We start from the raw sequence: 144179 nt of genomic DNA, 5'->3' as shown, positions 1-144179 counted from the left end.
GTATATGTTGTAACTCCCATCACTCATGCTCATATCAAAATAATGAAAAGGCAAGGATTCCAAGGAGGCATTCAGTGGACAGTTTCTCAAGGTTTTGCAGGATGGCCCAGTAACTGAGCAATCAAAATATAGTGACCAGAATGTAGAGAGGTAAAAGTCTTCTGGGTATTTGGAAGGGTTAACTGTCTGAAGAAAGTTTTTGAAACCAGAGATCTCACCATGGTGGTGTGAAAAAATGAGAGTCCCATGGAATGAGTGGAACAGGATATGATGCTCATCGCTGGCAAAATCCCATTGTGAGGTGGTGACCCAGACTTTCCATGTCATTACACGTTCCCATGTTGGAAAGCTGACACCTATGAGTGAATCAGTGTCACAGAAAAGAATCACCACATTTGCTGATGATTTTAGGATCTGGATATGATACAGCCTCTGGAATGAATTATGTGACTCCTCAGTGACTGGGATGAATTCCACAAAGTCTACACAGATGCCATTCTTCTGCATCTCGACTTTCAAATCAGACATAAACTGAATACCTTTTGGGAGGTCTGAGATGGCCAAACCCACCCAGGTCCAGCTGAAATGAAGCATCAAGGAGACCATGCCACGGGCCAGAGAAGTGTCTTTGGGGGCCATCTGATAGACAGAAGGAAACTGAGCACTGTCACTCAGAAGAGGTTCAAAAGATCCAAGAGTCAGCTAAGGGAAAAGGCAAGAAATCTGTGTAAGGTTATTGCTATAGTGAATAATCTTATTTCTGAAGAAATTAAACAAATGATGGATGGATCAGAAGATTTTAGAATATTTCATTTTTCTCATCTCCCACTGTATATAAACTTCCTAGTTCATGAGTCATTAGACTCACACGTTCAGGAAACCATTTCTCATTATCACTCACCCACATCACTTTAGAACAAATGTGGCTACTTCACCAAATCTCTGCACACCTTCTCCTTAGAATATGCACTGTGTGAAATATATAAGGTCTCTGTCACTTAAACTTTTGGGTCTAAGTAAGGTGCCTAAGGTGATGTGCTTTTTCCCTCTCCCTTACACACTCACCTGTGGAATTTTGTAGAGTTCCAGGAGTGTCCCCATTTGGGCAGCAATGCTTGTTCCTGATATTACGGCTACAGACTTGCTCTGTTTCCTACACGTGTAATTGGGAACATACTTTTCCATTCCCGCAAGCCAGATGAAGGGATTCTCCATCACCATCATGTCACTGTGCATGACATTATAGAGATCAAATCCCAATGTCATGTTGGGTAAAAGATGGGTGTTCTTGTTGATCTCCTCAATAGCAAAAACCAAGGCCAGAACATATTGGTAGTTTTTGGATTGAAACCTGCATGAAAGGCACAAGGATCTTTAAGGGAAAAGCCTCCAATCCAGATTATCATCAATTCTACTGTAATTACTCTGACAGATGGATTGGTCATGGTCAAAAATTCAAGTGTTCTAATCTTTATATGTGCATTTGCTTAGGACAGAGTGTCAAGAGCATCATATTTGCAGGACAGTTGTCCTCACCAGAACCAAAGCTGCTAGTATCTTTATCCGGGTCACCCAGCCTAAAAGATTCTATAAAATAAGATCTGCTTTTACACCATAATGTCACATCACAAATACTTCTTGAAATAAGAGTCATGTGATCACAAGGCTGCAGGATGCAATGGGAAAAGAGAATAACTCAGCTGAAGGCTATGTGATCAGAAATTTGGATGACATCAAAGCATGGAGAATGGTAGATGGAATCTTGGAGTTTATCGAGAAAAATCTCTTCCCCATCAAATGTACCGATCAAGGACCATCCCAAGCCAGAAAAATGAAATCAGATTCAGAGCTTGAAAGAAGGGAAACAGTGAAAAGGGAGGAGCACTTTGGAGAAGCTGGAAACACTCCCTGGGTGGACTGGAGTCGCTTTATATATATATGTATTATATATAAATATATATAAATAAATAAATATATTTATTTATATAAAATATATTTTATTTATATAAAATATATTTATTTATATAAAATAAATATAAATAAATAATTATATATATTTATATATCAATATATATTATTGATATATAAATATTATTTATATATGAATATAAATGTTTTATATATGTATATTATGTATATATATATAAAACATTTATATTTAGCTCTAAAAATGTATCTTAAAGAGGGGTGGAAGCAGAATAATCCCCCTTCTGAAATGTATTTTTCCCAGAAAAGGAAAGAATCAGGGACACATCATGAGGGTTGTAGATTAAAAACATTAAATTTCTTATGTTCATCATTAAAATATAATTATTATATTTGTGCAAAGGTGTTGAGCCAAGATTGCTTTTAACTAGTGAAAACTTACTCTCTTGAATATCTTTTCTTCTTTACAATGTAGAAGACATGAAGTGTTCTCATGGCCCCAAATCTAGTACATAGTAGAAAAGATTGTGTGCACATGTGGAAGAGCTCATGTAACTCAGTTCATTCATTACAGTGCATGGGTTCCGTAAGAATCTAATACTGAGGCACAACAGGCACCTGAGTAGGTGAACATGGACAGGGAAGCACAGGAAGATCCCAACCTGACTCTCCTCCTTCCTACGATTAGAAAACCTTTCCCTGAACCATGCATGAACACAAGAAAGAAAATGTCACCTCATGCTCCAAATTAATTATCAGCACTTTTTAGGAGAGACAGAGAATGCAAAGAGTAGGAAACCACATATGTCTATTGGGTCTGCAGACCCAATAACAAGTAGCTATTATGTAAATCAAGGGAAAATGATTATGGCAAAGGGAACTTACCGGATGAATGTGAGATCGCTTTGGAAAATATTCATGATTCTGTTAACGAGGTGTATGTAAATGGGGAAAAAGGAAGCAATCTCAATGTCTCCATCCTTGTAAAAACTCCGTTCAATCTTGGAATAGCACTTGGGACCATCCTGACAAATCACAAGGAGATATAGCTGCAGAAAAAGCAACAGAAAAATCCAAGGAAACATTTTCAGAGTCTGGGAAAAACCCTAGGACACAACCACAGTGGAACGTGCAGGGTTATGCAGGTGCATACATATAGCGTGTGTGTGTGTGTGTGTGTGTGTGTGTGTGTGATTCCTTGAATCAAGCCACTTTAATACTGCTCCATCTGACTTTTTCCACCAGCTGTCCATTTGTCTATGGGGGAATCGTAAACCCTTTCTGCCCTCAGGCTTTGCAGCTCAGGTCTTCTGCCAGGTGCAAAATACAGGAAAGAAAACATGTTTGTGATTCATCCTCTTCACCCCAGGTGCCAGGATTTCCTCCAAGTTCATGGATAAAAAGACTCAAGGGAGAAACTCCTCTCAGTTACATTTGGTCAATGGGCTTTGTCAATAAACCTCACCATGAACTTTTGGCAATTATGTACCTGGATTACATCAGATGGCATGAAGGGCAGCATCAGGCAAGGTTCTCATAAAGGTTTCAGACCAGAAAACTCCTGTGTCACACACTTTAAAGATAAAGAGCCACAGGGCAGCCTCCCACACTGCATTTTTGGGCAGGCACATATGGTCTTGATGCCACATACACCCCAAACAAATCATGTGTAGAGAGATACCCACTAGGACATGTGGTTTTCAATCACTGTGGAACCAGTAATCACCCTGAATTCAGAAGTTCCTATTCTGTATGTCAAATCACCACATCTTCAGGTGTAAAACAAGAAACCCTTCCACTACTGTTAACCACGGTCATCTCATGTGGATCTGTTTTTGCACCTTCAACCTTGGTTGATGCTCTCATGAGAACTAGTAACTATTTGAGTACTCTTTGCTTTTTACCATAAGACAGACAACAGCAGCCAGAAGTCACCTCTTTATTCCCACCACCACAAACACCAAGGGCAGGGTGATGGCTGTAGACAACTGTACTGCTTGAATGCAAGTGACTTTCAGAACTATTATGATGGACAGGGCAGCTACATACCTTTAATCTTTTGCAAAACCCACATACTACACAACACGAGAGTGAACACAATGGATAGTATGTCCTGTAGGTAATAGTGATGATCAACACTGACTAATCATTTGTGCTTGCATATCAGTGTGATGTATTGCTAATGAAGTAAATCTAATAAGGATGGGACAAGAGGGCAATAAGAGAACTCTAGTATTCCACTCAGAAGTTTTCTAAACTCATACTGCTATAAATGAGATGCCTAGTATTTTAAGCAAAACACATTTTCCATTGGGTACTCACTGCTCTGATGCTACTAGTGAGGTTTTTAATTGAGATGAAGTATAGCCACAACACACACAGAATTCACTGACTTACATAAAAATGAAAGTTCATTGTCTTGATGAGTTTGATTTATTACCAGTACAATGATGAAACTTGTAGTCTGTTCAGTTAACAAGAAAAGTAAATCTAAATCAGAGAGCAAATATCTCCTGTTCTCTCTAATGTGTAGAAACTAAAAGTAGAGTCAATCTGAATGCAAATGATTCACTAAAAAAGATTAGGAATGGAAAGGATGCACTCCATGCAATGAGAAGTCTTCAAAAATTCATGGAAAATGTATGTTATGAAACAATTGTGCATTTTTTTTAACTTTTATTTAATGAATACAAATTTCCAAAGTATAGCTTATGGATTACAATGGCTCCCCCCCATAACTTCCCTCCCACCCACAACCCTCCCCTTTGCCTCTCCCTCCCCCCTTCCATTCACATCAAGATTCATTTTCAATTCTCTTTATATACAGAAGATCAGTTTAGCATATATGAAGTAAAGATTTCAACAGTTTGCACCCATATAGAAACACAAGGTGAAAAATACTGTTTGAGTACTAGTTACAGCATTAAATCACAATGTACAGCACATTAAGGACAGAGATCCTACATGAGGAGTAAGTGCACAGTGACTCCTGTTGTTGACTTAACAAATTGACACTCTTGTTTATGGCATCAGTAATCACCCTAGGCTCTTGTCATGAGTCGGCAAGGCTATGGAAGCCTTTTGAGTTCACTGACTCTTATCTTATTTAGACAAGGTTGTAGTCAAAGTAGAAGTTCTCTCGTCCCTTCAGAGAAAGGTACCTCCTTCATTGATGACCCGTTCTGTTCACTGTGATCTCACTCATGGAGATCTTTCATTTAGGTCCCTATTTTTTTTTGCCAGAGTGTTTTGGCTTTCCAAGCCTATAATACTCTCATGGGCTTTTCATCCAGATCTGTGTGCCTTAAGGGCTGATTCTGAGGCCAGACTGCTGTTAGGACATCTGCCATTCTATGGGTCTGCTGTGTATCTCACTTCCCATGTTGGATCATTCTTTCCTTTTTTATTCGATCAGCTAGTATTTGCAGACACCAGTGTTCTTTGTGTGCTCCCTTTGGCTCTTAGTCCTATCATTCTGATCAATTGTGAACAGAAATTGATCAGAGGGACTAGTGATATGTCATTGGTACATGCCACCTTGATGGGATTGAATTGGAATCCCCTGGTATGTTTCTAACTCTACCGTTTCAGGTAAGTCAGCTTGAGCATGTCCCGAATTGCACATCTCTTCCCTCTCTTATTCCCACTCATATTTAACAGCGATCACTTTTCAGTTAAGTTTAAACACTTAAGAATAACTGTGTATTGATTACATTATTCAACAAAAAGTATTAAGTAGAACAAACAAAAAATACTAAGAGGGATAACGTATTAATTTGTTCATCAACAGTCAGGGCAAGGGCTGATCAAGCCATCATTTTTCATTGTGTTCATTTCACTTTAACAGGTTTCCTTTTTGGTGCTCAGTTAGTTGTCTTGGATCAGGGAGAACCTATGGTATTTGTCCCTTTGGGACTTGCTTATTTCACTCAGCATAATGCTTTCCAGATTCCTAACAGGGATCACTTTTCACTTAAAATTTAAACACCTAAGAATAATTGTGTGTTAATTACAGAGTTCAACCAATAGTACTAGAACAAAAAAAAATACTAAAATGGATAAAGCATTACATTCTTCCTCCCATAACCACCCACCCTCCCACAAACCATCCCATCTCTTACTCCCTCTCTCATCCTATTCATCATTAAGATTCATTTGTAATTATGTTTCTATACAGAAGATCAACTCTATACTAAGTAAAATTTCAACAGTTTGCACCCACACAGACACACAAACTATAAAGTAATGTGTTTTTTTTTTGTAAAGTAAATTTTGAAGATTCGTTTTAGCGATAATTCTCAAAGTATAACACATTAAAGACAGAGGTCCTACAAGGGGTGCAAGTTCACAGTGACTCCTGTTGTGGATTTAGCAATTGACACACTTATTTATGACATCAGTAATCATCTGAGGCTCTTGTCATGAGCTTCCATGGCTATGGAAGCCTCTTGAGTTCACAAACTCTCACCTAACCTATTTAGACAAGGTCATAATCGAAGTGGAAGTTCTCTCCTCCCTTCATAAAAAGGTACTTCCTTCTTTGTTGGCTGCTTCTTTCAATGGATCTCACTCACAGAGATCCTTCATTTAGGCCTTTTTTTACCACAGTATCTTGGATTTCCATGCCTCTGTTGCAATCATGGAATTTTCAGCCAAATCCAAATGCCTTAAGGGCTGATTCTGAGGCCAAAGTACTGTTAAGGGCATATGAGTCTGCTGTGTATCCTGTTCCCATGTTGGGATCGTTCTCTCCTTTTTAATTCTATCAGTTATTATTACCAGACACTGGACTTGTTTATGTGATTCCTTTGACACTTAATCCTACCTTTATGATCAGTTATGAACTTCAACTGATCAATTTACCTAGTAAGATGGCATTGGTATCTGCCAACTTAATGGATTTGGAGCCCCATGGCACCTTTTTAGATTTACCATTAGGGGTAAATCCAAGGGTGCATATGGCAATATGTACATCTCCTATCTCTCTTACTCCACCCCTATTTTTAACAGGGATATCACTACAGTTGGATTTATACCCCTAAGAAAATTTCTGTGTTAATTAAAGAGTTCAAAGAATGCATTGAATAGAAAAAAAAATACTAAGAGGAATAAAATAGTAAGCTGTTCCTTGAAAGTCAGAACAAGTGTAGATCAAGTCATTGCTTATCATAGTGTCAGTTTCACTTCTACAGGTTTCCATTTAGGTGATCAGTTAGTTGTCACAGATCAGGGAGAGCATATGATATTTGTCCCTTTGGGACTGGTTTATTTTACTCAGCATGATTTTTCCAGATTCCTCTGTTTTGTTGCAAATGACTGCATTTCATTTTTTTTACTATTGTGTACAATTCTATAGAATACATATCCATAGTTTCTTTATCCAGTCTTCCATCGATTGGCATTTAGGCCCATTCCATGTCTTAGCTATTGTGAATTGAGCTGCAATAAACATTGAGGTCCAGATAGCTCTTTTATTTGCCAATTTAATTTCACTTGTGTTAATGTTGAGGAGTGTGATGGCTGGGTCATGTGGTATGGCTATATTCTGGTTTCTGAGAAGACTCCAAACTGTCTTCTATAGTGACTCTACCAATTTGAATTCACAGCAAGAGTGGATTAGTGTGCCTTTTCCCACAAATCCTCACCAGCATCTGTTGTTAGTTGATTTCTGTATGTAAGCCATTCTAACAGGGTGAGGTAAATCCTCATTGTGGTTTGGATTTGCATTTCCGTGATGGCTAATGATCTTGAACATTTTTCATGCTGGCCGTGAGTTCTTCATAAATTGCTTTGATTGTGTTGAGGAATGTTCCTTCTATACACAATTTGTTTAGAATTTTCATCATAAAAGAGTGTTGTATTTTATCAAATGCTTTCCCTGCATCTATTGGGATAATAATATGGTTTTCCTCTGCAGTTTGTTAATGTGGATATCACATTGATTGATTTTTGAACATTGAACCATCCCTGCATACCAAGAATAAATCCCACTGGGTATGGGTGGATAATCTTTCTGATATGTTGTTGAATTCTACTGGCCAGAGTTTAATGAGGATTTTTGTATCTATGCTCTTGAGGGAAATTGGTTTGTAATTCTCTTTCTCTGTTGAATCTTTTTCAGGTTTAGAAAATAATGTGTACTGGCTTCAAAGACAGAATATGGGAGGATTCCCTCTCTTGATTGTTTTAAATAGCTTGAAAAGAATTGTAGATAGTTCTTCTTTAAATGTCTGGTAGAATTCAATAGTGATTCCATCCGGTCCTGGGCTGTTCTTTGTTGGGAGGGCTTTTATTACTGATTCAATTTCTGTGTTGGTTATGGGTCTGTTTAGGTTTCCTATGTCTTCATAGTTCAATTTAGGTAGGGTGTATGTGTCGAGGAATCTATCCATTTCTGTTAGATTTCCCAGTCTGTTGGCATACAACTCTTTGTAGTAATTTCTGATGACTTTTCTTTCTATTTCTGAGGTTTCTGTGTTAAACTCTTTTTCTTCTCTAATTTTATTGGTTTGGGTCTTCTCTCACCTTTTCATGGTTAGTTGGGCCAAGGGTGTGTCAATTTTGATTATTTTTTCAAAAAAAGCTTTTAATTTTTCTGATCTTTTGTTTATTATTTGGATTCAATTTTGTTGATTTCTTCTCTAATTTTAATTATTTCTCTTCTCCTACTAGTTTTGTGTTTGCATTGCTGTGTTTTATACAAGATCCTAGAGATGCATTGATAGCTCATTTATTTGGTGCCTTTCCAATTTCTTAATGTAGGCACCTATTGCTATAAGCATTCCTCTTAACACTGCTTTTTCTGTATCCCATAAGTTTTGATATGTTGTGTTGTTTATTTGCTTCCAGAAAGTTTTCAATTTCTCTTTTGATTTTTTCTATGAGTCTGTTCATTTGGAGCATGTTGTTCAGTCTCCATGTGTTTGCATATGTGCTAGGGATTCCTGAGTTGCTAATTTCCAGCTTAATTCCATTGTAATCTGACAAGATGCATTGTAAGATTTTGATTCTTTTGAATTTGCTGAGACTTGCTTAATGGCCTAGCATATGGTCATTCTTGGAGAAAGTTCCATGCACTGCTGAGAAGAATGTGTATTCTGCAACCGAAAGATGAAAAGTTCCATAGGTATTCATTAGATCCATTTGTCTGTAGTGTCAATTAAATCTGCTGTTTCCTTGTTGATTTTCTGTCTGGTTGATCTGTCCATTGCTGAAAGTGGATTATTCGAGTCCCCCAATACTACTGTATTGTAGTCTAAATCTCCCTTTAAATCACTTAACATATCTTTTAAATAGTCCAGTGCCCTGTAATTATGTGCATAAATGTTTATAATGGTTACCTCTTCCTGTTGAATTGATCCCTTACTCATTATATAGTGCCCCTCTTTCTCTCTTTTAACACTTTTCATGTTAAAGTCTATTTTGTCTGATATTAAGATGGCTACACCAGCTCTTTTTTGGTTTCTGTTGGCATGGAATAACTTTTTCTAACCTTTCACTTTGAGTCTGCATCCTCCTTTGTTGGAAAGATGTCTTTCTGGTAAGTAGCAAATAGATGTGTTTTGTTTTTTAATTCATTCAGACAGTCTCTGGCATTTAACTGGAGAGTTGAGGCCATTTGTATACAATGTAACTATTCGTAAGTAATGACTTTGCCCTGTCCTTTTTCCAAAGAGATTTATAATATATAATTTGAACTTCCCATGATTATTTACTGAGAGATTTTCTTCCTTGACCTTCTTTTGTATTGAGGACTGTGTTTCGGTGTGTTACATATCTGTAAGCATCTTTTGCAGAGCTGGAAGCCTGGTGACAAATTCTTTCAATTTCTGTTTGCAATGGAAGGTCTTTAGTTCACCTTAATTTACAAATGAGAGCTTTTCAGGTTATAATATTCTGGGATGACAGTTTTCTCTTTAGTACTTGGCCTATATCTTGGCATTATCTCCTAGCCTGTAGGGTTTCTGATGAGAAGTCTGCTGTGAGTGTAATTGGAGATCCTCTGAAAGTAATCTGGTGTTTCTCCCCTGCACATTTTAGAATCTTTTCTTTATGTTTCACTGTGGTGAGTTTGATTATAATGTATTGTGGCGAGGATCTTTTCTGGTCATGTCTACTGGGAGTTCTGTATGCTTCCTATACTTGGACGTTTCTTTCTTTCTCCAAACCCGGGAAGTTTTCTGCTAGTATCTCACTAAAAAGGCCTTCTAATACTTTCTCTCTCACCATGCCCTCATGAACTCCTAAAACCTGAATGTTGAGTTTCATAATAAATACTGTCGATTCCCAACATTTTTTATATTTCTAATTTCCTCTTCTTGTCATTGGTTTGACTGTATACTTTCTTGTGCTCTGTCTTCTAAGACCAATATTCTCTCTTCTGCCTCACTGATTCTGTTTTTAATGCCCTCAATGGCATTTTTTCCTCGTTCTCTTGAATTCTTCATTTCATTTTGATTTCTCTTCAGTATCTCAATTTCATGTTCTACTAAATTCCTCATTTCATTTTGATTCCTCCTTAGGATTTCATTTTCATGAGATAGATTTTCTTTCATTTCCTGCGTGGATTTCAGCAGTTTGTGTATTTGCTTTTGATTCCTTCTATGTAATCTTATCATCAGTATTTTAAGTTCCATTGCTTGCATTTCTTCTACCTAATCTTGTATTGAAGTGTCATTTTATTTTGGGAGTGTCATATTTTCATCCTTCTTCTTATTTCCTGGATTGTTGCATTTGTTGTTTTGCATTTTATGAAATAGTGGTTGGTTTCTTCTTTTTTGTCCACTGTGTCAGCTTTTATCATTGAGCTATGACTCTGTAGATAAGTGGACTGTTTTCAGTGAATCTCTAGAGGCTTGTGGTGGGTGTGGCCAGAGAGCTCTGTTTAGTTCTCCAGGATCAAGAGTGTGCATAAAGTGAAAAACCCACTTTGGGTGCGGTCAATCTCCTCTCATTTTAATCAGAAGGAAAGTAATACCACTCAGCTGAGCTATTCTCCTCGATGGAGACCAATGCAAGAGCACGAGCCCCAGTGGGTATAATATTTATCTACTCTGTCCCAAGGACCACACAAAGGATCTGTGCAGTCCTCAGTGTATTTCCCCAGAAATGTCTCTCACAGAGTTACGAGGACCACCCATGCTCGTGGCATCTCCCACTGAGACTGCTTAAAGTCTCAGCCACACATTGAGTTCTCCCACACAACCTTTTTTTTTCACAGTCCCAGTACAGAAGCCTCACACAATCACAAGTTCTTATTCGCCTGTTATTTCTCCCAACCAGAATCAGGAGTCTCCACTCAGCTGATTGCTTGGTGCAGACACGAGCAAGTGCAGCTGTTACTTATGTCCAAAATGGCAACTGCTCTATTGGCTTGTATGTCTTTGTAGGGTGATCAGTGAGAGCGAAACTTGTCTGCACCATCCTCTTTTTTCTCTCTTTTCTAGTTAGGCTGGTGAAATTTCACCCATGGGGCTTCAAGCCTCATTACCTCTAGGTTCTTCCTGCCACTTTTTCACCAGTGTCTTGGGCTACTGTGGTCTCATCTCACCTCACTTTCCAGCACACATGTGTAGCTCTCAGCTATTGGAGTCCCAAGCTGTGGGCATTCACATCCTCCCCATGGGTCCACTGTCTCTCTCTAATTTTGGAAGAGATTCCTCTGCCTTTTTTTCTCAACTCTTCCCTGAGAATACACTATCTCCACTTTTTTACAACTATTTTATCCTGAGATGGATCAGTAAGCTCCCTCACTATTCCACCATCTTGTAACTCCATCTTCTACATTCTTAATGCTGAACATTATGGTTTTTATAGCCCAGGCCACTGCAGTCTGATCTCCTCTCCTTACCCAAGATGTTATTTTCCGTGGTTCTTTGCCCCTAAAGTTCAATTTAGACAGAAATGTATGATCAGATTCTATACTTTTTTACAATTAGAATGTATATTTTCCTTAAATAAGTTTGAAGTGCTACATTTGAAGCATTCATTACAAGCTATAAAATCCATAACTTTCAGCAGAGAGCTGGAACACAAGAAAAGTGCCAGAACTGGAAACAGTGCCAATATGAGATGCCAGCACTGCAGGGAGTGGATGTACCTACAATGACAATTTGCCAGCACCAGTTTGAGAGCATTATAGATCACAACTCTTATAAAACATGTCCAGGAAAGTCCTTTTCTCCTTTACCATTTTCTTCTCTCTATGTAAAATAGAGAAAATATCACTACTCCTATCTCTGAGTGCTTCCTCTTTATATTCTACCTTTGGACAAAGAAAATTTTCATTTTACATCTTTTTGTACACTTGAGAAGGTCACCCAGATGAATGTGGGTTTTCTGTCTCCCCTTCTTACCAATCTGTGGGAATTTGTAGAGTTCCAGGAGTGGCCCAATCTGAGTATAAATTCTTGTCCTGGAGAGTACTGCTACAGTAGAGGTCTCACTCTTCTTTAGCTGCAATGTGGGAAGTCTTTGTCCAGCCCTGAAGCCAGATGAGGAGACTCTCCCTTGTCCTTAGGTCACTGTGCATGACACAATACAGATCAAATCCCAGAGTCATGTTGGGCAAAAGAGAGGGGTTCCAGCTTCTGTCCTCATTGGTAAATACCAGAGCCAGAACATACTGGTGGTTCTAGGATGCAAACCAACATGGAGGACACAGAGATGCTTAGGGAAAAGATTCCAACCATGATTATTACCAACTACAATCCTATCACTGCTATAGAATGAATGTGTTGTGCAAATATACAGAGGCTGAAATACTGCTCTGTTGTGTGATCATAGCTGATGAGGTCTTTGGGAGGTAATTACAATTTTTTATGACTTACCTACCCACTTTCTTGGATATTTCCAATATGAGAATGTGGAGAGAGATTGTACATCTCTACCTGGTGAGGACAGTGTGAAGAGGAAAAAAAAATGCCTTTCGTTGAGGCAGGAAATGTGTCTTTAACAATCACCAATCTCATGTATCTTGACCCTTGTCTTCCCTCTGTAATTCTAAAAATAAATTTCTGTAGTTAAGTCACAACGTCATGGTATGTTGTTATACGGAAAATCTAGGTGACCAACACAACAATCAAGTTTGGATGAACATTAGTTGATTTCATTTGTGTCAACAGCTGGCTCTCCCATCTCCTTGGATTTGTAGCAAATGCCAGAACAGGCTCTGGAATGTTCTGTCTACATGCCATACACCATGACGAGGATAAACTAATTTTCAAAGGAAAGGATAATGAATTAAATGCAAATCACTCTTGGTGAATTCCTGCACATGTTCCATTCATGGGCCAAAATGGTTATTTAAGTTAGCACATCATTATATGATTCCCTGAACAGTGTCAACATGAACACAACTTTGCACAAGGTCATAGGATTGAAGAATAACTCATCTGAAGGCTATGTGGTCAGCAGAGGCAGGATATCTAAGTTTGGAGAATAGTGGAGCACAAGGCTTGGCATTTATAATGGTTAATCTTTGCCTTATAAAACCTAGGCATCAGCTCCCATTCCAAATCAGGAAACAAACTCAAATTCAAAGCCTGAAAGAAGGAGGATCATAAAAATACAGAACTTTAGAAGATGTCAGAATCACTGTGTGGGTTCAAGTACTGTAGATCAAAATGCACTGCACCTAGTGAATTTGAAGGCCTGCCATCTATTTTATATGGGAATCTGAAAAGTATTTTCATATAAAAATTACTATTGGTAGCAGTTCTAACTCCAAAAAGGTCTTATTCTCTGAAGCATTTTCCAGACTTGCCTGCAGATAGAATTGCATGCAAAAAACAAACAAACAAACAAAAAACAACACACTTCTACAGGCAATGGCACAAAACTTCCTCAAGGAGAGTACACAGGTGCCCCTTGTATTTCAAATGCCCTGTGTATTCAGTTGTGATGAACTGTCTACTTCATGTTGAAGACTTGTTCGTGCTCACTGTGTTCCTGACAGGAGAGCCATCTTTGAATTGTTGGGCACAGAATTTTATATGTTTCCAACAAACGAAATTGTAAACTTGGCTTTTGAGTTTTCTTTTTATTATCTATATTGCTTTCTCTCTGAGTTAAGTTGAAAATTCTCCTTCTACGTGAAAATATATTTCCTTTTACATATTGTTCTTTTTCTCTTCCTTGTCATTCTTGCAGTTTTCCTCTAATTCCTCTGTCCTCTTCATCTCCTCCTCCTACTTTCTTCTACTCACAATTCCCCAGGAGAAACCCAGGGGAACCCCCTACTCACACATCTCCACTCCTCCCCAGGTCTCACAACTTGGGATAGAGTCTGGGAGGGCCCACTGAGCTGCAGAGCAGTGAGGAGCTTACAGGGGCCAGTGGCAGGAACACACTTTGCTCCTCTGCAGCTCGGTCCTTGGGGACCACATACATAAAGCCCCACATCCTCAGATTTTGCACCAAAGAAGCAAGGCAAGGTGGGGCATCTTCGCATTCCCCATGCCTCATGACCCATATTCCTGTACAGGACATGGTTCCTACCTCTGTCCTCACAGAATGTACCATTTAGTTAATACAGAAACATATGATCTAGTTATAAATGATAGAAATTATAATCAGAAATATCATTGGCACATTAACTCAGGACTTAGTTTTTGCATGCAAAGAATATGGAATTTCAGTTCCAGTGATCTTGCCTTTGTAATGAATGAATAATGAGAAGAGAATCCATATGGTGCTACATGCCTTATACCTTGGAACTGCAGAGCAAGGAAGAAGGATTGGGTTGAGTTTTCACAGAGTTCCTCCATGTAGTCTATTTTTGCTAGAAAGTCTTGACTTTCCATGCCTGCAATGAGGACTTGTTTTAATGGTGCTATTCACTCTGTACTTTCATGGTGTATTCAACCACCCAAGGGTTGCAGTTTTTGTTTTAATGAGTATTTATTTATTTATTTACAATTTACATGAAAGTCAGCTTCAGAAAGAGGAGGAGAAGCAGGAAGGAGGAAGAGGGAGAGAAAGGAGGACAGGAGGACAGGGAAAAGGGGACAGGGAAAAATGGAGAGAGGAAAAAGAGAAAGGGAGAGATCTTTCGACCCAGTGATTCACAGGCCAAATGATGCTAATAGCTGGAACTGGGCCATTTTGAAGCCTGTAACTAGGAGCTTCTTCTGGGTCTTCTACATGGTGTGGGCTCAGAAACCTGTGCCATCTTCTGCTGCTTTCCCAAGCATCATCAGAGAGCTGCATTGGAAGTGAAGCAGCTGGGACTGGAACTGCTACCCAACTGGGATGCTGGCATCCCAGCCAGAGGCTTAACCTACTATGTTACAGCACTGGCCCCCAGTTTCCACTCTAAGTATCATGGACTGGGAGGTTTACTTTGTGAATTTTGAATGCACAGGAAGCACCCAGTGATCTCACTAAAGCACATCGCTCTAAGGTAGAATCTGGATCATGTCATTCTAGGGGTAAGCACTGCTGGACAGACCACCATTAGAAGGCAAATGGTCAAGTTCTAGAAAAACACAGAAGAGCTGTCTACTTGATACCAAGTGGAGTAGTTGCCACCCTTGAGAAGGCTTCCATCAAGGAACACACTAGGATGCTGCCTGTAATCCAAGTCAGTATGTAGAACACCTTGTACCCTACTGACATCTTTCCACTTTTCTGGCTTTTTATCATGAACATGAAATTTTCTCTCCAGCTCTTTCTGCATCCTCTTTTTTTCTATACATTGCTCCATCATTGTCCAATGTCTGAACATGCAGATGTCTTCCAACATGTATTTTATTTTGGGATATTTCATACGTTGGAGACATTACATGTACCATTTTTCACAGCTTATTTCCCAGAATTGGTAAGCAAAAATAACTGTTTTGTGTGTTTAATTTTGTATTCCAGCACTACTTAACTTAGTTACTGAATCCCTGATTTCATTACACCATCCCAGTAGCAGTTGTAAATGATGCCACTTGTATATCTTACTTTTTAGTAAGTTGTATGTCATTTTTTGACAATATGCATGGAGCCAAGCCTCGGATAATTATCTGCAGAAGTTGCATTTTTTCTTCAACTTTGTGTCCAATCTTCAGCCATAACTTCTATGTTATTGAATTCTGCAAATACTCTTTAAGATTGAAAACTGATTCTTCTTTTTGTCATGTTTGAGTTGTTTTGTTCTTTTTAACAATTCTTAGATCATTTAGATTACATCAAGTGTTTTTCTTCCATTATTCTAACTATTATTACATTTTTTCAGGGACTATAAACTGAATTAGAGTGTATACATCACTTTGGGATTATGTAACCTATTTTAAAATACTGTTGGATTTACATTGTTTTAGATTTCAAATGTGAGAATTTATTTCAACAATAGTCTTACAATTTCATTTTGCTGAATTGTCTGGCAATATTTGATCAATCAATTTAAGATGTTCCTGTAGAAGAAACAGAATTTTTCCATTTTTCCTGTTCTCTACAGGAGTTGAGAAAAGAGTTCCTTTCCTACGGGAAAGTTTGGTTAAAGTCATCTTAAAATTGTGGAACACATATAAGTATTGGGAATTATTTTAATAACTGTGAGGATATTTGGATTTTTCAAATATTTCTCAATGTATTGGACAAGATTTCTATCAGGAAATTTCTGAATTCCTTCTGTATTCTTCAATGTATCACCATTAAATGATTAATATGTTCTAATATTACTATTTTTAATATCTACAGAGACCTCTTCAGCTCTCTTTGTGTATACGCGTGCACACACACCCACATACACCCAGACACATACTGTATGTGACTTTCTTATCCCAGGAATTCTACAAGCCAAGATTGGCCTTGAGTTGTCCAAAGGCTGCCTACATCTCCTCCTTTTTTATTTTATTGAGAATGGCCTCTGTCTTAGGTTGCCCTCAGTCATCTCTGTTCTTACTCATCATTGGTAACTCTGGCAGCTTGGCGTAGATCCCTGTCTTAGGTTGGTACAGGATTCTGAATGTCTTACCCATCTCTGAGGACCGTTCCAGCTAGGCATTAGGTGAGAGTCATGGATGGATACGATATTTGGCCAAATATCAAATATTTTTATTACAAAGGAGGTTTAGTGTGAAGTTTAAATGATGAATCTCAGCCCATATAGACTGTAGTGAAGTTAACGTAAGTTGTAAAACACACCAAAAACTTCCCATACAAAGTAGGAAAAGCAGTAGTAGTCCAGCCAACATTAATAACCAATGGATCCACTGAAACCCTCCAAATTATAGGGGTTTGGTAATGAACATATGTCGTATTTCACTCTTAAGCTTATCGATAACAGACTCTATATAAGGCACATTGTTAGTTATGTTAAAACAACATCCCCAAGGCACATATTCACAATTTATATGATCTTTCAACAGCAAGTAATTGATAGCTGCATGGTTTAAAAGTACTCCTGAGTGAACTTGATCCAATTCTTTGGCTATATTGGACAATGCAGTAGCAGTAAGATTGTTTGTTTTGGTCACCAAAAATGCAAGCCTTCATAGTCCATGATTATTTCCATAAACCAATCCAGGAACTCCTGCTACTGATATAGCCATGGTAAAGGCAGTGTCTTCTCTGATTAAGATGACATTGTCATCGCAGTTCTCAGATAACGAACATAGTAGTACTGCTTCTTCCTAGCAGAAGCCCAAAGAATCCCTTGGGCAACAGCTCACAGATCCCCATGGGGAGGGCCTGAGCTCCCATTTTGGGCATTAGGACTGTGTAGGTGGACGTACTGAGGTCCAGTCCTACGCTCCCCCTAGTTGCTCGCTGCAAGGTACCAACTGATTTAAGGTGTTTTGTTGAGGAACAAATGTCATGGCCCCAAAGATTTGTCAGTTCTGTCGGGCCAGGCCTGGGGCTGGCTCCACTTCCAGTTTCCCAAACTCTGTTCTTTTAATGAATTACCTTCTTTATCAGTTTTGGAGTGACATTCATTGGCCCAATGCCTTCCCCTTTTGCACTGGGGGCAAATCCCAGGAAGATCCCTATTTTGATTTTTCACTTTCAGACAATTTTTTCACACATGTCCCTGCTGCCCACATTCATATCACACTTGTTATTGGGCATAGCCCTCCTTGCTGATTCTTGTAATGGCACATTGATGATCTTAACAGGTGGCCTGAGTTGGTATGTGCAAATAGTGTATCATTGATATTTTGAGATACTTTGATTTATTAGTAATTGTGCTGGCCTGCTGCACCAGTCTGATAGAACCCGAAGGAAGGAGTGGTAATGAAAAGAGGGACAAGGGTGCAGAGAATGGAGCCAAGACAACAAGGCTGATCAAGGCTCATTTATTCCAGTGTCTCAGCATGGAGAGGGAGAAAGGATTAGAAGGCCTTTTTAGTGAGATATTAGCAGAAAATTTCCAAGGTTTGGAGAAGGACAGACACATCCTAGTACAGGAAGCTCATAGAACCCCTAATAAACATGACCAAAAGTGATCCTCAATATGACACGTTGTAATTAAACTCACCACAGTGAAACATAAAGAAAAGATCCTAAAATGAGCAAGAGAGAAACGTCAGATTACTCTCAGAGGATCTCCAATCAGACTCACAGCAGACTTCTCATCAGAAACCCTACAAGCTAGGAGGGAATGGCGAGATATAGCCCAGGTACTAAGAGAGAAAAACTGTCAACCCAGAATATTATATCCTGCTAAGCTCTCATTTGTGAATGAAGGTGAAATAAAGACCTTTCACAACAAACAGAAATTGAAAGAATTTGTCACCACTTGTCCAGCCATGCAAAAGATACTTAAAGATGTGTTACACACAGAAACACAGAAACACAGTCATCAATATGAAAGAAGATAAATGAAGGAAATTTCACACCAAAAGATCACAGGAAGTTCAAAACATATATCAGAAAATATCTTTGGCAAATGGCAGGACAAAGCTACTACTTATCAATAGTCACATTTAACTTTAATGGCCTGAACTGTCCAGTTAAAAGACACAGATTGGCTGATAGGGTTAAGGAACAAAACCCGTCTATTTTCTGATTACAAGAAACACATCTTTCCAACAAAGATCCATACAGACTGAAAGTGAAAGGCTGGAAAAAGATGTACCATGCCAACAGAAATGAAAAAAGAGTGGGCATAGCCATCTTAATATCGGACAACATAAACTTTACCACAAAAACTGTTAGGAGAGACAAAGGGCGGTACTATATAATGATTAAGGGATCAATTCAACAGGAAGATATAACAATTATCAATGTATATGCACCTAACTACAGGGCACCGGTTTATCTAAAAGATTTGTTAAGGGACTTAAAGGAGACTTGGACCCCAACACAATAGTACTGGGGGACTTCAATACCACACTCTCAGATATAGACAGATCAGCTGGACAGAAGATCAACAAGGAAACAGTAGATTTAAATGACACTATAGCCCAAATGGATCTAACAGATATCTACAGAACTTTTCATCCTACACGGAAAGCATTTACATTCTTCTCAGCAGTACATGGAACCTTCTCTAGCATTGACCACATACAAGGCCATAAAGCAAGTCTCAGCAAATTCAAAAGAATTAGAATCATACCATGCAGCTTCTCAGACCATAAAGGAATGAACTTGGAAATTAGCAACTCAGGAATCCCTAGAGCGTATGCAAACACATGGAGATTGAACAACATGCTCCTGAATGAACAATGGGTCATAAAAGACATTAAAAGAGAAATCAAAACTGTTCTGGAAGTAAATGAGGATAACAGCACAACATACCAAAACTTATGGGACGCAGCAAAAGCAGTGTTAAGAGGAAATTTTATATCAATAGGTACCTACATCAAGAAATTGGAAAGGCACTAAATAGAGGAGATTTCAATTCACCTCAAGGATCTAGAAAACCTACAGCAAACCAGACCCAAATCTAGTAGGAGAAGAGAAATAATTAAAATCAAAGAAATCAACAGGATTGAATCCAAAAAATCAATACAAAAGATAAGCAAAACTAGGAGCTGGTTTTTTGAAAAAATAAACAAAATTGACACCCCACTGGCCCAACTAACTGAAAAAAGAAAAGACCCAAATCAATGAAATCAGAGATGAAAAAGGAAACATAACAACAGACACCACAGAAATAAAAAGAATCATCAGAAATTACTACAAGGACTTGTATGGCAGCAAACAGGGAAACCTATCAGAAATGGATAGATTCCTGACACATACAACCTACTTAAATTGAACCTGGAACACATAGAAAATCGAAACAGACCCATAACTGAGACAGAAATTGAAACAGTAATAAGGGCCCTCACAACCAAGAAAAGCCCAGGACAAGATGGATTCACTGTTGAATTCTACCAGACATTTAAAGAAGAACTAACTCCAATTCTTCTCAAACTATTCAGAACAATCGAAAAAGAGGGAATCCTCCCAAATTCTTTCTATGAAGCCAGCATCACCTTAATTCCTAAGCCAGAGAAAGATGCAGCATTGAAAGAGAATTACAGACCAATAACCCTGATGAACACAGATGCAAAAATCGTCAATAAAATTCTCGCCAATAGAATGCAACAACACATCAGAAAGATCATCCACCTACCAAGTAGGGTTTATCCCTGGTATGCAAGAATGGTTCAACATTCACAAATCAATCAATGTGATACAACACATTAACAGACTGCAGAAGAAAAACCATATGATTATCTCAACAGACACCAATAAAGCATTTGATAAAATACAACACCCGTTCATGATGAAAACTCTAAGCAAACTCGATATGGAAGGAACATTCCTCAATATAATCAAAGCAATCTATGAAAAACCCACAGCCAACATCCTATTGAATGGGGAAAAGTAGGAAGCATTTCCACTGAGATCTGGCACCAGACAGCGATGCCCACTCTCACCACTGCTATTCAATAAAGTTCTGGAAGTTCTAGCCAGAGCTATTAGGCAAGAAAAAGAAATTAAAGGGATACAAATTGGGAAGGAAGAACTCAAACTATCCCTCTTTGCAGATGATATGATTCTTTATTTAGGGGACCCAAAGAACTATACTAAGAGACTATTGGAACTCATAGAACAGTTTGGCAAAATAGCAGGATATAAAATCAATGCACAAAAAGCAACAGCCTTTGTATACACAAGCAATGCCATGGCTGAGAAGGAACAGCTAAGATCAATCCCATTCACAATACCTACAAAACCAATCAAATACCTTGGAATAAACTTAACCAAGGATGTAAAAGATCTCTACAATGAAAATTACAAAACCTTAAAGAAAGAAATAGAAGAGGATACCAAGAAATGGAAAAATCTTCCATGCTCATGGATTGGAAGAATCAATATCATCAAAATGTCCATTCTCCCAAAAGCAATTTACAGATTCAATGCAATACCAATCAAGATACCAAAGACTTTCTTCACAGATCTGGAACAAATGATGCTGAAATTCATATGGAGACACAGGAGACCTCGGATAGCTAAAGCAATCTTGTACAACAAAAACAAAGCCGGAGGCATCACAATACCAGATTTCAGGACATACTACAGGGCAGTTATTATCAAAACAGCATGGTACTGGTACAGAAACAGATGGATAGACCAATGGAACAGAATAGAAACACAAGAAATCAATCCAAACATCTACAGTCAACTTATATTTGATGAACGATCCAAAACCAATCCCTGGAGTAAGGAGAGTCTATTCAATAAATGGTGCTGGGAAAATTGGATTTCCACATGAAAAATCATGGAGCAAGACCCTACCTTTCACCTAACACAAAAATTCACTCAACATGGATTAAAGACTTAAATCTATGACATGACACCATCAAATTACTAGAGAGTATTGGAAAAACCCTGCAAGATATAGGTACCGGCAATAACTACTTGGAAAACACCTCAGAAGCACAGGCAGTCAAAGCCAAAATTAACTATTGGGATTGCATCAAATTGAGAAGTTTCTGTACTGCAAAAGAAACAGTCAGGAAAGTGAAGAGACAACCAACAGAATGGGAAAAATATTTGCAAACTATGCAACTGATAAAGGGTTGATAACCAGAATCTACAAAGAAATCAAGAAACTCCACAACATCAAAACAAACAACCCACTTAAGAGATGGGCCAAGGACCTCAACAGACATTTTTCAAAAGAGGAAATCCAAATGGTCAACAGTCACATGAAAAAATGTTCAAGATCACTAGCAATTAGGGAAATGCAAATCAAAACCACAATGAGGTTTCAGCTCACCCTGGTTAGAATGACTCACATTCAGAAATCTACCAACAATGGATGCTGCAGAGCATGTGGGGAAAAAGGGACACTAACCCACTGTTGGTGGGAATGCAAACTGGTTAAGCCACTATGGAAGTCAGTTTGGAGAGTCCTCAGAAACCTGAATATAACCCTGCCATTCAACCCAGCCATCACACTCCTTGGAATTTATCCAAAGTAAATTAAATTGGCAAACAAACAAGCTGTCTGCATCTTAATGTTTATTGCAGTTCAATTCACAATAGCTAAGACCTGGAACCAACAGAAATACCCATCAACAGTAGACTGGATAAAGAAATTATGTGGCATGTATTCTATAGAATACTATACAAAAAAAAAAAGAATACTATACAGCAGTCAAAAACAATGAAATCCGTTCATTTGCAAAAAGATGGAGCAATTTGGAAAACATCATGCTGAGTGAATTAAGCCAGTCCCAAAGGGACAAATATCATATGTTCTCCCTGATCGGTGACAACTAACTGAGCACCAAATGGAAACTTGTTGAAGTGAAATTGGCAGTATGAAAAACAGTGACCTGATCAGCTCTTGTCCTGACTGTTGATGTACAATCTAATATTTTATTTACTTTGTATTTTTTTTTGTTCTAGTACTATTGGTTGAATTCTGTAATTAACACACGATTATTCTTAGGTGTTTAAATTTTAACTGAAAAGTGATCCCTGTTAGGAATCTGGAAAGCATTATGCTGAGTAAAATAAGCCAGTCCCAAAGGGACAAATACCATATGTTCTCCCTGATTGGTGACAACTAACTGAGCACCAAAAAGCAAACCTGTTAAAGTGAAATGAACACTATGAGAAACGGTGACTTGATCAGCCCTTGCCGTAACTGTTGATGAACAACTTAATACGTTATCCCTCTTAGTATTTTTTTTTTGTTTATTTGTTCTACTTAATACTTTTGGTTGAATACTGCAATCAATACACAATTCTTCTTAAGTGCTGAAACTTAACTGAAAAGTGATCCCTGTTAAATATAAGAGTGGGAGTAAGAGGAAAGAGATGTGCAATTTCGGACATGCTCAAGCTGACTTACCTCAAACGGTAGAGTTAGAAACATACCAGGGGATTCCAATTCAATCCCATCAAGGTGGCATGTACCAATGCCATCTCACTAATCCTGGTGAACAATTTCTGTTCACAATTTAGCATAATGAACGGACTAAGAGTCAAAGGGATCACATAAACAAGAATAGTGTCTGCAAATACTAGCTAATAGAATAAAAAAGGGAGAGAACGATCCAACAATGGGAAGCGAGATACACAGCAGACCCATAGAATGACAGATGTCCTAAACAGCACTCTGGCCTCAGAATCAGCCCTTAAGGCATGCGGATCTGGCTGAAAAGCCCATGAGAGTATTACAGGCATGGAAAGCCAAAATACTCTGGCAATAAAAAAAATCTACATGAAAGATCTCCGCAAGTGAGATCCCAGTGAAAAGAACAGGTCATCAAAGAAGGAGGTACCTTTCTCTGAAGGGAGGAGAGAACTTCCACTTTGACTACAACCTTGTCTAAATAGGATCAGAGTTGGTGAACTCAAAAGTTTCCATAGTCTTGGCGACTCATGACAAAAGCCTAGGGTGATTACTGATGCCATAAACAAGAGTGTTAATTTGTTAAGTCAAAAACAGGAGTCACTGTGCACTTACTCCTCATGTAGGATCTCTGTAGATTGTGATTTAATGCTATAACTAGTACTCAAACAGTATTTTTCACTTTGTGTTTCTATGTGGGTGCAAACAGTTGAAATCGTTACTTAATAGATGCTAAACTGATTTTCTGAATATAAAAAGAATTGAAAATGAATCTTGATATGAATGGAAGGTGGAGGGAGAGGGAAAGGGGAGGGTTGTGGGTGGGAGGGAAGTTATGGGGGGGAAGGCATTGTAATCCAAAAGCTGTGCTTTGGAAATTTATATTCATTAAATAAAAGTTAAAAAAAAATATTAGAGTGGGAATACCAGAGGGAATAGATGGAAAATTTGGGACATGCTGAAGCTGACTTGCCCCAAATAGTAGAGTTAAAAACATACCACGCGATACCAATTCAATCCTATCAAGGTGGTAAGTACCAATGCCATCTCACTAGTCCAAGTGATCATTTTCTGTTCACAATTGATCACACTGATAGGTTTAAGAGTCAAAAGGAGCACAAAAACAAGACTAGTGTCTGCAAATACTAACTGATAGAATAAAAAAGGGAGAAAATGATCCAACATGGGAAGCGAGTTACACAGCAGACTCACAGAATGGCAGATGTCCTAAACAGCACTCTGGCCTCAGAATCAGCCCTGAAGGCATTCAGATCTGGCTGAAAAGCCCATGAGAGTATTTCAGGCATGGCAAGCTAAGACACTCTGGGAAAAAAAAATGACCTAAATGAAAATCTCTGTGACTGTGATCCCAGTGGAAAGAACAGGTCATCAAACAAGGAGGGATCTTTCTCTGAAGGGAGGAGAGAACTTCCACTCTGACTATGACCTTGTCTAAATATGATCAGAATTGGTGAACTCAAAAGGCTTCCATAGCCTTGGCGACTCATGACAAAAGCCTAGGGTGATTACTGATGCCATAAACACGAGTGTCAATTTGTTAAGTCAACAACAGGAGTCACTGTGCACTTACTCCTCATGTAGGATCTCTGTGCTTAATGTGCTGTATATTGTGATTTAATGCTATAACTTGTACTGAAACATTATTTTTCACTTTGTGTTTCTATGTGGGTGCAAACTGTTGAAATCATTACTTAATATATACTAAACTGATCTTCTGTATATAAAGAGAATTGAAAATGAATCTTGATGTGAATGGAAGGGGAGAGGGAGTGGGAAAGGGGAGGGTTGCAGGTTTGAGGGAAGTTATGGGGGGAAAGCCATTGAAATCCATAAGCTGTACTTTGGAAATTTATATGCATTAAATAAAGTTAAAAAAGAAGACTTGAACCAGAGGCATGCAGCTAAGCTGTACCATATTCCTGACCCATAACACCCCACAGATAATCATTAACTTTATTTTAAAATGAAAAAAGCCTTAAAAATAAAATAAAAATAAAAAATAATGGAAACTGGAGGTGGGCTGTGGTGTAGTATATTAAGCTTCCACAAGAAGTGCTGGCATCCTATATGTCAATGGCTTTAATCCTGGCTGCTCCACATATGATCATGTTCCCTGTAAAAGCAATAGGAACAAAACAGCAACAAAGTAAACATCCAGTTAAGAAATGGGAAATGGGGCCGGCGCCGTGGCTCAATAGGCTAATCCTCCACCTTGCGGCGCCGGCACACCGAGTTCTAGTCCCGGTTGGGGCGCCGGATTCTGTCCCGGTTGCCCCTCTTCCAGGCCAGCTCTCTGCTATGGCCAGGGAGTGCAGTGGAGGATGGCACAGGTGCTTGGGCCCTGCACCCCATGGGAGACCAGGAAAAGCACCTGGATCCTGGCTCCTGCCATCGGATCAGCACGGTGCGCCGGCTGCAGCGGCGGCCATTGGAGGGTGAACCAACAGCAAAGGAAGACCTTTCTCCCTCTGTCTCTCTCTCTCACTGTCCACTCTGCCTGTCAAAAATTAAAAAAAAAAAAGAAATGGGAAATGACTTCAACATGCATTTTTCAAAAAGAAGAAACTGAAATGGCCAAAAGCACTTGAAAAAATGCTCAGGACAACTAGCCATCAGGGAAATGAAATCAAAACCACAATCAGGTTTCACCTCACACATCAGAATGGCTTTCATACAAAAATCAACAACCAACCTGTGCTGGAGAGGATTTGTATGAAAAGGCACCCTAATCCACAGGTGGTGGGAATGTCAACTGATACATTCATTGTGGAAGACAGTATGGAAATCTCTGAGAGCTGAAAAGAGATCTGCCATATGACCCAGCCAACTGACTCCTAGGAATTAACCCAAACAAAATGAAATCAGCATGAAAAGGGTCATCTGTACCCCCATGTTCATTGCACCTCAATTCAATATAGCTAAGTATGGAATAAACCCAGATATCCATCAACTGATGAGGGGATAAAGAAAACATGGTATATATATTTGAAGAATATTAATTAGCAGTAAAAAAAGAAATCGTGTCTTTTGTAACAATGAATTATTACAAGGAATTATCATTTTGTCATAAAAATGTAAATACCTGCAATAATGTGGAAGCCCCTTAAGAACACCATGCAAAATGAAAGGTCACCTAAATCCACTGAGTACAATACTTCATTTATATGAAACACTCAGGACCATTAAATCCACAGAAATAGAAACAGATTGGTGGTTGTGTTTCCAGCAAGACAAGAAACTGAGAGAGAATATAATGTATAAGGAACCTGATTTATAGTGATGAAAATATTTTAAAATCTGACAGAGATAATAGTTGCACAATAGAGTGAAAGGTCTAAATGTCATTAGATCACTTTAAAATTGCTATTTCTTTTGAATTACTTTCAGGTTGAGATGTAAAATCCCTTTGTTTTGTCTGGAATTGGCAAAAGTAAATCTAAAGCCAATCGATAATAAACAGAAATGAGCAGATGGAAAAGAAGTCTGCATAATCACTTCTATGTATAATGAACACTTGTCATGTGATTATCACATCAATTCAAATCTATATGAAATGGTATAAAACTAAGGAGTTTCAGGACAATGCATTATACACATGAAAATGATTTAACATGTCTAATATTTGCACTGAAATATTCCAACTATATTATAAAGCTGACATTAATATTAAATGAATAATGAATGAGTAAATACAGTAATGAATGAATAAAAACAGCAAACAGGGGCACAGCAGGTTAGCGCCCTGGCCTGAAGCTCCGCCATTCCATATGGGGTCTAGTTCAAGACCCGGTGCTCTATTTCTCATCCAGCTTTCTGCTACAGCCTGGCAAAGCAGCAGAAAATGGACCAAGTCTCTGGGACCCTGCACCAGGAACCCCTGGCTCCTGGCTTCAGATCAGTGAAGCTCTGTCGAATGTGGCCAATAGGGAAGTGAATGAACAGATGGAAGACCTCTCTCCCTCTGCCTCTCCTCCCTCTGTGTAAACTCTTTCAAATAAATGAATAAATCTTAGAAAACAGCAAATGTGTAATTCATTTTATTAAAATATGAATATTACAATGTCCACCAGGTGACAATGAAAACACAGAAATGAAAAGTTTCATGGAGAGACTTTATCTGAGATCAGTTTGTGTTTGTGAAAATGAAACCCAGGCTAAGAAATTTATACACAGTATTATTTTTGAAGAGAGGAGGATTGGGGCCAGTGTGCGGGTGTAGTGGATATAACCACCACTTGTAACTATGATATCCCATGTGCGTGCCAGTTCATATCCTGGCTACTTCACTTGGAATCCAGCTCCCTCTTAGTGATCCAAAAGAAGCTGTAGAAGGGGGCCTAAAAGGGGAGAGGGAGTGGGAAAGGGGAGGGTTGTGGGTGGGAGGACGGTATGGGGGGGAAGCCATTGTAATCCATAAGTCGTACTTTGGAAATTTATATGCATTAAATAAAAGAAAAAAAAAAAGAAGGGGGCCTAAGATGCTGACACTCAAATGGACAACTGAATTGATGTCCTTGCTTTGACATGAACCAGCACTGGGCCACAGCAGATAACCAAGAAAAGGAGAGAGAAGACCCAAATCAACAAAATTAAAAGTGAAAAAGTAAATGTAACAACAGACACAAGAAAAATAAAAAGAATCCTCAGAAGTTACTACGAAGAGCTGTATGCCAACAAACTGGGAAAGCTAGAAGAAATGAATAGGTTCCTGGACACATACAACTTACCTAAACTGAGCTTTTAAGACAGAAAACCTAAAAAGACCCATAACTGAGATGGAAATTGAGTCAGTAATAAAGACCCTCCCAACAAAGTAAAGCCCAGGAGCAGATGAATTCACTGCACAATTCTACCAAATATTGAAAGAAGAACTAACGCCAATTCTTCTCAAGCTATTTAAAACAATTGAAAGGCATGGAATCCTCCCAAATTCCTTTTATGAAGCCAGCAGCACCTTAATCCCTGTAGCTGGAAAAGATAAAATAGAGAAAGAAAATTATGGACCAATTTCCCTGATAAACACCGATGCAAAATCCCTCAACAAAATCCTGGCCAGTCGATTTCAACATCAATCAGGAAGATCATTCACCCAGACCAAGTGAGATTTATCCTCGGTATGCAAGGATGGTTCAACATTCACAAATCAATCTATATGATACATCACATTAACAAATCAAATTACAAAAACCATATGATTATCTCAATAGATGTAGAGAAACATTTGATAAAACACAACACTCTTTCATGATGAAAACTCTAAGTAAATTTAGTCTAGAAGGATCATTCCTCAACATAATTAAGGCAATTTATGAAAAACCCACGGCCAGCATCCTATTGAATGGGGAAAAACTGGAAGCATTCCATTGAGATATGGAACCAGAAAAGGATGCCCGCTGTCTCCATTGCTATTCAATATAGTACTAGAAGTTTAGCCAGAGCCATCAGGCAAGAAAAAGAAATGACAGGGATTCAGATTGGTCCTTATTTGCAGATGACATGATTATATATATAGGGGAACTGAAAGATTCCACAAGGAGACTACTGGAACTCACAAAAGAGTTTGGTAAAATATCAGGATATAAAATCAATACACAAAAAAATACAGTCCTTGTATACACAGACAATTCCATGGCTGAGAAAGCACCTAACTACAGGGCACCGGTTTATCTAAAAGATTTGTTAACGGACTTAAAGGGAGACTTAGACCCCAATACAATAGTACTGGGGGACTTCAATACTCCACTCTCAGATATAGACAGATAATCCGGACAGAAGATCAACAAGGATACAGTAGATTTAAACAACACTATAGCCCAAATGGATCTCACAGATATATACAGAACTCTCAATCCTACAGCTAAAGATTTTACATTCTTCTCAGCAGTACATGGAACCTTCTCTAGCATTGACCACATACTAGGCCATAAAGCAAGTCTCAGCAAATTCAAAAGAATTAGAATCATACCATGCAGCTTCTCAGACCATAAAGGAATGAAGTTAGAAATTAGCAACTCAGGAATCCCTAGAGCGTACGCAAACACATGGAGATTGAACAACATGCTCCTGAATGAAAAATGGGTCATAGAAGACATTAAAAGAGAAATCAAAAATGTTCTGGAAGTAAATGAGGATAACAGCACAACATACCAAAACTTATGGGACGCAGCAAAAGCAGTGTTAAGAGGAAATTTTATATCAATAGGTACCTACATCAAGAAATTGGAAAGGCACTAAATAGAGGAGATTTCAATTCACCTCAAGGATCTAGAAAACCTACAGCAAACCAGACCCAAATCTAGTAGGAGAAGAGAAATAATTAAAATCAAAGAAATCAACAGGATTGAATCCAAAAAATCAATACAAAAGATAAGCAAAACTAGGAGCTGGTTTTTTGAAAAAATAAACAAAATTGACACCCCACTGGCCCAACTAACTAAAGAAAGAAAAGACCCAAATCAATGAAATCAGAGATGAAAAAGGAAACGTAACAACAGACACCTCAGAAATAAAAAGAATCATCAGAAATTACTACAAGGACTTGTATGGCAGCAAACAGGGAAATCTATCAGAAATGGATAGATTCCTGGACACATGCAACCTACCTAAATTGAAACAGGAAGACATAGAAAATCGAAACAGACCCATAACTGAGACAGAAATTGAAACAGTAATAAAGGTCCTCCCAACAAAGAAAAGCCCAGGACAAGATGGATTCACTGCTGAATTCTACCAGACATTGAAAGAAGAATTGACTCCAAAACTTCTCAAACTATTCAGAACAATTGAAAAAGAGGGAATCCTCCCAAATTCTTTCTATGAAGCCAGCATCACCTTAATTCCTAAGCCAGAAAAAGATGCAGCAGAGAAAGAGAATTACAGACCAATATCCCTGATGAACATAGATGCAAAAATCTTCAATAAAATTCTCGCCAATAGAATGCAACAACACATCAGAAAAATCATCCACCCAGACCAAGTGGGATTTATCCCTGGTATGCAGGGATGGTTTAATGTGCACAAAACAAACAATGTGATACACCACATTAACAGACTGCAGAAGAAAAACCATATGATTATCTCAATAGATGCCGAGAAAGCATTTGATAAAATACAACACCGTTTCATGATGAAAACTCTAAGCAAACTCGATATGGAAGGAACATTCCTCAATATAATCAAAGCAATTTATGAAAAAACCACAGCCAACATCATATTGAATGGGGAAAAGTAGGAAGCATTTCCACTGAGATCTGGCACCAGACAGGGATGCCCACTCTCACCACTGCTATTCACTATAGTTCTGGAAGTTCTAGCCAGAGCTATTAGGCAAGAAAAAGAAATTAAAGGGATACAAATTGAGAAGGAAGAAGTCAAACTATCCCTCTTTGCAGATGATATGATTCTTTATTTAGGGGATCCAAAGAACTCTACTAGGAGACTATTGGAACTCATAGAACAGTTTGGCAAAGTAGCAGGGTATAAAATCAATGCACAAGAATCAAAAGCCTTTGTATACACAGGCAATGCCATGGCTGAGGAAGAACTTCTAAGATCAATCCCATTCACAATAGCTACAAAAACAAATACCTTGGAATAAACATAACCAAGGATGTTCAAGATCTCTATGATGAGAATTACAAAACCTTAAAGAAAGAAATGGAAGAGGATACCAAAAAATGGAAAAATCTTCCATGCTCATGGATTGGAAGAATCAATATCATCAAAATGTCCATTCTCCCAAAAGCAATTTATAGATTCAATGCAATACCAATCAAGATACCGAAGACCTTCTTCTCAGATCTAGAAAAAATGGTGCAGAAATTTATATGGAGACACAGGAGACCTCGGATAGCTAAAGCAATCTTGTACAACAATAACAAAGCTGGATGCATCACAATACCAGATTTCAGGACATACTACAGGGCAGTTGTAATCAAAACAGCATGGTACTGGTACAGAAACAGATGGATAGACCAATGGAACAGAATTGAAAAACCAGAAATCAATTCAAACATCTACAGCCAACTCATATTTGATCAAGGATCCAAAACCAATCCCTGGAGTAAGGAGAGTCTATTCAATAAATGGTGCTGGGAAAATTGGATTTCCACATGCAGAATCATGAAGCAAGACCTCTACCTTTCACCTTACACAAAAATTCACTCAACATGGATTAAAGACTTAAATCTATGACATGACACCATCAAATTACTAGAGAGTATTGGAAAAACCCTGCAAGATATAGGTACCGGCAATAACTACTTGGAAAACACCCCAGAAGCACAGGCAGTCAAAGCCAAAATTAACTATTGGGATTGCATCAAATTGAGAAGTTTCTGTACTGCAAAAGAAACAGTCAGGAAAGTGAAGAGACAACCGACAGAATGGGAAAAATATTTGCAAACTATGCAACTGATAAAGGGTTGATAACCAGAATCTACAAAGAAATCAAGAAACTCCACAACATCAAAACAAACAACCCACTTAAGAGATGGGCCAAGGACCTCAATAGACATTTTACAAAAGAGGAAATCCAAATGGCCAACAGACACATGAAAAAATGTTCAAGATCACTAGCAATCAGGGAAATGCAAATCAAAACCACAATGAGGTTTCACCTCACCCCAGTTAGAATGACTCACATTCAGAAATCTACCAACAATAGATGCTGGAGAGCATGTGGGGAAAAAGGGACACTAACCCACTGTTGGTGGGAATGCAAACTGGTTAAGCCACTATGGAAGTCAGTTTGGAGAGTCCTCAGAAACCTGAATATAACCCTGCCATTCAACCCAGCCATCACACTCCTTGGAATTTACCCAAAGGAAATGAAATTGGCAAACAAAAACATTGTCTGCACCTTAATGTTTATTGCAGCTAAATTCACAATAGCTAAGACCTGGAACCAACACAAATGCCCATGAACAGTAGACTGGATAAAGAAATTATGTGGCATGTATTCTATAGAATATTATACAGCAGTCAAAAACAATGAAATCCGTTCATTTGCAAAAAGATGGAGCAATTTGGAAAACAACATGCTGAGTGAATTAAGCCAGTCCCAAAGGGACAAATATCATATGTTCTACCTGATCAATGACAACTATCTGAGCACCAAAGGGGAAACTTTTTGAAATGAAATGGACACTATGAGAAACAGTGACTTGATCAGCTCTTGTCCTGACGGTTGATGTACAATGTAATACTTTATCCATTTAAATATTTTTTTGTTCTAGTACCATTGGTTGAACTCTGTAATTAACACACAATTATTCTTAGGTGTTTAAAATTTAACTGAAAAGTGATCCCTGTTAGGAATTTGGAAAACATTATGTTGAGTGAAATAAGCCAATCCCAAAGGGACAAATACCACTTATTCTCCTTGATAGGTGACAACTAACTGAGTACCAAAAAGGAAACCTGTTAAAGTGAAATGAACACTATGAGAAACGGTGACTTGATCAGCCCTCACCATGACTGTTGATGAGCACTTGATATGTTATCCCTCTTAGTATTTTTTTTGTTTGTTCTACTTAATACTTTTGGTTGAATACTGTAATCAATACACAATTCTTCTTAAGTGCTGAAACTTAATTGAAAAGTGATCACTGTTAAATATAAGAGTGGGAATACAAGAGGGAAGAGATGTGCAATTCGGGACATGCTCAAGCTGACTTACCTCAAACGGTAGAGTTAGAAACATACCAGGGGATTCCAATTCAATCCCATCAAGGTGGCATGTACCAATGCCATCTCACTAGTCCCAGTGATCAATTTCCATTCACAATTGATCAGAATGATAGGACTAAGAACCAAAGGGATCACATAAACAAGAATAGTGTCTGCAAATACTAGCTGATAGAATCAAAAAGGGAGAGAATGATCCAACATGGGAAGTGAGATACACAGCAGACCCATAGAATGGCAGATGTCCTAAACAGCACTCTGGCCTCAGACTCAGCCCTTAAGGCATGCAGATCCGGCTGAAAAGCCCATGAGAGTATTTCAGGCATGGAAAGCCAAGACACTCTGGCAAAAAAAAAAAAAAAAAAAAAAAAAAAAAAAAAAAAAAAAAAACCTAAATGAAAGATCTCCGCGAGTGAGATTCCAGTGGTAAGAACGGGTCATCAAAGAAGGAGGCACCTTTCTCTGAAGGGAGGAAAGAACTTCCACTTTGACCATGGCCTTGTCTAAAAATTATCACAGTCAGTGAACTCAAGGGGCTTCCATAGCCTTGGCAGCTCATGACAAGAGCCTAGGGTGATTACTGATGCCATAAACAAGAGTGTTAATTTGTTAAGTCAACAACAGGAGTCACTGTGCACTTACTCCTCATGTAGGATCTTTGTCCTTAGTGTGCTGTACATTGAGATTTAATGCTATAACTAGTACTCAAACAGTATTTTTCACTTTATGTTTCTTTGTGGGAGCAAACTGTTGAAATCTTTACTTAATGTATGCTAAACTGATCTTTTGTATATAAAGAGAATTGAAAATGAATCTTGATGTGAATGGAAGGGGAGAGGGAGTAGGAAAGGGGAGGTTTGCAGGTGGGAGGGACGTTATGGGGGGGAAGCCATTGTAATCCGTATTCTGTACTTTGGAAATTTATATTCATTAAATAAAAATTTAAATAAAAAGAATTTCTAAGATCAATCCCATTCACAATAGCTACAAAAAAGTAAGTACATTGGAAAAAATTTAACCAAGGAGAAAAAAGATCTCTATGATGAGAATTACAAAACTCTAAAAAGATAAATAAAAGATGACATTTAAAAGTGGAAAAAATTTCCATGTTCACAGATCGGAATAATCATCATCATCAAAATGTCCATTCTTCTGAAAATAATTACAGATTCAATGCAATACCATTCAAAATACTGAATACATTCTTCTCAGATGTAGAAAAGATGATGCTGAAATTCATTTGGAAACCTAAGAGGTCTAGGATATGTAAAAAATCTTATACAACAAAAATACAGCCAGAGGCATCACAATACCAGATTTAAAGACATACTACAAAGTAGTTATTATCAAAACAGCATGGTATTGGTACAAAAACAGATGCATACACCAATGGAACAGAATAGAAATGCAGAAATCAATCCAACAATCTATAACAGCCAACTTATATTCATTCAAGTAGCTAAAACCACTCCCTAGAGCAAGGACAGGGATTTCCACATGCAGAAATATGAAGCAAGGCCCCTTACTTACACCTAACACAAAAATCCATTCAAAATGGATTAAAGACCTAAATCTATGACCCAATACCATCAAAGTACTAGAGAGCATTGGGGAAACCCTGCAAGACATCAGCCTAGGCACAGTGTTCCTTGAAAAGACCCCAGAGGCACAGGCAATAAAAACCAAGATTAATAAGTGGGATTACATCAAATTGCAAAGCTTCTGTATGGCAAACAAACAGGAAAGTAAAGAAGCAACAAGTAGAATGGGAGAAATTATTTGCAAACCACACAACTGATAAAGGATTAATAACCAGAATATATGAAGTGACCAAAAAATCAACAATAGCCAAGCAAACAACCCAGTCAAGAAGTGGGCAAAGGATGTAGACATTTCTCAAAAAACGAAATCCAAGTGGCCTACAGACACATGAAAAAATGCTCAGGATCACTAGCCATCAGGGACATGCAAATGAAAACCACAATGAGGTTTCACCCCACTCCAGTTAGAATGGCTCTCATACTGAAATCAACAAACAACAAATGCCAGTGAGGATGTGGGGAATAAGGTACCCTAATTCACTGCTGCTGGGAATGCAAACTGGTAAAACCACCATGGAAAATAGTTTTGAGATACCTCAGAAATCTGAATATAGCCCTACCCTAGGATCCATCCATCCCGCTCCTTGGAATGTACCCAAAGGAAATGAAATCAGCAAATAAAAGAGACATCTGCACCTGTATATTTATTGTAGCTCAATTCACAATAGTCAAGATATGGAATCAACCTAAATGCACATTAACCAAAGACTAGATAAACTATGGAGCCAGTGCCACAGCTCACTAGGCTAATCCTCCGCCTGCAGTGCCAACACCCTGGGTTCTAGTCCCAATTGGGGCACTGGATTCTGTCCTGGTTGCTCCTCTTCCAGTCCAGTTCTCTGCTGTGGCCCAGGAGTACAGTGGAGGATGGCCTAAGTGCTTGGGCCCTGCAACCACATGGGAGACCAGGAGAAGTACCTGGCTCCTAGCTTCAGAACAGCATGGAGCATCAGCCACACTGCTCCAGCTGCATCGGCCATTGCTGGGGTGAACCAATGGAAAAGGAAGACCTTTCTCTCCGTCTCCCTCACTGTCCATTCTGCCTGTCAAAAAAAGAAAGAAAGTAACTATGGGATATGTACTATATGGAAAACTATTGGCAGTTTAAAAGAATGGAATTTGGTCATTTACAACAAATGGATGAATCTGGAAAATATCATACTTAGTGAAAGAAGCCAGTCCCAAAGGGACAAATGTCATATCTTCTCCCTGATCTGTGACAACTAACAGAGCACCTAAAAGGAAACCTGTAGAAGCGAAATAAACACTATGAGAAGCAATTACTTGAACTGCCCTTGGCCTTGGTTTGAATGTCAAGGAGCACTTTATTATTTCACTTTATCTAGTTCTTCATTCTTTTTTTCTTCTCTACTTAATACCATTAGCTAAACTCCTTACTTAAGCTAGAATTAATCATACATGTATTATCAATTGAAAATAGATTCCAGTTCAAAATAAGAATGGGAATGGAAGAGTGAGGAGCTGTACAGATCAGCACACATTCACACAGACCTACCACTACTGGTGAAGCTAAAAATGTTCCATGGACTCCAAATCCCATTTAGCTGGGTGGCACTATTCCCATCTTATGTGTAAAAGTGATCATATTAAGAATCAACTTGATCATGTACATAGGAACATCAGACAAAGGGATCACATAAATAAGAACAAGTGCCTGATAATAACAATAGACAGAATTACAAAGAAGGGAAAGTTCTAACATGGGAAGCAGTCCACACAGCAGACACATAGAATGACAAACACCCTAAACAGCACTCTGACCTCAGAATCAGCCCCTGAGGCCTACTGAAAACATGATGAGAGAATTTCAGGCATGGAAAGCCAAGACATAGTGGCAAAAATGGTTCTGCATGAAGGATCTCTGTGAGTGAGACCCCAGTGGAAAGAAAAAGCCATCAAAGAAGGATGTACTTTATGCTGAAGGGAGCATAGAACTTCCACTTCATATATGCCCCTGAATAAAAAACTGACAGAGTTTGTGAATTCAAAAGGCTTCCATAACCTTGGCAGCTCATGTCAAGAGCCTCAGGTGATCTCTGACATCATAGCTAAGAGGTCAGTTGTTAAATCAACAATAGAAGTCACTGTGCACTTGCTCCCCATGCTGGACCTCTGTCCTTAATGTGTTGTACTACAAGAATTAAAGGGAAAACTTGTCTTCAAACTGTGCTTCATGTCGTGTGTGTCTGGGTGCAAAGAGTGGAAATCTCTCTTAGTAAAGAGTAGGTCTTCCATATATATGAAGTTAGTTGAAAATGAATCTTAATAGAAAATGAATGGGAGAGGGACCAGGAGTACGGGTGGGAGGGTGGGAAAGGGGACAAGAAACAGTATAAACCTAAAAGCTGTACATATGAAAATTTGTAGTCATTAAATAAAAACCTTGAAAAATAAAATAAAAATAAAAAATAAAAAGTAATGGAAACTGGAGGTGGGCTGTGGTGTAGTATATTAAGCTTCTACAAGCAGTGCTGGCATCCCATATGTCAATGGCTTGAGTCCTGGCTGCCCCACATCTGATCCAGTTTCCGGTAAAAGAAATAGGAACAAAAGAGCAAAAAACTAAACATCCAGTTAAGAAATGGAAAACAACTTCAACACTCATTTTTCAAAAAGAAGAAACTGAAATGGCCAAAAGCACTTGAAAAAAATGTTCAGGACCACTAGCCATCAGGGAAATGAAATCAAAACCACAATCAGGTTTCACCTCACACATCAGAATGGCTTTCATACAGAAATCAACAACCAACCTATGCTGGAGATTTGTGTGAAAAGGTACCCTAATCCACAGGTGGTGGGAATGTCAACTGATACATTCATTGTGGAAGACAGTATGGAAATCTCTGAGAGCTGAAAAGAGATCTGCCATATGACCCAGCCAACTGACTCCTAGGAATTAACCCAAACAAAATGAAATCAGCATGAAAAGGGTCATCTGTACCCCCATGTTCATTGCACCTCAATTCAATATAGCTAAGTATGGAATAAACCCAGATATCCATCAACTGATGAGGGGATAAAGAAACCATGGTATACATACTCTAAGAATATTAATTGGTAGTAAAAACAGAAATCGTGTCTTTTGTAACAATGAACTACTACAAGGAATTATCATTTTGTCATAAAAAAGTAAATACCTGCAATAATGTGGAGGCCCCTTAAGAACACCATGCAAAATGAAAGGTTACCTAAATCCACAGAGTCCAATACTTCATTTATATGAAACACTCAGGACCATTAAATCCACAGAAACAGGAATAGATTGCTAGCTGTGTAACGGGCAAGACACGGAACTGAGAGTGACAATTAATGGATAAGGAACCTGATTTGTAGCGATGAAAATATTTTAAAATATGACAGAGATAATAGTTGCACAGTAGAGTGAAAGGTCTAAATGTCATTAGATCACTTTAAAATTGTTATTTCTTTTGAATTACTTTCAGATCGAGATGTAAAATCACTTTCTTTTGTCTGGTATTGGCAAAAGTAAATCTAAAGCCAAATCAATAATAAACAGAAAAGAGCAGATGGAAAAGAAGTCTGCATAATCACTTCTATGTATAATGAAAACTTGGTGTATGATTATCACATCATTTCAAATCCATATGAAATGGTATAAAATTAAGGAGTTTCAGGACAATGCATTATACACATGAAAATGATTTAACATGTCTAATATTTGCACTGAAATATTCCAACTCTATTATAAAGCTCACATTAATAGTAAATGAATAATGAATGAATAAATACAGTAGTGAATAAATAAAAACAGCAAACAGGGGCAGACGCTGTGGCACAGCAGGTTAGCGTCCTTGCCTGAAGCTCCCCCATTTCATATGGGGTCCAGGTCAGAACCCGGTGCTCCATTTCTCATCCAGCTCTCTGCTACAGCCTGGCAAAGCAGCAGAAAATGGCCCAAGTCTCTAGGACCCTGCACCAGGAACCCCTGGCTCCTTTCTTCAGATCAGTGCAGCTCTATCCAACGTGGCTAATAGGAAGTGAACTGAACAGATGGAAGACCTCTCTCCCTCTGCCTCTCCTCTATCTGTGTAAACTCTTTCAAATAGATGAATAAATCTTAGAAAACAGCAAACATGTAACTCATTTTATTAAAATATGAATATTACAATGTCCACCAGGTGACAATGAAAACACAGAAATGAAAAGCAATGAAAAGTTTCAAGGAGAGCCTTTATCTGAGATCAGTTTGTTTTTGTGAACATGAAACCCAGGCTAAGAAATTTATACACAATATTATTTTTGAAGAGAGGAGGATTGGGACAAGTGTGAGTGTGTAGTGGATATAACCACCACTTGTAACTATGACATCCCATGTGGGTGCCAGTTCATATCCTGGCTGTTCCACTTGGAATCCTACTCCCTGTTAATGATTCAAAAAAAGCAGTAGAAGATGGCCTAAGATGCTGACACTCAAATGAACAACTGAAATGATCTTGCTTTGTCATGAACCAGCACTGGGCCACAGCAGATATCCTCAGAGTCTATCACCAGATGGAAGGTTTCTCTGATTATCCCTTCCTTTTCTGTGAATTGGTGCTTCAGAAGAAAAACATTTTAAGAGAAAATAAACAGTTCATAAGAAGGTTACATTCTGCAAGTTATTTTATAACATCACAATGCAAAATCGGTTTTATAAATCTTAATCTCTAACAACTGAAAACTGTGAGAGCCTTAAGAGCTACACTTCAGAACATCTGTTTCCTTGGAAATTATTCTATCCCTGAATCCTTTGAAAGCATTCTTCTCAGGTCTCAAGAGAATAATGTAGCACTTGGGGACAAAGATGCAGCCCAGGAGCCCTGCACCAGAGGCCAAGATGGAGAAGACCTCCACAGCCACCATGACCTTCCCCTTGGTGCTGTGGTAGACAGGCAGGAAGGTCACCCAGACACTGCAAAACACCAGCATGCTGAACGTCAGGAACTTGGCTTCATTGAAGGTGTCAGGCAGATTCCTGGCTAGGAAAGCCACAGTGAAGCTTGCCAAGGCCAAGGAACCCAGGTAGCCGAGGACACAGTAGAAGGCAGTGACGGAGCCCTTGTTGCACACCAGGATGATGTGGCCATGCTCAGAGTGTGCATCTGTGTCAATAAAGGGAGGAGAAGTCCCAAGCCAGATGCCGCAGAGAGCCAGTTGGATCAGGCAGCAGATGGGAATAATGGAGTTAGGTAACCCTGATATCAGCCACTGTCTCATCCTTCTCCCTGGGGCAGTGACCTTGAAGGCCAGAAGCACAGTGATAGTTTTGGCCAGGACTGTGGAAACAGCCATGGTGAACACCACTCCAAACGTGGTCTGCTGGAGGACACAGGTGGTTGTGTTGGGATGACCAATGAACAGTAAGGAGCAAAGGAAGCAGAAGATGAGGGCGATGAGCAGGATGTAGCTGAGACCACGATTGTTGGCCTTGACTATGGGAGTGTCTCGGTGCTTCACAAAGACCCCAAGAACAACAGCGGTGAGGACAGAAAAGCACAGAGCTGTGCAGACCAGGGTCATCCCCAGGGGCTCTTCAAAAGACAGAAAGGTCAGTTTTTTGTAGAAGCACTGGTCTCGCTCTGTGTTGGCATACTGAAGAGCTGGACACTTCACACACTGGTCCATATCTGGTGAGAAATGTAATTAACATCATCTCAAGTTCAGTTATTCCTGATTCACAAGTATCTTCTAGAATACCCAATGTGGCTAGTTTAGGCAAATGGTCCTTATTTGATGTGAAAGACAGCATATAAAATGACATATAAAATTATTGGTGATTATTTATGTCCATCTTCCTCATGTTAGCCAGTTAATACTTCATCTTCCTAAGTACCTTACATAATGATGCGTACATGCTCTTTTTCTCCTAACAAAGCCCTAAGGGCTACTCTCTGAACCTATTCATGGTGCTTTAAAAGCATACCTTAGCCTGTGTTATTTTAACACCACAAATTCCTTCTTCATTGTTTCTTTGGATTGGGAACTGATGTTCAAGATGCCAGGGGGTTCCATGTGTGGTGAGGGCTACTCTGCCTTTATACAGGGCATATTCTGCTGCATGCTCACTTGGAACAAGAGCAAACAGCAGCCTTTGATTTTTAAGTTTTTATTTAATGATTGCATTTTTCATACATTCACCTTTAGGAATATAGGGGTTCTTTTCCCTATACCCAGCCTCCCACTCCCACTCCCATCACATTTCCTTCTCCCTCTTCCTATACCATCTCCTTCTTCATTATGGTTCATTTTTAGTTTGATTTTAAATACAGAGGACCAACTCCATGATAAGCATAGATTTCAACAGTTGGTATCCACACACACAGACCACATATAGAGCACTGTTTAGGAACAAAATTTGCAGTCGATTCTCATAGTACAACTCATTAGGGACAGAGGTCCTACATGGGACTAAGTACACACTGACCTCTGTTGTTACTTTAACAATTAACATGTTTATGTATGTATGATGTCAGTGATCACCTGAGGATCTTGCCATGGTCTGCCAAGCCTATGGAAGCCTTTTGTGACCAGAGACTCCATTGGTATTTGGACAGGGTCATACAAAAAGTGGTTGCTCTCTCCTCTCTTCAGACAAGAGTACATCCCTTTTTGATGACCCTTTCTTTCAACAGAGGTTTCACAGAGATCCTCCATGTAGTCTATTTTTTGCTGCAGAGTTGTGGCTTTCCATGCCTGAAATGAGCCCTTTTTTAATAGTGCTATTCCCTCTGTACTTTCATGGCCTATTCAACCACCCAATGGTTGCAGTCTTTGATTTAATGAGTGTTCATTTATTTATAACTTACATGAAAGTCAGAGTTTCAGAAGGAAGAGGAGAAGCAGAATGGAGAGAGAGAGAGAAAGAAGGAGAGGAGGACAGGGAGAAAGGGAAAGAGGGAAAAAGAGGAGGGGAGAGATCTTCCCCCAGTGATTCACACCCCAAAAGTCATTAATAGCTGGAACTGGGCTGTTTTGAAGCCAGTAACTGGGAGCTTCTTCTGGGCTTCCTGTATTGGTGTGAGCTCTGAAACTTGGGCCGTCTTCTGCTGCTTTCCCAAGCATCAGGAGAGAGCTGCATTGGAAGTGAAACAGCTGGGACTGAAACTGCTGACCAACTGGGATGCTAGCATCCCAGCCAGAGGCTTACCCTACTATACACAGCACCGGCCCCAGGTTCCCACTCTTAAAATCATGGGCTGGGAGATATACTTTGTGAATTTTGGATGCACAGAAATCACCTAGCAATCTCACTAAAACATATCTCTTTAAGGTAGAATCTGGATTATGTCATGATAGGGGAAAGCACTGATTGACAAACCACCATTAGAAGGCAAATGGTCAGGTTCTAGAGAAACACAGAACAGCTGTACACTTGATACCAGCTGGATTAGTTTCCACCCTTGAACGTTTTCATCAAAGAACACACTAGGATGCTGCCTATAATCAAAGTCAGTCTGTAGATCACCTTGAAACTTACTGGCATATTTCCACTTTCCTGTCTTTTTGTCCTTGAACATGAATTTTTTCTCCAACCCTGTCTGTATCCTCTTATGTTCAATATATTGTTCCATTGAAGACTGATGTCTCAACTTGCAGATTTCTTCCAAAATTTAGTCTTTCCTTTGGATATTTCATACTTTTGAGACATTACAAGTGCCATCTTTTATAGGTTTGTTTTCCAGAATTTGTAAAGAAAATGACTGCTTTGTACAATTTTGTATACCAGCACTACTTAATTCAATTACCAATTCACTGATTTCATTACACCATCCCAATATCACTTTAAATGATGCCACTTCTATGTCTTCCTTTTTAGTAAGTTGAATGTCATTCTTTTTTGACAATATGCATGGAGCCGAAGCTCCTGTGTAATTTTCTGTAGAAGTTGCGTTCTTTCGTCAACTTTGTATCCAATCTTCAGCCATAATTTCCATGTTTTGTAGCATTATAAAATACTCTTTAGGATTGAAAGCTAATCCTTCTTTTCATCATGTTTGAGTGGTTTTGTTCTTTGTTTACAATTCATAGATCACTTAGATTTTATTAACTATTTTTCTTCAGTTATGCTAATTAATATTGCATTTTTCATGTACTATAAACTGAATCAGATTTTATGAAACTCTTTGGGCATGATGTAGCTTATTTAAAAAATACTGTTGGATTTACATTGTTTGAGATTTCAAATGTATGAATTTATTTCAATAACAGCGTCTTACAATTTCATTTTGCTGAAATATCTAGCAGTATTTGATCCATCAACTTGAGATGTTCCCATAGAAGAAACAGAATTTTTACATTTTTCCTGTTCTCTATAGGAGTTGAGAAAATATCTGAAAATTGTTTATCACCATTCAAGTATTGGGAATTATTTTAATAACTGTGAGGATATTTGGATTTTTCAAATATTGCTCAACATATTTCATAATATTTCTATCTGAGAATATCTGAATTTCTTCTATATTTTCAATGTATCAGAATTAAATGATTAATAAGCTCTAATATTAGTTTTTTATATCTAAATAGACCTCTTCACCTCTCTTTGTGTATACACACACACACACAGGGTAATCTTATTGTTCGCACTGTTCCATCTTGCTGAGGTTCATAAATGTTTCTTGTTTATGATCACCAACTTTAAATTCTTCCAATTTTTACTTACTTCAATTTCCTTATAATGTCCACATTTTACCTTCAAGGTCTTGTGCTGAATTTGCAGTCATTGACCTACCTTGGTATGCATACTTATTTATTTTTAAAGGCAGAGTTACCAAGGGAGGTAGAGACAGAGTGAGGCCTTCCATCTGCTGGTTCACTCCCCAGATGGCTGCAGCAACCTGTGCTGATCTGAAGACAGGAGATTCTTCGGAGTCTCTCATGTGTGTGCAGAGGCCCAAGGACTTGGACCATCTTCTACTGCTATCCCAGGCCACAGCAGAGAGCTGGGTCAGAAGAGGAGCAGCTGCGACTAGAACTGGCACCCATATGGGATGCTGGTGCTTCAAGCCAGGGCTTAAGCCCACTGCGCCACAGTGCCAGGTCCACTATGCATACTTTTTACCGTGTATGTCAGGTTGAGTTCTTTTGATATGAATTTTATAAATGTGTATACATATGTAAGCATAAGAATGTTCTTGAAGATTTATATTTTGAGCAGCAATGACTTTTGTCAAAGGCTAAGATTAGCCCCATTTGTGATATTTGATGAGTATCATCCTCAGGATGATATACTGCATGATTTCTAAGATAGTTTTTCACATAACACACAGTTTGTGTAGAGTTGCACTTTCTCACTCCAAGCATGCTACACTTGAATTTGGTGAAAGGATTTTTACCTGTATAAGCACAAGGAACCCAGACATGAGTTTTCCTATACTGAATTAGCACATACACCACACTACTCCCATGGACTGTACTCTGTTTCCAAAAACTTTCATTATCAACAATAAGTTTCAAAAAATTAGAATTATACTAAATATATGGTAAAAATAACTACTCATACAACACAAGCAAAAACTGGAAAATTTTTATGATGCATGTGATGGCATAGTTCTGATTCATGAAATAAATTTTAGAAATGCCACACTGTTTTATGGGGTGAATATTACCCAATCTTGGTTTCTATACATTTTTTACCATATGTGTATCAGCCTGAACTCAAACATGGTCAGCATTACAGAGACATTCAGTCTTTTATATGCTTTCAAAAATAATATAGGGAGTGTATTGTGGAAAGTTTTATCCTTTTGTGGATTATTATTGATTATAAGGATTAATTTCTACCTGAAGGGGGGGAAGACTGTTCTCAGCAGTCATATTCCACATACTTTCTTTCCATGGATAAGTTGATAATTTAAGAAACAGGTGGTAACTTCTCCAAGAGGCAGGCACTGACTTACCTGTCTGATTGGAAATCTCGTTCTCAGGACAAGGTGTGCAATCAAAACAACAGGCAGGCTTTCCCTCCAGAGGGGTTTTCCTGAATCCAGGGCTGCAACTCACACTGCATACTGAGCGTGGAGTCTGAGAAAAATCAGATGAGTGTTGGTCATAGTTCAGACTATTACTTAAGTTCCAAGTAGAGGGTTTTCAAGTCCTGCAAACCTATTCACTGAAACTGTAAACATCTGTTTCTGACAAAATGACAACATTCAATTTGATTTTCTTAAATAGATTCAAAAGATGTGGAGGAACAAGTGTGTGTACTGTCCATCCTCAGACACTAAAAACATAAGAAAGTATTTGGGTTGGAAGTGGAGTGGTTTAATGTCCCTAAGTGTCTTTTGAATAAGCCATACTGCACATACTCCCTTAGCAGTTGGGGGGTAACAATGTGTCGTGTGAACCTTATGATCAGTCCAACTTACCTCTGTAATTCCTGTGGCCCACTCTATCAAATTCTCAGAGAGAGACAACTGTTCACTCTGTGAAACATATGGGGAAAACCACCCTACTTTAACCTTACGTCCAAAACCATATGGAAAATTCCAAAAGTTGAGAATGTCGTATTCAGCTTCCAAATTTATCCTGTGATTCAAATTCACTAGGTCACCAGCTGGATTGGTAAACTGGAGATTCTTCAGAAACGGGTGCAACTGAAAAAATGTATCATATTCTCATGAAGACTGCCCAAGCAATAACACATGAAACCCAGGTTAGAGAAAACCTCTCTTTGTCTGTAATCACAAATAAACAATAGAACCTGTTTAGAACCACCCAATGAATTGAAGTAAAAAAAAAAAAAACCTGATGAGAACTACATCAAGGTAAGTATGATTTCACTCATTTTTCTACAAAAACAAGTGGAATCAAAAATATCTAGCTGTGAGATTCCGACTATTTCCAACAGTGCAGTCCAAGCTACCAACACTCATTTTCTCAGTGTACCTTGGACAACTATCTGTAATAAAGTTACTAGAATAAAGAACTGTGCAAATTATATGAGATCCCTTATGTTCATTGTAGATGAGCATCCTCAGTAACATTTGGACCTGAAAATAATTACTGTACTGCTGAAGTTGAAAATGGAATAACACAGTCTACATATTTCACATGTCAAAATTAAATTGACAGAATTGGAGAATATTTTTAAGTCACAGCACTGATGCTTATCCAAGAGACCTGCCCACTTTTCATTGGAGCCCTTTTGCTAATGACAAATTACAGGCAGAGGCTCATTTTTATCTTGTGTTTTGCAGAAACGTTCCCAAGCTGCTTGGATTGAACACCTGCAGAAACTCTTAAGGGGATCACTTCAGGAGTACATGTCAATAATGGAAACCAAGTTACCTGCCAGGGAGAAAATGCCACCTTTGCCCCATTGTTCACTGGCTGCATTTCTACCTCTTGTAGAAGCATCTCATGTATGCTGTGGGCCACAGCATATACAGCATTGTATATGTTGTAACTCCCATCACTCATGGTCATATCAAAATGATGCGGAGGCAAGGATTCCAAGGAGGCATTCAGTGGACAGTTCTGCAAAGTTTTACAGGATGCCCCAGTAACTGAGCAATTAAAAGCCAGCGACCAGAATTTGGAGAGGTAAGAGTCTTCTTGGTACTTGGAAGGGTTAGCTGTCCGAAGAAAGTTTTTGAAACCAGAGATCTCACTATGGTGGTCGGAAAAAATGAGGGTCCCATGGAATGAGTGGAACAGGAAAGGTTTCTCAGAACTGGCAAAATCCCATTGTGAGGTGGTGACCCAGACTTTCCACATCATTAACTCCCCCCATGAATGAAAGCTGGCACCTATGAGTGACTCAGTGACACAGAAAAGAATCACCACATTTGCTGATGATTTTATTATCTGAATTTTAGCACTATTTTGGTATGAAATTTGTGACTCTACTGTGGCTGGGATCAATTCCACAAAGTCTACACAGATGCCATTCTTGTGTAACTCTACTTTCAAATCAGACATAAACTGAATACCTTTTGGGAGGTCTGAGATGGCCAAACCCACCCAGGTCCACCCAAAATGGAACATCAAGGAGGCCATGCCATGGGCCAGAGAAGTATCTTTGGGTGCCATCTGATAGAGGGATGGAAACTGGCCACTGTCACTCAGAAGAGGTTCAAAAGGTCCAAGAGTCAGCTAAGGGAAAAGGCAAGAAATCTGTGTAAGGTTATTGTCATAGTGTAAAACATTATTCCTGAAAAAATTAAGCAGATAACAGAAGTGTCAGATTTCAGAATATTTCATTTTTATCATTTCCCACTACATGAGATCTTCCTAGTTCATGAATCATTAGACTCACAGGTTGCAAAAACATTTCTCCTTTTTACTCACCCACACTTCTGCTTCAGAAGAAATGTGGCTAATCCACAAAATCTCTGCACGACTTCTCTTTAGATCACATACTGTGTCAACTGTATAAGGTCTCTGTCCCTTAAATTTTTGGATCTAAGTAAGGCACCTAAGATGATGTACTTTATCCCACTTTTTCACTACACACTCACCTGTGGAATTTTGTAGAGTTCCAGCAGTGTCCCCATTTGGACAGCAATGCTGCTTTCTGATATTACAGCAACAGATTTGCTCTGTTTCCTACATGTGTAATTAGGAACGTGCTTTTCCAGTCCCGCAAGCCAAATGAAGGGGTTCTCCATCACAGTCATATGACTGTGCATGACATTATAGAAACCAAATCCCAAGGTCATGTTGGGTAAAAGATGGGGGTTTTTGTTGATCTCCTCAATAGCGAAAACCAAGGCCAGAGCATACTGGTAGTTTTTGGACTGAAACCTGCATGAAAGGCACAAGGATCTTTAAGGGAAAAGCCTCCAATCCAGATTATCATCAATTCTGTGATTACTGTGGCAGATGGATTGGTCATGGCCAACATTCATATGTTCTAATCCGTATGTGTAGATTTGCTGAGTACAGAGTGTGAACTGTTGTTATTGCAGGACACATGTCCTCACCAGAACCAAAGCTGCTACCAGCTTTTACTGGTTTCCAAGCCTAAATGATTCTGAAAAATAAGACCTGCTTTTACATCATAATGTCTTGGGCATGTTATCCCATGGTTGTCCATGTAGCCAAAGAGCATGATCTTATTTTTGGATGCAAACTTCATCAATTTTAATCATTGCTGGCAACAGCTACCTCTTCTAAGTGTTTGTATTTGATATCTACAGTAAATACTACAACAGGCTCTGGAATGCCCTCTCTAAAGTTCATGCACACCTAGGAGTACACTCCAGTTGTCAAAGAAAGCATGACAAGGAAACGCGTATCATCTTTAGCACTGCCTCTAAATGTTTCCTACATCCACAAACTACAATGATTCTTCATCTTACCACATCATTAAGTGCTTCTTGAAATAGCAGTCATACGATCATAAGGCTGCAGGTTGTAAAGGGAAAAGAGAGTAACTCAATTGAAGGCTATGTGTTCAAAAAGAGGGATGATGTCACAGTACTGAGAATGGTAGATGGGAGTCTGTAATTGATCCTGAAAAATCTTTTCCCCATCATACTTACCCATCAACAAGCATCACAAGCCAAGAAAATAAAATTGAATTCAGAGCTTGAAAGAAGGGAAATAGTGAAAAGGGAGGAGCACTTTAGAGAAGCTGGAAACACTCCCTAGGTGAACATGAATCACTGGGCTATGAGGCACCTGATGCTTTACAATTAAGCCAGTCATGCATTTAGAACACTAAACATATGTGAAAGTAAATCATTATGAGTAGTATCAGTATTTACTCCAAACCGGCCTTCTTCACTCACGTTTTCCTACAATATTGAATATAAATAGCCTTACATGTGAAGGAAATGATGCATTTCTACTTTTCATTATGAGTGATATCAGTATTTACTCCAAACAGGCCTTCTTCACTCAACTTTTCCTACAATATTGAATATAAATAGCCTTCCATGCAAAGAAAATGATGCATTTCTACTTTCTAGGATCTGACATTTCACAAAAAATGTAAATGAGGAGCCCCTTGTATTTATTTCTGATGTCCTGTGTGTTAATTCCTTATGAATAGACTAGGTCATGCACACTGCTTGTTAAGGGTCACTGTGTGCTCCAGAGGAAGTGACAGTTTTTCAGTTCTTGGTCCTTGCTGTAACATAATATGGATATATGTATGCATATTATATATGTATTCTCTCTATATATCTATACATAGGTATACTATAACCATGCACACAGTAGCTATATATATAGTTTTTTATGTATATATAATTTGCATACATATTTGCTATCCAAATATGTCATTCATACTTTGTAGAATGAGGAAATTTGAAAATCATTGCTATGAATCAAATAAAATTCAGTTTTGTATTTCATATATCTGTTTCTCTCCTCATTACTATGACACTTCCATTATTCCGCATCCTCTAAATTCTTTCTCCAGCTGCTGCCTTGTACCAAAATGTCTAGACGGCTCTTGGACACACTGGAATTTGTAAGAGTTTATCTCTTTTATGCTGTGTTCTTTATCTCTAAAAACAGTTTATCAGTAACTGTTGTATATTTTAAAGTTAGTGAATCTAACGTTGGAAGGTATAGCACCTAAATCTATTGACAGTTCAGTATTTCTTGTTTTTCCAAGTATCATCAACAAAGATATTTTCCCTGAGTTTATTAAGATTTGATTATGATCTCCAGTTTGCATGGCATACATCTTGGAGGAACTTGGGCTCTATTCATAGCCTCTTTTCCTACTACTGGAAAGTCACTATTTCCTCATCTCCATCATTAAGGGTACACTTAAATGATGTGCTGCATGCATAACCAGGGGGAATACTACTACTAATGAATAAATATTTCATGAATTGGACCCCATGTACACATATTAAGTTAGGTAAATTTATAAAAATCAATGTGAAGTGAGTAATATTGCTACACTAAGCTAGTATACATTAGATTTTTTCTGCAGAGATCTTTGGATAAATGCCTAAAATACTTCATCAGTTGGATCACCTTGGTGGCAACAACTATACTTCTCAAATCCATTGGCTTTAATGATACTGAAATGATCTATGTCCTAATACCTACCTTCTACCAAAGTTCTATGCAGCTGCAACCTACTTCCTGTAGCCTTAAAGTAGAAAACAATTAGAAAATTGTCACCCTCATAAACAGGTTTGAAGAAAACAATTCCGCTGTCCTACAAGATACTATATTCTGCATGCATGAAATTTATATATGCTATATATGTATATGAAATATTTATATTTAGTTACAAATAAAGGATCTTCAAGAGGGGCAAAAACAGAATAATCCCCCTTAAGAAATCTATTTTGCCCAGAAAAGGCAGAATCAGGGAAACACTGTAAATGTAGTAGATTACAACCATTGAAATTCTTATGAGTATATTCATCAGTAAAATATAATTACTATATTTGTGCAAAGGTGTTGCCCTGAGATTACTTTTACATAGAAAAAAATTTTGAATCTTTTCTCCTTTACAACTGTAGAAGAAATGAAGTGTTCTCATGGCCCCAAATCTAGTATGTAGCAGAAAAGAGTGTGAGCACATGTGGAAGAGCTCATGTAATTCAGTTCATTCATTTCAGTGCATGGATTCTGTAAGAATCTACTACTGAGGCACAATAGGCCCCTGAGCTGATGAAAGTGGACAGGGAAGGATAGGAGGATACTGACCAGACTCTGGTTCCCCCTCTGATAAGACAACATTTCCCTGAGCCATCCACGGTGCCAGGCAGAAAGAAATGTCTTCCTCATGCCCCAAATCAATTACCAGCAGTTTTTAGGAGGGACAGAAGATGGACAGGGCAGGGATACAGAACATATTTGCCTATCCATTTGCAGACCCAATAAAAAGTAGCTAATATGTAAATAAATGGAAAATGGTTATGGCAAGGAGAACTTACCATCTGAATCTGCGATATTTGCTGAAACTTCTCTCGATTCTGGGAACATCATATGTGTAAATGTGCAAAAAAGCAGCGATCTCAATATCTCCATCCTTGTAAAAACTCTGTTCCATCTGGGAATAGCAGTCGTGACCATCCTGACATGTCACAAGGAGATACAGCTGCAGAAAGAGCATGAGAAAAATCAAAGAAAACATCTGTGAAAAACCCTATGAGACAAGAGCACTGGAACATGCAGGGTCATGCAGGTGGAAACATAGTGTGTGTGTGTGTGTGTGTGTGTGTGTGATTGCTTGAAACAAGTCACTTTAATACTGCTCCATCTGACCTCTTTCCACCAGCTGTCCACTCATCCATGGGGGAATCTGATACTTTTCTGCCCTAAGGCTCTGCTGTTCAGGTCTTCTGTCCTGGTGAAAAACACGAGTAGAAAAACATGTTTGTGAATCATCCTCTTCACCCAGGTGCCAGGATTTCCTCCAAGTCCATGGATGCAAAGACTCAAGGGAGAGACTCCTGCTAGTTACATTTGGTCCAAGGGCTTTGTCAATAAACCACTCCATGAACTTTTGGCAATTATGTACCAGGATTGCATCAGAGGGCATGAAGGGAGGCATCAGTTGAGGCTTTCTGTAAGCTTTCAGACCAGAAATCTCCAGTGTCACACACTACAATGACTCAAAGTGCAACAGGGCAGCCTCCCTCAAGCAGTGTTCTGGGAAGCCACAAATCACTTTGATAGCACATAGACTCCAAACCAATCCTGTTTACAGAGATACCCACTAGGACATGTGGTTTTCAATCACTGTGAAACCAGTAATCAGCCTGAATTCAGATATGTCCATTCTGCATTTCTAATCACTTCATCTTTAGTTGTAAAACATAAAAAACTTCCACATTGCTGTTAACCATGGTAATCCCATGATGATCTGCTTTTGCACCTACAACCTTGGTTGGTGCTCACATGAGAACCTGGGACTATTTGAGTACTTATACCTTTTTTACTCTAAGCAGACAATACCAGCTGGAAGTCACCTCTTTATTCCCACCACCACAAACACCAAGGGCAGAATAATGCATGCAGACACCTATACTTCTTGAATGCAAGTGACTTTCAGGATGCTTATGTAGGACACCATCAGGGCAGCTAGGTACCATTAAACCTTTGCCAAACCACAGACTGTACAAGACGAGAGTGAACAAAATGGATATCATGTCCTATAGGCAATAATGAGGATCAACATTGACTAATCATTTGTGCTTGTATACCTGTGTGAGGTATTGTCAATAGAATAAATCTAATAAGGGGGGTAAGAAATGGCATATATGCGAACTCTATTTTTCCACTCAAAAGTTTTTTAAACTCAAATTACTGTAAATGTGGTGCCTAATATTTTAAGTAAAACACATTTTTCATTGCTTAGCCACTTCTCTGATGCCATTAGGGAGATTTTGATTAGGGGTACACGCAAAGTGAGATGCAGTATAGGAACAAAATACAAAACAGAATTCAGTGACTTGCCTAAAATTGAAAATATAATTTCTTGATGAGTTAAACTTATTACTGGTACATTGATGAAGCTTGTTGTCTATTCAGTTAAACAATAAAAATAAACCTAAATCAGAGAGCAAGCATCCGCTGTTCTCTCTAATGTGTAGGAACTAAAAATAGAGTCAATCTTAATGCACTCCATTCACTGAAAATAAATTGGGAATGGAGAGGATGAATTCCGTGCAATGAGGAGGCTTCAGAAAATTCATGGAAAATATGTGTTATGAAACAGTTATGGACAAATTTTTTAAAAATTAGCACCCAGATTTATTCAGTATTTTTGCTTAAGTGTTTCTTTCATATTTAACATTTTCATCTTCTATATCCTTAATGCTGCATTTGACATTTTTTATAGTTTGTGATGAATGCTTCAATTATAGAACTTCAGACTTAATTCAGGGAAATATATATTCTAATTGCATAAACTTATATGGAATCTGAAATCATACATTTATGTCAAATTGAACTTTAGCAACAACATCATAAAAGTTGATAATATTTTTTTCTATTTGAGACTTTTTATAATTTATAATGAAGTCCAATATCATGTAGGTTATTGCAAAGCAATTTCCAAAAAAAATACGTGGACATTTGAGTGGGCAGGTACAGAGTTCTCTGTGTGTACAGGGAACACACACATGAACTTACACTCATTCTACATCGAGAACACTGTCTCCAATGGACTATCCTGGACTATCTTCTCAGGCTCAGTACACTTGAAATCAAAAGTAGAAATTGTCCCTTTTTCCCCACATCCTCGCCAGCATCTGTTGTTGGTAGATTTCTGTATGTGAGCCATTCTAACCAGGGTGAGGTGAAACCTCATTGTGGTTTTGATTTGCATTTCCCTGATTGCTAGTGACCTTGAACATTTTTTCATGTGCCTGTTGACCATTTGGATTTCCTCTTTTGAAAAATGTCTACTGAGGTCCTTGGCCCATCTCTTAAGTGGGTTGTTGGTATTGTTTTTGTGGAGTTTCTTGATCTCTTTGTAGATTCTGGTTATTAACCCTTTATCTGTTGCATAGTTTGAAAATATTTTTTTCCATTCTGTTGGGTGTCTCTTCACTCTCCTGACTGTTTCTTTTGCAGTACAGAAACTTCTCAATTTGATGCAATCCCAATAGTTGATTTTGGCTTTGACTGCCTGTGCCTCCCGGGTCTTTTCCAGAAATTCTTTGCCTGTGCCAATATCTTGAAGGGTTTCTGTTGGTGGGAATGCAAACTGGTCAAGCCACTATGGAAGTCAGTCTGGAGATTCCTCAGAAACCTGAAGATAACCCTACCGTTCGACCCAGCCATCCCACTCCTTGGAATTTACCCAAAGGAATTTAAATTGGCAAACAAAAAAGTGGTCTGCACCCTAATGTTTATCGCAGCACAATTCACAATAGCCAAAACCTGGAACCAACCTACATGCCCATCAACGGTAGACTGGATAAAGAAATTATGGGATATGTATTCTTTAGAATACTATACCGCAGTAAGAAACAATGAAATCCAGTCATTTGCAACAAAATGGAGGAATCTGGAACACATCATGCTGAGTGAAATAAGCCAGTCCCAAAGGGACAAATACCATATATTCTCCCTGATCGGTGACAACTGACTGAACACCAAAAAGGAAACCTGTTGAAGTGAAATGGACACTATGATAAACGGTGACTTGAGCAGCATAGCCCTGACTGTTAATGAACAACTTAATACATTATCCCTCTTAGTAGTTTTTTTTTGTTGGTTCTACTTAATATGACTGGTTTAATTCTGTAATTAATACACAGTTATTCTTAAGTGTTGAAAAAAAAAGTAGAAATTGCTATAAGTACATGGTAACATTAATGTCATAGCAAGCAGTAAAGGAAACTAAGAAAATTCGCAATGCAGAGGTGACCTGGCATGTCAGTACTCACTGTATCAATTCTCAGTAACTCCAAATTAGCTATGCTGGTATGTAAAGTCTACAACACTGCATTTTTAACCATTCTGAATTATGTCCCAGCCAAAAATCCCCATTTCCTCCAACTTCCAGCCATACTTATTCTGATGCAGCTCCTCTGAATATAACAGAACATGATACTTTGCTAGTGTTGCCATTTCTGGTAATCCATCAGGAATCTGTTTCCACCATTATCCATCTAACCTAGGAATAATACTACGGATTACTGAAGAGAGACCAAGATGGCTGAATGAGAAGGACATACTGTTATAATCTAGGAGGAGATATAAAAGTAAAAGTGGAAGAAATACATTCTCCTGGGATAGTTAGAGAGAAAACCACAGTGGGAATTCTATGGAAGGAAGAATGCTGTGGATCAGTGTGGAAGGTGCAGACATACAGTATGTTCAAGGACACAACAGACAATTCCAGCAGCCAAGAGCCAGAGAAAGCAACAGTGTTGGAGAGGGAGGGGAGATCAGACTGCAGTGCCTGAGCCACTGGTTATGTAATTGGAGGGAGAGATTTCAAGAGTCAACCACCTGAGATAAAATTGGAGAATATGACTACATATCCTTCCAGATACATGTTTCCAACATACAAATTAAAAAACAGAAGGGAAAATACAAATATCATCCAAAATGTGTAGAGTAATTGAACAGACATTGCTGCACAAATAGAAGAGCCAAAGGCCTTACCAAGGGTGATAAACATTAGTAAACTTGGAATACTATTCAAAATCACACTGAGATATCACCTCACATCTGCTCGATTGGATACAATAATTTTTGTTTTAAAGATTTTGTTTGACTGGAAGATTGAGAGAGCGAATGTGAGTGATACAGTCAGAAAGAGAGAGAGAGAGAGAGAGAGAGAGAGAGAGAGTATCTTCCATCCCATGGTTCACTCTCCAAATGATCACAACATCTGGAGCTGAGCTGATCCAAAGACAGGAGCCAGGGGCTTCTTCAGGTCTTCCAAATAGCTGCAAAGGACCAAAGACTTGGGCCATCTTCCACTGCTTTCCCTGGCCATGAAAGGCACTTGGATCCTTAGGGATCTTTGGTAAATGTCTCCAACCATGATTATTATCAACTCCAAACTTAGAACAACTAGAGAATGAATGTTTTGTGCAAATATGGGGAGGTTGAAATACTGCTCTGTAGCATGATCATAGTTGATGAGGTCTTTGGGTGCTAATAGCAATTTTTTAAAGCTTACCTAGTTGCTTTCTTGGAATTTTCAATGTCGCTCCCCCTCTTCATGGAGGAACGACACTAAGCCCTGCGCTGTTCTTCTGTCTGCTCGGCCCTCCCCGGGTTTGCTGCTGGTTCTTCCCGGGTTGGCTACTATCCCTTCCACCTCCGTGGAAGGGCAGTTCCCCCTGGCCACATTCCCCACTTCCGCAGGGGAGCGGCACACCGCCGGCCAGCTCTTCTCGGGGGCTGCACAGGTGTTCCTTCAGCTACATGTTCCCCTTAGATGTTCCCCTTAGATGTTCCTGGTGCATGCCGTCTCTCTCCTCCTTTATAGTCCTCCTCCGCCAATCCTAACTCGGCTGCCCACACGCCGAGTACGCTGCTCTCCTCCAATCAGGAGCAAGTCCTACAGTTTATTAGCTGAACTGGAGGAAGCTGTGTGGAAGCTGTTTACTTCTCTCCCAGCGCCATATTGTGGGAGAGCAGATGCATAGAATAAGTCTTAATTCCAGTAACTCAGTCCAGTCTGGATTGCTCCCCACATTCAATATGAGACTGCGGAGAGAGTTTGTTACATCTCTCTAACAGGTGAAGACTGTGAGAAGAGGAAAGGAAAACTATCCTTAGTGGAGGCAGGAAATGTGTCCTAGACAAACACAAACCTCATGTATATTGATCCTGGCCTTACCAGCCTCAGCAATTCTAAAAAATAAATTTCTGTTCTTAGGTCAAAAAGTCATGGTATGTTATGCTTAACACAACAAGTAAATTGGGATGAACACTAGTTACTCTCATTTGTTTCAACAGATGACTCTCCAAGTCCTTGGATTTTGTATTTGCAGCAAATGTCAGAACAGGCTCTGGAATATTCTGTCTAAATTACATGTACCACAAGGAAGAGAAGCTGATTTTCAAAATCAGTTTTTCAATCTTAGTTTCTAACCATTCAAAACTGAGATTGCCTTAAGACCTACAACTGAGAACATCCTTTTCCTTGGAAACTATCCTATCCCTTAAAAATTTCAAAGCATTCTTCTCAGGTCTGAAAATAATAATGTAGCACTTGGGAACAAAGATGCAGCCCAGGAGCCCTGCACTGGAGCACAAGATGGAGAAGACCTCCACAGCCATCATGACCTTCCCCTTGGTGCTCTGGTAGACAGGCAGGAAGGTCATCCAGACACTGCAGAACACCAGCATGCTGAATGTCAGGAACTTGGCTTCACTGAACTTGTCAGGCAGATTCCTGGCTAGGAAAGCCACAGTGAAGCTCACCAGGGCCAAGGAGCCCAGGAAGCCCAGGACACAGTAGAAAGCAGTCACTGAGCCCTTTTCGCATACCAGGATGGTGTGCCCATGCTCAGAGTGTGCATCTGTGTCAATAAAGGGAGGAGAAGTCCCAAGCCAGATGGCACAGAGAGCCAGTTGGATCAGGGAGCAGATGGGAATAATGGAGTTAGGTGCCCCAGAGATCAGCCACTGTCTCATCCTTCTCCCTGGGGCAGTGACCTTGAAGGCCAGAAGCACAGTGATAGTTTTGGCCAGGACAGTGGAAACAGCCACGGTGAACACCAATCCTAACATGGTCTGCAGGAGGACACAGGTTGTTGTGTTGGGATGACCAATAAACAATAAGGAGCAGAGGAAGCAGAAGGTGAGGGCAATGAGCAGGATGTAGCTGAGACAACGATTGTTGGCCTTGACTATGGGAGTGTCTCGGTGCTTCACAAAGACCCCAAGAACCACAGTGGTGAGGACAGAGAAGCACAGAGCTGTGCAGACCAGGGTCATCCCCAGGGGATCTTCAAAAAACAGAAAATTCACTTTATTTGTACAAGCACTGGTCTCACTCCGTGGTTGCATCTGATGATATGGACACTTCATACACTGGTCCATATGTAGTAAGAAATGTACAATGACATCATCCCAAGTTCAGTTATTTCTGATTCACAAGGTTTTTCTGGAATACCCAACTGAGCTATTTCAGGAATATTCTGATTTGATGTTGAAACAGCATATAAATTACATCTAGGAAATTATTGGCTGTTATTCATGCCCAACTTCCTCATGTTAGCAGAGTTATTACTACACCTCCCTAAGTACCTTACATACTGATGGATACATTCTGTTTTTCTCATAACAAAGGTCGTTCCTTCTTAATCTTTATTACCAGGCACACATTTGTATACTTGTGATGTTTCCATCCCCAATTTCCTTGATTTACACTTTAAAAATAACCTGCTAAAAATATAAATTAAGATAACATTTTTAAATAAGGTAAGACATCAAATTTCAGCCTAAGTCACTTTAAGTAGTATGTAACTATTTTTCATGAACAGTTTATGAAAACATATTTGTTAAACAAACCCAGTAGTGGTATAGAAATGATGAGGCATTTTTCCATTAGCTCACAGGCCAAAGAAATAAAAGTACATGGTTTGCATCCTGGCTGGACTAGGCATAGAAACAGAAGTGTACCTCAGGTCCTAGGTCTCCTGAGTTTGAGCTATCTCAAAACTCCCACTGCCTGTGGCATATAGATGTGCACTGAAGCCCACAGGGAAGGGAGAAAGGTGAGGGTGGGATTAGCATGTGTCACCCATTCTCACTCAGCCTTCCACACCTGTAGCCTAGGACATATATTTGTCAAAAGGCACACACATAGAGTGATCAGTTCCCTTACTGGCTGTGTGCTAGACTGGGCCTCTGCCTGCTCAAATATATACTGTAGCTTAGTTCTTATACATAAGGAAAAATAGTAGTTCTATGCCTCTCCTTGCATCTAGTTTAATAGGCCTGATTTTGACAATGAACTTTCATGGTGAAAGCGTAAGCAAAGATGTTTGTACACTAGAGTGCCATCCATGGCTACCACCTACATTGGTGACTACATGGGTGAAGTCACAAAGAAGCAGAGTGGGGGAATATAATTCTCCCCAGTAAAACTCTGAGGTATCTGGCAGTGGGGACCCTAAAGAGAGAATACAGAAGGAAGATGGGGGATACCAGAGACATGCTGTGACTTGTCTATGCCACGTGGGGACTGTTTTAACCCAGATCTAACAAACTAATTATCTAGAATTATCTAAGAATTTGAGTTTGTAGAAATTGTGGAGACTTGAAGAGGTATAGAAAGCATTTAGAAGGCAGCGGCAAGATGGCTGAATAGGAAGGGAGCACACTGATAGTCCGGGGAGAGACAGTTTAATAAAAGTGGAGATACTGCAGGTTCAAGAAATAGTAGGGGAAGAAACAGCAGAGGACACTCTTCCAAAACTAGTGATCCACAGTGGACCTGTGGGGAGAGTGTGGGAGCCCACAGTTCGGGACACCAGCAGCAGACTCATCACACCAGCACTAGAACGCGAGGTGAGCCAAATCTCAATAGCCTGAGACACCGGCAGGCAAGCAGAAAGAGGAGACTAGAGGGAACGAGTACTGAAACCCCATGGGGAAAAGTTCACCGGGCTAACTAGAAGATAGAGAGAGTGACCGATACGGACACGAGTTTCTCTCTCTCCACTCACCTCTCAAAGGCAAGCAAGACAAAGAGCAGGTGCCATTTTGGCCATACGTCACAAGCAGGGCGACCTCAGGTCTGCACCGGCCCTGAGCCTAGCAGAAAAACCTGACTCTGGGGGGGGTGAAATAACAGGAGATTAAGACCTAGTGAATGTGTGGTGCTCCCGAACTGAGACTGTTAAAAAAAGAGACCGTGGGGGAGAGAACTCAGGGAATTCATGTTAGTACTCTCCAGAGATGCTACAATTTGGTAACCATGGCAACCCAGTGGGAGACTGAAGGGGAATTTGAGCCCACATTGATGGCAGGATAGATTCCCTGTGTGGTCCTTGGGAAAGAGCTTCCAATCACTGGCTCCTGTGGGTATATATTTCGCCTGCTAATTACCTCCAATTCTGTTCAGCTGTGTGGAATTACTTCCCTTTAAAATCAAAAAAAGAAAGAAAGAGACAGAGAGAGATTTACCACTCCTAACCTGAGAGTGTCACCTTTGGCACACGCTTAACCCTGAGGAACCAAACAGAACTCTAAGGCCACACACATCTCAAGCCTCTAAGACTCCATAAAAAGCAGACAGTCCAGTTAATCTAGAGTCATAATATAACAAGAAAAAGCACCACAGTGAAGAAACAAAAGAATATCTCCAATATGCCAAACAACAAACTCATAAACCAAGGTAACAAGAACAAGGAAGACACTATGACACCCCCAAATGAAAAAGACACCCCAATTCAAGATTATGAACATGATGAGATAGAAGAAATGCAAGAAGCAGATCTCAAAAAATTGATAAGAACATTAAGAAGTTCTCAAAAACAAATCTTGAACTACAGAAATCCTTAATGGACAAGATAGAAAATCTTTCTCATGAAAATGAAATATTAAGGAGGAATCAAAATGAAATGAAACAACTAGTACAACTGGAAACTGTGATAGTGATGAGAAATCATAAGGAAATGAAGAATTCAATAGATCAAATGACAAACACATTAGAGAGCCTTAAAAACAGAATAGGTGAAGCTGAAGAGAGAATATCACAAGACAGAGCACAGGAAAGTATACAATCAAACCAAAGAAAAGAAGAGGAAATTAGAAATCTAAAAAATATTGTGGGGAATCTACAGGATATTATTAAAAAGCCCTACATTCAGGTTCTAGGAGTTCCTGAAGGCATGGAGAGGGAGAAAGGATTAGAAGGCCTTTTTAGTGAGATAATAGCAGAAAATTTCCCAGGTTTGGAGAAGGACAGAGAAATCCTAGTACAGGAAGCTCACAGAACCCCTAATAAACACGACCAAAAGAGATCCTCACCATGACACGTTGTAATTAAACTCAACACAGTGAAACAGAAAGAAAAGATCCTAAAATGTGCAAGAGAGAAATGTCAGGTTACTCTTAGAGGATCTCCAATTAGACTCACAGCTGACTTCTCATCAGAAACACTACAGGCTAGGAGGGAATGGTGAGACATAGCCCAGGTACTAAGAGAAAAACTGCCAGCCCACAATATTATATCCTGCAAACCTCTCATTTGTGAATGAAGCTGAAATAAAGACCTTTCATAGCAAACAGAAATTGAAAGAATTTGTCGCCACTCGTCCAGCCCTGCAAAAGATGCTTAAAGATGTGTTGCACACAGAAACACAGAAACACGGTCATCAATATGAAAGAAGGTAAAGGAAGGAAACCTCACAGCAAAATATCACAGGAATTTCAAAGCATATATTAGAAAATACCTTTGGCAAATGACAGGGCAAAGTTATCATTTGTGAATACATTGTTGAACATTGAATGTTAATGGCCTGAACTGTCCAGCTAAAAGACACTTATTGGCTGATTGGGTTAAGGAACAAAACCCATCTATTTTCTGCCAACAAGAAACACATATTTCCAACAAAGATGCATACAGACTGAAAGTGAAAGGCTGTAAAAAGATATACCTGACAACACAAATGAAAAAAGAGCGGGCGTAGCCATCTTAATATCGGACAACATAAACTTTATCACAAAAACTGTTAAGAGAGACAAATAGGGACACTATATCATGATTAAGGGATCAATACAACAAGAAGATATAACAATTATCAATGTATATGCACCTAACTACAGGGCACCGGTTTATCTAAAAGATTTATTAAGTGACTTAAAGGGAGACTTAGACCCCAATACAATAGTACTGGGGGACTTCAATACTCCACTCTCAGAAATAGACAGATCATCTGGACAGAAGACCAACAAGGAGACAGTAGATTTAAATGACACTATAGCCCAAATGGATCTCACAGATATATACAGAACTTTTCATCCTACACAGAAAGCATTTACATTCTTCTCAGCAGTACGGAACCTTCTCTAGGATTGACCACATACTAGGCCATAAAGCAAGTCTCAGCAAATTCAAAAGAATTAGAATCCTAACATGCAGCTTCTCAGACCATAAAGGAATGAAGTTGGAAATTAGCAACTCAGGAATCCCTAGAGCATACGCAAACACATGGAGATTGAACAACATGCTCCTGAATGAACAATTGGTCATAGAAGAAATCAAGAGAAATCAAAACTGTTCTGGAAGTAAATGAGGATAACAGCACAACATACCAAAACTTATGGGATACAGCAAAAGCAGTGTTGAGATGAAAGTTTATAGCAATAGATTCCTACATAAGAAATTGGAAAGGCACCAAATAGATGAGCTTTCAATTCACCTCAAGGATCTAGAAAATCTGCAGCAAACCAAACCCAAATCTAGTAGGAGAAGAGAAATAATTAAAATCAGAGAAGAAATCAACAGGATTGAATCCAAAAAATCAATACAAAAGATAAGCAAAACTAGGAGCTGGTTTTTTGAAAAAATAAACAAAATTGACACCCCATTGGCCCAACTAACTAAAAAAAGAAGAGAAAAGACCCAAATCAAGAAAATCAGAGATGAAAAAGGAAACGTAACAACAGACACCACAGAAATAAAAAGAATCATCAGAAATTACTACAAGGACTTGTATGCCAGCAAACAGGGAAATCTATCAGAAATGAATAGATTCCTGGACATGTGCAACCTACTTAAATTGAACCAGGAAGACATAGAACACAACAGACCCATAACTGAGACAGAAATTGAAACAGTAATAAAGACCCTCCCAACAAAGAAAAGCCCAGGAGCAGATAGATTCACTGCTGAATTCTACCAGACATTTAAAGAAGAACTGACTCCAATTCTTCTCAAACTATTCAGAACAATCAAAAAAGAGGGAATCATCCCAAATGCTTTCTATGAAGCCAGCATCACCTTAATTCATAAGCCAGAAAATGATATAGTATTGAAAGAGAATTACAGACCAATATCCCTGATGAACATAGATGCAAACATCCTCAATAAAATTCTAGCCAATAGAATGCAACAACACATCAGAAAGATCATCCACCCAGACCAAGTGGGATTTATCCCTGGTATGTAGCGTGAAACAATCAATGTGATACACCACATTAACAGACTGCAGAAGAAAAACCATATGATTATCTCAATAGACGCCGAGAAAGCATTTGATAAAATACAATACCCGTTCATGATGAAAACTCTAAGCAAACTCGATATGGAAGGAACATTCCTCAATACAATCAAAGCAATTTATGAAAAACCCACAGCCAACATGCTATTGAATGGGGAAAAGTAGGAAGCATTTCCACTGAGATCTGGCACCAGACAGGGATGCCCACTCTCACCACTGCTATTCACTATAGTTCTGGAAGTTCTAGCCAGAGCTATTAGGCAAGAAAAAGAAATTAAAGGGATACAAATTGGGAAGGAAGAACTCAAACTATCCTTCTTTGCAGATGGTATGATTCTTTATTTAGGGGACCCAAAGAACTATACTAAGAGACTATTGGAACTCATAGAAGATTTTGGCAAAGTAGCAGGGTATAAAATCAATGCACAAAAATCAACAGCCTTTGTATACACAGACAATGCTATGGCTGAGGAAGAACTTCTAAGATCAATCGCATTCACAATAGTTACAAAAGCAATCAAATACCTTGGAATAAACTTAACCAAGGACGTTAAAGATCTCTACGGTGAAAATTACAAAACCTTAAAGAAAGAAATAGAAGAGGATACCAAGAAATGGAAAAATCTTCCATGCTCATGGATTGGAAGAATCAATATCATCAAAATGTCCATTCTCCCAAAAGCAATTTATGGATTCAATGCAATACCAATCAAGATACCGAAGACCTTCTTCTTAGATCTAGAAAAAATTGTGCTGAAATTTATATGGAGGCACAAGAGACCTTGAATAGCTAAAGCAAATTTGTACAACAAAAACAAAGCCAGAGGCATCACAATACCAGATTGCAGGACATACTACAGGGCAGTTGTAATCAAAACAGCATGGTACTGGTACAGAAACAGATGGATAGACCAATGGTACAGAATTGAAACACCAGAAATCAATCCAAACATCTACAACCAACTTATATTTGATCAAGGATCTAAAACCAATTCCTGGAGTAAGGAGAGTCTATTCAATAAATGGTGCTGGGAAAACTGGATTTCCACGTGCAGAAGCATGAAGCAAGACCCCTACCTTACACCTTACACAAAAATCCACTAAACATGGATTAAAGACTTAAATCTACGACCTGACACCATCAAGTTATTAGAGAACATTGGAGAAACCCTTCAAGATATTGGCACAGGCAAAGAATTTCTGGAAAAGACCCGGGAGGCATAGGCAGTCAAAGCCAAAATCAAATTGGGATTGCATCAAATTGAGAAGTTTCTGTACTGCAAAAGAAACAGTCAGAAAAGTGAAGAGACAACCGACAGAATGGAAAAAAATATTTGCAAACTATGCAACAGATAAAGGGTTAATAACCAGAATCTACAAAGAGATCAAGAGACTCCACAAAAACAAAACAAACAACCCACTTAAGAGATGGACCAAGGACATCAATAGACATTTTTCAAAAGAGGAAATCCAAATGGTCAACAGGCACATGAAAAAATGTTCAAGGTCACTAGCAATCAGGGAAATGCAAATCAAAACCACAATGAGGTTTCACCTCACCCCGGTTAGAATGGCTCACATACAGAAATCTACCAACAACTGATGCTGGTGAGCATGTGGGGAAAAAGGGACACTAACCCACTGTTGGTGGGAATGCAAACTGGTCAAGCCACTATGGAAGTCAGTCTGGAGATTCCTCAGAAACCTGAATATAGCCCTACCGTTCGACCCAGCCATTCCACTCCTTGGGATTTATCCAAAGGAATTTAAATTGGCAAACAAAAAAGCGGTCTGCACCCTAATGTTTATTGCAGCACAATTCACAATAGCCAAGATCTGGAACCAACCTACATGCCCATCAACGGTAGACTGGATAAAGAAATTATGGGATATGTACTCTTTAGAATACTATACTGCAGTAAGAAACAATGAAATCCAGTCATTTGCAACAAAATGGAGGAATCTGGAACACATCATGCTGAGTGAAATAAGCCAGTCCCAAAGGGACAAATACCATATGTTCTCCCTGATCGGTGACAACTGACTGTACACCAAAAAGGAAACCTGTGGAAGTGAAATGGACACTATGAGAAACAGTGACTGGATCAGCATAGCCCTGACTGTTAATGAACAACTTAATACATTATACCTCTTAGTAGTTTTTTTTGTTGGTTCTACTTAATATGACTGGTTTAATTCTGTAATTAATACACAGTTATTCTTATGTGTTGAAACTTAACTGAAATGTGATCCCTGTTAAACATAAGAGTGGGAATAAGAGAGGGAAGAGATGTATAATTTGGGACATGCTCAAGCTGACTTGCCCCAAATGGTAGAGTTAGAAACATACCAGGGGACTCCAATTTAATCCTATCAAGGTGGCATGTACCAATGCCATCTCACTAGTCCAAGTGATCAATTTCAGTTCACAATTGATCATAATGAAAGTTCTAAGAGTCAAAGGGAGTACATAAACAAGTCTAGTAGCTGCTAATACTAACTGATAGAATAAACAAGTCTAGTATCTGCTAACACTAACCGATAGAATAAATAAAGGGGAGAGTGATCCAACATGGGAAGTGAGATACTCAGCAGACTCATAGAATGGCGGATGTCCTAAATAGCACTCTGGCCTCAGTATCAGCCCTAAAGGCACTCGGATCTGGCTGAAAAGCCCATGAGAGTATTTCAGGCATGGAAAGCCAAGACACTCTGGCAAAAAGATCTCTGTGAGTGAGATCCCAGTGGAAAGAACAGGTCTTCAAAGAGGGAGGTGCCTTTCTCTGAAGGGAGGAGAGAACCTCCACTTTGACTATGACCGTGTCTAAACAAGATAAGAGTCGGAGAACTCAGGGGGCTTCCATAGCCTTGGAAACTCATGACTGCAGCATAGGGAGATTACTGATGCCATAAACAGGAGTGTCAATTTGTAAAGTCAACAACAGGAGTCACTGTGCACTTACTCCTCATGTAGGATCTCTGTCCTTAATGTGCTGTACACTGAGGCTTAATGCTATAACGAGTACTCAAACAATATATTTCACTTTGTGTTTCTATGGGGGTGCAAACGATTGAAATCTTTACTTAATGTACACTAAATGTACACTAAACTGATCTTCTGTAAAAAAAAAAAAAGAAAAGAAAAAAAGAAAGAAATTATCAATTCCCAACTTGACTCTCACTGGGATTAAACATGACAATAGGTCTGATCTGATTTCATCATCATTTAAAAAAAATCATCTATTATTTTTCACTTTATGTTTCTGTGTGGGAGCAAACTGTTGAAATCCTTACTTAAGGTATACTAAGCTGATCTTCTGTATGTTAAGATAATCGAAAATGAATCTTGATGTGAATGGAAGGGGAGAGGGAGTGGGAAAGGGGAGGGTTGTGGGTGGGAGGGACGGTATGGGGGGGGAAGGCATTGTAACCCATGAGTCGTACTTTGGAAATTTATATTCATTAAATAAAAGATAAAAATAAATAAATAAATAAATAAAAAGAATTAAATGACAAAAAATAAATAAATAAATAAATAAATAAATAAATAAATAAAGGGGAGAGTGATCCAACATGGGAAGCGAGATACTCAGCAGACTCATAGAAAGGCAGATGTCCTAAATCGCATTCTGGCCTCAGAATCAGCCCTAAAGTCATTCCAATCTGGCTGAAAAGCCCATGAGAGTATTTCAGGCATGGAAAGCCAAGACACCTGGCAGAAAAAAAAAAAAAAGAATTGCAGCCACACAAATCACTTTTAAATGGCTGACAGGGACCCAGTGTTTTAGGGAAAATGAGAGTGACTATGAAAGAGACATTCTGAAAAAAAGTGAAAGCAGTCTGTATGCTCACCAGTCCAGTGAGATTATCCAACGTTGGATGCACATCACACAGGAGTTGCAATCTGAGTCACATTGGAGTTTCTCTCCAAGTAATAGCACCAAAATATTATGGGAAATGGTGGCACAAAAATTATTGTTACCTTGGTTCTTTGCCTCACATGGAAGAAGAATTTCCAAGTAGATGGCAAAGAAATTTAAAATATTTATTAGCATCAAGGACCTCCAGCCAGAGTGGCATGGAGGGGGTCTTCCAAGAGAGGAAAACTGCGAAAACCCACATTCACTTGGGTGAACTTCTCAGGTGCACGAAAGCTGTAAAATGGAGATTTTCTTTGTTCATAGGTATGATTAAAGAGGAAGTACTCAGAGATTGGAGTAGCCATATTTGTGGTGCTTGAAGTAGAGAAGAGAAAATGGAAAAGGAGAAAGGGACTTTCCTGGATAACTGTGTCAGAAGAGTTGTGATCTACAAAGCTCTCAAACAATGGGAGATTATTAGGAAAATTAGAATATTCTAGTCTTCCACCATTTTCAAGCATTGTTGACAAAGTTCAGGGTTGAGATTGTATATTACGGCTGTCCTCTTATGTAGCATGTTATTTGTTTCCCCCCTTAGCTGACCTTTTGTTCTTTTGAGCCTCTGTGACCATAGTCACTTTTCATTCTCTCTTGCAGATGGCACTGAAGAACACATCTCTGACCCTTGTACCTAGATGCTTCATTTCAGCGCAGCCCATGTGGGACTGGCCATTTCTGATCACCTGAAAGGTATTTGATTTATGTCAGGTTTGAGAGTTAGAGATAGACAGGATAGCATCTGTGAAGTGCTGTAGGATTGATCACAGTCACTGAGATGAGACATTAAGCAACAGCCTGGCCATATCAAATACTGATCAGGACATCATCAGCAACCGTGGTTATTCTTTTCTTTGACAACAAATTTCTGATAGTTGTAGCCAATGGAACATAGTGAGGTGGTCACAGATTGTGGTTTTGAATAGTTTTCTAAGTTTACTGATGATTAACACGCTTGATAAGGCCTTTTGCTCATTTATCTCTGTGGAATGTCTGTTCAATTGCTATACCCATTGTTGATGATATTATTGTTGTTCCTTCTGCTTTTTTTAACTTTTACTTAATGAATATAAATTTCCAAAGTACAGCTTATGGATTACAATGGCTTCCCCCCCCATAACGTCACTCCCACCCGCAACCCTCCCCTTTCCCACTCCCTCTCCCCTTCCATTCACATCAAGATTCATTTTCAATTCTCTTTATATACAGAAGATCAGTTTAGCATATATTAAGTAAAGATTTCAACAGTTTGCACCCACACAGAAACATAAAGTGAAAAATACTATTTGAGTACTACTTATAGCATTAAATCACAATGTATAGCACATTAAGGACAGAGATCCTACATGAGGAGTAAGTGCACAGTGACTCCAGTTGTTGACTTAACATATTGACACTCTTGTTTACGGCATCATATTTTTTTTAAACTTTTATTTAATGAATACAGATTTCCAAAATACAGCTTATGGATTACATTGGCTTCCCCCCTCCCCAATGACTTCCCTCCTACCTGCAACCCTCCCCTTTCCCGCTCTCTATCCCCTTCCATTCATATCAAGACTCATTTTCAATTTTCTATATATACAGAAGATCAGTTTAGTATACATTAAGTAAAGATTTCAACAGTTTGCACCCACATAGAAACACAAAGTGAAAAATACTGTTTGAGTATTCATTATAGCATTAGATCTAATGTACAGCACATTAAGGACAGAGATCCTACATGAGGAGTAAGTGCACAGTGACTCCTGTTGTTGACTTTACAAATTGTCACTCCTTTTTATGCCATCAGTAATCTCCCTATACTGCAGTCATGAGTTGCCAAGGCTATGGAAGCCTTTTGAGTTCTCCGACTCTTATCTTATTTAGACAAGGTCATAGTCAAAGTGGAAGTTCTTTCCTCCCTTCAGAGAAAGGTACCTCCTTCTTTGAAGACCTGTTCTTTCCACTGGGATCTCACTCACAGAGATCTTTCATTTAGGTTTTTTATTTTGCCAGAGTATCTTGGCTTTCCATGTATGGCATCATATTTTTAATAATATAAGTTGTAATGAAACTGGTTAAGCCACTGAGGAAATCAGTCTGGAGATTCCTCAGAAACCTGAAGATAACCCTACCATACAACCCAGCCATACCACTCCTTGGAATTTACCCAAAGGAAATGAAATTGGCAAACAAAAAAGCTGTCTGCACCTTAATGTTTATTGCAGCTCAATTCACAATAGCTAAGACCTGGAACCAACACAAATGCCCATCAACAGTAGACTGGATAAAGAAAGTACTCTATAGAATACTATACAGCAGTCAAAAACAATGAAACCCGGTCATTTGCAACAAGATGGAGTAATCTGGAAAACATCATGCTGAGTGAACTAAGCCAGTCCCAAAGGGACAAACATCATATGTTCTCACTGATCGGTGACAAATAACTGAGCACCAAAGGGGAAACTTGTTGAAGTGAAATGGACACTATGAGAAACAGTGACTTGATCAGCTCTTGTCCTGACTGTTGATGTACAATGTAATACTTTATACCTTTTAGTATTTTTTTGTTCTAGTACTATTGGTTGAACTCTGTAATTAACACACAATTATTCTTAGGTGTTTAAATTTTAACTGAAAAGTGATCCCTATTAGGAATTTGGAAAGCATTATGCTGAGTGAAATAAGCAAGTCCAAAAGGGACAAATATTATATGTTCTCCCTGATCAGTGACAACTAACTGAGCACCAAAAAGGAAACCTGTTAAAGTGAAATGAACACTATGAGAAACAGTGGCTTGATCAGCCCTTGCCCTCACTGTTGATGAACAACTTAATATTTTATCCCTCTTAGTATTTTGTTTGTTTTACTTAATACTTTTGGTTGAATACTGTAATCAATACACAGTTATTCTTAAGTGTTGAAACTTAACTGAAAAGCGATCACTGTTAAATATAGGAGTGGGAATAAGAGAGGGAAGAGATGCGCAATTTCAGACATGCTCAAGCTGACTTGCCCGAAATGGTAGAGTTAGAAACATACCAGGGGATTCCAATTCAATCCCATCAAGGTGGCATGTACCAATGCCATCTCACTAGTCTCAGTGATCAATTTCTGTTCACAATTGATCATAATGAAAGTTCTAAGAGCCAAAGGGATCACATAAACAAGACTGGTGTCTGCAAATACTAGCTGATAGAATAAAAAGGGAGAGAACGATCCAACATGGTAAGTGGGTTACACAGCAGACGCATAGAATGGCAGACATTCTAAGCAGCACTCTGGGCTCAGAATCAGCCCTTAAGGCACGTGGATCTGGCTGAAAAGCCCATGAGAGTATTTCAGACATGGAAAGCCAAAACACTCTGGCAAAACAAAATAAAAAAGACCTAAATGAAAGATCTCCGCGAGTGAGATCCCAGTGGAAAGAACAGGTCATCAAAGAAGGAGGTGCCTTTCTCTGAAGGGAGGAGAGAACTTCCACTTTGACTATGACCTTGTCTAAATAAAATCAGAGTTGGTGAACTCAAAAGACTTCCATAGCCTTGGCAACTCATGACTGCAGCATAGGGAGATTACTGATGCCATAAACAGGAGTGTCAATTTGTTAAGTCAACAACAGGAGTCACTGTGCACTTACTCCTCATGTAGGATCTCTGTCCTTAATGTGCTGTACATTGTGATTTAATGCTATAAGTAGTACTCAAATAGTATTTTTCACTTTATGTTTCTGTGTGGGAGCAAACTTTGAAATCTTTACTTAATATATGCTAAACTGATCTTCTGTATGTAAAGAGAATTGAAAATGAATCTGGATGTGAATGGAAGGGGAGAGGGATTGGGAAAAGGGAGGGTTGCGGGTGGGAGGGAAGTTATGGGGAGGGGAAGCCATTGTAATCCATAAGCTGTACTTTGGAAATGTACATTCATTAAATAAAAGTTAAAAAAAGAGAGCTGAAGTGGTCTCTGCACAGATATAAAAAATACTAATATTAGAATGTGTTAATCATTTAGTGGTGATACATTGAAGAATACAGAAAAAATTCATAAATTTTCACATGGAAATATTATTAAATATATTGAGACATATTTGAGAAATCCAAATATCCTCATGGTTATAAAAATAATTCTCAATATATTTATTGTGATTAACAATTTTTAGATAACTTTTACCAAATTTTCATATAAGAAGGAAACTCTTTTCTCAACCCCTGTGGAGAATAGGAAAAATGGAAAAATTCTGTGTCTTCTACAGGAACATCTTTAGTTGATTGATCAATTACTGAAATTGTAAGACACTGCTGTTGAAATAAATTCACACATTTGAAATCTCAAACAGCATAAATCCAACAGTATTTTTAAATGGGTAACTTCATGCCCAAAGCATTGCATGTAATGTAATTCAGTTTATAGTCCCTGAAAAAATAGTAATAATGACTAGCATTCCTGAAGAAAAGCATTTAATTTAATCTAGGAGATCTAAGAATTGTAAACAAAGAACAAAACAGCTCAAAAATACCAAAAAGAAGGATCTTCTTTTAATCCTGAAGAGTATTGACAGAATGCTAAAATCATGGAAGTTATGGTTGAAGATTGGATAAAAAATTGAAGAAGCAATGCAACTTCTGCAGGAAATTACCCAGGAGGCTCTGCTCCATGCATATTATCAAAAAAGAAGGCATGCAACATACTAAAAGAGAAGATATACAAGTGGCATCATTTGCAACTGATATTTGGATGTTGTAATGAAATCAGCGAATCAGTAACTGAGTTAAGTAGTACTGGAGTACAAGATTAAACACACAGAACAGTTGTTTTGTTTATGAATTCTGGATAATGAAGATTCTTAAAAAAGGTTTATTTGTTTATTTCAAATCAGAGTTACACATACACTGGAGATGCAAAGAGAGTGGAAGAGTTCTTTCATCCAATAGTTCACTCCCCAATTGGCTGCAATGCCTAGGATCTACACTGATCTGAAGCCAGAAGCCAGGAGCTTCTTGCCAGTCTCCCACGTGGTTGCAGGGGCATCTTCTACTGCTTTCCCAGGCATAGCAGAGAGCTGGATAAGAAGTGGAGCACTGCCTTCTACTGTGTCCTGGGCTTCCTGGGCTCCTTGGCCATGGCCATCTTCACTGTGGCTTTCCTAGCCAGGAATCTGCCTGACAAGTTCAATGAAGCCAAGTTCCTGACATTCAGCATGCTGGTGTTCTGCAGTGTCTGGGTGACCTTCCTGCCTGTCTACCAGAGCACCAAGGGGAAGGTCATGATGGCTGTGGAGATCTTCTCCATCTTGGCCTCTGGTGCAGGGCTCCTGGGCTGCATCTTTGTCCCCAAGTGCTACATTATTCTCTTCAGACCTGAGAAGAATGCTTTGAGAGGGTTAAGGGATAGAATAGTTTCCAAGGAAACAGATGTTCTAAAGAGTAGCTCTTAAGGCTCTTGCAGTTTTCAATGGAGAGTAAGATTTATAAAACCGATTTTTGCATTCTGATGTTATAAAACAACTTGCACAATGTAACCTCCTCATGAACAATTTACACTTCTCTTACAATGTTGTTGTTCTGAAGAACCAATGCACAGAAAATAAAGGGAGAGTGGGAGAAACCTTCCATCTGGTGAGAGACTCTGAGGATATCTGCAGTGGTCCAGCGCTGTTTCATGCCAATGCAAGGAGCTTAACTCAGGTGTCCATGTCAGTGTCAGGGATGGAAAGAATAGGCCATCTTCCCCTGCTTTTTCTGGGTGAGTAACCTGGAGGTGATCTGCAAATAGAGAAACCAAGGGAGGAAATGGCACCCACATGGAATGTTGGGGTTTCAGGTGATGGTTAAATCCACTGTACTCCCACACTGGCCCCAATAGTCCTCTTTTCAAAATAATACTGTGTACAAATTGCTTAGCCTGGGTTTTATGCTCACAAACACAAATCCATCTAAGATAAACGCTCTCCTTAAATTTTTCATTTCTGTATTTTAATTTTCAACTCATCAACCTTGTAATATTCATATTTTAATAAAAGAGTTACACATTTGTTGACTTTTTTCATTCATTTTTTAACTTTTATTTGATAAATATAAATTTCCAAAGTACAGCTTTTGGATTACAGTGGCTTCCCCCCCCCCCCATAACTTCCCTCCAACTCGCAACCCTCCCATCTCCCGCTCCCTCTCCCATCCCATTCACATCAAGATTAATTTTCAATTATCTTTATATACAGAAGATCAGTTTAGCATATATTAAGTAAAGATTTCAACAGTTTGTACCCACACAGAAACACAAAGTGTAAAGTATTGTTTGAGTACTAGTTATAGCATTAAATCACAATGTACAGCACATTAAGGAAAGAGATCCTACATGAGGAGTAAGTGACTCCTGTTGTTGCCTTAACAAATTGGCACTCTTGTTTATGGCATCAGTAATCACCCGAGGCTCTTGTCATGAGTTGCCAAGGCTATGGAAGCCTTTTGTGTTCGCCAACTCTGATCATATTTAGACAAGGTCATAGTCAATGTGGAAGTTCTCTCCTCCCTTCAGAAAAAGGTACCTCCTTTTGGATGGCTTGTTCTTTCCACTGGGATCTCACTCACAGAGATCTTTCATTTAGGTCAATTTTTAGCACAGTTTCTTGGCTTTCCATGTCTGAAATACTCTCATGAGCTTTTTAGGCAGATCTGAATGCCTTAAGGACTGATTCTGAGGCCAGAGTGCTGTTTAGGACATCATTAAGTCTATATTAATTTCAGCTTTATAATATAGTAGGAATATTTTCAGTGCAATCATTAGACATGTTAAATCATCTTAACGTGTATAATGCAATTTTCAGAAGCTCCTTAATTATGTATCATTTCATAAAGGTATAATCATTCTCCAAGCTTTCATTATACATAGAAGTGATTTTGCAAACTTCTTTTCCGTCTGTTCATTTCTCTTTATTATCAATATGGTTTTAGATTTTCTTTTGCTTGTTCCAGACATTAGAAAGTGATTTTTATATCTTGAGCAGAAAACAATTCAATAAAATTAACAATTTCAAAGTGCAGTAATGGCATTTGGGCCATTCACACCATTGTGCAACAATTATTTCTATATTTTAATCACTTAAAATCAAGTTCCTTATCCATTAATGGTCACTCTCAGTTCCTTCTCTTGCTGGTCACACAAGCACCAATCTGTTTCTGTTTCCATGGATTTAACGGTCCTGAGTGTTTATATAAATCAAATATTGGACTCATGGATTTAGGTGACCTTTCATTTTAAATGGCATTTTCATGGGTCATCTACATTATTGCAAGGGTCTACATTTTTCATGACAAACTGATAATTGTGTCTCCAGTTAACCATATACTGACTTGTGTGTTGTTTCCATCTTTGGCTGTTTGGAGACAAACACTGATGTACAAGAGATTTTTGATATTTTCTGATTTTTGTGTGTACTATTAGGTGTGGAATGTTTGGGTCATAAGTGAATTTTATGTTGAATTAGTTAAGGAGGTGACAACTGTCTTACATACATTATGTGTTGTAGCTTTCTCACTATCATGGTTTTAAGGTTCCAAGTTACCTATGGCATCTCCATCATTGAAAAATTTCATAATTTATTGTAGCCCTGGAGTGGATGTGATATGGAGTCTCCTTCTGGTGTGGAATGTTTTCTCCATACTTCTTGCTGATTAGGATCCTTTGTAATGCCCTTAGTCATATATTTACCTGTGAAGAAATGTTCATCATATCCTATTCCCGTTTTTCATGAATTATTTATATTTTGTTGTTAAATCTGCTTTTTAAAACATATATTTTATTGTTTGTAAGTTGCTCAATGTGTTTATATTTCCAATTTTAGTTGAGGTATACAAGTCTCATAAATTTCATATATACAGATTTAGGAAGATAGTGATACTCCCCTCCTAACCCTCCCTCCTGTCCACACTGTCAGGCATTTTCATCCTCCCTCTCCTATTCCCATGCTTAATTTTTAAAGAACTCTTTTCTAGTTTACTTTATGCTCATGAGATTAACCCTACCATATGTAAAGTGTTTGACAAACTGTAGGAAGAAACCAACACTATTCCTCAGAAATAGAGACAAAGACTATAAACAAACATGGATTCTCAAAGTGTCAATTTCACTCCAATACATTGCATTGTAAGCATTTGTGTTAGGTAAGGGGACACATATGTACATGTCTTTTCTGATACTGGCTTATTTCTTTAAGTATCATGGTTTCTAGTTGCATCAATGTTGTTGCTAAAGAAAGGATTTCTTGTTTTTAAACCTCTGCTTAATATTCTTAGAGTGTATATACCATGGTTTCTTTATCCAGTCATCAGTAGATGGATGTCTGGGTTGATTCCATATCCTAGCTATTTTGAATTGAGCTTCAATGGACATGAAAAAGGTGACCTTTTTTCATGCTGACTTCATTTTTTGGGTAAATTCCTAGGAGTCAGTTGACTGGGTCTTATGGCAGATCTACTTGCAGCTCTTGGAGATTTCTATACTGTCTTCCACAGTGCTGCATCAGTTTACATTCTCAGCATCTGTGGATTAGGGTACCTTCTTCCCCAAATCCTCTCCAACATAGGTTGTTTGCAGATTTCTGTATGAGAGCCATTCTGACAGATGAGGTGGACCTGATTATGGTTTCATTTCCCTGATGGCTAGTGGTCCTGAGCATTTTTTCAAGTGTCTTTGGCCACTTCAGTTTCTTTTTAATAAATGCATGTCAAAGTCTTTTCCCATTAATTAACTGGATGTTTGGATTTTTGTTGTTGAGTTCCTTTCACTCTTACAGGGAACTGGATCAGATGTGAAGCAGCCTGGACTAGATCCATTGATTTATGGGTTGCCAGCACTCAAGGTGGAAACTTAACATACTACACCACAACACAGCTCCAGTTTCCATTATTCTTTTTTTTAAAGATTTATTTTATTTATTTGAAAGACAGAGTTACAGAGAGAGGTAGAGCCAGAGAGAGAGCTCTTCCATCCATTGGTTCACTCCCCAGATGGCTGCAATGGCTAGAGCTGTGCCAATCCAAATCCAGGAGCCAGGAGCTTCTCGCAGGTCTCCCACATGGCTGCAGGGGCCCTAGGACTTGAGCCATCTTCCACTGCTATCTCAGGCCACAGCAAAGAGCTGGAATGGAAGAGGAGCAGCCAGGGCTAGAACTGGTGCCCATATGGGATGCCGGCACTTCAGGCCACAGCTTTAATCTGATGTGCCACAGTGCTGGTCCCCAGTTTCTATTATTCTTAAAAGATGAGTGGAAAAGCACAAGATTAGGCTAATTTCAACCACTTTTTGAAAGCCATTTCCCCAATTGAAGCATCTTTTTTTAACTTGTATTTAATGAATATAAATTTCCAAAGTACAGCTTATGGATTACAATGTCTCCCACCCCCCCACATAACTTTCCTCCCACCCACAAATTGCCAATGTCCCCTGCCTGATTCTAGGTCTAGAACGTCCAGGGGTCCCTGAAGGAGTGGAATGTGTCAGCCTAGGGAGAAATGAGAGACACACTCACTGCAAGGCTGATGGCATGGCTCTTGTTCTCAAGCACCAGACTTCATTTTCATATCATGTCACATAATGATTCTTTCTTTTACAATAAAAAGTCTGATGTTCATTGACCTTGCATATTGTGCTGCCTCTAGATTCTATGTCTACATCTAGTTACAATTTCTTTGACTTTCTAGGGCATATTCAGAGCACGGGTTACAAACACAGACAGATGCGAGAAAATGGGCTGCCCACAGAAGCCCAGGCCTGAGTGCTTCAAGCTATGCAGAAATTAATTACAGAAGCTAGAGTATTACCTTCCTAATCTAATCTTTACTAGAATTCCAAATGTTCAAAGCAGGCCCTTTTTTAAAATGTATCCCCTCTTTTGCAGTTCTTTCTATAACACTTTAATTCTTTACTGTACTTACCTAAAGGTTCACTTAGACCTATTCCACAGTTTTGACATCCTAACCATTGTTGTATTTGTAGAACATATTGAATTAAAGCTTTAATAACATTTATCTTTATTTAGTGGGATGTATATACCGGGGAGCCTATTGCCTTTTAATTCTTTTCCACAAACACACCAACTTTGCATAAAGCATTAACCCCTTCTCGTACACTAACTAATTCTGCTTGATTAAAATTCTACAAAGCAAAGGACATTTTGGGGATTATGAGACTAAGCATTATTCCCTAAAGTTAGGAATACAGTAATGATTAGCAGGAACACCAGGAAGCTCCAGCTTTCTCATGCAGAGTGTAATTTCAAACAAACTTAAAACTATCAAGAGGACCACAGCTGTCGTTCTCATGCCTTGCTGAGACAGACCTTCTGCTGTGACCTCTTTAGCCAGCTGAAGTTGCCTTGGCCTTGCAAGTCCCCATTGACTCCAATACAGTAGACAGTTCCTAACAGAATTATTTCTTTCTCCCCAAAGCCTCCAACAGAGTCTTCATCTCCTATAGCCTGAGAGGCATTTGGGTGGGAGATATCATAACTTTATGTGGTTGTCTCAGAACATAGGAATACTTGCTGAGACACACTCAATTGTGTATGAGTAGCCATTAGCAGGTGTGCATCTTCTAATATACAAGTCAGTTGAGGTCTAAGATTGCTTGCATTTTAAAATTGTGTGCATGTGTGTATGTGTGTGTGTAAATGTATATTATCATTTTGATTACATTATGGAGATACAGAATAATCATTTCCTCCATGATATCAGTAGATGATAATCAATTCACATGTTTCCAGGTTCTTAAGTTATTTTACAGTTGTGATTAACACTTACTAGTACTGTGATATTTTAGTCTATGTATGCAACATATCCAGAGTACATTCATAGAAAATTGAAGGAACTTAGACGATTGAACTGTTTTAATTCAGATGCTTAATAAAGGCAATTGAACTGTCTTAATTCAGATGCTTAATAAAGGCAAAGCACCAGTGGTGACTGGATGAAAAATCTCAAATTATTAGACTTTCTGTTTTACAACAGGTGAAATTTACAAAATATTTGAGCAGAATACTAGAACTGTCTTATATGTTTCCAACTTCTTTAGCTACCCTCCATTGATAACAACTCATGATAATAGGATAGTAGGATAAAATGAAGAATTGATGAGCCACTTAGGACACATCACTTTGCCTAAAGTTCCTAGTTTACCTTGGGGTTGCTTTTTTTTGTTGCATAATCCACAGGTTTTGACAGTGAAGTAATGATACGTATTCATGATGGTATCCTACAGAGGAGTCCTGAAAGTCACTTGCACTTCAGAGACATAGTTATCTATAGGGTGTTCTCCTGCCCTTGGTAGTTGTAGTGGTGAGAATAGAGATGATTTCCAGCTGATTTCTCTGCTTTCAGGTGAAAATGGGGACTTGCTCACTTAGGTCCCAAGTCCTCATAAGGGCATAAATGGGAAATACCCATGGTTGTAGGTGTAAATCTTCATGGAATTAGTGTGGATATTAGAACATTGGGGAAAGGTGTCACATAGATACGTGGCCGTCAAGATACATTGAAGTTCGTGTATCAATTAGTAATCTCTGAATTGAAAGTGATGACTGGTTCCACAGTACTTGGGGAACGTGTATTTGTGGGTATCTGTGTGTACAGGATTGCTATGAGATCTTTGTGGGAAACAAGGAAAAGTCCGATGGCTGCCCTGGATACTGGGTGTGTGGGGCTACCCCTTCCTCTTTTGTCCTTTGGGGAGTCTGATGCTTGAAGGTTCTTGGCTAACTCCTGACTGAGATTGGCCCTTCCAGATTCTCACCCATTGCACACTGTGATGCAATCCACTTGCATCATCCCAAATGTCAAAGTTTTTGGATCAAATCTAACAGAAGTTCCTCTGTGGGATCTTGCTAACCATAAACTTTGATGACATCAAGGCACCTGGGTATGGAAAGGATGGGATAAAAATGTTCTCCATCTTGTATTTTTCACCTGGACATAAGACCTCAGCTGCAGAGCCCTAGGGAAGAAAAGCTTCCAAACTCCAGGGAAGGATAGGAGGCTTGACAGAAAGGAGTCAGAAGGAAAACCAGTAGAATATTCACTCCAGTCCAGCAGAAACTCACACAGATTTGCATACACACATGAAGAGAAACACAGTATGTGTATGTAGCTGCCTGACACTGAAGGTTCCAAAACAAATGAGTTATAGGGTTTTGCACAAATTTCTTTTTCTTTAACTTTTATTTAATGAATATAAATTTCCAAAGTACAGCTTATGGATTACAGTGGCTTCCCCCTCCATAACTTCCCTCCCACCCGCAACCCTCCCCTTTCACGCTCCCTCTCCCCTTCCATTCACATCAAGGTTCATTTTCAATTCTCTTTATATACAGAAGATCACTTTAGAATACATTAAGTAAAGATTACAAGAGTTTGCTCCCACACAGAAACATAAAGTGAAAAATACTATTGAGTACTAGTTATAGCATTAAATCACAATGTATAGCACATTAAAGACAGAGATCCTACATGAGGAGTAAGTTACTCCTGTTGTTGACTTTACAAATTGACACTCTTGTTTATGACCTAAGTAATCTCCCTAGGTTCTTGTCATGAGTTGCCAAGGCTATGGAAGGCTTTTGAGTTCACCGACTCTGATCATATTTAGACAAGGTCGTAGTCAGAGTGGAGGTTCTCTCCTCCCTTCAGATAAAGTTACCTCCTTCTTTGATGACCCGTTCTTTCCACTGGAATCTCACTCGCGGAGATCTTTCATTTACTTTTTTTTTCCCCCAGAGTGTCTTGGCTTTCCATGCCTGAAATACTCTCATGGGCTCTTCAGCCAGATCCGCATGCCTTAAGGGCTGATTCTGAGGCCAGAGTGCTGTTTAGGACATCTGCCATTCTATGGTTCTGCTGTGTATCTCACTTCCCATGTTGAATCATTCTCTCCCTTTTTGATTCTATCAGCTAGTATTTGCAGACACTAGTCTTGTTTATGTGATCCCTTTGACTCTTAGTCCTATCATTATGATCAACTGTGAATAGAAATTGATCACTGGGACTAGTGAGATGGCATTGGTACATGCCACCTTGATGGGATTGAATTGGAATCCCCTGGTATGTTTCTAACTCTACCATTTGGGGCAAGTCAGCTTGAGCATGTCCCAAATTGCACATCTCTTCCCTCTCTTATTCACACTCTTATATTTAACAGCGATCACTTTTCAGTTAAGTTTCAACACTTAAGAAGACTTGTGTATTGATTACAGTATCCAACCAAAAGTATTAAGTAGAACAAACAAAATACTAAGAAGGATAACATATTAAGTTGTTCATCAACAGTAAGGGTAAGGGCTGGTCAAGCCACCATTTCTCATAGTGTTCATTTCACTTTAACAGGTTTTCTTTTTGGTGCTCAGTTAGTTTTCACCTATCAGGGAGAACATATTATATTTCTCCCTTTTGGACTTGCTTTCTTCACTCAGCATAATGTTTTCCAAATTCTTAATAGGGATCACTTTTCAGTTAAAATTTAAACACCTAAGAATAATTGTGTGTTAATTACAGAGTTCAACCAATGGTACTAGGACAAAAAATTTACTAAAAGGTATAAAGTATTACATTGTACATCAACCATCAGGACAAGAGCTGATCAAGTCACTGTTTCTCATAGTGTCCTTTTCACTTCAACAAGTTTCCCCTTTGGTGCTCAGTTAGTTGTGGCCGATCAGGGAGAACATATGATATTTGTCCTTTGGGACTGGCTTAGTTAACTCAGCATGATGTTTTCCAAATTCCTCCATCTTGTTGCAAATGACCGGGTTTCTTGTTTTTGAGGGCTGTATAGTATTCTATAGAGTACATGTCCCATAATTTCTTTATCCAGTCTACTGTTGATGGGCATTTGGGTTGGTTCCAGGTCTTAGCTATTGTGAATTGAGCTGCAATAAACATTAAGGTGCAGACAATGTTTTTGTTTGCCAATTTCATTTCCTTTGGTTAAATTCCAAGGAGTGGGATGGTTGGGTTGAATGGTAGGGTTATCTTCAGGTTTCTGAGGAATCTCCAGACTGACTTCCATAGTGGCTTCACCAGTTTGCATTCCCACCAATAGTGGGTTAGTGTCCCTTTTTCCCCACATCCTCGCCAGCATCTGTTGTTGGTAGATTTCTGTATGTGAGCCATTCTAACTGGGGTGAGGTGAAACCTCACTGTGGTTTTGATTTGCATTTCCCTGATTGCTAGTGGCCTTGAACATTTTTTCATGTGTCTGTTGGCCATTTGGATTTCCTCTTTTGAAAAATGTCTATTGAGGTCCTTGGCCCATCTCTTAAGTGGGTTGTTTGTTTTGATCTTGTGGAGTTTCTTGATTTCTTTGTAGATTCTGGTTATCAACCCTTTATCTGTTGCATAGTTTGCAAATATTTTTTCCCATTCTGTTGGTTGCCTCTTCACTTTCCTGTTTCTTTTCAAGTACAGAAACTTCTCAATTTGATGCAGTCCCAAATGTCGATTTTGGCTTTTACTGCCTGTGGTTCTGGGGTATTTTCCAAGAAGTCTTTGCCGGTACCTATATCTTGCAGGGTTTTTCCAATGCTCTCTAATAATTTGATGGTGTCGGGTCATAGATTTAGATCTTTAATCCATGTTGGTTGAATTTTTGTGTATGGTGAAAGGTAGGGGTCTTGATTCATGATTCTGCACGTGGAAATCCAATTTTCCCAGAACCATTTATTGAATAGACTGTCCTTACTCCAGGGATTGGTTTTGGATCCTTGATCAAATATGAGTTGGCTGTAGATGTTTGGATTGATTTCTGGTGTTTCAATTCTGTTCCATTGGTCTATCCATCTGTTTCTGTACCAGTACCATGCTGTTTTGATTACAACTGCCCTGTAGTATGTCCTGAAGTCTGGTATTGTGATGCCTCCAGCTTTGTTTTTGTTGGACAATGCAGGCGTACACCTTCCGGATAGGTTAACGCCGGTGAGACCTCGGAGACACCAGACGCGTTTATCGGCTTTTCAGCTTCCACTTTATTTTTCAGCAGACTCACGTTACATGTTGCGAAAGCCCGCCGTCTTCGCCTCCTCCAACCCTCTTATATCTCCCGCCCACTGTCCACCTCTTTATATATGATTCATGGAAAACATGTTACCAACTCAGCAAGAGTAAGTGTGGGAAACATGCAATAACAGGATGCTTAAAGTCAAAACAGGATCTTGCAATTAGCAACGGGCATGGTGGAAAAAAACCAGCACTAAACTTCTTTTCGGGAGGGGCACAGCTGGCCAGGCTGTCGCATTCCCTGACATCTCCCCCTTATTTCTTTGCAAAATGGAGTGGTACTGTGCCTGTCTTAGGTGACCAAGAGCATCTATCGGGCTTACCCATCATTGGCACATGAACATGAGGTGTGGAGGGAGCGTTCATGCCCTGTCTTAGGTTGCCTTGAAGACCTCTCAGAACTTACCCATCTTTGACTACCATTCCAGCAGATTCAGCCACACCTGAATCTGTCCATTTTGCATGGGGTACTGGTTATTGAATGCTAGCTGGCTTGTTTAACCACCATTTGTGTATTAACAGCCCTTGCAAGATCTGAACAATAATTGATCCTGTTGTAAGCACAATAAGAGCCAACCCTATAATAACGGCCCATTGTTTAATTGGATTCCAACTACCATTTAACATGCTACCCAAAAGACAGGACTGATTAGCGGCAAATGAAAAGTGGTTGTAGGGGTAGGTGGTAACACAAACTGCAGTAGATCGAATAACACAGGGTATGCCAACCAGGCCTAATCTTACAATAAATCTGTTCATTAACAGCTGAATAGCAGTATATCATCAAGTGCCTGGGCGGTAGATCTTGTGATGCTATCAAGTGTGGACAGTGTGGAGGTTTGGCTCACGGCCATGCCAATAGCGGCCTAACCAGCTGATAACGCTGCAATTATTGCAACGACGACCACGGTGACTCCAAAGTCTCTCCTGTGTCGAACAGCCATAGAGAAGTCCTTCTCAGACACCACAACTGGTACAGGAACCCAAATAGGAATCCACACAACCACCAGTGTTTCCGCTTCACTTAATTTTCCTTTAACACATGAGGAAATAACTCCTGTAGTGCAAGTATTATTAGTAGCATTACAGCGATACCAAAAGAAGGGAGGCTGAAGAAAAACAGGGGATGATCGTTGGGTGACGAAAAGGCAAATCAAGACAGCTGGAGAATTGGGGGTGCCTGGGGAGTGCAAGAAGGAAGTGGATTGGTAGGAGGGTAAGGAGCAAATGGCCTGTGACACTCCTGGCACCTGAGAGGTAGCGACTCAGATCAAAAGGCTATAAGTTTCCCGGTAATATTGGCTCTGTAAGAACTACCTGACTCATTCCAGTTGATAACATCTCCCATGGAATAAGTGGCCACATTAATACATGGCATAGGAAAGCCGGTATAATTATAACCACAAAGATCTGCACCAAACTTAGGCTTATGGAAGCATAGCGCTCCCGAAAGGTGGATGGATAAGTTAACCTGGCCCTGATGGGAAGAATTGACAAGACTGTTGTAAGGCACTCCGAATCTTTCACCTATGGTAGAGTTATGCAAATACACAACTGGCAGAAGGTTAGAAGAGTTAGAAACAGGGAGAGGGAGAGGTAGGGCTCTCAAGAGACCCCAATACTCATCCAGTTTGGCCATCATCGGTGACAGTGGTATCATTATTAGTAGGAGTAGGATCATGATCATCTTGCCACTCTATTGTTCTTGTCCATCTTTCTGGAGTCCAGATTGGATTTTTTTCTTCCTGTGGGAGAAAACAAACAGCGCCTCGTACCCTTCTTATTAATGGGTATGGGCCTTTCCATTTGTTATCTTGTGGGTCTTTCCACATAATCATTTTTCTAACGTGTGGCTGAGCTTCTGTCGGTTCATGGGGTTTATTACTATTGGGGGTCTGTTCCAAGATTACATGACGTTCTGCCGGGTGAGACCATCAGCTTTTTTATTTAAAAAATTTATGGTAAGTAAGGCAAGGTTGAGAATGTCTTTAGGGGAACGGGATAGTGCCCCTATTCCCCCTTTTTGTTTTAATACAAAGTTTTTCAGATACAGATTAGTGCGTTCCACAACAGCTTGTCCAGTAGGGTTATATGGGATGCCGGTTAAATGAGAGATATGAAAAGTTGCTAAAAACTCAGCAAAAGCCTTAGAAGTATAAGCAGGTCCATTATCAGTTTTTATTATATTAGGAATTCCCCAAGAAGCAAAACATTGTAACATATGTTGCATTACATGGGAGGTGGACTCTTTGGTGGCGGCGGTAGCCATAACTACTCCTGAGTAAGTATCCACCATAACATGGACACAGGATAGCTTGCCAAAGGCAGGGATATGCGTTACATCCATTTACCAAATGTGACATGGATAAAGGCCCCAGGGATTAGCTCCAGTGGGCATAGTAACAGGCTGATGAATAGCACATTTTTCGCAATTTTGGACAATAGATTTAGCTTTACGAATAGGGATATTAAACCTCATACTTAAAGTCTTACTATTAACATGCCAAAGTTTGTGATATTCTGTTGCCTGTTCCATGGCAGTGCAAGCTAAAAGGAAGCGGGAATGTTGATCCGCAAGGGCGTTTCCCACGGTGAGAGGACCTGGCAGGGAGGTATGTGCTCTAATATGGATGATAAAAATGGAATCTGATCTCCTAAATAAAGAGTGCTGAACAAGCTCAAAATAAGGAAACACTGTAGAACTTTTGGATATTAACGAAGGGGAGCCTAGCCTCTTAACAACATTAACAACATATAAGCTATCAGAAATGATATTAAGAGGACCCTCAACCATATTTAATAACTTAGCCACTACAGCTAGCTCTGCATGTTGAGGTGAGGGAGATACAGTAACTGCATGATGCACCTGACCTTGTAAAATAGCCACCCCGGTACCTCCTTTTGCTCCATCAGTAAAAGCTATGGGTGCTTTGGGAATGGGATTAGAATAAACTCTTTTAAAATAGTGTAAGGGTACCATGTCACAAAATCTAATAAAGGGATGATTGGGATAATGGTTATCTACACTTATGTCAAGGGTGATGGTGATGTGGGACCATTGCCAAGTTTCCTTAGCCCACTCCTGAATGACTACAGACTCTAATGGAAGAATGCAGGACTGTGGTCTTCTCCCTGCAATTTCTACCACTCGGTGGATGGCTTGTAAAACTAAATTTCCCATAGCCTCCGCATAGGAGGTAATAGATCTGGGCATATGGTTATGTGGGTATATAAACAACAATGGTCCTTCTTGCCAGAGTAAAGCATAAGGATAATGACTTTGTATGAACACCAAAATACTTAGGGGCATAGTGGGGTCACACTGCTGCATAGCGGTGCTCTTAAGGTGCTGTTCAAAATTTTTTAATACTGCTTTTGCCTCCTTTGTAAGTTGTCTGGGTGAATTTAGGCATGCATCGCCTTCCAGAAGTCAGAACAAAGGGTGCATTTCTTCAGTAGTCATTTTACAATAAGGCCAAATCCAGTTTAAATTTCCACACAATTTTTGTAAGTCATTTAAGGTTTTAACATGATGAGTGGAGATATTAAAATCAAGAGGCTTTACTGTGGTAGGGGTAATCCGTAGTCCTAAATATTGTACTGCAGGAACTCGTTGAATCTTTTCAGGGGATAAGATAAGATTATAATTGTTTAGGGATTGCTCTAATGCAAAGAAGGCTTTATCTAATTCTTCCTGGTTAAGAGCAGCCAATAGAATATCATCCATGTAGTGTACTATTGTCATTTGTGGAAATAATTTTCTTACAGGTGCAATAGCCTTAGCAACATATATTTGACATAATGTGGGACTATTAGTCATTCCTTGTGGCAATACCGTCCATTCAAAACGAGCATTGGGTCCTATATGATTTATAGAGGGAATTGTAAAGGCAAAACGTTGTCTATCTTCCTTGGCTAGGGGGATAGAGAAAAAACAATCCTTTATATCAACTACTATTAGTTTCCATTCTCTAGGTAGCATGGTTAAAACGGGGAGGCTGGGTTGAGTGGCCCCCATAGGTTGCATTTGTTTATTTATAGCTCTTAAATCATGAAGTAGGCAATATTTACCTGATTTCTTTTTAATCACAAAGATAGGAGTATTCCAAGGAGAAGTAGATGGCTGAAGATGTCCTGCCCCTAATTGTTCCTCTACTAAGGTTTTCACAGCAGCCAATTTTTCTTCTGTAAGGGGCCACTGCAAAATCCACACTGGCTTAGAGGAGAGCCAAGTTATAGGGATTGGCTGCAGTGCGGTGGCCCCTCCTGGAAACCCAGTCCATGCCTGTCCTTTTCTCCTTTTGGATTAATGGGCGTTGTAATACCCTGTTCCCTAGCTCCCAGGCCTCCACCTTTATATCCCATTCGCGTCATGATGTTCCATGCAGCCTGTGATCCTTGTTGTTTTCCCTTTTCATTAGTCAAGGTAAGTCTTAGTTCCTGTAGGGTGTCTCATCCCCACAGGGTAACTGGCAGCTTACAGATATATGGTTGGAACTGTCCAGAATGGCCTTCATTGTCGGTCCAAGTGAGGATGCTGGCACTCCTAGGTGGAGCATTGGTAGTACCCAACCCTACCAGTGTATTCTCTGACTCTTGTGTTGGCCAGGAGGGAGGCCAGTCATCTGCGGCTATAATACTTACATCAGCCCCAGTATCTAACAAGCCTTGTATTGTTTTTCCCTGAATGACAAGAGGCCAAAGTGGTCTGTTTTCCAATGATAAGGAGAGTGCTGCAAAATTACTTCCTTGTTTAGCTCTCTGATCTCTAATTTTTTCCCAGCATAGTAGTTGTGCTAGGGGTCTGTCATTATCTACGATAGCTGCACCTAAGGTGGCTTGAACGATAACTTTAGGTTTGCATGTGAGGAAAGTTACTATTGCTGCCTGAATTTGGAGTCCGTGCTGAAAACTGGTGGCTCGTCCAATCACTAGTCCAAAGCCAGTATTGGGAAGAGAATTTTTAGTAGGGACTACATCAATGATTTGAGGACCCATAGCTGGAGTTAATATTTGAGACTCCGTTGGCTGCAATTCGAAACAGCTTACTGTTCCTGATCCCCCTTTTTTGATTGCTGGCGCACCCAATTTTGCTTCAGGCCCCGGTGTGCTGGGGCCCCTCTCCCATTTTTTGACTCTTGGGGAATGGGGTTTCCTGCTCTATCAGTCTTAGAATAACAATCACTGGCCCAATGATTACCTTTCCCACATTTAGGGCATAATCCTGGCTGTCGTTTGTTGGGTTTATGTTGTCTACATTCCTTTTTTACATGCCTGGGTTGGCCGCAAGCGAAACATTTGTGGTCACTCACTCTATTGGCCTTAGCCATTGCCATAGCAGCATGAGCCCCAGAGGCAACATCATCCATGACATCTCTGCAAATTTTCAAAAAGGTAGGGATGTCCTTATGTTGCCAAGGCCTTAGCACGGAGCGACATGTCTTATTAGCATTTTCATATGCCAGTCTTCTCAGCAAGGGTGCGGCCTCTTCAGGAGACTCAAACAGATTGCCTGCAGCTTCATAAAGGTGGTTAATAAAATCTGCATAAGGCTCTGTTGGTCCTTGTATTATCTTAGTCAGACTGTGTTTAACTTCCCCTTTTTTTGGCACTACCTTCCAGGCCCTCAAGGCTATATCTCTTATTTGTTGTAATACCTCCCAGGGACACCGAGCTTGCACCGCTTCTGCATGGAATGCTCCCTCTCCATTTAACATATCCTCATTCCAGGCAGGTTGCCCATCAGCTCGGTTTTGTGCCGCCTGAGTACAAGCTAGTTCCCTATAAGCGGCTGACCATAAGAGATAATCTCCCCCTGAAAGGACTGCCTTGCAGACATTTCTCCAATCTTCAGGGACTAGGCCCTGAGTGCCTAAGGTTCCTAGGATAGCTTTGGTGAAGTTACCATGTGGCCCGTAGAGAGTCACTGCCTTTTGCAACTCTTTTAATGCTGTGAAATCGACCAGAGTCCACCCGCGATTTCCTTGGCGGTCTTCGGTCACTGGAAAGATCTGATGGGGGTTAAAGAACTCTGCCCAATTTGGTTTCAGGCACCGTGGTGGGTGGGGAGTTGAATCCCCAGTATTTATAAAAAAAGCGGCTTCATTGTCATTACGAGCACTTTCGTTTTCAAGTATTTGCCTTCTAGTCTGTTTCTCCGGCCCAGACTCTAAAACTATGGGCCTCATCTCGCTGGAAGCATTGCCGGCAAAACAGCAACAGCACATAGGATGATGGGGTGGTTCATACGGAGGAGCGGAGGGCATTAAGGGCAACTCTGGGTATAGTGGAAGCGATCCCAGCATCTGTGGATGTTTTGCTTTTGGTCGGGCTCCTCCAATTGCTTCCATCCTTTGTTCCTCTATATTATCTCCTTTTTCGCTACTATCATGGGAGTCTTCGCTGAGCTCCTCCAGTAGTTCAGAGCCTTCATCTAAGAGTTCCCCGATCTGGTCATCCTCTGACCGTAAAGCAGTATCTATCAGATACCACAAGCGGATCACTCCCTCCTTGACTCCAGCGTTTTGCAATTCACGTCCCACCGGTCTCCACCGAACCTGTGATAAATCTCCTTCTTCAACAAACCAAGGACAAGTTTTATATAGTATCCTCGTAAAATTGCACACAGCTAAACTCTTTACGGGCATCCCCGTTGCCTTTAAAAGGCGGCTAATCAATAGGTGCATTTTCGTGGTGGACTGTGTGTTCCCCATTGTACCACGGTATTCCTAGGCTTTTTCCCCTAGACTCCCGTCTATAGACATTTTTTTTTTTCTTACCTTCTTTCCGCGTCGCAGCGATCCGAGTCACGACACCAGTTTCAGGTGTACACCTTCCGGATAGGTTAATGCCGGCGACACCTCGGAGACACCAGACGCGCTTATCGGCTTTTCAGCTTCCACTTTATTTTTCAGCAGACTCGCGTTACATGTCGCGAAAGCCCGCCGTCTTCGCCTCCTCCAACCCTCTTATATATCCCGCCCACTGTCCACCTGTTTATATATGATTCATGGAAAACATGTTACCAACTCAGCAAGAATAAGTGTGGGAAACATGCAATAACAGGATGCTTAAAGTCAAAACAGGATCTTGCAATTAGCTACGGGCAGGGTGGAAAAAGCCCAGCACTAAACTTCTTGTGCTTGTACATGTTGGGAGGGGCACAGCTGGCCAGGCTGTCCCGTTCCCCGACAAGTCAGGAGCTTCTTCTGTCTCACACTTGGTTGTAGGGTCCCAAACATTGGCCATCCCGCATTGTTTTCCCATGTGAAATAGCAGGGAGCTGAATTGGAAGTGGAGAAGCTGGACATAAATCAGCACTCATCTAGGATGTTGCACCACAGGTGCATTCTTAAGCTCCCGCACCACAGTACCTCTCCCAGAGCAGGTTTTCGGGCAGCTCTGGGGTTGCCACCTCCCCACCATCACCGCGAGCTTGAGGAGGCCCTTGCCCAGACGGCTACTAGCCCCTAGCTTGAGATTTCTGCTGATTCAGGATCCTGTGCACCACTGGTTCAGTGAGGCTTTTCAGGCAACACAGAGGCAGGACCTTCACCTTGCATTGGAGCCCTCAGTGCTTTCTGTCGGGGAACGGGACAGCCTGGCCAGCTGTGCCCCTCCCGACATGTACAAGCACAAGAAGTTTAGTGCTGGGCTTTTTCCACCCTGCCCGTAGCTAATTGCAAGATCCTGTTTTGACTTTAAGCATCCTGTTATTGCATGTTTCCCACACTTATTCTTGCTGAGTTGGTAACATGTTTTCCGTGAATCATATATAAACAGGTGGACGGTGGGCAGGAGATATAAGAGGGTTGGAGGAGGCGAAGACGGCGGGCTTTCGCGACATGTAACGCGAGTCTGCTGAAAAATAAAGTGGAAGCTGAAAAGCCGATAAGCGGGTCTGGTGTCTCCGAGGTGTCGCCGGCGTTAACCTATCCGGAAGGTGTACGCCTGCACTGACTCCTGGCTCCTGGCTTCAGATCAGCCTAGCTCTGGTCTTATTGTCCATTTAGAGAGTGAAACTGTGGATGTAAGATCTCTCTCTCTCTCTCTCTCTCCCTCTCTCTCTCTTTCCACCTCTCAAATAAGTAAATAAATATAATCTAATAAAAAAGAGGCCATAAGGTCTCCCTACATGGTATTTAGCACAGACCTGGGGAAAAATTCCAATCCATTGTCATATATGTGTGCACTCTTAGGGTCTGAGGGTGGCCCTGATCCCCTAAAGGAACCCAGACTTGTGCAGAAGAGCAAGAACAGACTCCCTAACCCCCACTATTGTTGGAAGGCAAAGACAAAGTGAATGTGGTTCTGCAGCTCCAATGTTTGTCTAGTTTCAATGTAAGGGGTTCCAACTGACTCCAGAAGACCCAAGACAGAGATATTTGTGTAAAGCATACTCTGAAATAACAGTTAAATAATTATTGCCTCTGAGGAATGATTGTGCATGGCTATATATTTTTTATTTCTAATTTTTGATTTAATTTCTCATGTCTACACATTGTGCAATAAAGGGATAAATGATGCTTCCACATGGAAAATAAATGCCTATGCATTTCTAATTAAAGTATGAGCAGTCCTAGTTTAAAACAAAATAAGGAAACAAGCCAAGGCAGAATAGAATACATTCTTCACAGAATGAATACACATATGTGTGACTCAATTATTACTTGCTCATTCTTCTACATTTCCCCTGATTCCTCTTTATTCCACAACATATCTTCCTACTTTTCTTCTTCTTCCTTTCTCTAAAGGTCTCCAAATCTGTTGGAATTCAAGTGGAACTTGTAACAGGATCAACTTTATAATTCCAACTTTGACTCTAAAAGCAGTTGGTTATTAGTTATTTTAAATTTTGAAATTGTCAGTTCTAATTATTGAGAGCTATAAGTCAAAATAAATTGTTTTCACTTTAATATTGCTTTTTTTTTGAACAGTCATCAACTATATCATGATTCTCATGTGTTTGGACAGATGGGCTGTGAGCACCAGTGTATGATTTAAACCCGTGGAGAACTTGTACTCTTTATCTAGGATTGTCTCCTACAACAAGAACTTCATGAGCTCTACTCCCCACCGTGTCAGGTTGGACCCAGTTGAGGAACTTCATTTTCTTTTCCATAACTCTGTTCATTTGTATTACCATATTCATTTACCTAAGGGAATCATTTCTTTCAGGGAGGCTACTGGCTTCTGCCCAATGGTTTCCCCTCCATAATGTTCTAGTGCTTGAAATGTTACTACATTGCTCTTGGGTTTTCTCTCCCTAAAATGTCAGGAATTCAATCAAATTAACCAGCTGAGGATCTTCCTTAGTGGGGAAAATCCTTCAAGGACCTAGGTCACAGTTCCAACTCAGGACATATCCCTTTTGGTTTCTGTCTTGGAATCTACATTTTTCAGTGTGAAGGAAATGGAATTTTAAATGCAATCAGCTTGTATTGACTTAAAGGAGAAAGAATAAGGGGAAGAAACTTCACACAGTGCCACAAGACCTGCACCACCTGAGAAATGCAGAAAGAGGAAGCAGCAGGGTTAGGCAGAGACACCTGTCACCACTACAAGGAGGTGCTGATCCTTGACCCCCACACATACCAACTGAGGCTGAAATCAGAGCATGTGCCCAGCAGTCCCAGGGTATTCAGAAGCCATACTGACTATTCTAATGCAGTATCAAATTGGAAAGCCTTGTTTAAGCAGAAGTCAGAGCATCAGTGAAACCAAAGCAAACACAGACACAGCCCCTGTCCAAACCATCTGTGCTCACATGGCCCCCAGAAAACATAAAATACAAATGGCGGTAAAGCCGCATTTCTAAATCTAATACCAACAAGGTTCAAGTTGTATGATGAGACTCAGTATGAGCAAGATTCAAATTGCCAGATTATACCCAGGCAAACTGGCTTGGCAGAATAACAAGGGTAAAGTTAACTCTCATCTAACGTTGGGGTGCGGTGTGAAACAACGAGGCTGTATTCCCTAATGGAGGGTAGAGATGTGAGGTACTTTTCCAAGTCAGAGGAGACAAAAGAAAGAAGAAAGATTATTTTACATTCTAGGAAAACTGGGCTTCTCCACAGCGAGGTGCTGGCAGGCCTCACTGGGCCCAGGAACATCCCTGGAAGGTCCACATCTCACCACAGAACGCGGCAGGGATTCTTGCATTCCCCTTGATGAGGCACTGAGAGACAGCTATGAGGGAAATGCAGCGCCCTCCCTAAGGCTGGGACAGCGCGACTCTTACCAAGGTCTCAGTGACCCAGCATAGGGACCAGAAGAGGCCACATTGGGCCATGAAGGGCACCTGTGTAGGATGCAGTTCTCACCTCTCTTCTCTCATGAAAAGCCTTAGGTGCCTCCCTTGGCTTCCGGCATCCACTTAAGACTCAAAGCAGGGGCTAGAGATGGCTGGTGTGTGGGTCTCTGCAAATTCCCAGAGTGGCAGGGAGGGGACAACCTGACAGGCTAAATTTCAAAGAGCCCCTGGGGGGCAACTTCAGGTGCATTCAGGCAGTCTCTGGGCCGGGTTCCAACCCAGCACCATGGGTGCCCTCTGGGGGCAGCAGACAGCGCTGACCCCGATAGAAAGTTAGAAAGGCAGGAACAGGCCTGACTTAGGTAGAGGTCAAAACTGCAGGAATGTCGCACTCCAACAGCACATTTGTCCCATTTCAATCAGATGACTCCACCACACCGCTAAGGGTCCCTGACACAGACATGATTCTGAGCAGGACACATCTGACAGAAGACTGTGGTGGGAGCTGCCTCAGCAGTAGGATTGTGGTGGTTTTCCTTTATAAATGCATCAAAACTGGATTTATTTCCCCTGTGCCTACTACTTGCACCTTAAAGGCGGGAATGTGACTTCCACATGGAAAATAAATTTCTGTGTTTCTTTTAAAGATAGATACAGGCCTGTGGTAATAGAGAAAATGGATGGAAAGCAATGCATTCAAGAATATATTCTTCAGATAATGCACAAACACCATCAACCCAACTAATAATACTAAATAATATATCATACTAAATAATATATCATCAAGAAGATATCATTATCACATATAAAGCCAGAACATTGTTTTTAAAGAGGTCGATGTGAAAGGTATAGAATCTATTAGTGTAATTTCAGACAATTCTTTGGACATTACAATTAAAATCGTTGTCACATGCATTGCCGTATATGCACACATCATATTTCTCAGGATCTATCTCAGCTGCTCCACTTCTGATCCAGCTGTGCTAATGGCCTGGGAAAAGCAGTGAGGATGGCCCAAGGGTTTGAGTTCTGTACTCACATCTGAATGAGTCAGATGATGCTCATTCCTTCAGTCTGGTCCAGCTCTGGCCATTGCAGACAGGAGTCAACTAAAAGATAGTAGATCTCTCCTTCTTTGTCTCTCCCTCATTCTCCAAAACTCTTTCAAATAAATTCTACAAACTTGGATTAGCCAAGTGAGCCATGGTGCCAGGCCCATAGAACATCTTACTCCAACTGATTTAACTGTTGCCAGAATCTAACTATTACCAATCTGTTTCCAAGAAAACTGGAATGATACCAAGTATATGGTTAAAGTATCTACTCATCCATCACAAGCTAAAGCTGGAAAATCTTCATGATATATGCGATGATCATATCTTACTGCCTAATGGAAAAATATGAGAAATTCTACATAGTTTTCAGGAGTAAAAATTCTCCATTATTGATTTCTGTTCATTTTTTACAACACATGTAATCCCACAGATCACTTGGTCAGAGTGCCAGTGACACTGAATCTTTCTTATGTTTTCTTGAATACAAAATAATGTTTAGTGTAGTTGAAAATCTTTATCCTTCTGAAGATCATTATGTATTAAAATATGATAATTACTACCTGAAGGTAGGCAGAATTTTCTCATCAGTCACATTCCACTTCTTTTTTTTCTGTCAAAGATGAAGACTTTTGAGACAGGTGTTAACTTCACCATGAAAGAGGCACTGAATTACCTGTCTGATTGGAAATCTCATTTTCTAAACAAGGTGTGCAATCAAAACAACAGGTAGGCTTTCCCTCCAGAGCATTTTTACTGAGTCCAGGGCTACAACTCTCACTGCACTGAGCATGGCATCTGAGAAAACTCAGATGGATGTAGGTCATAGTTGGGACTGTTATCTAAACTCCAAGTAGGGTATTTAGTCCTGGACAATCTATGCTCTTAAATTGTAAGTACCTGTTTCTAATACACTGATTACATGCCATATTGACTCTGTGCCATGAAATAGACTCAAAACATATGGAAGAACAAGTGTCTTTGTTATCCTTCCTCAGATGCCACACGCACAAGAAACATATATAGGTTGGAAGGGGAGTGGATTAATGTCTGTAAAGGTCTTTTTATTAAGCCAAGTGACACAAAATACCATATCAATGGTGGGTAACAATGTGTAGTGTGAATCTTAAAATTAGGAACAGATTACCCCTTTAATTTCTGTGGCCCACTCTATTACATCCTCAAAGAGAGACAACTGTTGCTCATGGGGAAGAAACACTATTTTCACCTTACATCCAACAGCTTTTGGAAAATTACAGAAGTTGAGAATGTCATACTCAACATCCAATTTTCTCTTTTGATTCAAATTCACTAGGTCACCAGCAGGATTGGCAAATTGGAGGTGCTTGAGAAACAGGTGCAGCTAAAAAAATGTGCCATCCTCTCAAGTGACTGCTCAAAAATTTGTACAACAAATTCAAATTAGAGAACGTAACTCTTGGTCTGTAATCACAGCTACACAAAGGAACAGTTTTGTAGCAACCCTATGAATTCAAAGAAACCAGATACAGAACTAAATCACAGTAAGTCAGATTTCAATCATTTTCATTAAGAAACATGAGCAAACAAAATCACTAGGTGTGAGATTCAGACAAAAGCTACACATGCTCTATTGTTTTCTCCATGTATCTATGGTAACAAAGAGTAAAATGAAGTTACCCATATACAAATGTGTTCAAATTACATATGATCATTATCTCCAAATTCTAGGTATTTCATATATATATATATATATATATACACACACACACACCTTACAGGGAAGATGCTGCATTCTTTATCACACAGCAATGATTCTTTTTTTAAACTGTTATTTAATGAATATAAATTTCCAAAGTACAGCTTATGGATTACAATGGCTTCCCCCCCATATCTTCTCTCCCACCCACAGCCCTCCCCTTTCCCTCTCCCTCCCCCCTTCCATTCACATCAAAATTCATTTTCAATTCTCTTTATATACAGAAGATCAGTTTAGCATACATTAAGGAAAGATTTCAACAGTTTGCACCCACATAGAAACACAAAGTGAAAAATACTGTTTGAGTACTAGTTATAGCATTAAATCACAATGTACAGCACATTAAGCACAGAGATCCTACATGAGGAGTAAGTGCACAGTGACTCCTGTTGTTGACTTAACAAATCGACATTCTTGTTTATGGCGTCAGTAATCACCCTAGGCTCTTGTCATGAGTCGCCTAGGCTATGGAAGCCTTTTGAGTTCACCAACTCTGATCATATTTAGACAAAGTCATAGTCAAAGTGGAAGTTCTCTCCTCCATTCAGAGAAAGGTACCTCCTTTTTTGACGACCTGTTCTTTTCACTGGGATCTCACTCACAGAGATCTTTCATTTAGGTCTTTTTTTTTTTGCCAGAGTGTTTTGGATTTCCATGCCTGTAATACTCTCATGGGCTTTCCAGCCAGATCTGCATGCCTTAAGGGCTGATTCTGGGCCAGAGTGCTGTTTAGGACATCTGCCATTCTATGGGTCTGCTGTGTATCTCGCTTCCCATGTTGGATCGGTCTCTCCCTTTTTTATTCTATCAGCTAGTATTTGCAGACACCAGTCTTGTTTATGTGCTCCTTTTGTATTTTAGTCCTATCATCATGATCAATTGTGAACAGAAATTGATCACTGGGACTAGTGAGATGGCATTGGTACATGCCACCTTGATGGGATTGAATTCGAATCCCCTGGTATGTTTCTAACTCTACCGTTTCAGGTAAGTCAGCTTGAGTATTTCTCAAATTGCACATCTCTTCCCTCTCTTACTCCCACTCTTATATTTAACAGCAATCATTTTTCAGTTAAGTTTCAACACTTGAGAATAACTGTGTATTGATTACAGTATTCAACCAAAAGTATTAAGTAGAACAAACAAAACAAAATACTAAGAGGGATAATGTATTAAGTTGTTCATCAGCAGTCAGGGCAAGGGCTGATCAAGTCAGCATTTCTCATAGTGTTCATTTCACTTTAACAGGTTTCCTTTTTGGTCCTCAGTTACTTGTCACCGATCAGGGAGAACAAATGGTATTTGTCCCTTTGGGACTGGCTTATTTCACTTAGCATAATGCTTTCCAAATTCCTAACAGGGATCACTTTTCAGTTAAATTTTAAAAATAATTGTGTGTTAATTACAGAGTTCAACCAATGGTACTAGAACAAAAAAAATACTATAATGGATGAAGTATTACATTGTACATCAACCGTCAGGACAAGAGCTGATCAGGTCACTGTTTCTCATAGTGTCCATTTCACTTCAACAAGTTTCCCCTTTGGTGCTCAGTTAGTTGTCATGAATCAGGGAGAACATATGATATTTGTCCCTTTGGGACTGGCTTAATTCACTCAGCATGATGTTTTCCAAATTCTTCCTTCTTGTTCCAAGTGACTGGGTTTCATTTTTTGATGGCTGTATAGTATTCTATAGAGTACATGTCCCATAATTTCTTTATCCAGTCTACTGTTGATGGGCATTTGGATTGGTTCCAGGTCTTGGCTATTGTTAATTGTGCTGCAATAAACATTAGGGTGCATACCGCTTTTTTGTTTGCCAATTTAAATTCCTTTGGGTAAATTCCAAGGAGTGGGATGGCTGGGTTGAACGGTATGGTTATCTTCAGGTTTCTGAGGAATCTCCAGACTGACTTCCATGGTGGCTTGACCAGTTTGCATTCCCACCAACAGTGGGTTAGTGTCCCTTTTTCTCCACATCCTCTCCAGCATCTATTGTTGGTAGATTTCTGAATGTGAGCCATTCTAACCTGGATGTTTCTAATGAACGTCTCAAGTTTTAAAGTGATCATAGGCAAGATTAAGTGTTAGAGTGGTCATGTAAATGGGATTAAGTGTTTATTACTACTAATAATAAAGTTAAAGAGGAATAAATGCTCCAACATGGGAAGCAGTCTGTACAGCGGACTCATAGAGTGGCGATGGCTTTGAGTAGAATTCAGTGACCTCAAGATCAGCCCTAAAGGCACTCTTGTCTGGCTGGAAAGCCCAGAAGAGCATTTCAGGCATGGAAAGCCAGGGCACTTGTACAGAAGGTCTCTACGTGGAGATCCTCCCTGGGTGAGATCCCAGTGGAGAAGAGTGGCCATCGAAGGATGGACTTTTCTCCGGAGGGAGGAGAAAATTTCCATTTGCTTATGGCCTTGTCTGAATACTGATGGAGTTTGTGGAACTCAGAAGGCTTCCATGGCCTAGAAATCTCATGTCAAGAGCTTCAGGTGATCAATGACCTCACACGTAAGAGTGTTAATTGTAAAATTAACAACAGGAGTCACTGTGTACTAATGTCCCATGTAGGATCTCTGTTCTCAAAGAGCTACAATAGTAACTTTAATGGAAAAACTTAATCCCAAAGATTTGCTTTGCTGTATTGTGTGATAGTATGCATCCTAAGTTCTAGTTATGTCTAAGTGTCAGACTCCATTGCCTGTGTTTTTAGATATTTATTTAAGGTTTAGTAAGTGCCTCAAATGTGAAATCTTGCATACATGTCTCTCTGTGAAATTCCTATCTAGTATGTTTTTACATAGGGTCAGATATTTAAAGGCAGCCAAGGAGATTTCTGAGAATGGCAAAGTTCTATGGACTTTGGATTCCAAGATTTGGATTCCAGGCTTTTGTGTATAGCTTTAAAGATGCCCTGACACAGTCTCCGTACTGAAAATGGTAGCTGCAAAACTTGTTCCAGAGAACTAAGGAGCTTCTAAATAAAAGCTCCAGTATTGGGAATTGCTGATGACAGGATTCTATGGAACTTGGATTCCAGGATTGGATTCTGAACTTTTGTATGTAGCTTTAAAGAGACCCTGATGCACTCTGTGCTGAAAAGGGTAGCTACAAGAGTTATGGATTCCAAGATCTGGATTCTAAGCCTTTTGTTTGCTTAAAAGCCTCTGAAACAGACACTGTGCTGGACAAGGGAGAAGCAAAGGTGTTCCAAGGAATCAAGGAGTTTTTAACAAACACTCCAACATTAGAAATTCCTGAGCAAGCCATTCATAAGAAGATCCTCTTCAGATCAGTTTCAGCTTATTTATTTATTTTTATTTATTTATTTATTTATTTATTTTTTGACAGGCAGAGTGGACAGTGAGAGAGAGAGACAGAGAGAAAGGTCTTCCTTTTGCTGTTGGTTCACCCTCCAATGGCCGCCGCAGCTGGCACGCTGCGGCCGGCGCACCGCGCTGATCCGATGGCAGGAGCCAGGAGCCAGGTGCTTTTCCTGGTCTCCCATGGGGTGCAGGGCCCAAGCACCTGGGCCATCCTCCACTGCACTCCCTGGCCACAGCAGAGGGCTGGCCTGGAAGAGGGGCAACCGAGACAGAATCCGGCGCCCCAACCGGGACTAGAACCCGGTGTGCCGGCGCCGCTAGGCGGAGGATTAGCCTAGTGAGCCGCGGCGCCGGCCCAGATCAGTTTCAGCTTAAATAAAAGGGAGCTGACCAGGTGCTAGTGAACATGGCTACTTCTGTGAAATTAGGACTAAAATTCTACCTCTTAAGCCTTCACAGGTGAATGCAAAAGACATTCCTGACTTTTCCTATAAGCCAATCAGAAACCTTAGAACTCAACTTCTGGGAGTAACTGACTATGCAGGGGCATAGACCTTGGGAATGATCAGGACTACTCCACCCCACAAAGCAAATTTGTTAGACAGGATAGACAGAGACATACAGACACTGCATATGCAGGACCTGCACTACACCCCTCATGAGCAGGAAGCAGTTACAGAAGAGATGATTCAATGGCCATCAACTCCCCTTAGGATTAAGGGGATGGAGTCTCTGAGGGGGTACTGTATTAGGCACGTGTACTCTAGTAGGCCAGACCTATGAGATGAGACCCTGAAAAATCCAGATGCTGAATGGTTTACTGATGGCAGCAGCTATCTGAAGGAAGCAGTTAGAAAGGCAGATGATAGAAGCCCAAGCACTACCACACAATACTTTAGCCCAAAAGGCAGAGCTTATTGCATTGACTAGGGCTTTACAACTGAGAAAAGTTTAGCGAGTTAATATATATACAGATTACAGATATGCTTTCCTTGTGTTACATGCACACACAGCAATCTGGAAAGAGAGGGGCTTACTGACCCCTGTTAAATATAAAAAGGAGATACTGGCTCTACTTCAGGCAGTACTGGAGCCTTTAGAAGTGGCCGTCATCCACTGCAAGGGATATCAGAAGAGAGATAATTATATTAACCAGGGAAATGCGTTATCAGATAGAGCAGCTACATAAGAAAGTTTGGAGATGGCCCTTATACGTCAATCTGTGGAAGTAGCTAAGGAATCTCACTATACGGAGCCTGAGATTGAAGGGGCCCAACAGCGAGGTTATACTAAAAGTCATGTAAGGCCACCTCCCCTGTTGACTCCTGTGCAGAGGAGGGGAACATAAACAGCTGAAGATTGGCAGGGTGATTTTACCAATATGCCCCCAACAAGCAATTATAGGTACCCTCTAGTCTATATTGTTACCTTTACAGGATGGATAGAGGCCTTTTTGACCCGAACGGAGAAAGCACACGAGGTGCTTAGAGCCTTGTTGAAAAGACATTGTGCCATGCTATGGACTCCCACGGTCACTACAGAGTGAAAATAGACCTTCATTTGTATCTAAAATAACCCATCAGAACCCAGCAGCTTCTGAGAATAGTGATAACCATGCAGGAGACACTGAGAATGCCAGTGACTGAAAGAGATCCAGCTCATGAAGTGAACTCATTAGAAGAGATAGGCAGAGACTTCCAGACTGAGAACAGGCAGGGTCTGCACCCCTAATCAGCAGGAAGTAGCTACAGAAGATGGTGACTGGACGCCCATCAATATCCCCTTAAGATTAAGATCTGGAGTCTCTGAGGGGGGAATGAAGTAGGCAGGCATACAGGTTAAAATTTATCAGATTTGTGAACTGGAAGACCACGCCTTCACCACACCCCTGTGTGGCCTCATTCCCCTACCTGGCCACACCTGGGTGCCCACCAGCCAATCAGGTTAATTAACCACTCCCCTTTGGAAGTGGGTTAAAAGCTGGGCCATGGTGTGGCCCAGCCTGCTCTTCTTCCCTGGCCTCTTGCCAGAACAGGGCTTGCTGTAGCCCTGCACCTCCAGGGCTCATGGCCTTTGGGCTGTGTGCTCTAGGCTTCCTAACCTAGATGCTCATCCACGTGGCTGGTTCCTGGTGCTTGGTATGAACCCCTATTCACCTAACTCCCCTAAATAAAGCTCTCACTCTCCTATGCATCTTTCTCACTAAATAAAAGCTTAAAATGTACCATGCTGCCTCGTTTATCTGTGCCTGTATTTAGAATTCTTCTTTAAATATTAGGCAAGAACCCTCTTGGGCTTGTTAATATTGGGGATTTAGTAATAAGCCTCTGGTGAAATCGTAGGCACCCCAAATTCCAGTAGCACATGTGTCACCCCAAATAGTATTTCTAGGGAACTTTAAGGGGCCCCATTTCAGGGTAAAATTTAGGGGGTCTTGTCCAATTTCAACTGGCCATGCCCCGATCTACCAGGTAAGACATCAGAGTACACCCCAACAATCTCCCTGTTACAGTAAATTTTCAAGATGATTCTGAGGCAAGATTTATTTGAAGACATTGATTTAGGAAAAACCCAGGATATTAACATACACAAAGAGTTTAGGCATTGTCTAAATAATTTCTCTTCAAGAGTCCTTCAAAAAATATAACATACAAACTACCTAAAAGGAAAACTAAATATCTCAATTTATTGGGATTAAGAAGATCATACCATACTTGATCAACTGGATTGTCAGAACAAGGAGAGCAAACAAATTAACTTTCTCATCAAATGCTGGAGTCTCAGTGAGGTAAGACTTTCTATTCCAAAAAAAAAAATTTCTACAATGTATTGTTCAAGTGAGATACAAATTTCCAGCCCAAGGGAGAAAAGGTACATTAGAATTATTTTACATTTTGGGATTACTAGGTTTCACCAAAATGGTGGGGAAGAAGCCAGGAGGATGCTCCCTCCTCATGATTCTCCAGGGAACTGCCCCCACTACTGCCATATCATATCACTGCCAGATGTAGGTGCTCATCCTCTGACCTCCACAAACACTACTGAATGTGAAGGCAGAGAGTGCATCCACCAGCACTCCTACTGTTTCAATGTACCCTCCTGGCTAATTCTGATGCCAGGTAAGATCTGAAAGCAATGTTTAACAAAATATTAAGGTGATGAAGGCAATCAGTATAAAAACATCAGACAATCATTGTCAAAATATTTTGTTTATGTGCCACTCACAAAATGCAAAATACAAACCACCATAGGCTGCAAATGAAATTTTAGTGCCAGCAAGATTAAAATGATCAAGCCGGCGCCGTGGCTCAATAGGCTAATCCTCCACCTTGCGGCGCCGGCACACCGGGTTCTAGTCCCGGTTGGGGCGCCGGATTCTGTCCCGGTTGCCCCTCTTCCAGGCCAGCTCTCTGCTATGGCCAGGGAGTGCAGTGGAGGATGGCACAGGTGCTTGGGCCCTGCACCCCATGGGAGACCAGGAAAAGCACCTGGCTCCTGGCTCCTGCCAGGATCAGCGCGGTGCGCCGGCTGCAGCGGCGGCCATTGGAGGGTGAACCAACGGCAAAAGGAAGACCTTTCTCTCTCTGTCTCTCTCTCTCACTGTCCACTCTGCCTGTCAAAAAAAAAAAAAAAAGATTAAAATGATCAAATTATACACAGATAAATTGGATAAGCAGAAAAAAGACAAAGGGAAAAGTGAATTAATTTCTCATCTAATGTTGGGGAGTGAATGAACAAGACTTGCTATTCTGAATTTTGTATATATACAAAATTAGAAATTCTCTAACATAGAGTACAAATAAGTGGAACTTTCCCAACTTAGTGGTTAAAAGTTAAGAAAAATTGTTATGTAGGAAGTCAGATATGAGCTTATGTGTGTGTGACATAAAGGCCTAAATAGATGTCTATGTCCAGCATATGCATCTGCATCTCAAAGTCATCCCAAAACCCAGTGTTCCTATCCTGCCCTGGCCCTTCCTACCGGACAACCTGCCAGGTGGAGGTCCCCCACTTCTGCCTGATAACCTTCCAGGTGCAGCCCAGTATCTGCACTTCAAACGCCCTCCCTGCCCTTCCTCTAGGGGGCCTGGCCCCAGCCAGACTTCCCCCTGTCTGATAACTTCAGGGAAAAAACTCAGAAGTTTTTCTATTTACACCCAAAAAGACCTTTGTTCCAAGAGGAGCAGAGGTGGGGAAGCAAGACCCATCTCCTTAACCGGGCCCCCCCCAGCCCCGGCCTCAACTGGACTGTGCACTCAGCCCTCTGCCTCTCTGTTGAGCTGCCAGCCTGGCCTGGTCAGGGGTAATCTCTCTCTCCACTCAACCATGTAACCTCACTCCTTCCCCCCTCCCCCATCAGAGTGACTGCTCTCTCAGGTCCTGTCTGGAGAGGTGCCCATCCATTCTTATGGATGTCCCTTCCCTAATAAACTTTGCTACTTTTTTTACTTTCCACTACTCTGTCTAACGCCTGAATTCTTTCTTGCGTGAACATGAACCCTGCATTCTCTTGTAACAAAATAAGTTTACTTCATCTGTTTGCTCCCACACAAAAAGATAAAGGGAAAAATACTGTTTGAGTACTAGTTATAGCATTAAATCTCAATGTACAGCACACTAAGGACAGAGATCCTACATGAGGAGTAAGTGCACAGTGACTCCTGTTGTTGACTTAACAAATTGACACCCTTGTTTGTGGAGTCAGTAATCACCCTAGGCTCTTGTCATGAGCTGCCAAGGCTATGGAAGCCTTTTGAGTTCACCAACTCTGATCATATTTAGACAAAGTCATAGTCAAAGTGGAAGTTCTCTCCTCCATTCAGAGAAAGGTACCTCCTTTTTTGACGACCTGTTCTTTTCACTGGGATCTCACTCACAGAGATCTTTCATTTAGGTCTTTTTTTGCCAGAGTGTTTTGGATTTCCATGCCTGAAATACTCTCATGGGATTTTCAGAAAGATCTGCATGCCTTAAGGGCTGATTCTGAGGCCAGAGTGCTGTTTAGGACATCTGCCATTCTATGGGTCTGCTGTGTATCTCACTTCCCATGTTGGATCGTTCTCTCCCTTTTTGATTCTATCAGCTAGTATTTGCAGACACTAGTCTTGTTTATGTGCTCCCTTTGTATTTTAGTCCTATCATCATGATCAATTGTGAACAGAAATTGATCACTGGGACTAGTGAGATGGCATTGGTACATGCCACCTTGATAGGATTGAATTCGAATCCCCTGGTATGTTTCTAACTCTACCATTTCAGGTAAGTCAGCTTGAGTATTTCTCAAATTGCACATCTCTTCCCTCTCTTACTCCCACTCTTATATTTAACAGCAATCATTTTTCAGTTAAGTTTCAACACTTGAGAATAACTGTGTATTGATTACAGTATTCAACCAAAAGTATTAAGTAGAACAAACAAAACAAAATACTAAGAGGGATAATGTATTAAGTTGTTCATCAGCAGTCAGGGCAAGGGCTGATCAAGTCAGCATTTCTCATAGTGTTCATTTTACTTTAACAGGTTTCCTTTTTGGTCCTCAGTTGCTTGTCACCGATCAGGGAGAACAAATGGTATTTGTCCCTTTGGGACTGGCTTATTTCACTTAGCATAATGCTTTCCAAATTCCTAACAGGGATCACTTTTCAGTTAAAATTTAAAAATAATTGTTTGTTAATTACAGAGTTCAACCAATAGTACTAGAACAAAAAAAATGCTAAAATAGATAAAGTATTACATTATACATCAACCGTCAGGACAAGAGCTGATCAAGTCACTGTTTCTCATAGTGTCCATTTCACTTCAACAAGTTTCCCCTTTGGTGCTCAGTTAGTTGTCATGAATCAGGGAGAACATATGATATTTGTCCCTTTGGGACTGGCTTAATTCACTCAGCATGTTGTTTTCCAAATTCCTCCACTGTTTCTCATAGTGTCCATTTCATTTGTCTTTTTTTTTTTTAAAATGCATTCTTATGAGTTCTAAATCAAGCACCAGGTAGAAAAGTTGATCAGCACATGTATTAGAGCTCAAGGAATCACAACGATATTCATTGCAGCACATGATTTGGGAGACAGTGTTTTTCCAAGCTGATCAAAGTGGAGCATGGAGGACAGGTACAATAGAAAATACCCTCTCTTTTCTTCTATGAGGAGATACAGTCTCACTCCAACATTCTGAGACAGGCCAAAAAGAAATGTCATGATGAAGCCACAAATAAATTATCAAGAATTTCTATGTGAGGTAAGGGATGGACAGTCCAGGGACACAGGCAGCATTTCCTGAATCTTCAAGAAGTAACTAACAGGACAACCAAAGGAAATATAAGGAAAGCAAAGGACACTTACCCCTGGCATAGGAATATGGGATTATTGATGCTTCTGTTGTGGAGGTAGCTATAAAAGGTGGGAAGAGCATCAGTCACCATATCTGCACCCTTATGAAGGCTGCTTGCATCTCAAGAAAGCAGAACATATCATCCAGCTGACATCAAGCAAGGGAACCTGCATTAGGGGAAAGAGAATAAGCAAAGGAGGCATTTTAGAAATTTGTACAAAATTCTAGAGCTCAATTGTGGTGGAAGCTTCAGAGTCAGGCAGGTACATACGCATATTGTGTTTCTCTTCATGCATGTATGCACATGTGTGTATGTTTCTACTGGACTGGAGAGGGCATTTTTTATAGCTCATGATGAATGACTCAAATGTAGAACTTCAGTCTTATAGGGAAATATATAATTGCATAAAAGTATATAGAATCTGGGATCATATATTTCTGTCTAAATTGAATTTTACCAACACCCCCCTAAAAGTCGATAATATTTATCTGTTTAAGGATTTTTATAATTTCTATTGAAGTCCAATAACTTCTAGGTTACTCTAAAGTAATTTCCAAAAACAAAAACATGTGGTAGAGTTCGATGTGTACAGGTAACACACATAAGAACTTACACTCAGTCTGCATCAAGAACACTGTCTCCAACAGACTCTATCCTGGACTATTTTCTCATGCTCAATACACTTCAAATCAAATGTAGAAATCACTCTAAGCACATTGTAAGATTAATGTCTTAGCAAGTAAAAAAAATAGAAAATCTCCAACACAGAGGTGATCTAGCATGTCAGCACTCACTGTGTCAATTATCAGTAGCTCCAAATTAGTTATGCTGGTATGTAAAATCTGCAATGGAACATTTCTCTTAACTGTTCTGCATTATGTCCCAACCAAGAAGCCCCACATCATCCAACTTCCAGCCATACTGAATCTTGTGTAGTGCCTCTGAATAGAACAGAGCATGAACTTTACTAGTTTTGCCACATATGGTAATCTACCAAAAATCTGTTTCTATCATTATCCATCAAACCCAGTAATGTTGATTACTGGGGAGAGTCCAAGATGACTGAATAGGAAAGGGCTTTCAGTTCTAGGCTAGGGGTAGACAGTCAAAGTAAAAGCAGAAGAAGTAAATTCTGATGGGACAGTTAGAAAGAAAACCACAGTGGGAATTCTATGGAAGAAAGAAGAATGCTGTGCATCAGTGTCAAAGGTGCGGATGTGCATTATGATCAATGACACAAGACAAAATACCAACAGCCAAGATTCGAAGAAAGTAACAGCTTGGGGAGGGAGGAGAGATCAGAATATAGTGGCCTGGGCCACTGGTTGTGTAACTGGAAGGAGAGTTTTCAAGAGTCAAACAACTGATAGAAAATGGGAGAATATGGTGTCATATTAAGTCTTTCTTAAATCTACGAAAGACTTAAATCTATGACCTGACACCATCAAATTACTAGAGAGCATTGGAAAAACCCTGCAAGATATAGGTACCGGCAATGACTTCTTGGAAAACACCCCAGAAGCACAGGCAGTAAAAGCCAAAATTAACATTTGGGATTGCATCAAATTGAGAAGTTTCTGTACTGCAAAAGAAACAGTCAGGAAAGTGAAGAGACAACCAACAGAATGGGAAAATATATTTGCAAACTATGCAACTGATAAAGGGTTGATAACTAGAATCTACAAAGAAATCAAGAAACTCCACAAGATCAAAACAAACAACCCACTTAAGAGATGGGCCAAGGGCCTCAATAGACATTTTTCAAAAGAAGAAATCCAAATGTCCAACAGACACATGAAAAAATGTTCAAGATCACTAGCAATCAGGGAAATGCAAATCAAAACCACAATGAGGTTTCACCTCACCCCAGTTAGAATGGCTCACATACAGAAATCTACCAACAACAGATGCTGGCGAGGATGTGGGGAAAAAGGGACACTAACCCACTGTTGGTGGGAATGCAAACTGGTCAAGCCACTATGGAAGTCAGTCTGGAGATTCCTCAGAAACCTGAATATAACTCTACCATTCAACCCAGCCATCCCACTCCTTGGAATTTACCCAAAGGAAACAAAATTGGCAAAAAATAAGCTGTCTGCACATTAATGTTTATTGCAGCTCAATTCACAATAGCCAAGACCTGGAACCAACCCAAATGCCCATCAACAGTAGACTGGATAAAGAAATTATGGGACATGTACTCTATAGAATACTATACAGCAGTCAAAAAAATGAAACCCGGTCATTTGCAACAAGATGGAGGAATTTGGAAAACAACATGCTGAGTGAATTAAGCCAGTCCCAAAGGGACAAATATCATATGTTCTCCCTGATCAATGACAACTAACTATGCACCAAAGGGGAAACATGTTAAAATGAAATGGACACTATGAGAAACAGTGACCTGATCAGCTCTTGTCCTGACGGTTGATGTACAATGTAATACTTCATCCATTATAGTATTTTTTTTGTTCTAGTACCATTGGTTGAACTCTGTAATTAACACACAATTATTTTTAGGTGTTTAAAATTTAACTGAAAAGTGATCCCTGTTAGGAATTTGGAAAACATTATGTTGACTGAAATAAGCCAATCCCAATGGGACAAATACCACTTGTTCTCCTTGATAGGTGACAACTAACTGAGCACCAAAAAGGAAACCTGTTAAAGTGAAATGAACATTATGAGAAATGCTGACTTGATCAGCCCTTGCCCTGACTGCTGATGAGCAACTTAATATGTTATCCCTCTTAGTATTTTTTTTGTTTGTTCTATTTAATACTTTTGGTTGAATACTGTAATCAATACACAATTCTTCTTCAGTGCTGAAACTTAACTGAAAAGTGATCACTGTTAAATATAAGAGTGGGAATAAGAGAGGGAAGAGATGTGCAATTTGGGACATGCTCAAGCCGACTTACCTGAAACGGTAGAGTTAGAAACCTACCAGGGGATTCCAATTCAATCCCATCTAGGTGGCATGTACCAATGCCATCTCACTAGTCCCAGTGATCAATTTCTGTTCACAGTTGATCATAATGATAGGACTAAGAACCAAAGGGATCACATAAACAAGACTAGTGTCTGCAAACACTAGCTGATAGAATCAAAAAGGGAGAGAATGATCCAACATGGGAAGTGAGATACACAGCAGACCCATAGAATGGCAGATGTCCTAAACAGCACTCTGGCCTCAGAATCAGACCTTAAGCCATGCGGATCTGGCTGAAGAGCCCATGAGAGTATTTCAGGCAAGGAAAGCCAAGACACTCTGGGGGAAAAAAAAGTAAATGAAAGATCTCCGCAAGTGAGATTCCAGTGGAAAGAACGGGTCATCAAAGAAGGAGTTAACTTTCTCTGAAGGGAGGAGAGAACTTCCACTTTGACCATGGCCTTGTCTAAGTATTATCAGAGTCAGTGAACTCAGGGGGCTTCTATAGACTTGGCAGCTCATGACAAGAGCCTAGGGTGATTACTGACGCCATAAACAAGGGTGTCAATTTGTTAAGTCAACAACAGGAGTCACTGTGCACTTACTCCTCATGTAGGATGTTTGTCCTTAGTGTGCTGTACATTGAGATTTAATGCTATAACTAGTACTCAAACAGTATTTTTCACTTTATGTTTCTTTGTGGGAGCAAACTGTTGAAATCTTTACTTAATGTATGCTAAACTGATCTTCTGTATATAAAGAGAATCAAAAATGAATCTTGATATGAATGGAAGGGGAGATGGAGTGGGAAAGGGAAGGGATCGGTTGGGAGGGACGTTATGGGGGGGAAGCCATTGTAATCCATAAGCTGTACTTTGGAAATTTATATTCATTAAATTAAAGTTTAAAAAAAAAACTTCAAGTGTACATATCATGCAATAGAAACAGTTACCAGCCAGACGGAAAATGCCACCTCTACCCCATTGCTCATAGTTGCATTTCTAAATTTATAGAAGCATCTCATGTATGCTGTGAGCCACAGCACACAGCATTGTCTAAACTGTAAACCCCATCCTTCTTAGTCACGTCAAAATCATGCCAAAGCACTCATTCCAAGGAGGCATCATTGAACAAGATTGCAAAGTGTTACAGGATACCCTTAGAAACTGAACAATGAAAAACATCAACCAGAATCTAGTGAGGTATATGTCTTCTGGATATTTGGAAGCGTTAGCTGTCTATAAAGTTTTCAAAACAAGTGAATGAGTGGAGAAGGACATGGAATGGATCCAGCAGGAAATGGAATGAGTGGAGAAGGAAATGTGTCTCACTATTGTCAAAATCCCACAGGGAGAAGGGGACCCAGATTTTTCATGTCATTAAATGTTCTTATGTTTGAAAGTTCAAGGCTAACAGATATTTGCTGTCAAAGCAAAGAATTACTACATTTTCTGATGATGCCCTGATCAGTATATGATATGGCTAAGCTGTTGCATAATGTGTCTTCTCAGTCACTGGGATCAATCCCTCAAAGGCTACATGCATGCCATTCTTGTCTATCTCTAACTTTCATATCTGACATAAATCAAATACCTTTCAGGTGATCAGAGATGGCCAGTGCCACCCAGACTTGGAGGAAATTAAACATCTAGCAGACCTTGCAAGGGTCAGAGGTGTTCTCTTCAATGTCATCTGAAAGTGAGAATGAAAAGTGAATGGTCTTAGAGGACAGGCTCAAAATGCCCAAAGGTTAGTTACAAGGGGAGAAAAATAGCATGAAACGTAAGATGATAGCCTTAATGTACAATCTCAACACTAAAAGGTATAAACCATGCTTGACTGGTGGAAGACTAGAATATTCCATTTTCCTAATAATCTACCAAGGTTTTATAGCTTTCTAAATCACAACACTTCTGAAACAGAGGTCCAGGAACTCCCTTTCTCCTTTTCCATTTCCTCCTCTCTATTTCAAACACCAAATATATGGCTACTCCAATCTCTGACTACTTCCTCTTTAGATTGTACCTTTGGAAAAAGAAAATCTACATTTTTTACCTATTTGTGCCCCTGAGAATGTCACCCAAGTGAATGTGGGTTTTCTCTCCCCTTTCTTACCCAATCTCATCTGTGGGAATTTGGAGAGATCTAGGAGTGTCCTAATCTGAGCAGAAATCCTTGTCCTGGAGAGTAGTGCTAAAGTAGAGGCCTCACTCTCCTTAAGCTGTAATGTGGGATGTCTTGTCCATCCCTGAAGCCAGTTGAAGGGACTCTTCCTTGTCCTTAGTTCACTGCACATGGCATGATACAGATCAAATCCCAGAGTCACCTTGGGCAAAAGACAGGGGTCCCAGCTGATATCCTCAATGGTAAATACAAGAGCCAGAACATACTGTTAATTCTAGGATGCAAACCTCCACAAAGGGCACAGGGATACTTAGGGAAAAGACTTCAACCATGATTATTTTTTTATTAACTCCAATCCTATAACCGCTATAGAATGAATGTTTTGTGCAAATATGCAGAGGTTGAAATACTGCTCTGTATCATGATCATATTTGATGAGTTCTTTTGGGGGAATAATATTTTTTTATGAATTACCTAACCATTTTCTTGGATGTTTTGAACATGAGAATATGGAGAGAGGTCATTACATCTCTCTAGCTGGTGAAGACAGTGAGAAGAGGAAAGGAAAAATGTCTTTTCTTGAGGCAGGAATGTGTTTTTAACAGACAACAACTTCATGCGTTTTGTTCCTGGTCTTCCCAGCCTCAGCAATTCAAAAAATAAATTTCTGTAGTTAAGTCACAAAGTCATGGTATGTTGTTATATGGAAACTCTAGGTGACTGACACAGCAATCAACTTTTGATGAACACTAGTTAATTTCATTTTTTTTCAACAGACAGCTTTCCTAATTCCTTAGATTTTGTATTTGTAGCAAATTCCACAACATGTTTTGGAATGTTCTATCTAAATTCCATGCACCACAAGGGAGAGAAACTGTTTTTAAAGGAAAGCATAATGAATTAAACACAAATCACTCTTCCTGAATTACTGTACATGTTCCATTCATGGCTGAAAAAATGGTTATCTATATTAGCACATCATTAAATGATTCCCTGAACAGCATCAACATGAATATGATTTTGCACAAGGTCATGGGATTGAAGAATAACTCACCTGAGGGCTATGTGGCTAGCAGAAGCAGGATATTTAAGTGTGGAGAATGGGGGAGCACAAGGCTTGGCATTTATAACTGTTAACCTCTGCCTTATCAAACCTTTGGCATCAACTCCTATCCTAAATCAGGAAACTAACTCCAATTCAGAGCCTGAATGAAGGAGAATCATGAAAATGCAGAACATTTAGAAGTTGTAAGAATCACTTATTGGGGGACTTCAAGTACTTTAGATCAAAAGGCACACCACCTAGTAAAGTTGAATGGCTGCCATCTATTTTATATGGAAATTTGAAAAGTGTTTTCATATAAATAATTACTATTGGTAGCAGTTCTAACTCCAAATTGGTCTTATTCTCTGAATCTTAACTCAAGACTTGCATGCAGATAGATGTGCAGGCCAAGAAAAAACCTCATGCATTTCTACAGGCAGTGACACAAAACTTCCTCAAGGTTAGAACACAGGTGCCCTTTGTATTTCAAGTGTCCTGCGTATTCAGTCACGACGAGCAAACTACCTCCAGTTGACAGCTAGTTCATGCTTGCTGTGTTTCTGACAGGAAGAGGCATCTATCAAGTTTTGGGCACAGGAATTTATGTGTTTCCAATGAATCAAATTGTAATCTTGACTTTTCAACTATCCCTATTTTAAGATTTATTTTATTTATTTGAAAGAGTTACAGAGAGAAAGGTAGAAAGAGAGAGAGAGAGGTCTTCCATCCACTAGTTCACTACCCACATGGCTGCAATAGCAGGAATACACCGATCCAAAGCCAGCAGCCAGAAGTTTCTTCCAGGTCTCCCAGATGGGTGCAGGAGCCCAAGGACTTGGGCCATCTTCTACTGCTTTCCCAGGCCATAGCAGAGAGCTGGATTGGAAAAGGAGCAGCCTGGCACTTCAGGCCAGGGATGCCAGCACTTCAAGCCAGGGCTTTAACCCACTGCTGCACAGTGCTGGCCCTCAAGTGCCTTTTCATTATCTATGCTGCTTTCTGGGTGAGGTATGTTGAAAATTCTCCTTCTAAGCAAAAATGTAATCTCTGATCTATGTTCTTTCTCTTCCCTTTGTCATACTTCCAGTTATCCTCTAATTCCACGTCCTCTTCATCATCACCTCCTCCTCTTTTCTAGAAGAAAGCTATATTTGATCTCTGCAAACAGGCTTTTGCTGACAGATTGCAAGTGGATATAATATATATATATATAATATATATATTATATTCCATCCTTTATTTCTTCAAACAGGCAACCAGTAATAAGAAGATAAGCTACACTGGGAAATCTAATAGTTGGGGGTTTAATGTCTAATGCAGTTATTTTAAATTTAATATTGTTTTATTCTGCTGTAATCAACAATGGTCCATTTTTCTTTCATGTTTCTAATGAGGCTGCTTTATAAGGTCCTTCTTGTGTGATTTTTTTTTTTTTACCTTTGAAGTACCTGTATTCTTATCATGATATTTTCTTCCATTTAAGAATCATGTCAGTTTCTCCTGGTCATGAGATGGTTCCATGTTGAGTGATTTCATGTGCTTCTGCATACTCAGCATTTATCTTGGATTGCCACAGGAATTTGCCTCAGTTTGATGGAGAGCACCACACAAATATTTTCCTATTAGGATGGCTCTTGGCTTTGTCTGTTGTTGGTTCATGCAAAAATGTTCAAGTGTTTGCCATCCACTTCCTTTCTTCCTAGGGTTTTCTCCTCAAGCAAATTCAGCAAAGTAATGCAAATTATACTGTTTGAAAGATCTTGATGTTTTGTGGTAGAAACTTTCATGTTTTCTTTAGAAGAAAGAGAAGGGAATTTCAAATAAATGAACTTACTTCTGCATTAAAATAGGAAGAAGGGAAATCCAAAAACACAGGAAGCACAATTGGTCAGAGGCTTGGACTCACCACATGTGGAGTTGAATGCCACTGACCATCTCCAAATCTACCATAAGTCATCACAGAGTGCATCCCAACAGTCTCCCTGCTTCAGTAAGTTCTCAAGGTGATTCTGAGGGTTGCAGGAAGAAGGAAAGCAAACATAATTAACTTCCTTTTCAAATGCTAGAGTCTCCATGAGGTAAGACTTCCTATTCCAGAATAAAAAAAATTCCACAATATACTGTTCAAGTAAGAAGCAAATTTCCAGCCCAAGAGGGACAAAGTGCATTAGAATCATTTTACATTACAGGATTGCTAGGATTCACAAAAATGGTGGGGAAGAAGCCAGACGGAATCTTCCTCCTCACAATTCCCAACGAGAATCCCCACAGTCACCTACCCAACTCTGCTCAAGTCTAACAACCTATGAGAGAACCTAAAAGGACCACCAATCTGCAGAGCAGTGAGGAGCCAACAGAATCACTGGCACGAACACATGTTGCTCCTTTGCATTTTGGCCCTTCTGGGCTGCACACAAAGCCCCTTATCTTCAGTGTATGGTGCTAAGAAGAAAAGTGGGGTGTGGCCTTTTCTCATTCCCCATGCCTCATGAACCATATTCCTGTACAGAACATGGTTCCTGACTCTGTTCTCTCTTGAGAAACCTGTGCTCACAGTACTGAGGCTCCTGACTTGGCCTGAAGATCATTGTGGAGGCATTCATTATGCTGATGTGTGGATCTCTGCGATGTCACTCCAGAGGAGCTGACCTCAGGTTCCACAAGAAAGATCCTTTTAACCACCTTGAACCCACTCATATGCATTCACTGCAGTACTGCAGGCAAGGCCAAATCCATCCTCTTCTTCTGACACCCTCTAGTGCCTGAGGGTGGTACTGACCCTGACTGCTAATACTGATAGAATTAAAAAGGAGAGAACAATCCAATATGGAAAGCAGGATACACAGCAGACTCATAGAATGACAGATGTCCTAAACAGAGCTCTGGCCTCACAATCAGCCCTTAAGTCATGAGGATCTGGCTAAAAAGCACATGAGAGTATTTCTGGCATGGAAAGCCAAGACACTGTGGCAAAAAAAATGACCTAAATGAAAAATCTCTGTGAGTGAGATCCCAGCAGAAAGAACAGGCCATCATAGAAGGAGGTACCTTTCTCTGAAGAGAGGAGAGAACTTCCACTTTGACTATGGCATTGTCTAAATAAGACAGGAGTTGACAAACTCAAGAGGCTTCCATAGCCTTGGCAGCTCATGACAAGAGTCTCAAGTGATTACTGACATCATTAATAAGAGTGTCAGTTGTTAAATCAACAACAGAAGTCATTGTGCACTTACTCCCCATGCAGGATCTCTGTCATTATTGTGTTGAACTATGTGAATTAACAGTATAACTAGTACTCAAACAGTACTTTATACTTTGTGTTTCTGTGTGGGTTCAAAGAGTTGAAATCTTTACTTAGGGTATACTAAATTGATCTTCTATCTATAAAGATAATTGAAAATGAATCTTGATGAAGAATATGTTGGGTGAGGGAGTGGGAGATGGGATGGCTAGGGGGTGGGGGGGAGGTTATGGGGGAAAAGCCACTATAATCTAAAAGTTGTACTTTATATTTATTAAATAAATGTTAAAAAAAGAAAAATGAAATAAAGGGAGACCTGGGCATTAAGAGCAGTCGACAGCTGTAACTCAAGACTGGGTGAACTGAAACATCAATGTATAATGGAAAGCATCTCCATGGGAACACCAGAGGCCTTGCAGAAATAAACATGAGTGTGTACAGGAAGCCTGAAAGACTGTTTTGGTAGGAGTTGCCTCTAAGCAATGATTGGCCGTTGGTTTTCCTTTATCCTTTATACACACATAGATTTATTTGTCTTAAGGATATTATTGAACTATAAATGAGAACAGGCAAATTTTGCATTCAATGTAAAAATCAATGACAATGCACTTCTTTTTAATTAAATAAAGAAGCCTATTATAGAACAGACAGCTTATGAAAGGCAAGTCAGCACAGAATATACTATTCAGATAATACATAAACATATGATCTAGCTATGAATGATAGAAATTTTAATCAGAGATAGCAATGACACATTAACTCAGGAGTTAGTTTTTGCATGCAAAAATATAGAATTTTAGTTCCAGTGATCATGCCTTTACACACACACGTACATACACAATTGTTTTAAAATACAAGGACTCAGATACCAACTGACTTGGATTTTAGAAGACACACCTGCTAATGGCTAATCCTATACAACTGAGTGTGACTCAGGAAATGTTGCTATGTTCTGAGACAACCATATATAGTTATGATATCTCCAACCCATGTGCTTCTCAGATTGTTGGAGCTGAAGACACTGCTGGAGGGTTTGGGGAGAAATAAGTAATTCTATAAAGAACCAACTACTGTGTTTGAGAGGATGGGGACATTTAATTTAAGATGCCTCAAGTAGGGAAAAGGCTCTCAAAAGGATGTTGGAATCAGTCTGATCTGGTACTTCTTCACTTATCTTTTAAGAATCATGGAAACTGGAGCTGCGCTGTGGTGTATGTTAAGTTTCCACTTGCAGTGCTGGTGTTCTACATGTTGGTGGCTGGAGTCCCAGCTGCTCCACATCTGATCCACATCCCTGTAAGAGTGAAAGAAACTCAACAACAACAAGCTAAACATCCAGGGAGAAATGGGAAATAACTTCAACATGATTTTTCAAAAAAACAGAAACTGAAATGGCCAAAGGAACTTGAAATAATGCTCAGGATCACTAGCCATCAGGGAAATGAAATCGAAACCAGAATGAGGTTTCACCTTACCCATAAGAATGGCTCCCAGAGAGAAATCAACAAACAACCTATGCTGGGGAGGATTTTGGGGAAAAAGTACCCTAATCCACAGGTGATGGGAATGTAAATGGATGCAGTCATTGTGGAAGATATTATCGACCATAAGGGCTGAATATAGATCTTCCATATGATCCAGCAAACTGACTCCTAGGAATTTACACAAACCAAATGAAATCAGCATGAAAAAACATCCTTGGTACCCCCATGTTCATTGCAGCTCAATTCAAAATAGCTAAGATATGGAATCAACCCAGTTATCCACCAACTGATGACTGGACAAAAAAACCATGGTATGTTTACTCTAAGAATATTAATCAGCAGTAAAAAAAAAAAAAGAAATCCTGTCTTTTGCAACAACATTGATGAAACTGGAAAACATGATATTTAGAGAAAACAGCCAGTATAAAAAATGACACATACCATATGTGTTCTCTTATCTTTCATAACAAGTGCCTAAAATGTAATGTATTGGAGTGAAATTGATAATTTGTGATCCCATGTTTTTTTTTTATAGCCTTTGTATCCATTATTGTGGAATTGTGTTGGTTTATTCATAGCATTTATAGGACACTTTACATATGGTAGGTTTAATCAAATGAGTATAAAGTAAACTAGAAGTCAGCACTGCAGCTCAATAGGCTAATCCTCCACCTGTGGTTCCAGCACCCCAGGTTCTAGTCCCAGTTGGGGCGCTGGATTCAGTCCCAGTTGCTCCTGTTCCAGTCCAGCTCTCTGCTGTGGCCAGGGAGTGCAGTGGAGGATGGCCTAAGTCCTTGGGTCCTGCATTCACATGGGAGACCAGGAGAAGCACCTGGCTCCTGGCTTCGGATCAGCGTGGTATGCCAGCCCCAGCACACCGGCCCCAGTGCGCCAGCTGCAGCAGCCATTAATTGGTGAATCAACGGCAAAGGAAGAGCTTTCTCTCTGTCTCTCTCTCTCACTGTCCACTCTGTGGGAATAGGAGAGGGAGGAGGAAGAAGTGTGAGATTTCGGACAGGAGGGAGTGTTAGGTGGGAAACATCACTATGGTCCTACATTTGTATATAAGTAATTCATGAGATATGTATACCTCAACTAAAATTTGAAATATAAACATATTGAGTAACTTGCAAACAATAAAATATATTTTTTAAAATGCAGAAGTAACAACAAAATATAAGTAATTCATGAACAATGGGAATAGGACATGATGGATATTTCTGCACAGATACATATATGACCAGAGGGCATTACAAAGGATGCTAATCTGAAATAAGCATCGACAAACCATTCTACACCAGTAGGAGCCTGCACCTCACATCCACTCCATGGCTACAAAAAATTTCAAAACTTTTCAAATGATGGAGATGACATAGGGAATTTGGAACCTTCAAACCATGATAGTGAGAAAGTTACAACACATTTGATATGTCACCTCCTTAGCAAATCTGACATAAAATTAATTACGGCCAAAACATTTCACACCTAATAGTACATTCAAAAATTAAAAAATACACAAAATGCTCTTGTACATCAGAGTTTGTCTCCACAACACGCAAGTCAGTGTATGGTTAACTGGAAAAAAAAATTCAATGACTAACTACAAGGAATTATCAGTTCGTCATGAAAAAATATAGATATCTGCAATAATGTAGATGGCCATTGAATACACCATGCAAAACTAAAGGTCACCTAAATCCAAGGAGTCTGATCATTATTTTGTAGAAAACAATCAGGACCATAAAATCCATGGAAACAGATACAGATTGGTGGTTGTGTGAATGGCAAGGGAAGGGACTGAGAGTAAAACCATTAGCTGATAAGAAATTTGATTTGTAGTGATTAAAATATTTTAAAATATGACATAGAGGATGGTCACACAACAGAGCGAAATGTCCAAATGACATTACTTCAGTTTAAAGCTGTTACTTTGTTGAATTATTTTCTGCTCGGTATGTAAAAAATGCTTTTTCATGTTTGGTATTGGCAAAAGTATATCTAAAGCCAAAATAAATAATAAACAGGAATAAACAGATGGAAAAGAAGCTTGAAGAAACACATCCACATATGAAAACCTGGTGTGTGATGATCATATCCTTTCAAGTCTATATGAAAGGATATATAATTAAGGAGTTTCTGGACAATTCATTATACAGATTAAAATGATTTCACATGTATAATGGTTGCACTGAAAATATTCAAACTCTCTTATAAAGCTGACTTTAATGTAGACTGTAATAAACAAAAACAGCAAATGAACATGTAACTCATTTTATTAAATATGAATATTACAATGCCAACCAGCTGACAATGAACAAACAGAAATGAAAAGTTTCAAGGAGAGCCTTTATCTGAGATGGGATTGTGTTTGTGATCATAAAACCCAGCCTAAGAAATTTGTACTCAGTATTATTTTTAAGAAGAGAGGAGGACTGGCAGCAGTGAGGGGTGTAGTGGATATAACTACAACCCATAATCCCGACATCCCATGCGGGTACCTGTTCATATCCTGGCTGCTCCACTTGCAATTCAGCTCCCTGTTAATAATCCAGAAAAAGCAGTGGAAAATGTCATCCCTGACACTCAAATGCACACCTGAATTAATCTTGCTTTGGCATGAACCAGTGTTGGGCCACTGCAGGTATCTTTACAGTCTATCACCAGATGGAAGGTTGTTAAAACTCTCCCTTTCTTTTCTGTGAATTGGTCCCTCAACAAAAACATTTTAAGGAAAATATGAATTGTTCATAAGGGGGTATATTCTGCAACTTATTTTTTAACAACAGAGTGCAAGATCAGTTTTATAAATTTTAGTTTCTAACCATTGAAAACTAAAAAAGCCTTAAGAGCTACTCTTCAGAATATCTGTTTCCTTGGGAACTATTCTATCCATTAATCCTTTCAAAGCATTCTTCTCAGGTCTTAGGAGAATAATGTAGCACTTGGGGACAAAGATGCAGCCCAGGAGCCCTGCACTGGAGCACAAGATGGAGAAGACCTCCACAGCCACCATGACCTTCCCCTTGGTGCTGTGGTAGACAGGCAGGAAGGTCACCCAGACACTGCAGAACACCAGCATGCTGAACGTCAAGAACTTGGCTTCATTGAACTTGTCAGGCAGATTCCTGGCTAGGAAAGCCACAGTGCAGCTCCCCAGAGCCAAGGAACCCAGGTAGCCAAGGACACAGTAGAAGGCAGTGACTGAGCCCTTGTTGCACACCAGGATGATGTGGCCATGCTCAGAGTGAGCATCTGTGTCAATAAAGGGAGGAGAAGTCCCAAGCCAGATGGCACAGAGAGCCAGTTGGATCAGGGAGCAGATGGGTATAATGGAGTTAGGTACCCCTGATAGCAGCCAGTGTCTCATCCTTCTCCCTGGGGCAGTGACCTTGAAGGCCAGAAGCACAGTGATAGTTTTGGCCAGGACAGTGGAAACAGCCACAGTGAACACCATTCCAAATGTGGTCTGCTGGAGGACACAGGTGGTTGTGTTGGGATGTCCAATAAACAGTAAGGAGCAGAGGAAGCAGAAGATGAGGGTGAAGAGCAGGATGTAGCTGAGACTATGATTGTTGGCCTTGACTATGGGAGTGTCTTGGTGCTTCAAAAAGACCCCAAGAACCGCAGCGGTGAGGACAGAGAAGCACAGAGCTGTGCAGACGAGGGTCATCCCCAGGGGCTCTTCAAAAGACAGAAAAGTCACCTTTTTGTGGAAGCACTGGTCTCGCTCTGTGTTGGCATACTGATGATCTGGACACTTCACACACTGGTCTGTATCTGGTGAGAAATGTACAATAACATCATCCCAAGTTCAGTTATTTCTGATTCACAAGGACCTTCTAAATAGCCGAGTAGATTTAAGCAACATCTCTTTATTGTTTTTGAAGAGAGAAAACATAAATCACTTGCAATTAATTATGCCCATCTTTCCCATATTAGCCAGATTGCTATTACTTCATCTCCCTATTTTATCTTACATACTGTTGGGTACATTGCCTTTTTCTCCTAATGAAGCCTTAAGGTTTGTGCTCTGAACATATTCATGATGCTTTAAGCAATACCTTAATCTGTGTCATTTGTAACATCATGAATTCATTGTCCATGGTTTCTTTAGATTGGGAAGTGATGATCCAGAGGAATCCATGTGTCTTGAGGGCTAATCTGCCTTTCTACATGGCACATTCCTGCTGCATTCTCGCTTTGAACAAGAGCAAGCACCCTCCCTCAACCATTACTTTAATGATGCAATTCATTTCCTATATTCATGGCCTAATAACAACCCACAGTTCACAAAATTTGTAATGAAAGATATATTTATTGTTTGATTGATTTAATTTGTTTGGATTGCCATGTTACAGATTGAGGAAGAATGACATGGAGAAAGTGGGAACTCTTCCATCTGCTGGTTCACAGCCTACATGGCCACAACAGCCAGAGATGAGCTGATCTATGGCCAGGAGCCAGCGGCTTCTTCCTGATCTCCCAGTTGGGTACAGGGGCTCAAGCTCTTGGCTTCTCCTCCACTGGTTTTCCAGGCCATCAGCAGAGAGGTAGATCAGAAATGGAGCAATGGCCAGAGTTGTGGCACAGTAGGTTAATCCACTCTCTGTGGCCTCAGCATAAACAATGGGTGCCAATTCTAGTAACTGCTGCTCCTCTTCCAATCTAGCTCTCAGCTATGGCCTGGGAAAACAGTGGAAAAGGACCCAAGCACTTGGGCCCTTGCACCTGCATGGGAGACCTGAAAGAGCTCTTGGCTCCTGGCTTTGGATTTCAGAGCTCCAGGCATTGTGGCCATCTGGGGAGTGAACCAGTATATGGAGATCCCACTCTCTCTTTCTCTGCTTCTTTTTAACCCTGGCTTTCAAATAAACTAAGAAATCTTTTAAGAAAATAATATGCACAGAGCAGTGCCTCCTGGGTAATTTCTAGCACACGTTGTAGTAAACATTCTTACCTCAACTTTGTTTCCAACCTTCACTCAAAATTTTCATAATTCTTAAGCAATCTGAAAATAACCTTTAGGGTTTAAAAGTGTTCTTTTTTGCATTCCATGGGTTATTTTAGCTCCTTGTTTACAAATCACAGATCTCTGTTGATTTATTTTTATGCAGTAATGCTAATTACTATCACTAGTATTTCATGGACTAATAAACTGAATTATATTGTGTGCACCAATTTAAGCATAATGGAGCCTCTTTAAAAAACACTGACAAGAACCAAATCAGCAAGTCAGAGATGAAAAAGGCAATGTAACGAGAGACACCACTGAGAAAAAAAGTCATCAAGAATTACTACAAAGAACTGTATGCCCACAAATCAGGAATCCTAGAAGAAATGGATAGATTCCTGGATGCATAAAACCTACATAAATTGAATCATGAGGAAATAGAACACCTAAACAGACAAATAACCAAGACAGAGATGGAATCAGTAATAAAGACACTCCCAAAAAAGAAAATCCCATGTCCCGGTGGCTTCACTGATGAATTCTACCAGGCATTTAAAGAAGAACAAATCCCAATTCTTTTCAAACTATTCAAAACAATCAAAAAGGAGGGAATCCTTCCAGAACCCTTTTATGAAGGCTACTTTACATTAAGTTCTAATTCATAAAAAGACATGACAGAGAAAGAGAACTATATACTTCTGGAAACTATTATGGATGAAAAGGATTAATTACTACCTAAAGGTAGGAAGAATTTTCTCATTAGTCACATACCACTTCCTTTTGTTATTTTGTCAAAGATGAAGATTTATGAGACAGGTGTTAACTTCACCATGAAACAGGCACTGATTTACCTGTTTGGTTGGAAATCTCATTCTCTGAACAAGGTGTGCACAACAACAGGTAGGCTTTACCTCCAAATGGGTTTTCCTGAATCCAGGGCTACAACTCTCACTGCAGACTGAGCGTGGCATCTGAGAAAAATCAGATGAATATGGGTCACAGTTGGGACTGTTACCTAAGCTCAAATTAGGGTATTTAGTCCTGGACAATTTATGCACTTAAATTGTAAGTACCTGTTTCTAATACACTGATTGCATGCCATATTGACTCTGTGCCATGAAATAGACTCAAACAAGTGGATGAACAAATGTGTTTATTATCCTTCCTCAGACACCATGAACAAAAGAAACATACATAGTTGGGAAGGGGAGTGGATTAATGTCTGTAAAGGTCTTTTTATGAAACCATGTGACACAAAATGCCAAACCAATTGTGGGTAACAATGTGTAGTGTGAACTTTAAGTTAGGAACCACTTACCTCTGTAATTCCTGTGGCCCACTCTATTACATCCTCAGAGAGAGACAACAGTTGCTCATGTGGAGAAAACTGTCCTATTTTCACTTTACATCCAATACCTTTTGGAAAGTTCCACAAGTTGAGAATATCATACTCAGCATCCAATTTTCTCTTTTGATTCAAATTCACCATGTCACCAGCAGGATTGGCAAATTGGAGGTGCTTGAGAAACAGGTGCAGCTAAAAGAAATGTGTCATCCTCTCATAGACTGCCTAAGAATTTGTACAACAAACTCAAGTTAGAGAAAGCATCTTTGTAATCACAACTACACATAGGAGAATTATTGTAGCAACCCAATGAAGCCAAACAAAGGAAACCTGATAGAGAACTATATCACAGTAACTTGGATTTCAGTCATTTTCATTGAAAAACAAGGACAACCAAAAATCAATAGGTGTGAGATTCAAACAAAAGCTACACACACTCTATTATTTTCTCCATGTACGTATGGCAACAAACAGCAAAATGAAGTTACCCACATACAAATGTGTGAAAATTACATGAGATCATGATCTCCAGGATCCAGAAACTACTGAGCACTATCTGACACTGAAAGAGGAATTCTCCTACTGCTGAGTTTGAAAACAGAGACAACATCTACATATTTCACATATAAACATTAAATGGAGAGACTCTTGCATTCTTTTTAACACACATACTGATCCTTATTCACAATTACATCCCAGTAGTCAATGGAACCTTGTTGCTGATGGCAAACTAAATGAAGGGGGAAGATTTATATCTTAGAAACTGAAACAACTGCATGATTTCTGGTGTTTTGGAGAAAGGATCGCAAGTTACTTGGTTTGAACACCTACAGAAGTTCTTAAGTGGATCACTCCAGGAGTACATGTCATGCAATAGAAACCAAATTACCTGCCAGGAAGAAAATGCCACCTTTGCCCCATTGTTTCCTGGCTGCATTTCTAACTCTTGTAGAAGCATCTCATGTATGCTGTGGGCCACAGCATACACAGCATTGTATATGTTGTAACTCCCATCACTCATGGTCATATCAAAATGATTCAGAGGCAATGATTCCAAGGAGGCATTCAGTGGACACTTCTGCAAGGTGTTGCGGGATACATCAGACACTGAGCAATCAAAAGCCAATGACCAGAATGTAGAAAGGTAAAAGTCTTCGGGTATTTGGAAGGGTTAGCTGTCCAAAGAAATTTTTGGAAACCAAAAATCTCACTATGGTGGTGTGAAAAAATGAGAGTCCCATGGAATGAGTGGAGCAGGCAATGTCCCTCAGAACTGGCAAAATCCCATTGTGAGGTGGTGACCCAGACTTTCCCTGTCATTACACGTTCCCATGTTGGAAAGCTGATGCCAATGAGGGAATCAGTGTCACAGAAAAGAATCACCACATTTGCTGATGATTTTATGATCTGATTGTGATACGGCCAGCGGACTGAAGAATGTGACTTCTCAGTGGCTGGGATCAGTTCCACAAAGTCTACACAGATGCCATTCTTCTGCATCTCAACTTTCAAATTGGACATAAACTGAATACCTTTTGGGAGGTCTGATATGGCCAAACCCACCCAGGTCCAGCTGAAATGAAGCATCAGGGAGACCATGCCACGGGCCAGGGAAGTGTCTTTGGGGGCCATCTGATAGAGGGAAGGAAACTGACCACTGTCACTCAGAGGAGGTTCAAAAGACCCAAGAGTCAGCTAAGGGAAAATGCAAGAAATCTGTGTAAGGTTATTGCTATAGTGTACAATGTGTACAATCTTATTCCTGAAGAAATTAAGGAAACGATGGAAGTGTCAGAAGATTTTAGAATATTTCATTTTTCTTATCTCCCACTACATGAGATCTTCCTAGTTCATGAGTCATTAGCCTCACAAGTTGACATAACCACTTCTCATTTTAACTCATCCACATCTCTGCTTCAGAATAAATGTCACTAATCCACCAATCCTCTGCATGCCTTCTCTTTAGATCACCCCCTGTGGCAAATATATAAGGTCACTGTTGCTTAAATTTTTGGGTAGAATAAGGGACCTAAATTGATCTTTTTCCTTCTATTTCCCTTGCACACTCACCTGTGGAATTCTGTAGAGTTCTAGCAGTGTCCCCATTTGGATAGCAATGCTTGTTCCTGATATTACAGCTACAGACTTGCTCTGTTTCCTACACGTGTAATTGGGAATGTCCTTTTCCAGTCCCGCAAGCCAGATGAAGGGATTCTACATCACCATCATGTCACTGCACATGACATTATAGAGATCAAATCCCAATGTCATATTGGGTAAAAGATGTGGATTCTTGTTGATCTCCTCAATAGCCAAAACCAAGGCCAGAGCATACAGGTAGTTTTTGGACTGAAACTTGCATGAAATGCACAAAGATCTTTAAGGGAAAAGCCTCCAATCCAGATTATCATCACTTCTACTGTAATTACTGCAATGGATGGCCATGGCCAAAAATTCATATGTTCTAATCCTTCTCTGTACATTTGCTAAGGAGAGAGTGTGAAGACTGCCATATTTGCAGGACACATGTCCACCCCAGAACCAAAGCTGCTACTCCCTAGATCCTGGTCTCCCAGATTAAATTATTCTGAAATATAAGATCTGCTTTTACACCATTATCTTGGGCATGTTTTCACATGGCTGACCATGCATTTGGATTTAAATCATCTCTGGCAACACCTACCTCTTTTACGTTTTTTATTTGATATCTAACCTAAATAATAAATAGGCTCTGGAATGCCTTCCCTAAAGTTCATGGTCACCTAGGAAGAACATTGCAGTTGTCAAAGAAAGCATGATAAGGAAAAGCACATCATCTTGAGTATTGCTACTATAAATGTTTCCTATAAGCACAAACTGCAATGATTCTTCATCTTATCAAATCATTAAACACTTCTTAAAACAGGAGTCATATGACCATAAGGCTGCAGGTTGTCATGGGCAAGGAGAGTAACTCAACTGAAGGCTATGTGATCAGTAAGAAGGGTGATGTCAGAGCACTGAATCACAGATGGAAATCTGGAATTCATCCTGAAAAATCACTTCCCCATCAAATTTAGCCATCAACCACCATCTCAAGCCAGGAAAATGAAATCAGATTCAGAGCTTGAAAGATGGAAAGCAGTGAAAAAGTAGGAGCACTTTAGAGAAGCCTGAAACACTCAGTAGGTGGACTTGAAACACTGGGCTGTGAGACCTGTGACACTTTACAACTAAGACAGTTATGGATTTATTTAGAACACTAAGCATATGTTAAAGTAAATCATGACCAGTGGTATCAGCGTTTACTTCAAACAGACCTTCTTCACTCAATTTTTCCTACAGAATTCAACATAAATAGCCTTCCATTCAATGAGCATGATGCATTTCTCCTTTCTGGGATCTGACATGTCACAAAAAATGTAAATGTGGAGCCCTTTGTATTTATTTCAGATGTCCTTTGTGTTGAGTCTTGATGAATAGACTAGGTCACGTACAATGCTTGCTAAGGGTCATTCTGTGCTCCAGAGGAAGTGACAGTTTTTTTTATTTCTTGGTTCATGGTGAAACATAATATGTATGTATGTATATTATACACATATTCTCTCTATTTATATACAGGTGTTCTATAATCATGTATACAGTTGCTTTATATATATATATATATATATATATAGTTTGATATATACAGTTCCTATAAATATGTGTTATCAAATATTTCATTCATACTTTGTATGTAGAATGAGGGAAAATGAAAGACCTTGCTAAATGAATCAAATAATGTTCAGTTTTGTATTTCATATATCTCTGCTCCTCTCCTCATTCTTCTACACTTCCATCAATTCCCCATCCTCTCATTTTGTTCACCAGCTCCTGCCAGCACCAAAATATCTAGAACACTCTTTGACACACTGGGCTTTTTGAGAGTTTCCCTTTTGGTCTGTTTAGTGCTCTGTTTCTTGTCTCTAAGAACAGTTTATAAGTAGTTATTTTATGTTCTAAAGTTTATGAATCTAACATTGCAGGGTATAGTGTCTATTGATAGTTCAGTATTGCTTTTTTTCCCAAGTATCACCAATACAGGTACTTTCTACTGGGTTTGCTAAGATTTAATTTTGATCTCCCATTTGCATGGCATACATCTTGGAGGAACCTGGGCTCTATTCATAGCATCTTTTCCTGCTACTGGAAATTCACTACCTCATGGTCTCTATCATTTCAGAGAACATTTAAATGGTGTGCTGTATGCAAAAACATGGAGAATACTGCTGCTAATATTGGATAAATATTTATAAATGAGATATCATGTGCACATATAATATTAGGTGAATTTATAAATATCAATGTGAAGTGAATAATATCATTATAACAAGCTAGTATCCATTAGATATTTTCAGGAGAGATCTTTGGACAAATGCCTAAAACACTTAATTAGTTGTATCACGCTATCCTAAAAGACAGTATATTGTGTTGGAATGAAATTTAAATATATATATGTGTATATGTATAACACATTTATATTTAGCTACAAAAAGAAAGTATCTGAAAGAGGAGCAGAAGCAGATAAAACCCCATCTGAAAGGTATTTTGCTGAGAAAATGATAGAATCATGGACACATCATCAATGTTGTTGATTACAACCATTAAAATTTTTATGGGTATATTCATTGTTAAAATTTAATTATTATTTTATTTGTGCAAAGGTGTTGCCCTGAGATTTCTTTTATCTAATAAAAAACTTACTTTCTTGAATTTCTTTTCTCCTTTATGACTGTAGAAGAAATGAGGTGTTCTTATGATCCCAAATCTAGCACATATTAGAAAACATTGTGAGCACATGTGGAAGAGCTCATCTAACTCAGATTTGTTCATTTCAATGCATGGGTCCTCTAACAATCTGCTACTGAGGCACAATAGGCCCCTGAGCTGATGAACATGGATAGGGAATGACAAAAAGATAGCAACCAGACTCTCCTTCCTCCTATGAGGTAACATTTCCTGAACCATTAAAGATGCCAGGCAAGAAGAAATGTCTTTCTCTTGACCCCACACTAACTATCAGCAATTTTTAGGAGGGACAGAGGATGGACAGGGCAGGGACACAGAATGCATTTATCAATCATTAGCAGACCAAATAACAAAGAGCTGTTATGCAAATCAAGGGAAATGATTATGACAAAGAGAACTTACCCTCTGAATGTTATATTATTTTTTGAATTATTCATGATTCTATCAATGAAGTATCTGTAAATGGGGAAAAAGGCACCAATCTCAACATCTCCATCCTTGTAAAACTCTGTTTCATGTGGTAAAAGCAGTAACGATCATCACGACATGTCACAAGGCAATACAGCTGCAGAAAGAACAACAGAAAAATCAAAGGAAACATCTTTGAAGTCTGTGAAAATCCCTAGGACACAATTGCAGTGGAACATGCGGGGTTATGCAGGTGCATATATATATAGCATGCATGTGTGTGTGTGTGTGTGTGTGTGTGTGTGTCTGGGTGTGTGTGATTGCTTGAAACAAGCCACTTTAACACTGCTCCATCTGACCTCTTTCCACCAGCTGTCCACTCATCCATGGGGGAACCTGAAACCCTTCCTGCCCTGAGGCTCTGAAGCTCAGGCCTTCTGTCCTGGTGGAAAACACAAGAAGAAAAACATGTTTGTGAATCATCCTCTTCACCCAGGTGCCAGGAGTTCCTCCAAGTCCATGGATACAAAGACTCAAGGGCATAACACCTGTTAGTTATATTTGGTCCAAGGGCTTTGTCAATAAACCACTCCATGAACTTTTGGCAATTATGTACTGGGACTGCATCAGAGGGCATGAAGGGAGGCATCAAGTGAGGTTCTCAGTTGGGTTTCAGACCAGAAATCTCTAGTGTCAAAGAATTCAAAGACCTAAATAGCAACAGGCAACCACACATTTTCTTGATGCCACGCAGACCCCAAACCAATCCTGTTTATAGAGATACCCACTAGAACATGTGATTTTCAATCACTGTGGGACCAGTAATCACCCTGAATTCAGAAGTTCCCATTCAGGATGTCAAATCACTTCATCTTTATTTGTAAAGCATGAAACCCTTCCACGGTGCTGTTAACCATGGTAATCCCATGCTGATCTGTTTTTGCACTTACAACCTTGGTTGATGCACTCATGAGAACTCAGGACTTTTTGAGTACTTCTCACTTTTTGCTATAAATCTGAAAATACCAGCCAGAATGTAGACTTCAGAATATTCATGGACAATGTGTGTTATGAACCAAACATGCACAAATTTCATCAATATATATTCATTATTTTTTTGCTTAACTATTTCCCTCATATTCATCACTTTTTATCTTTTGCATTCTTTTTTTTTTTTTTGGAATGGCAGAGTAAGACAGTGAAAGAAAGTGACAGAGAGAAAGGACTTCCTTCCATTGGTTCACTCCACAAATGGCCGTTACGGTCAGTGTGCTGTGTGGATCCGAAGCTAGGAGCCAGGTGTTTCCTCCTGGTCTCCCATGTGGGTGCAAGCACCCAAGCACGTGGGCCATCCTCCACTGCCTTCCCAGGCCACAGCAGAGAGTTGGACTGGAAGAGGAGCAACCCTGACAGAACCGGTGCCCCAACTGGGACTAGAGCCTGGAGTGCCAGGGCTGCAGGTGGAGGCTTAGCCTAGTGACTCACAGCACAGCCCTATCTTCTGCATTCTTAATGCTGAATTTGATATTTTTTATAGCTTGGGATGAATGCTTCAAATGCAGAATTTCAGTCTTACACGGAAATATATACGCTAATTGCATAAAAGTATAAAAATCTGAGATTATACATTTCTGTCTAACTTTAACTTTAGCAACACTACCTTAAAAGTTAATAATATTTTTCTATTTGAGACTTTTTGTAATTTCTTTTGAAGTCTAATAACATTTAGCTCACTATACAGCAATTTACAAAAATGAAAGCAAGTGGACATTTGAGTTGGTAAGTACAGAGTTCTCTGTGTGTATAGGGAACACCCACATGAACTTACACTCAATCTGCATCGGGAACACTGTCTCCAATGGACTTTATCCTGAACTATCTTCTCAGGCTCAACACACTTCAAATCAAAAGTAGAAATGACTATAAGCCCACTGCAAGAATAATGTCATAGCAAGCAGAAAAAGAAATAAAGCAAATCCACAACACAGAAGTGCTCTAGCACATAGCACTCACTGTGTCAATTCTCAGTAGCTCCAAATTAGTTATGCTGGTATGTAAAGCCTACAATGGTGCATTTTTGTTAACTGCTCTTCATTATGTCCCACCCAAGAATCCCCACATCATGCATTTTCCAGCCATACTTCATCTGATGCAACTCCTCTGAGTATAACAATACATAGTACCTTGCTAATTTTGCCACATATGGTAATCTACCAAGAATCTGTTTCTACCATTTTGTAAGGAAATTAGATAAGTGGTTCAATTCAAAGATGACACCCAAAGGAAGTAAGGTGGGTGGAACCCAAAGTTGTTTACCACCAAAGCTAATTGGCCACACAACATCAGGAGAAGTGACAACAATTGATGATGAGTGTACAGACATATGGCTAGTCCTGTAAAAATCACCCCATAAAATGACCTTTGGGCCGGCGCCGCGGCTCACTAGGCTAATCCTCCGCCTAGCGGCGCCGGCACACCGGGTTCTAGTCCCGGTCGGGGCGCCGGATTCTGTCCCGGTTGCCCCTCTTCCAGGCCAGCCCTCTGCTGTGGCCCGGGAGTGCAGTGGAGGATGGCCCAGGTGCTTGGGCCCTGCACCCCATGGGAGACCAGGAAAAGCACCTGGCTCCTGGCTCCTGCCATCGGATCGGTGCGGTGCGCCGGCCGCAGCGCGCCGGCCGCGGCGGCCATTGGAGGGTGAACCAACGGCAAAGGAAGACCTTTCTCTCTGTCTCTCTCACTGTCCACTCTGCCTGTCAAAAAAAAAAAAAAATGACCTTTAAGTGATTGGTTAGTTCTTATGCCCTGCCCCAATGACTCTGCAGTTTTGTGCTTTAAAAGGGTTTGTTATGTGCACAATAAATGAGTTTTTGCTTGACTTGGCTCCCCGCTGCATCCGATTGTCTCTGGGATCATAAGGCTGGGAAACGGGCAAGTGGTGCACTTACCTTTCCTTGTTCCCAGTTCATCCTTGTTTGGGTGGACTAAGACCCTGCACCATTATTCATCTTACCTAGGATTAATACTGTTGATTACTGGGGGAGTCCAAGATGGCTGAGAGGGAAGGGCATACTCTTCTAGTTTAGGAGTAGAAAAAGTAAAAGTGGAAGAAATACATTCTCAGGGGAGAGTTAGAGAGAAAAGTGCAGTTGGAATTCTATGGAAGGAAGACGAATGTTGTGGATCAGTGTGGAAGGTCCAGATGTTCAGTACAATCAAGGACACACATAATCCCAGGAGCCCAGAGCCAGAGAAAGCAACAGCTTGGGGAAGGTGGGGAGATCAGACTGCACTCAGTGGCCTGGGCCATGTTTGCATAACTGGAGGGAGAGCTTTCAAGAGTCAAACACCTGATAGAAATTGGGAGAATATAGCCACACATTCTTTCAGAAACATGTTTACAACTTATATTTTAAAAAGCAGAAGGAACAATAATAATATCATCAACAATGGGTATAGCAATTGAACAGACATTCTGCAGAGATAAATGAGCAAAAGGCCTTATCAAACGTGCTAATCATCAGTAAACTTAGAGTGACCACCTCACATCTGTTCCATTGGCTATAACAGTTTTTGTTTTCAAGGATTTCATTTGAAAGGCAGAGGGAGAGGGTGAATGTGAGTGAGACAGAGAGAAAAAGAGAGAAAATGAGAGAGAGAGAGAGAGAGAGAGAGAGAGAGAGTTTTCCATCCCCCAGGTCACTCTCCAAATGGCCACAATGGCTGGAGCTGAGCCAATTCAAAGCGGGGAGCCAAAGCTTCTTCTGGATTTACCAGCCAGGTACAGGGGACCAAGCACTTCAGCCAGGTTCCACTGCTTTCTAAGATCATGGTAGAGCTGGATCAGAAATGGAGCAGCCAGTACTGGAACTGGTACATATGGGAGGCTGGCACTAGAGGCAGTGGCTTTACCAGTTATGCCACAGCGTCAGCCACAATAATAGTTTTTGCAAGAAATTTGTATGCCTTAAACAAAAAAGATAAATAACAGAAAAAAAGAAAAAAAGTAAAAAAGTAAAAATTTTTAAAAGTTCAAGGATACCTCTCATGAAATGGAAACCTGCCAGGCTGAAAATGCCACCTTTGCCCCAATGCACATTGGCTGCAGGTCTAACTCTTATAGAAGCATCTCAGGTATGGTGTGGGCAGAAACATACACAGCATTGTCTATTCTGTAGACCCCATCACTCATGGTCATGTCAAAATCATGCTGAAGCATCCATTCCAAGGAGGCATTCAGTGGACAGTAATGCAAGATACTGCAGGATGCCCCCAAAAACTGAGCAATGAAAAGACATCAGCCAGAATCTAGTGAGGTAAGCATATGCAGGATATCTGGAAGGGTTAGCTATCAAGTTTTCAAAACCAGTGAATGAGTGGAGCGGGAAATGTGTCTCACTGGTTGTAAAATCCTACTGGGAGATGGGGACCCAGATTTTCCATGTCATTAAGTGTTCTTATGTTTGAAAGCTAATATCTATTAGAGATTTGTTGGCAAAGAAAAGAATAACCATGTTTGCTGATGATGATCTGAGCAGTATTTGATATGGCCAGGCCATTGCTTAATGAGTTTTCTCAGTGACTGAGATCAATCCCACACCACTTCACAGATGCTATTCCTGTTTATCTATAACTCTCAAACCTGACATAAATTGAATACCTTTCAGGTGATCAGAAATGTTCAGTCCCACATGGGGTGAGCTGAAATGAAGCATCTAGGTGACCATGCAAGGGTCTGAGATGTGTTCTTCAATGCCATCTGCAAGAGAGAATGAAACATGACCATGGTCACGCAGGCTCAAAAGAGCAAAAGGTCAGCTACAGGGAGAGAAAAAATAGCACTCAACATAAGAGGACAGCCATAAAATACAATCTCAACCCTGAAATTTGTCAACAATGATTGAAAGTGGTGGAAGACTAGAATATTCTAATTTTCCTGACAATCTCCCATGGTTTGAGAGCTTTGTAGATCCCAACTCTTCTGACACAGTCATCCAGGAAAGTCCCTTTCTCCTTTTCCATTTCCTCTTCTCTACTTCAAGCACCACAAATATGGCTACTCCAATCTCTGAGTACTTCCTCTTTAATCATACCTATGAACAAAGAAAATCTCCATTTTACAGCTTTCGTGCACCTGAGAAGTTCACCCAAATGAATGTGGGTTTTCGCAGTTTTCCTCTCTTGGAAGCCCCCCTCCATGCCACTCTGGCTGAAGGTCCTTGTTTCTAATAAATACTTTTAAATTTCTTTGCTGTCCGCTTGGAAATTCTTCTTCCATGTGAGGCAAAGAACCAAGGTAACAATAATTTTTGTGCCACCATTTCCCATAATATTTTTGGTGCCATTACTTGGAGAGCAACTCCAATGTGACTCAGATTGCAACTCTTATGTGATGTGCATCCAAACTTGGATAATCTCATTGGACTGGTGAGCATGCAGAATACAGTCACTTTTTTCATAGTGTCTCTTTCATAGTCACTCTCACTTTCATCTATTATTTTTCAATTTATGTTTCTGTGTGGGAGCAAACTGTTGAAATCCTTACTTAATGTATACTAAGCTGATCTTCTGTATATTAAGATAATCAAAAATGAATCTTGGTGTGAATGGAAGGGGAGAGGGAGTGGGAAAGGGGAGGATTGTGGGTGGGAGGGACGGTATGGGGGAGAAGCCATTGTAATCCATAAGTCATACTTTGGAAATTTATATTCATTAAAAAAAGTTAAAAAAATGTAAATCCAGGAAACTGGAGATGGAAACATCACAAGTATAGAAATGTGTGCTTGGTAAGAAAGGTTAAGAAGGAACGAGCTTTGTTATGAGAACAAGAGAATGTATCCATCAGTATGTAAGTACTTAGGGAGGTGTAGTAATAACTGCGGCTAACATGAGGAAGTTGGGAATGAATAACAGCCAATAATTTCCTAAATGTCATTTATATGCTGTCTTCAACATCAAATCAGAATATTCCTAAAATAGCACAGTTGGGTATTCCAGAAGAACCTTGTGAATCAGAAATAACTGAACTTGGGATGATGTTATTGTACTTTTCTCACTACATATGGACCAGTGTATGAAGTGTCCAGATCATCAGATGCCACCATGGAGTGAGACCAGTGCTTCTACAAATAAAGTGACTTTTCTGTTTTTTGAAGACACCCTTGAGATGACCCTCATCTGCACAGCTTTGTGCTTCTCTGTCCTCACTGCTGTGGTTTTTGGGGTCTTTGTGAAGCACCAAGACACTCCCATAGTCAAGGTCAACAATCATTGTCTCAGCTACAACCTGCTCATCGCCCTCATCTTCTGCTTCCTCTTCTCCTTAGTGTTTATCGGTCATCCCAAAACAACAACCTGTGTCCTCCTGGAGGACCACGTTTGGAGTAATGTTTACCATAGCTGTTTCCACCGTCGTGGCCATAAATATCACTGTGGTTCTAGCTTTCAAGGTCACTGCCCCAGGGAGAAGGATGAGACACTGGCTGATATCAGAGGTACCTAACTCCATTATTCCCATCTGCTCCCTGATCCAACTGGCTCTCTGTGCCATCTGGCTTGGGACTTCTCCTCCCTTTATTGACACAAATGCACGCTCAGAGCATGGCCACATCATTCTGGTGTGCAAGAAGGGCTCAGTGAGTGCTTTCCTTTTTTTTAACTTTTATTTAATGAATATAAATTTCCAAAGTACAGCTTATGGATTACAATGACTTCCCCCCCATAATGTCCCTCCCACCCGCAACCCTCCCCTCTCCCACTCCCTCTCCCCATCCATTCACATCAAGATTCATTTTCGATTCCCTTTATATACAGAAGATCAGTTTAGCATATATTAAGTAAAGATTTCAACAGTTTGCTCCCACACAGAAACATAAATTGAAAAATAATAGATGATTTTTTTAAATGATGATGAAATCAGATCAGACCTATTGTCATGTTTAATCCCAGTGAGAGTCAAGTTGGGAATCGATAATTTCTTTTTTTTTTTTTTTACAGAAGATCAGTTTAGTATACATTAAGTAAAGCTTTCAACAGTTTGCACCCCCATAGAAACACAAAGTGAAATATACTGTTTGAGTACTCGTTATAGCATTAAGTTTCAATGTACAGCACACTAAGGACAGAGATCCTACATGGGGAGTAAGTGCACAGTGACTCCTGTTGTTGACTTTACAAATTGACACTCTTGTTTATGGCCTCAGTAATCTCCCCATGCTCTAGTCATTAGTTTCCAAGGCTATGGAAGCTACTTGAGTTCTCCGACTCTTATCTTGTTTAGACAAGGTCATAGTCAAAGTGGAGGTTCTTTCCTCCCTTCAGAGAAAGGTACCTCCTTCTTTGAAGACCAGTGCTTTCTACTGTGTCCTGGGCTTCCTGGGTTCCTTAGCCCTGGTGAGCTTCACTGTGGCTTTCCTAGCCAGGAATCTGCCTGACAAGTTCAGTGAAGCCAAGTTCCTGATGTTCAGCATGCTGGTGTTCTGCAGTGTCTGGGTGACCTTCCTGCCTGTCTACCACAGCACCAAGGGGAAGGTCATGGTGGCCGTGGAGGTCTTCTCCATCTTGTCCTCTGGTGCAGGGCTCCTGGGCTGCATCTTTGCCCCCAAGTGCTACATTATTCTCCTAAGACCTGAGAAGAATGCTTTGAAAGGATAAGGGATAGGATAGTTTCCAAGGAAACAGATTTTCTCATTTGTAGGTCTTAAGGCAATCACAGTTTTCAATGGTTAGAAACTAAGATTGAAAAACTGATTTTGCACAACCACCAATCTGTTTATGTTTCTATGGTTTTCATTGTCCTGGGTGTTTTGTATAAATTAAATATTGGACTCTGTGGATTTAGATGACCTTTCATTTTTGCATGGTGTTTTCAAGGGGCATCCACATTATTGCAAGTATCTGCATTTTTCATGACAAACTGATAAATCCTTGCTGTAATTTTTTGAGTTTTGTGTTTCCAATTAACTATAGACTGATTTGTGTGCTATTTCCAACTTTGGCTGTTTGGATACAAACACTGATATGGAAGAGATTTTTGCATATTTTCTAATTTTTGAGTGTACTCTCAGGTGTGGAATGTTTTGGTCATAAATTAATTTTGTGTTGAAGTTGCTAAGGAGATGACAACCGCCTTCCATACCATATGTGCTGTTACTTTCTATCACATTTGAAGTTTTCAAATTCCCTACATTATCTACATCACTTGAAAAATTTCTCAATTTATTGTACCCATGTAGTGGATGTAAGGTGGAGGCTCCTTCTGGTGTAGAATGGTTTCTCCATACTTATTGCTGATTAGGATCCTTTGTAATGCCCTCTGGTCATATATTTAACTGTGCAGAAATGTCCATCATATTCTATTCCCATTGGTCATGAATTATTTGTATTTTGTTGTAACTTCTGCCTTTAAATTTTTTTTTATTGTTGGTAAGTTACTCAATGTGTTTATATTTCAAATTTTAGTTCAGGTATACAAGTTTCATGAATTTCATATATACAGATTAGGAATGTAGTGATACTTCCCACCTAATCCTCCCTCCTGTCAACAATCTTATGCTTCTTCCCCTCCCTCTCCTATTCCCATTCTTTATTTTTACAAAGAACCCTTTTCTAGTTTACTTTGTACCCATGAGATTAACCCTACCATATGTAAAGTGTTCTACAATGGTAGGAAGAAACTAACAGTATTCCTCCAAAATAGAGACAAAGGCTATAAACAAACATGAAATCTCCAATTGTCAATTTCACTCCAATACATTACTTTTTAGGCACTTGTTATGACAGATAGGAGAACACATACAGTACATGTCTTTTCTGATACTGGCTTATTTCTCTAAGTATCATGGTTTCCAGTTGTATCAATGTTATTGCAAAAGACAGTATTCCTTTTTTTTTACTGCTGATCAATATTCTTAGAGTATAAACCATGGTTTCTTTATCCAGTCATCAGTTGATGGGTATCTGGGTTGATTCCATACTTAGCTATTTTGAATTGATCTTCAATGAACATGGGGGTACAGATGACCCCTTTTCATGCTGATTTCATTTTGTTTGGGTAAATTCCTAGGAGTCAGTTGACTGGGTCATATGGCAGATATGTTTTCTTTCACAGACATTTCCATACTGTATTCCACAGTGCTGCATCATTTGACATTCCCACCAACTGTGGATTAGGGTACCTTTCTCCCTAGTGCTCTCCAGCAGAGGTTATAAAGTGTGTGCACTCAAGGTGGAAACTTAACATACTGCACCACTGCCCAGCTCCAGTTTCCATTATTCTCAAAGATAAGTAGTGAAGCACTAGATTCCAGCTACTTTTTGAGAGCCTTTTCCCTAACTGAGGCATCTTAAATTAAATGTCCCCATCATCTCCAGCAGAGTCATCAGTTCCTCATAGAATTACTTCTTTCTCCCCAAACCCTCCAACAGTGTCTTCAGCAGCTATAGCCTGAGAAGCACTTAAAGTTATGATACCTCCCACCCAAGTAACTTTATGTGGCTGTCTCAGAACATAGCAACACTTCCTGAGTCATACTCAGTTGCGTATGAATAGCCATTAGCATGTGTGTCTTCAAATATCCAAGTCAATTGGTATCTGAGTCCTTGAGTTTCAAAACAATTTTGTTGTGTATGTATGTGTGTTTGTAAAGGCAAGATTACTGGAACTGAAATTCTATATTTTTGCATTCAAAAACTAAGTCCTGAGTTAATGTGCCAATAATATATCTGATTATAATTTCTATCATTCAAAGTTAGATCATATGTTTATGTATTATCTGAATAGTATATTCTATGCTGACTTACTTTTCATGAGTTGTATGTTTTATGATAGGCTTGTTTATTTCATTAAAAAGGAAACACATTGGCATTCATTTTTAAATTTAATGTGAAATTGGCCAGTTATCCTTTATTATTCAATAGTATCCTTAAGGCAAATGAATCTAAGTATTTATAAAGAGAAAAGGAAACCTACTGCAATCCCATTGCTCCTATCTAAATAGTCTTTTTTTTTGCATTTTTTTAAACTTTTATTTAATGAATATAGATTTCCAAAGTATAGCTTATGAATTACATTGGCTCCCCCCACCATGACTTCCCTCCCACCCGCAACCTTCCCCTTTCCTGCTCTCTCTCCCCTTCCATTCATATCAAGATTCATTTTCAATTTTCTATATATAAAGATCAGTTTAGTATACATTAAGTAAAGATTTCAACAGTTTGCACCCACATAGAAACACAAAGTGAAAAATACTGTTTGAGTACTCGTTATAGCATTAAATCTCAATGCACAGCACATTAAGGACAGAGATCCTACATGAGGAGTAAGTGCACAGTGACTCTTGTTGTTGACTTTACAAATTGACACTCCTGTTTATGGCATCAGTAATCTCCCTATGCTACAGTCATGAGTTTCCAAGGCTATGAAAGCCTTTCGATTTCACTGACTCTTATCTTATCTAAATAGTCTTTCAGACTTCCTGTACACACACGTGTTTATTTCTGCATGGCCATCTGATGTTCCCATGGAGATCCTTTCCATTATATTTGGATGTTTCAGTTGACCCAGTCTTGATTTGGAGCTGTCTGCTGCTCTTATGCCCATGTCTCCCTTCCTTTCAGTCAGGGTCAATACCACCCTCAGGCACTAGAGGGTGCCTGAGGCAGAGCATGGATTTGACCTTGCCTGCAAGACTGCAGTAAATGCACCTGAAGTGTTAGGGGATGGACTAAAGGGCTCCTTCTTGTGGAACCTCTCAGGTCAGCTCTTCAAGAGCAACACCTGAAGTTTGCAGAGATCCACACATCTGCCATAATGAATGCCCCCAAATTGATCTTCAGCCAAAGTCTGGAGCCTCAGCACTGTGCACACAGTTTTCTCATCGGAAGACAGAGGCAGGAATCCTGTGGTGAGTGGGAGCCTCTGCCCAATTCTACTTCCTTGTGTTTTTAGACTTCCCTTCTTCATTTAACACAAATCAAGGTCTTTCAAAGAGTATGATTTGGATTATTTCCCTAAATTTGCTAGATGAGAAAATCCCAGGAAGAAAGAAATGGATTGCAAACAGTTGAATGCTTTTGCAGACAAAACAACAGACAAAGGCTATGAGCCATCCTAAAAGGAAAAGATTTATGTGTATTTCACTATGCATCTGGGGCAACTTAATGTGGGAATCCCAGATAAACTCTGAGACATGAGATGGAAATGAAATCACTCAACATGGGATTATTCCATGACCAGGAGAAACTCTCATGGTTCTTAAGTGGAGGAAAAGATTGTGATAAGGACACAGGCAACTCACAAGTGAAAAATCATGCAAGAAGCACCTTATAAAGCAACCTCATTAGACACGTGAAGGAAAAATAAACATTGTTGATGACAGCAGAATAAAAGAATATTAAATTTAAAATAATTGCTTTAGCCACTAAACCCCCAACTGTTAGATTTCCCAGTGTCAGAATCTCTTCTTACCACTGATGACATGTTCGAAGAGATAAAGGATGGAATGATATATCGTATCCACTTGCAAACTCTCAGCAAAAGCCTGTTTGGCAGAGATCATATACAGCTTTCTAGAGAAGAGGAGGAGGAGATGAAGAGAACAGAGCAATTAGAGGAAAACTGGAAGAATGACAAAGAAGAGAAAGACTAAATACAGATCACAAAATATATTTTTGCTTAGATTGGCAATTTTCCACTTATCTCACCCAGAAAGCAACATAGATAATAAAGAGATACTTGAAAAGTCAAGTTTACAATTTGTCATGTTGGAAACATATAAAATCCTATGCCCAACAATTGAAAGATACCCCTTCTGGTCAGAACATACGAGCATGTATAAGCCATCAACATGAAACAGACTGTTTATCATGACTGAATACTCAGGACACTTGAAACACAAAGGGCACCTGTGTTCTAACCTTGGGGAAGTTTTGTGTCAGTGCCTGTAGAAATACACAATGTTTTTCTTCACCTGCAAGTCAATCTGCATGCAAGTCTTGAGTTAAGATTCAGAGAATAAGACCTATTTGGAGTTAGAAGTGCTATCAATAGTCATTATTTATATGAAAATACTTTTCAGATTTCCATAGAAAACTAGATGGCAGCCATTCAGCTTCACTAGGTGCAGTGCCTTTTGATCTACAGTACTTGAAGTCCCCCCAGTGATTCTGACATCTTCTAAATGTTCTGCATTTAAGAATCTCCTTCATTCAGGCTTTGAATCTGAATTAGTTTCCTGATTTGGGGTGGGAGCTGATGCCCAGTTTTGAAAAGGAGGAGGTTTAACAGTTATAAATGCCAAGCCTTGTACTCCACCATGCTCCACACTTAGATATCCTGCCTCTGCTAGCCACATAGCCCTCAGATGAGTTATTCTTTCCCAAGACCTTGCACAATGCCATGTTCATGATGATGCTGTTCGAGGAGTCATTTAATGATGTGCTAATATAAATAACCATTTTTGGTCCATGATGGAACATGTGCAAAATTCAGCAAGATTGATTTGTATTTAATTCATTTTGCTTTCCTTTGAAAATCAGTTTCTCTTCCTTGTGGAGCATGTAATTTAGACAGAACATTCCAGAGCCTGTTCTGGCATTTGCTACAAATACAAAATCCAAGGACTTGGGAGAGCCGTCTGTTGACATAAATGAGAGTAACTAGTGTTCATCCCAATTGACTCGTTGTGTTAGTCATCTCGTTTCCATTTAACAACATACCATGACTTTGTGACTTAACAAAAGGAATTTATTTTTCAGAATTGCTGAGGCTGGTAAGACCAGGATCAATATACATGAGGTTGGTGTTGGTGTTTGTCTAAGACATGTTTCCTGCCTCCAGTAAAGAGAGTTTTCCTTTCCTCTTCTCACAGTCTTCACCTGTTCCAGAGATGTTTGTTACATCTCTGCAGTCTCATATTGAAAATTCCAAGAAAGCAACTAGGTAAGCCATAAAAAATTGCTATTTCCACCCAAAGACCTCATCAACTATGATCATGCTACAGAGCAGTCTTTCAACCTCCACATATTTGCACAAAACATTCAGTCTCTAGTAGTTCTAGGTTTGGAGTTGATAATAATCATGGTTGGAGACATTTACCAAAGATCCCTAAGGATGCATGTGCCCTTCGTGGCCAGGGAAAGCAGTGGAAGATGGCCCAAGTCTTTGGTCCTTTGCAGCTATTTGGGAGACCTGAAGAAGCCCCTGGCTCCTGTCTTTGGATCAGCTCAGCTCCAGCTGTTGTGATCATTTGAGAGTGAACCATGGGATGGAAGATACTCTCTCTCTCTCTCTCTCTCTGACTGTATCACTCACATTCGCTCTCTCAATCTTCCATTCAAAATCTTCAAAAACAAAAATTATTGTAGCCAATCGAGCAGATGTGAGGTGATATCTCAGTGTGATTTTGAATAGTATTCCAAGTTTACTAATGTTTAGCACCCTTGGTAAGGCCTTTGGCTCTTCTATTTGTGCAGCAATGTCTGTTCAATTCCTCTATGCAGTTTGGATGATATTTGTATTGTCCCTTCTGTTTTTTAATTTGTATGTTGGAAACATGTATCTGGAAGGATATGTAGCCATATTCTCCAATTTTCTCTCAGGTGGTTGACTCTTGAAATCTCTCCCTCCAATTATATAACCAGTGGCTCAGGCACTGCAGTCTGATCTCCCCTCCCTCTCCAACACTGTTGCTTTCTCTGGCTCTTGGCTGCTGGGATTGTCTGTTGTGTCCTTGAACATATTGCATGTCTGCAACTTCCACACTGATCCACAGCATTCTTCTTCCTTCCATAGAATTCCCACTATGGTTTTCTCTCTAACTCTCCCATGAGAATGTGTTTCTTCCACTTTTACTTTTATATCTCCTAGCCTAAAACAGTATGTCCTTCCCATTCAGCCATCTTGGTCTCTCTTCAGTAATCAGCAGTATTATTCCTAGGTTAGTTGGATAATGGTGGAAACAGATTCATGATAGATTACAATAAATGGCAACACTAGCAAAATGTCATGTTCTGTTGTATTCAGAGGAGCTGCATCAGATTAAGCATGGCTAGAAGATGGATGATGTGGGGATTTTTGTCTGGTACATAATTCAAAATGGTTAAAAATGCTGTGTTGTAGACTTTGCATACCAGCACAGCTAATTTGGAGTTACTGAGAATTGATACAGTGAGTGCTGACATGCCAGCTCATCCCTGCATTGTGGATTTTGTTAGTTCCCCTTACTGCTTGCTAAGACGTTAATGCTACAATGTACTTATAGCAATTTCTACTTTTGATTTGAAGTGTATTGAGCCTGAGAAGATAGTCCAGGATAGTCCATTGGAGACAGTGTTCTCGATGTGGAATGAGTGTAAGTTCATGTGTGTGTGTGTTCCCTGTACACACAGAAAACTCTGTACCTACCCACTCAAATGTCCACATATTTTTGTTTTTGGAAATTGCTTTGCAGTAACCTACGTGATATTGGACTTCAATATAAATTATCAGAAGTCTCAAATAGAAAAATATTATCAACCTTTATGATGTTGTTGCTAAAGTTCAATTTGACATAAATGTATGATCTCAGATTCCATATAAGTTTATGCAATTAGAATATATATTTCCCTGAAATAAGTCTGGAGTTCTAAAATTGAAGCATTCATCACAAACTATAAAAATGTCAAATGCAGCATTAAGGATATAGAAGATGAAAATGTTAAATATGAAGGAAACACTTAAGCAAAAATATTGAATATATCTGGATGCCAATTTTTTAAAATTCATCCATAACTGTTTCATAACACACATTTTCCATGGATTTCCTGAAGCCTCCTCATTGCATGGAGTTCATCCTCTCCATTCCCAGTCTCTTTTCAGTGAATCAAGTGCATTCAGATTGACTCTATTTTTAGTTCCTACACATTAGAGAGAACAGTGGATGCTTGTTCTCTGATTTAGATTTATTTTTCTTGTATCACTGAATAGAAAACAAGCTTCATCAATGTATCAGTAATAAGTTTAACTCGTCAAGAAATTATATTTTCATTTTTAGGCAAGTTACTGAATTCTGTTCGGTATTTTGTTCCTATACTGCATCTCACTTTGCATGTACCCCTAATCAAAATCTCCCTAATGGCATCAGAGCAGTGGCTAAGCAATGAAAAATGTGTTTGCCTTAAAATATTAGGCACCACATTTACAGTAATTTGAGTTTAGAAAACTTTTGAGTAGAAAAATAGAGTTCTCATATATGCCCTCTCTACCCCCCTTATTAGATTTATTCTATTGGCAATACCTCACACAGGTATACAAGCACAAATGATTAGTCAGTGTTGATCCTCATTATTGCCTATAGGACATGGAATCCATTTTGTTCACTCTTGTGTTGTGCAGTCTGTGGTTTGGCAAAGGATTAATAGTACCTAGCTGCACTGATGGTGTCCTACATAAGCATCCTGAAAGTCACTTGCATTCAAGAAGTACAGGTGTCTGCAGGCATGATCCTGACCTTGGTGTTTGTGGTGGAGGGAATAAAGAGGTGACTTCCAGCTGGTATTCTCTGCCTAGAGTTAAAAGCTATAAATAAGTACTCAAATAATCCCAGGTTCTCATGAGAGTATCAAGCAAGGTTGTAGGTGCAAAAACAGATCATCATGGGATTACCTTGGTTAACAGCAACATGGAAGTTTTTTATGTTTTACAACTAAAGATGAAGTGATTAGAAATGCAGAATGGACATATCTGAATTCAGGCTGATTACTGGTTGCACAGTGATTGAAAACCACATGTCCTAGTGGGTATCTCTGTAAACAGGATTGGTTTGGGGTCCATGTGCTATCAAAGTGATTTGTGGCTGCCCAGAACACTGGTTGAGGGAGGCTGCCCTGTTGCACTTTGAGTCATTGTAGTGTGTGACACTGGAGATTTCTGGTCTGAAAGCTTACTGAAAGCCTCACCTGATGCCTCCCTTCATGCCCTCTGATGCAATCCCAGTACATAATTGCCAAAAGTTCATGGAGTGGTTTATTGACAAAGCCCTTGGACCAAATGCAACTAGCAGAAGTTTCTCCCTTGAGTCTTTGTATCCATGGACTTGGAGGAAATCCTGGCACCTGGGTGAAGAGGATGATTCACAAACATGTTTTTCTTCTTGTGTTTTCCACCAGGACAGAAGGCCTGAGCTTCAGAGCCTCAGGGCAGGAAGGGTTTCAGGTTCCCCCATGGATGAGTGGACAGCTGGTGGAAAGAGGTCAGATGGAGCAGTATTAAAGTGACTTGTTTCAAGCAATCACACACACACACACACACACACACACACACACTGTGTATCCACCTGCATGACCCTGCATGTTCCACTGCTCTTGTATCATAGGGTTTTTCACAGATGTTTCCTTTGATTTTTCTGTTGCTCTTTCTGCAGCTGTTTCCCCTTGTGACTTGTCAGGATAGTACCGACTGCTATTCCCAGATGGAACAGAGATTTTACAAGGATGGATATATTGAGATTGCTGCTTTTTTGCACATTTACACATATGAGGTTCCCATAATCATGAAGGGGTTCAGCAAATATCGCAGATTCAGCTGGTAAGTTCTCCTTGCCATAATCATTTTCCATTTATTTGCATATTAGCTACTTGTTATTGGGTCTGCAATTCTATAGGCAAATATGTTCTGTATCCCTGCCCTGTCCATCTTCTGTCCCTCCTAAAAACTGCTGGTAATTGATTTGGGGCATGAAGCAGACATTTTTTTCTGCATGGCACCATGGATGGTTCAGGAAATGTTATCTCATCAGAGGTGGAACCAGAATCTGGTCGGTATCCTCCTATCCTTCCCTGTCTGCTTTCATCAGCTCAGGGGTCTATTGTGCCTCAGTAGCAGATTCTTACAGAACCCATGCACTGAAATGAATGAACTGAGTTACATGAGCTCTTCCACATGTGCTCACATTCTTTTCTGCTACGTACTAGATTTGGGCAATGAGAACACTTCATTTCTTCTACAGTTGTAAAGGAGAAAAGATTCAAAAAGTTTTTTTCTATATAAAAGTAATCTCAGGGCAACAGCTTTGCACAAATATAATAATTATATTTTAATGATGAATATACCCATAATAATTTCAATGGTTGTAATCTACTACATTTACAGTGTTTCTCTGATTCTGCCTTTTCTGGGCAAAATAGATTTCTTAAGGGGGATTATTCTGTTTCTGCCCCTCTTAAAGATACTTTATTTGTAGCTAAATATAAATGTTTCATATACATATATAGCATATATAAATTTCATGCCTACAAATATAGTATCTTGTAGACAGTGGAATTGTTTTCTTCAAACCTGTTTATGAAGGTGCCAATTTTCTAATTGGTTTCTACTGTAAAGCTACAGGAAGTAGGTTGCAGCTGCATAGAACTTTGATAGAAGGTAGGTATTAGGACATAGATCATTTCAGTATCATTAAATCCAATGGATTTGAGAAGTATAGTTGGTGCCACCAAGGTGATGCAACTGATGAAGTATTTTAGGCATTTATCCAAAGATCTCTGCAGAAAAAATCTAATGGATACTAGCTTGGCATAACAATATTATTCACTTCACATTGATTTTTATAAATTCACCTAATTTGATATGTGCACATGGCATGCAATTCATGAAATATTTATTCATTAGTAGTAGTATTCCCCATGGTTATGCATGCAGCACATCATTTAAGTGTACCCTTAATGATGGAGACCAGGAGATAGTGAATTTCCAGTAGTAGGAAAAGAGGCTATGAATAGAGCTCAAATTCCTCCAAGATGTATGCCATGCAAACTGGAGATCATAATCAAATCTTAATAAACCCATGGAAAATATCTGTGTTGATGATTCTTGGAAAAATAAGAAATACTGAACTGTCAATAGATTTAGGTGCTATACCTTCCAATGTTAGATTCACCAACTTTAGAATATACATCAGTTACTGATAAACTGTTTTTAGAGATAAAGAACACAGCATAAAAGAGATAAACTCTTACAAATTCCAGTGTGTCCAAGAGCCGTCTAGGCATTTTGGTACAAGGCAGCAGCTGGAGAAAAAAATGAGAGGATGCGGAACAATGGAAGTGTCATAGTAATGAGGAGAGAAACAGATATATGAA

General features: G+C 39.7%; 3 protein-coding genes and 2 pseudogenes across 3 annotated transcripts in view; 1 reads left to right on the top strand and 4 right to left on the bottom strand.

Annotated features, from left to right (window-relative positions):
• LOC127485624 (vomeronasal type-2 receptor 116-like) overlaps window positions 1–3060 on the bottom strand; it is a 9092-nt gene extending 6032 nt beyond the window's left edge. Inside the window, exons 1-3 of the mRNA XM_051828835.2 lie at window positions 2812–3060; window positions 1066–1351; window positions 1–702 (exon numbers count right to left, since the gene is read on the bottom strand). The exon at window positions 1–702 is cut by the window's left edge and continues 105 nt beyond it. Coding sequence (XP_051684795.2) covers window positions 1–702; window positions 1066–1351; window positions 2812–3011 — 1188 coding nt within the window. The 5' untranslated portion in view covers window positions 3012–3060. The remainder of the gene's footprint in view (window positions 703–1065; window positions 1352–2811) is intronic.
• Window positions 3061–38733: 35673 nt separating this feature from the next.
• Window positions 38734–86053, bottom strand: LOC127482634 (vomeronasal type-2 receptor 116-like). Its single transcript, XM_070067597.1, has 10 exons — window positions 85700–86053; window positions 81927–82164; window positions 57966–58057; window positions 50397–50560; window positions 47004–47289; window positions 45832–46638; window positions 44910–45137; window positions 44442–44565; window positions 41925–41927; window positions 38734–40172 (listed from the first exon to the last, which is right to left on the bottom strand). The coding sequence occupies exons 1-10, from the start codon at window positions 86051–86053 to the stop codon at window positions 39238–39240; spliced, it is 3231 nt and encodes a 1076-aa protein (XP_069923698.1). The 3' UTR covers window positions 38734–39237.
• Window positions 86054–86100: 47 nt separating this feature from the next.
• On the bottom strand, window positions 86101–87702 carry LOC108175969 (endogenous retrovirus group K member 8 Gag polyprotein-like). The gene has a single exon (XM_051840012.2). The coding sequence runs from the start codon at window positions 87700–87702 to the stop codon at window positions 86101–86103; it is 1602 nt and encodes a 533-aa protein (XP_051695972.2).
• A 29734-nt stretch (window positions 87703–117436) lies between these two features.
• Window positions 117437–130260, bottom strand: LOC138847794 (vomeronasal type-2 receptor 116-like; annotated as a pseudogene).
• Window positions 130261–132228: 1968 nt separating this feature from the next.
• LOC138843089 (vomeronasal type-2 receptor 116-like) overlaps window positions 132229–144179 on the top strand; it is a 21328-nt pseudogene continuing 9377 nt past the window's right edge.

Source organism: Oryctolagus cuniculus (assembly GCF_964237555.1).
Source record: "Oryctolagus cuniculus chromosome 16 unlocalized genomic scaffold, mOryCun1.1 SUPER_16_unloc_1, whole genome shotgun sequence".
In the NCBI taxonomy this organism is placed as follows: Eukaryota; Metazoa; Chordata; class Mammalia; order Lagomorpha; family Leporidae; genus Oryctolagus; species Oryctolagus cuniculus.
Note: the sequence above shows the minus strand (reverse complement) of the source record. Positions and strands in the feature narration are given on the sequence as shown.

Excerpts from the sequence above, each read along its gene's own strand:
- LOC127482634 (XM_070067597.1), bottom strand. The coding sequence starts at position 86,053 with ATGGGTCCTCAAATCATTGATGTAGTCCCTACTAAAAATTCTCTTCCC. Across the intron at positions 45,138-45,831 it reads TGGCATTTTCTCCCTGGCAG|TTGCACCCGTTTCTGAAGAA; the intron begins GTAACTTGGTTT and ends ACATTTTTTCAG. Across the intron at positions 44,566-44,909 it reads GGGCCACAGGAATTACAGAG|ACTCCACGCTCAGTATGCAG; the intron begins GTAAGTTGGACT and ends GATTTTTCTCAG.
- LOC108175969 (XM_051840012.2), bottom strand. The coding sequence starts at position 87,702 with ATGCCCGTAAAGAGTTTAGCTGTGTGCAATTTTACGAGGATACTATAT.